At 41.6% G+C, this 110230-nt stretch overlaps 1 protein-coding gene and 1 pseudogene across 2 annotated transcripts; both read right to left on the bottom strand.

Annotated features, from left to right (window-relative positions):
* Positions 1-3021: 3021 nt before the first annotated feature.
* ALG9 (ALG9 alpha-1,2-mannosyltransferase) lies at positions 3022-109124 on the bottom strand. The gene is made up of 16 exons (XM_081099171.1): positions 108929-109124; positions 107971-108109; positions 106333-106467; positions 99908-99978; positions 95627-95715; positions 93621-93756; positions 89328-89415; positions 88933-89038; positions 67204-67326; positions 61477-61631; positions 60069-60198; positions 59461-59608; positions 58224-58353; positions 26836-26966; positions 4775-4893; positions 3022-4488 (listed from the first exon to the last, which is right to left on the bottom strand). The coding sequence occupies exons 1-16, from the start codon at positions 109057-109059 to the stop codon at positions 4451-4453; spliced, it is 1869 nt and encodes a 622-aa protein (XP_080955297.1). The 5' UTR covers positions 109060-109124; the 3' UTR covers positions 3022-4450.
* Positions 38295-38858, bottom strand: LOC308525380 (anaphase-promoting complex subunit 10-like; annotated as a pseudogene). Its single transcript has one exon. The product of its transcript is annotated as an anaphase-promoting complex subunit 10-like (transcript).
* Positions 109125-110230: the final 1106 nt, after the last annotated feature.

Raw genomic sequence — 110230 nt, 5'->3', positions numbered from 1 at the left:
AAATGACTTACTGTATTTTCTGTGGTCTAGAAATCTGCCAAATGGAAAGCGACAGTTGTATATTAGTTTCAGGTTTCTTCTTACTTTTCTTTCTTCATTGTCCATAAACACGCTCAGGGAACTGTGTACTTGTGCGACACAGTCTTTGCCCCTAGACATGCCAGCAATGCTCTTGAGAGACAGGTTTGCAAGGGATGCATGTTAATAGTCTATGTCCTTAGGAAAGACACTGGTACTAGAGAGGGTTAGGGAATGGACGTAATCACAAGGGTCTGAAGTCTAGAAAGGCTTCTTAGAGGAGAGGGAGACTCAAGATGGCCCTGTAAGTAAAAGTAACAAACAGAGACAAGGATGAGCCTTCTAGACAGGGGAAAATAATTACGTTAATAAAGCATCCATCTGTAAAACAACCTGGGAGAAAGAAATCAAACTAAGTTTCATGGGCATTTTTGGGTCCTATGGGAAGAAAATTAACCACCAATGGTATAAAACCAGATGGCTATAGGAAGTTATTGGCTATAAGATGCAAGGTGTAAGAATGATACCAGGAATTCATTCACAAAGAAGTTATTTTTGCTCCTAACAGCTTCTGGCAAAGTGGTAAATTACCTAAATGTTAGATATTATTAGGTCCACATTGCTATGAATATTAAGATCCTCACTTGATGGAAGTTCTTAACCCCAAAACATAAGATGAAACCCTGAAACTCTCTTTTAGTTATAACAGTGATACACTGAGTAATTCCTACTGTGCATGATTTTTCCACAAATAAAATAAAACCAACCCTCACTGGATTTCCCACAGAATTCTTCCTAGAGTTTTCAGAATAAGCACTTTGAGCTACTTAGACGATAGAAGGCAGGCCTATCCACTGAGGGTAGGCGTGAGGTAGATGGAAGGAGCTGACTCCTTTGTTTTCCAATCTCCACCAAGATTTAAAAGCTAAAGGCAAGAGAGAAAACATCACTTTAAGAAAAGGAAAACTCAAACTGCCAAGATTTATTTAACATTTTCTTTCACAGAAAATATAAGTATGCAATGTAAACACTGACACGTGAAATAAAGCACAAGGATCAGGAAGACAAATCTCTTGCTCCAGCACTGGGCTGCTTCCTGACAGCATTTGCAGCATGAACCACCTGGTTATATGCACTGGAAAAATTGAAGGCAACATTCACTTAGATTTATTGAAACACCAGAGAGCCTCTGAAATACAACAATGCCATACGGAAGTCTGATTTTTCTCTTGCAAAAAAATTAAAGCTGAACACATGTCCACTTACCGACTTACCAAGGCATGTAATTTAATGGAGGAGCGTAAGAATGAATTAACACATGAGCTTTAATGTGCCTGTGCAGGCAAAGATGAAATTGTGCCTCTTTTCCTTCTCCAGAGAAAATAAAATTAACCAAATTAAAAGCAGAGCTGCCTGGCACTGCCCAGAAGGCAGCACAATCACAGTGAGTTCTTATGTCAATAAACCCCAGGAAATGCAAAACACGACCAAGGACTGCCATTGGTGCTTTGCCCAAATGGTCACTCCAGATCTAATGTTGCAGAACCACATGGAGTTTTCAAGGTTCTTTCCCAGAACTCCAAACTAAAACAAACAAACAAACAAACAAACAACAACAACAACAAAAAACGACCCAAATAAATGGTTGGGATCAAGAACCACCTTGATTTAAAACCATGTTTCTAAACTTGAGTTCAATAATAAAGAGTATGGGCTTCAATTTTCTGTGATTATCCCAAGAGATTAAAATGACCAGCCTTCCTCTGGCTGGGTAGTTCAGTTGGTTAGAGCGTCGTCCCAATATGCCAAGGTTGGGGGTTCAATCCTTGGTCAGTGCACACACAATGAATAATAAATTAGTGGAACAAAAAAAATCAATCTCTCTCTCTCAAATAATAAAAAATAAAAAAATAAGTAAAATTACCGGTTTTCTTTCCTATCAGATGACAACTACCCGGTGACAGGTAAACTTTGGCAATAAATGCCTATTACACAGTTTGGTTCAGCAATGGGACTCAGTGTTGTAAGATCTGGCGTTCAGATCCGGCTGCTTCAGAGATCAGAGATCAGAATCCTGATATTGCCGAGTACACCCACTCCCGCACTCAGCTCCATAATCAAAGGCTATTACAATCTATAGTCCTTCATTCCTTGATATTGCACAATCTATGGAGAAATAAGTACCTCAGACACTTCAATCTTATAATGGGCAGAGGGACAGCTCACGCTGAACCCTGATTCTCTAGAAGAGATATGTTACTCTGACCAGGTGTTTGAAACTTTTTCCCAGCAAGCTAACCCCCCTGTACTGCTGAGATGGAGATTTATAAATGTGTTTATATAAATATCACATGAACAATGCCTTCATAACAAAAAACATTCATTGTTTCTACCCTGACCTATAGCATTTGGCACAGTGTCCTGCAGTTTATTGTGCTCTCATTAAAGATATACGTAGAACAGAGAAAACCAAAATCAGGTTTTAAAAGGAATAGGAACTGATATTCCCCAGGAATCCCTGGCTCAATCATGATCTTTGTTTGTGCTATATTATAGTAAGTTCCCGCTCAGAAGGCTTTTCATTTCCCACACGCAAGATGATAAATAGATCAGCGTTGTGCCACTGCAATTAGAACAAGCCACTCATCGCGGACCTCCCTTTCGGAACTCTCCTATTCACCTCTGCAGAAAGTAAAGGGCTTTAGCAACTCACTGCACTATTAATATAGGTATGGCAAGATATTTCAGTGAAAATTCTCTATCCTGTAGTCAGACCAAATGTGCCGATATCTGGAAAAAGTCATCAAGGATTGAGAATTAAATGGCAGAAGTAGTTAAAGCAGCAAGTGGGACCCCAGTTTATCTTCACTTTCCAGTTACCCTCTATTGCCCAGACCTGTTGCCTCTCCAGTGCTTCCACTGGGTCCCAATCTTCCTTCAGAGGGGAGACCTTCATATGGCCACTAGCCATTCCTTCCCTTATCATTTCTTTTCTCTTCTCTTGGGATCAGTTCCTATGGAAAGCCCTTCTCTTTGAAAAATGAAAGATGAAACTCCAAAAAATAGATTCAACCGATTTGCAGATACTAGACACAACTACCCTTGGGGAAATAAGGCACCTATGCTGTGAGCCAGATTGACTATAGAAATGAACTACTACTGGATCCTGCCTGGCTACCAAGGAGCATGACTTCCAAACACGAGCACCGTGTTCCTGCCACCGGCCAGGCTGGACCACGGAGCACTGCTGTGATGAGAGTCTAACCAACAGACAGTGGAGGCTCCGGAGAACTCAAAGAAAAAAACCGATAAAATTCTTCATTAAAACAGAAAGTCAGATTATCAATCTCGTCTCTGGACAACCTCATCATTCTTTTAAGTACTATTTTCATAGTCAAGTGAGGAAATATGGAAGAGTACTAGATGAGAAGCTGGGCAACATAGGTTCTGGTCCTGGTGCTATTACTTACTGGCTATGTGACCTTGGGCAAGTCACTTTACCTTCCCCAGTAATCTCAGTTTCTTCATCTGTACAATGGGTATAAAAACACTTGCCTTATCTACTTCACATTGTGACTGAGGATCAAATGAGATAGTGCAAAATGCTTTATAAACTATGAAATCATGTATGTAAAGGTAATGTATGTAAAGGGAAAGAGAGTACACACTTATTAAAATATTAGGTCATTATAATTGCCTATCTGATGAGAAGCGCCCCATGCAGGATGTGCTTGGCAATGTACACACTCAAAAATAGTTGCTACAAATATACACTGGTCTTTTTCACTAGGGTTGTTTAAAAAAGGGAAATTCTTAATTTCCTCAGAAATGGCCACAGAATATATTACTTAAAAATGTGATATTATCCAACTCTACCAATTGATAGAATTAATTTTCTCCAAATATGTCCTGTGCACGTGTTGCTAATCTCCACTTTTCTACCTGATTTGCTTTGCTTTGCTTTCCGGGGTTTGAGGATTGTGTAGTTTGCATATACTGTATACTGTTCCATTAATAACTTTACACAGGGAAGTCTTGAATTCAAGAAATAGCATGCTAACACTTAAAAAACAATCCACATAGTTACAGTTTGTTGTAAAGGAAATAAAATGAGAATAAGTGGCATTCTAAATAATGAAGTGTGGCCACAGTTCCTCACATCGTTGCCTTTTTCCTGAGGTACCTCCAGGACAGGCCTCGTCCTGTGAAGCGCTTTAGAGAAACTTGGTCTTGCTGGAGGGGAAAGGGCATGTCGGTTGGCGACTGGGCTGTGCTCACTCTCAGCACTAGGGTTTGAACAAGAAGATCTGTGAGAAGCTGCCACACAGCTTTGGTGGAGAGGCCCATACGGCCCAGGAGAGGCGAGCTAGTTCTCAGGTGCCAGGCCAGAGAGTGGAGAACAGCTTGACACAGCCACCCAGTTCAGAGACTTTCAATTCTTCCTATGAGTTGATTCTGCTCTTCTCCGGTCTAGTGAATAATTAAACAGAAGAAAAACAATGAGATGTGGAACACTCTATCTCCCTGGACTTAGGGCCTTTCTCTGCCCAGCTGCCAAAAGGTTACATGCAGAACAGACACTCAGGCAAGAAGTGAATGTGGGTGACTGACCAGCCCAAAGCACCCAGATTCCAGGATTTGTGTCAGGTGGCCTTTATTACAACGTTACAAGTGATGACTGGGAAGGAGTCCTGCCAGTGGAACCACTAGAACAGGATGGCTGTCCGCTGGGACCACAGGCACACGTGTTGCTAACCTCCGCTTTTCTTCCTGATTTGCTTTGCTTTCCGGGGTTTGAGGATGGTGTAGTTTGCATACACTGTATACTGATCTGACAGGAAAGGGACATAAAATGCCCGCAGCAGCTTTGAAGATCTGAAAAACAAGGGGGTGGGAGGAAAGGAGAATTTTACCATTTGAGAGAATTTACTAATGGTACAGAAAATGATTCAAGGAAATAAACTAAGTGCTATAGTAAGGATGTTTTATATAAGCAGCGCAGAAAAGCCTGTTATTTACCTACTAGACCACGATAAAGTACTCAAAACCAAGTACCTTGTTGCCCACACCAAAAAGACAGCCTCCCAGTTAAGTCACGGTATAGCCTTCAAAATAGCTCTCGGTCTTCACTTGGCATTAGAACATACCACAGAGAAGTTGCAGGCCATCAAAGGACTGCTATTTACTGAAATAAATACTTAATACCCAATGGTTTCTGCAGCTAAGAACTGTAGAGACACTCAAATGATCCTGACTCCAGCACTAAATTTCCCTAGAAAGATAAAGAAAAGCATGTCTGGGCTTCCAGTGTAGTGTTCCAGGAATTATTTTTTTTTCTTTAATTTTTATTTATTGATTTTAGAGAGAGAAAGGAAAGGGGAGAGGAAGGGGGTGAGGAAGGAGGGGGGGGGGAGAGAGAGAGAGAGAGAGAGAGAGAGAGAGAGAGAGAGAGAGATTTGTTATTCCACTATTTATGCATTCATTGGTTGATTCTTGTGCCCTGACCAGGGATCAAACCCACAACTTTGATGTATCGGGATGATGCTCTACCCAACTGAGCTATCCAGCCAGGGCTCTAGCAATTCTTAAGTCAAAGAGAGTCTTATACACAAGCTCATGTCATGACATGTCCCTGGCAAGTTATAAAATGTACATATTTGTTATTAAAATATAGGAATAGATGAAAACCCAAATTTCTTATGAGTTTCTGAAAAATACTTCACATTTATGGAACACTCAGCATTGGACAAACACCGGGAAAAGTGCTTATACTTTTAAAGATACTACTTAATCCAGCCAATAACACATAGGAGGAAAGTGATATTATCCCTATTTCATAGATGGGACCTGAGGCTTTCATAAAGTAACTTGCTCGGGTTCACACAGGAAGTGACAGAGCCCTCAGTCAAATCCAGCTTTGATTCCAGATTCTGCACTCAACCACTATGGTTTATCCTGTATCACGGGAACAGGCTAACAGGATTCATAACTTCACAGAAAATGTGGCAGTGATAGTTTCACATTCTGCATCAAGTATTACTTTGTGACTGTGATTTCTGAGTCAAAACATCAAAGCTGGCCCAGTTACTGCCAACCTAAATGAGGAAGCTAAAGGGTGTTCCATTGCCAGCCCTTTCTCAGACTCTAAACTTGTAAATGTCATGTCAATGTGGCATTTGCACTGGCAGCCTACCCCTGGGTCTGGCAGACTCCTGCCATGCCTGCACACAATGAGACCGTGCTTGGCATACACACCCCTTAGAAAGGCTCCCCACTGGGATCCTGGCAATGCTCTGTGCTCAACGGAGATGCACTTCACTTCAAGAGCTAACCGTTCAAGGGCTCTGACAGAGAAAGAGGCTTAGAAGAGACACACGAGATAAACCAGAGCTTCTGCAAACACAATGAACAGGAGGAGAAAGCACCTACCTGAGCCAGAAAGAAGTGAATGTATTCTCTTTTTTTGCAACAGCTGTAACTGGCTGTTTTTTTGTTTTGTTTTGTTTTTGTGGGTTTTTTTGCAACAGCGTGAATGTATTCTTTCTGCCCATCTACACAGATAAGGGGAAGGTCAGAACAGAAGGCTGTAAGCCGGAGCAAACTCCCGCGAGCTTAAGTGTGGTGAAGAAAAGCCAACACTAACTTAGGGTCATCTCCACTCCACGATAAAAGCTTCATTAACAGAGTGAGCACACACTGCCAGTCAGCTTAGTCCCTGGTACAACATTAGGGCCACTGGGCCCAATGTGAGTGTTTGACTTTATTTTGGAACAATTCCTTACTATTTGGAAGGGCTATTATTTCATAATGTTAATCTTTTTAGAGTCTTCCAAAGAACAAAGAGAGATTATACTGATTTTTAAAAAACAGAATAAAAAAATTTTATCTTATAATTACCATATGGATCTATTGTACCCTTTTATAAACTTAAGCTATATTGTAGGATCTTAGTGGTCTCATTTTTTTTCTGTATCTTGGATTGTTTACAACTATGCTTTTTAAAACGAGACTAAAGTAATAAGAAAAAGGAAAATGATGAAATTACCAAACAGAATGATGCAAAAGTAAAATAAATAGTCATTATTTCATTATCTTTCAATTTTATTTTCTTTTTAAAAAAAATATATTTTATTGATTTTTCACAGAGAGGAAGGGAGAGGGATAGAGAGTTAGAAACATCGATGAGAGAGAAACATCGATAAGCCGCCTCCTGCACACCTCCTACTGGCGAAGTGCCCGCAACCAAGGTACATGCCCTTGGCCGGAATCGAACCTGGGACCTTTCAGTCCACAGGCCGATGCTCTATCCACTGAGCCAAACCGGTTAGGGCTCAATTTTCTTATTGCATTGCCCAAAGTATTGCATCATCATTAAATAAGGTATGAAAAACTGAAGACATTATCTTTGCTTTCATTGAACATGTTGAGAATTCAGAATTTTAAAATTGCAATCCATTATGGCAATGAGAAGAAAACTGACAGGAGACATTTTACAAGTATTAGACAAAACAGCAGATGAATGAAAAGAGAAACAGCAGCACTCAAGACTCTGATGATGATGGTGAAATTGATCTAACAAGCAAAATTTGCCAGTGCATCTTCAGATGACAATATACTGCATGAATTTTCTCAAACTCAAGAATTAGTGAGTAGAGAAAAACTAAGATGGCGGAATAGATAAACACCGGGAAATTGTCGCCTCCCACAACAATTGAAAAATACCGCAAAGGACAGAACAGACATCATCCAGAACAACGGGAAGCCTGACTGAGTGTAAATTCTACAACTAGAAGGAAAGAAAAGCACGCTGAGAGCCAGAGGAGCTGCTGAGGTGAAGTGCAGAGGTACGGCGGCTCGCGCGCGTGCAGAAAGGGGGTGGCACCTGAGGACGCGGCTGTTTTTTTTTTGAATCACAAGCTCCCGACTGCTCTGAACTCTGGTTCCAGCAAGTCTCTGGGGACCCAGGACTCATACGGGGAGAAGCTGGTCTGTCGGGCAGCGGGCGAACTTGAGGGCGGCTTTCCCTCAGAGGTGCTTTAGCAATTATCGGGTCACTGAGACTCGCGACTCCGGGCGGAGAATCAGCCATAGCTGCTTTCTCCGCCCTTTGACTCCCTGAGACCCCGCCCCACCCAGGCTGCAGCAGAGGCTTTTGCATGTGAATGTACCTAACTGCAGCTGAGCCAGGCAGACCCGGAACTTCCAAGAGAAGGCCCAAGGCCCCGCAGCGGCTTGCATTGCTTCACAGCTGAGCCTCTTCGTGGCTCCTGCTGTGTGGCCTCAGGCAGAGGCTGAATTAGCACCTCCTTAGATCCAGGAGCCACTGTACCCAGTGGTCAGAGGGGGACCATCCAGATTGCAACTCCTCAGATCCATAAGGGACACACTCAGGGAGCAGACGCAGTGAGCACCAAAGCCCCACTGAAGCAAGTCTTGCCCCAGAAGGGTGTCTTCAGCACAGAAGTTCTCCCACTTCAGACACAGCTGATTCTCACAGCCAATTGGCCTGGAGGTCAATTCCTCCCAGTGATCCTACAACAACCAAGGCACCAAGAGTGCACCAAGAGTGTCCACCCCAGGTAACTGGGGAGGCTGAGCTACTGGGCCCTACAGGACACCTGGCGCGCAGGGCCACTCTATCAACACAGGGAAGCAGCCAAAATGCGGAGACAAAGAAACGGGTCACAAATGGCAGAAATGGAGGAAAGCAAACGACTGGATATAGAGTTCAAGGCCACGTTTATAAGGTTTTTCAAGAATTTTATGGAAACCGCCGATAAATTTAATGAGTCCCTCAATAAGTATAGTGAGACCATGGAGGACATGAAAAAGGACCAACTAGAAATTAAGCATACACTGACTGAAATAAAGAATAATTTACAGAGATCCAACAGCAGACAAGAGGATCCCAAGAATCAAGTCAAAGATTTGAAATACAAAGAAACAAAAAATACCCAACCGAAAAAGAAAAAAGAAAAGAGATTCCAAAAATATGAAGATAGTGTAAGGAACCTCTGGGACAACTTCAAACGTACCAACATCAGAATTATAGGGGTACCAGAAGGAGAGAGAGGGCAAGATATTGAAAACCTTTTTGAAGAAATAATGACAGAAAACTTCCCCTAACTGGTGAAAGAAATGGACTTACAAGTCCAAGAAGCGCAGAGAACCCCAAACAAAAGGAATCCAAAGAGGACCACACCAAGACACATCATAATTAAAATGACAAGAGCAAAAGATAAAGAGAGAATCTTAAAAGCAGCAAGAGAAAGACAGTCAGTTACCTACAAGGGAGTACCCATATGACTGTCAGCTGATTTCTCAACAGAAACCATGCAGGCCAGATGAGAGTGGCAAGAAATATTCAAAGTGATGAATACCAAGAACCTGCAACAAAGATTACTTTATCCAGCAAAGCTATCATTCAGAATAGAAGGTCAGATAAAGAGCTTCACGGATAAGAAAAAGCTAAAGGAGTTCATCACCACCAAACCAGCATTATATGAAATGCTGAAAGGTATTCTTTAAGAAGAGGAAGAAGAAAAAGGAACTCTTACCATTTGCCACAGCATGGATGGAACTGGAGAGCGGATAAATACCACAGGATCTCACTCATTTGTGGACTATAATGAACAACATAAACTGATGAACAAGGACTGATCCAGAGATGGAGAGGCATTGATTGGACTGTCGGGCCTTGGAGGGAAGGTAGGGGAGGGTAGGGGTAAGGGGGAAAGATCAACCAAAGGAGGACTTATATGCAAGCATATAGGCCTAACCAATGGACACGGACAACGGGGGGGTGAGGGCATGAGCGGGGGGCAGGTGGGGGGGTGGTAGAGGGTAACGTGGGGACAAGGACACATATGTAATATCTTAATCAATAAAAATATATATATATATATATAAAAAGAATTAGTGAGTAAACAATATATTTCCAGGAACAAAAAGGAAATAAGGTATTTTCATTCAGTTAGTCATTCAATAGGAAAGACTTTGTCATGCAGTATTTTGCAACAAGAACCTGGACCGACCTGTTATGTTAACAGGGCATCTGACCACAGTTTTGCATCTTTTATTAGGTCTGTGTGTCAAATTTTATTTAATAAAATAAGTGGGCACATGCTGAAGGCAAGTTCATATACAAAGGTGACTGGAAGGACATAGATGAAGTCCTGGCCAGAGTGGCATAGTTGGTTGGTTGAGCATTTTCCCATGCACTGAAAGGTCACCGGTTTGATTCCCAGTCAGGGCACAAACTCAGGTTGTGGGCTTGATCCCCTGATCCCCGGTAGGGGTGCATGCAGGAGGCACCTGATTGATATTTCTCTCTCTCATCACATCGATGTTTCTCTCTTTCCTTTCCTCTCTCTCTCAAATCAATTAAAAAAACGTATTTAAAAAATTCAATGAAACCCTGGCCAGTGTAGCTCAGTTGGTAGAAGCATCATTCTGTACATAGAAAGACCTCAGGTTTGATTCCAGGTCAGGACACATACCTAGGTTGCAGGTTCTATCCTGGGTTCTGGTTGGGGTACGTGCAGGAGGCAACTGATCGATGTTTCTCTCTCACATCAATGTTTCTCTCTCTGTCTCCTTTTCCCTCTCTCAAAAAAGTCTATGAAAATGTCCTCAGATGAGGATTAAAAAAAATTTCAATGAACTGATCATTTTAACTGGTGTTTATAACATCTAAAAGTGAAAATGTTTGCATTACAGAGCAAAAAAGATAGCTGCCTTCTCTTTAACAAAATTGAATCGTTAAAGGTTTCAAAAAATTCTTCAAATTTTGCATTTTGATGATAGAAGTGCAAAAACAACCAGAAGCAATAAGTTAGAACCTATTAGAGATGTACCTGAAGCCCAGAACCAGTATTTTCAAGATGCATAGATTCTACTTTAGAATTAACATTATTTATCTTTAACATCTAAAGCCATTAATTTTTTCAAGAAGATGAAGTGAGGAACAGTCAACACCTCTGAGCTGGGATGGGAACATTCTGTGATTTTTTTAAAACAAAGAGAACAAGTTGAGTTGAATTCCTCGTTTCTAAAACTATCGCTGCTGTTCTAGATGAGTGTCTTTACCATGAATAGCTTTAATATGCTAAGCATGACTAGGATCTTTTAAATTGTTATACTGTACTATTGCTGGAAAAGGGAAAATGAAATTGGTTGTTTGCCTTTGAAAAGAGTAGCTTAGCACTAGAATAATATGTGTTTCCATACACATGGAAACAAAGATTAGACTGAATCACAAATTAGAATAAAACTAATACCTATCAAAGCTCATACAACACTGTCTGTAATTATGTGAAATGCCAACATATTGCTTTGAGGAAGCACAGACAGCAGAATTTAGGGAGACGTACAATATATGCCTCTATCATGGAAATGGAAATACTTCACTTACCAGAGCAAGTCACTCAAGCGAGTCAAAGATGAAACAGACTTGGACAAAGCTATTGTCTGAATAGCATAATTAGCTGACAGCTCAGAATGTTTTCTAATTCAATTACCAGCCATATTTATCAAGGTTGGGAAGTGCTCTGTGGAGATTTAAATATGCTCTTGCTGATGTCAATGGAAGACTGGCTGCCAGTCCCTGATGTCTCTAGTTCAGCAGGCACAAAAGGAAATGCTGGCTCAATTTTTCATTTTAAAAAGAAAACGTCCTAGTACTGTTTTCTCTTTTATTCTTATCCATTCATCCACTCATCCAAATATTAATGTCCATGTGAACCCGTAGTCTAAGCTGACTGCCAGTTCTTTCTTTTAGAAGCTAGTTTCCTCTCTCTGTGTCTCTGTCTCTTGCTCTCTCTTGCACTTAGCTCACATTTCAGTTACTCTTTCTACAACCCTCAGGGCAGAACTGAATTTTCACAACAATCTTCTGTTCCGAAGAGAATCTCCAAATTCCCTCAAGACTTCATCTATAGTCAACCTATAGTCCTGAGAACTGCTCAAAAAGCTGGTATGTAGTAAAAACGTGACTGCAGTTTAATATTCTTTAACAGGAAACGGAGTGAGGGGCATTACTCTAATGGTCAGTGAGTAATGCAAAGGTGGCATTTATTGCATAAAAGAGAAATGAACACAGGAGTTGCTTGCTACATTTATACTCTACTAGAACTTCAGTCCCTTGAAGATGTATCTTGACCTAACTGCTATATCTCTAACTTTTAGAACAGTTTCACATAAAGTACTTTATTAATAATCTGTGAATGAATGAATGACTATGCCCAGACTCTTAAATCAGAGCATTAGTTTACCTCACTCACTTTTGGCAATACTCATCTTCCACAAGGAAAAGGAAATATCAACACTAATATGAAGTTCTTCTTCCTCTCCTCTTCCCAGAAATTCAGTCCTAAAGCCATTAGGTGGGGCAGAGCAAAGTAGGAGCCTACGGTGTGTGGTAGGGGAGGGGAAGCTGCAGTGGTCCAGGAGATGTTAGAGCACAAAGACTTGTGGAGGGCATCCATATTAGCAAAGAAAATATAAATGCTAAAGGTCAAGTAAGTTATCCAGGTTTCAGTTTACACAGAATATGCGCAATCATCATTACCCATGTGACCAAAATGACATTTATTTTCAGCATGCATTCCAAAAGACCCTTGACACTCACTGAATGCATTCACCGTTTTGACTATTTGGTAACAATCTCCAAAAACCCACACTGTGTAATGATTTGGAAGTTTGCTGAGGCACAAATTGGAACCACAGCACTGTGTGGCTGTTTACGAGTGAGTCACTTCACTCATTCGTGGCACTTGGCCAATCATGTGAAAACATCATAACCTCTTGACCAGTCACCTTTAGCCAATATTCAGAATGAGGATTGAGAAAAACTGCTGTTAGGCAACTGGCCATTTTCTGACCTCCAGTCACACCAAGCTGCTGGGGAAATGCGCTTCACCCGCCTATTTTCCATCTGAGAGCTACTTGGATAAGCAGGTACTATAGGTTCCACCCACCATTCCTGGGGAGAAAACACTGAGAGGTGTTCAAGGTGTTTGCCCCTGCTCTTTGCACCCTTTGGGCTATGCTTCTATGGGACAAATAGGAAGCAGCATTGAAGTCACAGCAGGTAGATGATTCTGGCAAGCTCTATGGAGGTGAAATAAATGAGTATGCTTTAAAATACTCGACGATCTTCATTATACCAAATAAGGGCATCAAAAAGTTCTGAAATTTAAGAAATCCTTACTTCACCTTTTTATTCTTTTTACACTTACATAAATCCAGTTTTATGAATGTGAAATACATCAAATAATCAATAAATATTTTCTGAGACACAGCTATATGCTAGGAGTTACACAGAATCAACAAGAAATGTGGTTCTAACTCTCAAGGAACTTAGAACAAAGACCTCGGATGATGCTAGCTACCTGGTCTAAGCTAGCTAAAAGCAGCTGGTGTCCTAAAACACTGTACATAGTTGTCAAACCTGCATCTCTTTAGTATGGACTTGGAGCACAGACGGTCTGTATATAGTCTCTTTTTTTAAATATATTTTTATTGACTTCAGGAAGGAAGGAAGAAGGAGAGAGAGATAGAAACATCAATGATGAGAGAGAATCACTGATCGGCTGTTTCCTGCATGCCCCACACCAGGGATAGACCCCAGAACCTGGACATATGCCCTGACCAGGAATCGAACTGTGACCTCCTGGCTCATAGGTTGATGCTCAACCACTGAGTCACACTGACCGGACGTATAGTCTCTTTCTACAGAACTAATTTTATAACAATGGAAAACAGACTCTCTAAACTTCAGAAAAATAAAAACGGTTATTCCTCTTAAAATGTCAGCAGATCTCAATGATTAAGCAGCTAAAGAAACAAGAAGCAAAACACCAATGTGTGTTGAGGCTAAATCTAGTCTGGGCTAGTTCTGCAGATGAAGGTTCTCAGGAAAGTATCTGGAGAGAAGAAAAAATGGAAAGGCTAAAAACTGATAAAGAAACAGAAAGTATAAGAGAATAATGACCTGATAAAGAATTACAAAAGTAGAGCCCAGCCAGCATGGCTCAGTAGTTGAGTATCGACCTATGAACTAGGAGGTCACAGTTCAATTCCTGGTCAGAGCATATGCCCAAGTTGCAGGTTCCATCCCCACTGTGGGGTGTGCAGGAGGCAGCCAGTCAATGATTCTTTCTCATCATTGATGTTTCTATCTCTCTCTCCCTCTCTGAAATCAGTGTGTGTGTGTGTGTGTGTGTGTGTGTGTGTGTGTGTATGTATGTGGGGTGTAAAAATAAGAATTACAAAAGTCAAGGAACTCTGACCTCTTTTTCCTTACAGTTGCTCTATTCTTGGCATAGAGGAAGGAGCTAAAGACACCCCTTGATTGATGTGTAGGGAAAGACAAGATCACTTCAATTACTGGTTAGGAAGGAAAACTAATTCTACCTAAAGGATCTGAACACCATCTGAAGCTTTTCAAACTATTGGCCTGCAACCAAATTCTGACATGAAGTGCAATCTCCCATTCCACCTGGGTAGTAAGAAGCTCAGATGGAACTAGCCTGTTGGACTGTTTTGTGTGCCATATGTCTCTTCTGAAAGAAATCTCCTTTAAAAATAAAATTTTCAAAAAGTATCCAATTCAAATGAAGAATGGCATCAAAAGAGCTGTGATGGTTTTAAAACATGTCCATAAATTCCCTCACACTCCTCCCATCCACAGGGAGAGTTTAATTCCTCTCCCTTGAACAGGGGCTATTCCAGTGGCTTGCTTTCAAGAACAGAATGAGCCCTAGCTGGTTTGGCTCAGTGTATAGAGCGTTGGCCTGCGGACTGGAGGGTCCCAGGTTCAATTCTGGCCAAGGGCACATGCCCGGGTTGTGAGCTCGATCCCCAGTAGGAGGCATTCAGGAGGCAGCCTATCAATGATTCTCTCTCATCATTGATGTTTCTGTCTCTCTCTCTCCCTCTCCCTTCCTCTCTGAAATCAATAAATATATATTTTTTAAAAATAATAATAATAAAAGAAAAAAAAAGAACAGAATGAGATGGGAACGTTGCTTTGTGAACTCCAAGGCTAGGTCATAAAAAAGATTATATAGCTCTTAAGATACTAACTCTTAGAAGCCAGCCACCACGCTGTGAGGAAACGCAGGCCACATAGAGAAGCCACAAGTAGGTGTTCTGGCTGACAGCCCAGCTGAGATCTAGTCAACAGACAGCATTAACAGACAGACACATGACAAAGCCTTTGAGATGCCTCCAGTCCTGACCACCATCTGAAGGCCAATGCATAAGAACCACGAGAGCTATAGAACTGCCTTATCTGAATCCAGTCAACCTCCAGTTCCATTAAAGAAAACAAGAACAATTGTTGTTTCATATCGCTAAGTTTGGGATGATTTGTTACACAGCAATAACTACAACAAGAGCTTCCAACTAATTTGCCCTTTACAGTGATTACTCCAGAAATTATCTTCCAGAAATTCAGAGTTCTGCTTATGCTAGGTCAGGGGTTGGGGGTTATCCACCAGGCTACCACATAGGATACAGGTGCCATGGACTCTTCAGGGCTCATCGCTGCTGGATTCACTTCTTTGTGGAGACTAAAAGGATAGTCATATCTCAGTGAAAATATCTCCTCAGCAGCTACAGCCCAGTGGCCTCTTACAGGCACCTCACTGCTGTCCTCTGACCAGAAAACCTGTCTCCACCACACCAGCTGAAGACACGAATTTCTAACTCCTTATTTGCATTACTCTTCACATCTATATATATAAAAGGCTAATATGCTAAGTGTCTGTCCTACTGGTAGCTATGATGTGCACTGACCACCAGGGGGCAGACACTCAACGCAGGAGCTGCCGAGCTACAGGGACTTGGCAGTGGCAGTGCTCGGGTGAATCACCTGGGAACCAGAGAGGAGGGAGCCTGATTCCTCTCGGGATTGTGTGATTCCACCTTCAGCCATGGGTTACGTTGTTGCTGGGGCACTGTCGGCCCCGAATCTGGTTTACTGCACACTTGCGTTTGCGTTCCATACCCTGTATGAAAGCAACTTTGTAGAGTGCCCTCAAGCACTCTGGGACCCCTCAGGGGATGTTGGAAAGTTGGTTTTGGCCTGATCCCCGCAGGCCAGGCTGAGGCACTCCACCTGCCGGAGAGACCCCACTCACTCCACAGATGCCCTTCAAGCCACGGTGTGACTCCAGGTGCGGCTGGCCAGCGAGGGACCACGGGAGGTTGGCTCCAGGGCGTGTCCACCCTGTTTCGCCCAGTCCTGCCCCACCAGCCACTTTCTAATTAATTTCCTTTCAATGTGCACGAATCTGTGCACCGGGTTACTAGTATAATAATAAATTTGCAAAGCTTTGAAATTCTGTCCCACTTAAGTCTCCCTAAATTATCTCAAGCCCTTAATCAGGCAAGCCTAAAATTCAGTTAGATGAGGCTAATCTGCTCCAAAATAGGGAAGAATAAAATCTCATAATCTACAAACCAAAGGTGAAAGCAAAGCAAGCAAAACAAAAGGGACGTGTAACACAGGAGGAATGAATGGGCAGGATGTGGCTGTACGAAGCAGGGGGAGGGCTTCCCAACTTGCTTCCAAAGCTACAAACAGGCCCTGCTGCTCAGGAGGCCAACTTCAACATCCTGGAGAGGCACTTCCCATCAGACTCCCAGAGCGGAACCTTCCGAGCATACTCAGAGAAGAACCCACCACTGAGCTGGTAATCTAGTGCAACACTCTGCCTTCACTCCTCTTGGGGAATCTCAGAGTAGGCATTACAGCTATCTACTTGCTGACTATTTTATACAAGTAGCAATTATATCATCCTTCGAAGAAAGAAAAAAAATCCTCTCTTATTTTAGAAACTATGTAATAGGAGATGGCCATAGAATTTGATAAATCTTTATAAAATTAGCCAGACACAGACATGGCAAACTCAGAGAGTATAAGTTGAGGCTATGGTACCAGCTATGTGCAAGGGGTGACTAGAAAATGGTTACTAAGATTTTATGCCTGCATCCTCTCTCAAACTAATGACATCTGGGACCTCTAGTCCCTGTTAAAACAGAGAAGCTTAGAAGAAAAGAATGGATGAGCACCTGGGCTGCCACTCTCCCAAATGGGCTAACAACATTTAGCACTATTTAGGGGGTCCTTCTCCAGCAGTCCAACAGTAAAGGCCTTGCTTATCTTCCAACAGTTTCAACAGAAAACAAGCCTCTTTGCATATTCATAGATATTCAGAATTCTTCAATATGCAGCAATCCTAATCTATACTAATAAAAGGGTAATATGCTAATTAGACTGGGAGATCTTCTAGGAGATCTTCCGGACGTCCTTCCAGACAAATCCATGGTGGTGTGGCTGAGGCAGAGGAGGTTAGGGGTGATCAGGCCAATAGGGGGGGCAGTTGGGGGCGAGCAGGCTGGCAGGGGGAGAAGTTGGGGGCGAGCAGGCTGGCGGGGGGGGGGGAGCAATTGGGGGCGAGCAGGCCAGCAGGGGGGGCAAGCAGGCCAGCAAGGGGGGCAACTGGAGGCAAGCAGGCTGGCAGGGGGGACAGTTGGGGGCAAGCATACTGGCAGGGGTGGCAGTTGGGGGCTATCAGGCCAGTGGGAGGGGCAATTGGGGGTGATCAGGCTGGCAGGGGGGGCAGTTGGAGGCAAGCATGCTGGCAGAAGGGGCAGTTGGGGGCGATCAGGCCAGCAGGGGGGGCAGTTGGGGGTGATCAGGCCGGCAGGAGAGGACAGTTGGGGCGAGAAGTCCGGCAATGGGGGGCAGTTGGGGGTGAGCAGGCCGGCAATGGGGGGCAGTTGGGGGCGAGAAGGCCGGCGGGGGGGGGGGGGCAGTTGGGGGTGAGCAAGCCGGCAGGCAGGTGAGCAGTTAGGAGCCAGCGGTCCCGGATTGCGAGGGGGATGTCCAAATGCCGTTTAGGGCCTAAATCGGCAGTCAGACATTCCCCGAGGGGTCCCAGATTGAAGAGGGTGCAGGCCAGGCTGAGGGACAACCCCCAGTGCATGAATTTCTTGCACGGGGCCACTAGTACTATATAATAAAAGGCTAATATGCAAATTGACTGAACTATGGAATGACCGGTTGCTATGGTGCACACTGACCACCAGGGGGCAGATGCTCAACACAGGAGCTGCCCCCTGGTGGCCAGTGTGCTCCCACAGGGGGAGTGCTGCTCAGCCAGAAGCGGGGCTTACGGCTGGTGAGCGCAGCAGCGGTGGCGGGAGCCTCTCCCACCTCCATGGAAGCGCTAAGGATGTCCAACTGCCGTCAATTGGACATCCCCCGAGGGCTCCCGGACTGCGAGAGGTCGTAGGCTGGACTGAGGGAGCCCCCCTCAAGTGCACGAATTTCGTGCACAGGCCTCTAGTGTCGTAATAATCACTAGGCTGATTCCTGTTGGAGTTGAGTCTCCCTGACACACAGAGGATGGTGTTTTTCTGTGCTGGTACTGTCTTCAAGCTCTCCTGATTGCTTCCCTTTCAGACAGCAGAGACCAATCTCAGGAATGGATGGGAAATGAAAGAAGTGACCAAGGAGTGCCAGCAAATTAAACTACATAAGTAAACTGTGGACAAATCCGCATGGGAAACATGGACTGTAGGCCACAGGAACTGTATCTACATACTCTACTCTCCTGTCCTGCTTTTTTGCGACAAGCCCCTGTACTCTGACCACATTAATGCAGGGTGACCACGTATCTCAATTTTCCCAGGGCAAGGCCACTTTTACTTTTAAAAAGCATTCTGATTTGAATGATATTATTATAGATCACTTTACCTAAAAGGAAAGTTAAAAATCAGCCAAAGAGGTAAATTGAACTTTTCTTTATTGATCTTCACACCCCTTATCCAATGGGCTTCTTTTTATCTTTCCACTTATGCTCAGGATTTCCTCTCCTTGAATTATGCAAGTGATTCTACTCTCCTTGCCACCAGTACAAATCCTCCCTTTCCTTTAAACCTCGGCCCAAGCACCACTTCCTTTAGGAAGCCTTCTCAGTATACTCTAACCTCCATAGGTCTCTCCTTTCTTTGAAGTTTTAGCAAATAACTTCAAGCCTCCTGAGGTTTTAATACTATTTTCAAGTTGTTTTTGTATGTATAACTATAAAGTTGTAAGTTACTTAAGAGCAAAATCTTTGTCTAATTGCTTCTTTTATAACCCTTGCATGCCCTAGCTCTGCAACAAGGACAATAAATATTTTCCTATTTACAAATCTGCCTAATAAGCTGCTTGAAAAAGGAACCCTTCTGCACTGCTGGTGGGAATGCAGACTGGTGCAGCCACTGTGGAGAACAGTATGGAGCTACCTCAGAAGACTAAAAATGGAACTCCCATTTGACCCTGTGATCCCACTCCTAGGAATATATCCCAAGAAACCAGAAACGCCAATTAGAAAGGATATATGCACCCCTATGTTCATAGCAGCACAATTCACCATAGCTAAGATTTGGAAACAGCCTAAGTGCCCATCAGCAGATGAGTGGATTAGAAAACTGTGGTACATATACACAATGGAATACTATGCTGCGGTAAAAAAAAAGGAACTCTTGCCTTTTGCAACAGCATGGATGGAACTGGAGAGCATTATGCTAAGTGAAATAAGCCAGTCAGAGAAAGATAAATACCACATGATCTCACTCATTTGTGGATTATAGAGAACAACATAGACTGATGAAAAAGGACAGAGCCAAAGACTGAGAAACAGCGATCAGGCTATCAATCCCCAGAAGGAAAGTAGGGGAGGGCGGGGGTAAGGGGAAGAGATCAACAGAAGGACTTGTATACATGTATATAAGCCAAACCAATGGACATGGACAACGGGGGGATGGGAGCATGAGTTTGTGTGTGGGGGGGGAGGTTGGGGGTTAAAGGGGGGGATGAGGACACATTTGTAATACCTTAACTAATAATAATAAAAAAAAAAAATAATCTGCTTGAGTACATAAGGTGAAGACTGCAGGTACCGCCCACTGCTGACTCCTTTTCTCACAGCTCACTGTATTTTTCCTTAAAGCACTTAACACAGGATGCAATTATATTTTTATTTGTAGGATTTCTGTTGGCCTATCCATTATACTGTAAGGCTCAAGAAGGCAGGGAGCTTGTGTATACTGTTTTTCACTATATACTTAAGACAGTGTTTGGCAGTGTTCAGAGAGTATTTGCTGATTGGATGGATGTTAGAAGGACAAATCCTATATAATAAAAACCTAATATGCTAGTGTCCGACCGTTTGACCAGTCACTATGATGTGCACTGACCACCAGGGGGCAAACGCTGCGACTGGCAGGTTAGCTTGCTGCTGGGGTCTGGCCGATCGGGACTGGGCGAGACAGGCTGGACACACCCTGGAACCCTCCTGCGGTCCTTCCCCAGGCCCAATTGTGCACTGGTGGGGTCCCGTGACCTGGCCTGTGTCCTCTTGCAATCCGGGACCCCTCGGGGGATGTCAGAGAGCTGATTTCAGCCTGATCCCCACAGGCTAGGCCGAGGGACCCCACTGGTGCACGAATCCGTGCACTGGGCCTCTAGTAGATGGATAAGCGGGGGTGGGGGGGTGGGGGGGAATGATTTCAAACTGAACTATAAAGAAGATTTAAATTTTAGGGACAAGCATTTGAGAAACAAATGTGATTACATTTCTTGGGAAGGCATTCCCAGTGGCTCCTTCCCTCCACCAGCACTAGAGATGTGCTCAGTGGGCGCACAGGAAACAAAGAAGCAGCTGGGGCCAGCCCAGCTAGAGAAAGCAACCCATAACAATAACTAGTATCACACTTGTAACAGCAAAGGAAAAATTGTAAAGCTTGGCACAGGCCATTGGGAAAAGTCATCGGCTCCCAGGATCTACAATTTGGCCTGATCTTTCTCTGAAACAATGTGACTCCTGAGTCTATCTCTCCCTTTGCAGTTGAGTTCACTCCCTCATTACAGTAAAACCTTGATATAACGGACTAATTTGGGCAAGGGAGTATCTGTTAAAGCCAAAGTCTGTTATATAATAAAGTGGGAAAACCCACTTTATTATATAACAAATTAGTTAGTTTACCTGTTTTTAACTTAGTCATGTTTTATGTAATTAACATTACATATGTATGAAAGTTTAATTTCATAGAAAAGTTTTCTATTTGTATTACTGTAATTTTAAATTTATACTGAATAGGTCTAGTAAATGCGTGCATTCACCAGTCACCCAGGTAAACAAACGCACACGGGTGGGGGCGTGACTTAGTGCACTTGGAACGTCGGCTGGCACAGTTAGAACTGCTATAGAAAGTCATGCCACAGGACAACAGAACCAATTGCCAGCACAGTGTAGTGTGATCATGTGCCAATCATTCTTTATGAGCGGTAACTCTTGGATTTAAATACGTAGATATAGTTGTAGATATGTATATTTATTTATGTCAGCAAAATTACTACAGTGTTTTTTCAAACATATGGCCTATTTGCTAAAATGTGTTAAAAATAACAAAAAATAACCTGTTAATTTAATTATAAGCAAACCTTGGTTAAAAGCATTTAAAAATTAACAGAGTTTTAATTTAATTCTCACATATGATACACGGACTGGAAATTTTGTCTGTTAAGTCCAAAGTCCATTAAATGAAGGCCTGCAAAATTGAGGGTTTACTGTGCCTTTCATCTAGTCAACCAGCTCAGTCTCCTAACTTGTTTCTATGCCTCCAACATCCCCTTCTTTCAGCCACACCACACTATCACTGCAGCAATCTTCAATAGCATTTCCTCTTGAACTCTTCCTTGGTTCCTCCCACCCTGACCTTTTTGGAATCAATCCTCCCTCCTGTGCTCCAATAGTACTTCTCTGAACTATGGGGTACCTCCCCACACATACAATAAACTCCCCAAGACAGTGGTCCGGTCTGCACCGTCTAGAGCAGTGGTCAGCAAACCGTGGCTCGCGAGCCACCTTTGGCCCCTTGAGTGTGGCTCTTCCACAGAATACCCCGTGCGGGCGTGCACCTACAGTGCGAAGTTGACTTAAAACTTTAAGTAAAGTTTATCAAGTTATTTTTAGGGAATGTTGTGGAGTGAAAGAAGATGTAGTGTTGAGGATTGAGAAAGGTATGTTGAGATGGTTTGCACGTACAGAGAGGATGAACGAAAGGAGATAGACGAAACAAGTATACAAGATGAGTGTGGATGGGAGAGTTGGAAGGGGTCGACCTCAGCGAAGGTACCTCAATCAGATTGAGGACGTTTTTAGCAAAGGCCAGCTTAGGAGTCCCCTAATTAAGTTAATAACAATGTACCTACCTATATAGTTTAAATTTAAAAAATTTGGCTCTCAAAAGAAATTTCAATTGTTGTACTGCTGATATTTGGCTCTGTTGACTAATAAGTTTGCCAACCACTGGTCTAGAGTCTTAGATGTAGAAGATGTTGAATAAATGCTTATCAAACTGATCCAATTATGCCTTATTTCTGCCCTTAAAATGTAGTTTGTTAGGGAAGCAGGATGTTCAGTGGGGAACAGCGAATGGCACGTCCCCCATGTGTCCCCTGCTCCTGCCGGAGAGGAGCACGCTGAACACAGGCCTGGAGGAGTGATTCTCAACCACATCCTGTGCGATCGCCGGTGCCCTCCAGTCACCCTGCTCACCACGAGACAGGTGGGAGGTGACCAGCACCTTTTATTCTTCCCTCAAGTTTTCCAGTGAAAAGCGCACACATGTCATGTGTCTTCACCTTGTCCCAGGGGCTCTCAGTTTATGTGCACCAGCCAAAGGGGAAAGGGAATGAGGAACCCTTTTCCTTTTTTTAATCCTCACCTGAGGATATTTTTCCATTGATTTTTAGAGAAAGTAGAAGAGAGAGGGAAAGAGAGAAATATCAACGCAAGAGAAACATATCATTGGTTGCCTCCTGCACGCCCCCCCAACCCCCACCCCACCAGGACCTGGGCCAGGGAGGTACGAGGTATGTGCCCTTGACCGTGCCCTTGGCTGGAATCAAACACGGGACCCTTTGGTCCGCAGGCCGATGCTCTATCCACTGAGCCAAACCAACTAGGGTAGGAACCCTTCTCCTTTCAATCCTTCAAAACCAGAATGAAAATAGGTCACCTCAAAAAAACTCACTTGCCCCATGTGCCATGAACAGTTTATTCTGCGAGCAATGTACTGCTGGTCAGTGTTTGGGAACCATGAAGTTCCCGTTGTCAGTAGGAAGGCTGCTTGGGATCTGCTGTCCTCTCAGAGCTGGAGATCTTCCCAGGCCCAGATCTCATGTTGTCACAGTTTCTTGACCCCAAAACATTTGAAGTCACAGTGGAGACCTACCCCAACTACTACATCAAATAACAAGCCAGGCACCAAAGAACAACTTCATACCCTCACACTGCTTCTCTCCAACACCCTCCTCTTACTCTCCAATTCTGACAGTTTTAACATCAATCCATCCATGACTCTACCACCCTTCATGGCTTCCCACTTCCTCCATGTCCTGTCCTTCCCTCCTTACCCAACTTAAGGCCATCGATCATTATATCACTTCCCTGCACAAACCCTCACTTCCCTTGCCATTTCATGTTTTGTTGAACTTTTTAGGCTAAAACCCAACCCTAAGGCAGGCAAATGAATGTTCAAAGCAGTATTATATATAATAACCCAAAAGTGGAAATAACCTGAATATCCATCAACTGGTAAAGGGATAAACACAATGGGTATATCCACAGAATGGAATAGTATTCAGCAATAAAAAGGACAGCACTGATATATGTTATCATATGAATAAACCTCAAAAACATGCTAAGTGGAAAAATCCTGATACAAGACCCCACATATTACATAATTTTGCTTATATGAAAGGTTCACAAAAGACAAATCCATATGCCCTGACCGGTTTGGCTCAGTGGATAGAGCGTCAGTCTGCGGACTGAAAGGTCCCAGGTTCGATTCTGGTCAAGGGCATATACCTTGGTTGCGGGCACATCCCCAATAGGAGGTGTGCAGGAGGCAGCGGATCGATGTTTCTCTCTCACCGATGTTTCTAACTCTCTATCCCTCTTCCTTCCTCTCTGTAAAAAAAAATCAATAAAATATTTTTTAAAAAAACAAAGAACGTGAATACTATTAAAAAAAAAAAAAGACAAATCCATAGAAATAGAAAATAATGAGTGGTTCTCTGGAGCTGAGAGTGGGAAAGGGGGCTCTTGCTGGAGTGATAGAAATGTTCTAAAATTGAACTGTGGTGATGGTTACACAACTTGGTAAATTTACTAATGATCATTGAATTGTACACTTAAAATGGGTACATTTTATGGTATGTAACTTATATTTCAATAAAGCTGTATGTGTTGTTGTTGTTACTAAATTCGCCTGTTTTGTGATTCACTACACAGCTATAAGTAGCTGGAAAAGAGAAGCAACCACATTGGTCCCACTTAAGACTCAAGTGACTTTTAAAAAATTTATTGTCCTAGCTAGTTTGGCTCAGTGGCTAGAGCATCAGCCTGTGGACCAAAGGGTCCCAGGTTTGATTCGGTCAAGGGCACCCGCCTGGGTTTTGGGCTCGATCCCCAGTAGGGGGTGTGCAAGAGGCAGCCGATCAATGATTCTCGTCGATGTTTCCATCTCTTTTTCCCTCTCCTTTCCTCTCTGAAATCAAAAATATTTTTAAATGTATTTACTGATTGATTTTAGAGAGAGAGGGAAAGGGGAAGAGGGAGAGAGAGGAAGGGGGAGAGGGAGAGGGAGAGGGAGAGCGAGAGGGAGAGGGAAGGAGAGAGAGAGAGAGAGAGAGAGAGAGAGAGAGAGAGAGAGAGAGAGAGACATCGATTTGTTGTTGTACTTATTTATGCACTCATTGTTGCTTTTTGTATGTGCCCTGACCAGGGCTTGAACCTGCAAGCTTGGCATATGGGGATGATGCTCTAACCAACTGAGCAAAGAAAGGTTCAGAAAAGGCAAATCTATAGAAATAGAAAATAACATTCAAGTGAGTTCCTGAGTCTGTCCTCCAATCATACCATAATTCTCAAGCTCCTTTTGTCTCTTACTCTCATCAATTATTTCACTCCTTCTCTCTCCTCAAATCTCTAACACCTCGTTCCCTAGTCTCCCTCTTCATCCGAGAACCCTACTCCTTTTTGCTCAGAAAACGGAGGCTGTCAGAAGAGAACCTCCAGACCCCCATCATCACACCTCCCTGCTGCCTGGTGCTAGTATGCTGTCTAGTACTACGTGTGGCTATTTAAATTAGTTAAGATTAAATAAAACTCACAATTTGGTTCCTTAGTCTTGCTGGTCTCTTTTCGACTGCTTAACAGCTACTACTTCATGGCTGTGGCTCCTGTATTGGATGGAGCAGAACATCTCCATCCTGTAGGAAGTTCTCCCGGGCAGCGCTGTTCAGAGACCTATCTGTACGCCTGCCTACAGCACATCCTGACTTATTGTGCAGCTCCTCTCACTAACTCAAGGGCAGTGCTCCAGCAATTCTTTCCTTTCTCCATGATCAGGTTTCAGCTCTATAAGAGACCACTTCCATCAGTATGTAACATGATGTTACTTTCCTCATCTTAAAAAAGTAAAAGAGGAACAGTTTGGGGTGACAGAAAAGTTTTGCAAATAGTGGTATTCTCAACACAAAAAAGAAATGTACACCTCAAACTTACATGGATGTTATATGCCAATTATATCTCAATTAAAAAAAGATAATGGTAATGGTTGCACAATACTGTAAGTGTAATTAATGCCACTGAATTTTAAGTGATTAAAATGTCAAATTTTATGTCATATCTATCTATCTATCTATCTATCTATCTATCTATCTATATTACCATAATAAAAAAATTTTAAGGATAAAAATCTTTCTAGTCAGCACTTCCCTACACCCAGCATGAGCAATAGCCTTGTTTCTCTGTTTCCCTTTATAGCAAAACCTTCCAAAAGACTTGTCTATATTTGCCTTTTCCAATACGTATTCTGTTTTTGCTTTGGCCCATCTAATCTCTCAAGGGCTTACGCCCCACTACTCCACCAAAATTACTTTTATCAGCTGCCAAGTCCAATGGACAATTAATTATTCTTCCTCTCAGTTGATTTATCAGCAGCTTCTGATGACCCCCTCCTCCTAAAAACATTCTCTTCCCTGTTTCTGAGTCCCAGACCTGTCTCTCAAGACAAGCTCCTCTACCTTTTGCTCTTTGCCCAACCTCTTGGATTCTGGGACTCCCTGACCCTCCTCAACTTCAACTGTCTGTTTACCTGGATCTCTGCCCACAGACAGCCTGACCCTTCCAACTCACCCCCGCCCCATTACCACTTCACCGAATGCCCTGACTCCCCTCTCATCATTAATTCTGAGACCTTTCTGAAGAGCCAGCCATGCCCGGGTCTATTTGGTTTCTCTAGTTAAGACATAGTAAGGCCTATCCCATCCCTGGCCGAGCCTTGTGCCTAAAAATAATGGATACGAACTTCTAGCTCCTTAAAGGACAGAGTCAATCTTCCTAATTGTGTTAGAATGCTCTCAGTTAAAATAGATGACGTTGGTTGCTGAAAAAAATCAATGTTAAACACTTATTTGTATTTTCTTCATGGATCCATCTGCTTTACTTAGATTCTTTTATTTAGATGATACTAGAATATATTTTGTATTCTGTTACCTAGAAAAATAGAGTGCTTTTAGATTTCTCAGGAAACTGGACAAGGATAGAAGATGTGCTTGGGTCTAAATAAAAATAAAGTAAAATGATGGCTACTAGCGTCAGCCCAGGGCTGGAAGTTATTCAATCCTAGATTCCAATTTTCACCTTCACTAATCCTAACACATCACTTAGGACTAAAGCCACATACCTGGAAGCATCCAGGAACGGTCTGTAGGCCAGGCTGATCCATTCTTCCCTGTTAGATGAGTATTTTGGCTCCCGGGGTGTTTCTCTCATGGTGTCCAAATCCACTAAATAATGGCATTTACTGATGTCAATCTGCAATGGAGAAAGGCCAACTCTTCATTAGTAATTACAAAGGTGCCTTCAGGGTCAGGAACATAAACTGCAATTCTAAGCATTCCCACAGAGTTTTAGAAGCACAAGCATCCAAGTCCTCAAATGTTACCTGTGTTCTCTCCACTCAGATAAGAGTGTTGGGTGTTGGGGTATTACCTAGGCTTCTGGGAGTAAGGGGGAGATATGCACGCACCGAGCCAAAATATATGTAAGCTTTGTGAGTTTTGATTCTAGTTTGGGTATTAAGTCCTTTTAGCCAAACACACTTGTGAAACTAGCATGAGTCTACAACCTACTCGAAAAATTACGTATCTTCTCTTGTTCACTATTGCTCCCTCCCAATGATCACTTCTTAATGCGGAGATTGAAAGGCAAGACTAAACACACATGCTAATGTGAAAGGAAACCCTGTCTCTGCTGACAGAGCCAAGTGAGGGTGCAGAGATATCATGCATATCGTCTCCTTCAAAAATTCAACAGAACAGACAGAGACATGGGAACTGTTCCTGCAGTAAAAGATCAATAAACTGTAAGAGTGGAGAAGATTATGAAAAATATGTTGTAACAATAAGCAAAACTAGTCATTCAGTTGCTCACATCATTGAGACAACACAGCATCACAGGTGCTCAGAAGAGAATATTATAACCATGTTGGGCCTGGCCAAGGTAGCTCAGTGGTTAAGCGTCAACCTATGAATGTGGAGGTCATGGTTCCACTTCTGGTTGAGGCACATGCCTGGGCTGTGGGCTCAATCCCCAGTGTGGGGTGTGCAGGAGGCAGCCAATCAATGATTCTCTCTCATCATTGATGTTTCTCTCTCTCCCTCTCCCTTCCTCTCTGAAATCAATAAAAATATTAAAAACAAACAAACAGGAACCCCCCCTCCCCCACACACATAATTGGTATTGTGCTTATAACAAAATTAATTCAATGGAATATGCTATAAACTGTAGGATACTTCTGCAGTTAAATAGTTCATTTCCTCAGTTCCTGAAATTCCTCCAAAGCCATAGAGATGAAAGGGGTGTCTCATTATTCATAGCAAGCCGCTTTCAACAGCAACTGAGTTTATATTAACAGGGTAACTTTTGGAAAGCACCTAAAAATGAGGGAGGAGGCTGGTCACCAAGTGATTAGAGGGTTCAAACTTTCAGCCCTACCCCTGACCTCTGAGGAGGAAAGAGAAATTATACCCTGAGTTTAATCACCAATGGCCAATGATTTCATTAATCATGACTATGTAATGAAGAATCCATAAAAACCCAAAAGAACGGGTCCAGGAGATAAAGTTGGTAGAAGATTTTCAAAAAACTGGACAAATCTACTAAAATTGAACATAGGTATCTCCTATGATCCAACAATTCTACTCCTAGGTATTAGATTGAACCATATGAAATCATTAATATCTGACTGTTTAATGCACAAAAATGGTCATTTCACATGGTTCAAGCTAAGCATATCCAAAGGAAATGCATGTAGAAAAAGACAAGTTCAAGAATGTTCAGTGTCATTATTTGCAGTTGGTTCAGATGAGAAAAAATCAAACATCCAACAATAAAATAATAAATTGTGGTATAGCCATACAATTAAATACTATCTATACTAATAAAAGGGTAATATGCTAATTAGACCAGAAGTCTTCTGGACAAAGCCGCAGTGGCTATGAGGGCCAAAGGCAGGCAGCCATGGCGGCGGCTGCAAGGGCAAAGGGAAGGCAGCCATGGCGACTATGAGGGCCGAGGGCAGGCCGCTGTGAAGGCTGGCAGTGGCAGCAGCAGTGAGGTGATGGGGGTGGCGCCTTCCCCTGATTGCCCAGTTGTCCCCCCTGCCTCCCCCCACGGAGGGAGGCCAGAGGCAGCAGCAGCAGTGGCTGGGGTGATGGGGGGCACCTTCCCCTGATTGCCCAGTCGCTTCCCGCAGAGGGAGGTCAGAAGCGGCAGCAGCAGTGGCGTGGTGATGGGCCAGAGGCAACAGCAGTGGCTGGGGTGATGAGGGCAGCGCCTTCCCCTGATCAACCTGGTCACCTCCCACAGAGGGAGGCCAGATTGTGACTTAGGCCCGCTCCCCTCAGGGAGCCATCAGTAAGACATCCCCTGAGGGCTCCCGGTCTGTGGGATCAGGCCTAAACCAGCAGTTGACATCCCCCGAGGGGTCTTGGATTAGAGAGGATGCAGGCCGGGCTGAGGGATCCCCACCCCCCAGCACAAATTTCGTGCACCGGGCCTCTAGTCTATAATAATAAAAGAGTAATATGCTAATTAGACCAGACATCCTTCCAGACGAAGCCAGGGCTGCGAGGGAAGCCCAAGTCCTGGGTGCCAGAGGGAAGCCGGTGCCAGTAGCTAGGGGAAGGAAGGCCTATTCTTGCACAAATTTCGTGCATCGGGCCTCTAGTATAGTAATAAAAAAGAACAAACCACAGATATATGCAACAACATGCATGATTATCACAAACAAAATGTTGAGTTAAAGGATTAAGACACGCAAAAATGCAATATGATTCCATGTATATGAAGTTCTACAACAGGCAAAACTAACTCATCCTGTTTAGGAATGCATATAAGAGGAGTAACTGTAAAGAGGAAAACAAAGAAATTATTATCATAGAGTTGGGAAGCTCCATCTGAAGGGTGAGTAGGTAGTCAAAAGGAACTGCTGGAAGCTTCTGAGTGCTGGCAATGCCCTGGGTGATGGTTGCACAAGTATTCTATTATTATTAATTTACTGCACACTTATGCTTTATGCACTATGGATTACACAGAACTGAAGGTTTTTTAAGTGCATATAAGAAAAACTCAGTCACCTCTGGCTTACAGTAAACTCTGTTCTTCCCCAACCTCTCACTCAGAGTAATAGTCTCATTTTCTCCCAGCATTATTTTTATGTAATGAAGATTCCAGTCTCACATCTGGCTGTGCATATGGGCTGTTTCTCCAGGGGAGAGAAAGCATACTGAGAATTGACGTCAGATCCAATTCCATTCCACAGAACGCTCTAAAAATGACCCTTTGCATAAACACTTCAGGAAGCAACCTTTTTGGTCTGAACCTCCACTCTGTAGCTCCCAAGGATTTTGAAAACATGAAAACTTTTTTTTTTAAGTTTTGCAAGTACCATGTCTCTGAAATCAAACAAAAGCAGCAAGGGCCACGGACTCTCATGGTCTCATGCCTAGACCTCCTTTGGTGAGGGAGCTCTGAGTAGGACATTTTAATACTTGACCTCAGCCAGACACACTACAGACCTCATTATCTAGACTGGGTGTTGGGTACATGGTCTTTCAGAGATGTGGATAGTAACTAATTAATGCCCAACTATGCCAGTCAGCTTTAGGCTCCACTCATTAACCATCCATATATAAATTCCATTTAAAGTAAAGTTTTATAAAGACAGAAACTGCCCTAGCTGGTTTGGCTCAGTGGATAGAGAGCAATGGCCTGAGGACTGAAGAGTCCCAGGTTTGATTCCCAGTCAGAGCACTGCCCGCATTGCAGGCTGGATCCCCAGTAGGGAGTATTCATGATTTTTCTTTCATCATTGATGTTTTTTTCTTTCTCCCCTTTCTCTCTGAAATCAATAAAAAAATATTTTTAAGAAAAGACATAAATCAAGACAAAAATCATATTAATTGCAATCCTAATCCATTTTTTAAAATGTAATCTCTTTAAATCCTTTCTAGGAAACAGATGCTAAAGATTCTTTTTTTCTAGGAAACAGTTACTGAACAACTGAAACACACAAGAACAAAAGCCTCTGGCATAAAAATGGTTAGTATGATCAAGGGCAGGCTCTCTATTAGAGATGAAATAAGATAATTAGAAAAAGAAGCTCTAACAATCAATCAATAAAAAGGCAACCTACGAAATAAAAAACAATATTTGCAAACCATATATCTGATAAGGTATTAATGCTCAAAATATATAAGGAATCCATACAACTCAATAGCAAAACAACAAATATTTTTTTAAATATATTTTATTGATTTGTTACAGAGAGGAAGGGAGAGGGATAGAGAGTTAGAAACATCATTGAGAGAGAAACATCTATCAGCTGCCTCCTGCACACCTCTTACTGGGGATGTGCCTGCAACCAAGGTACATGCCCTTGGCCGGAATTGAACCTGGGACCTTTCAGTCCATAGGCCGATGCTCTAACCACTGAGCCAAACCAGTTAGGGCACAACAAATATTTGATTTAAAAATGGGCAAAGGTCCTCAACAAACACTTTTACAAAGTCATACAGGTACATGAAAAGGTGCTTAATATTAGTGATCATTAGGGAAATGCAAAGCAAAACCACAATGAGAGCCCAGCTGGTGTTGCTCAGTGGTTGAGTATCGACCAATGCACCAAGAAGGTCACTGGTTCAATTCCTGGTTGGGGCACATGCCCGGGTTTTGGGCTCGATCCCCAGTGGGGGCGTGCAGAAGGCAGCCAATGAATGTTCTGCTCTCATTGATGTTTCTATCTATCCTTGCCTCTCTCTCTAAAAATCACTAAGAATATATTTTTAAAAACACAAAGACCACAAAGAAATATCACCCACACCTGTTAGAATGGCTATCATCAAAAAGATAAAAGATAACAAGTGCTAGTAAAGATGTAGAGAAAAGGGAACCTTGGGTACATACTTGGTAGGAATGTCAACTGGTATAGCCTTTATGGGAAACAGCAAGGAGGTTCCTCAACAAATTAAAAACATAACTACCTACTATATTATCCAACAATCCTAGTTTGGGTATATATATATGAAGGAAATGAAATCACTATCTTAAAGGGACATGTGCACCCCCATGTTCACTGCAGCATTATTTATGACTAGAGGCCCAGTGCACAAAATTCGTGTACGGAGTCAGGGGTGGAGGGGGTTCTTCAGCCCAGCCTGCTACCTGTCGCAATCCAGGACCCCTTGGGGGATGTCTGACTGCTGGTTTAGGCCCGACCCTGCTAAACCGGCAGTCAGACATCCCTCTCATAATCCAGGACCACTGGCTCCTAACTGCTCGCCTGCCTGCCTGATCGCTCCTAACCAATCTGTATCCCTACCTTATCACCCCTACATGCTCACCTGCCTGCCTGATCGCCCCTAACCACTCTGCCTACCTGCCTAAATGCCCCTAACCACTTGCCTGCCTGCCTGATTGTCCCTAACTGCTTACCTGCCTTCCTGATCACCCCTAACTGCCCCTGACTTGGCCCCCACCATGGCGGCTATGTTCAGAAGGACGTCTGGAATAACGTCTGGAGGTCGTTTGGTGGTCCGGTCTAATTAGCATATTACGCTTTTATTATTATAGAAGATAGCCAAGACAAGGAAACAACCTAAGTATCCATCAATGGGTGAAATGTGATGTGTATATACCACACACAATGAAATACTATTCAGTCATAAAAAGGAAGGAAACACTGCTATTTGTGACAGCATAAATGAAACTTGAGGGCATTATGCTAAAACTAGAGGCCCGGTGAACAAAAATTTGTGCACTCGGGGGAGGGGGGGTCCCTCAGCCAGGCCTGTGCCCTCTCCCAGTCTGGGACCCCTCGGGAGATAACGACCTGCTGGCTTAGCCCTGCTCCCGGGTGGCAGAGGGCAGGCCCAATCCCTAGGTGCAGGCCCTGGTCGGGCTCAGAGCAGGGCCCATTGGGGAGTTAGGGCGCCGCCCCCTGTCATGCACAGAGCAGGGCGGATCGGGAGGTTGTGATGCCACCCTCAGTCACGCTCAGGGTAGGGCCGATTGGGGGGTTGGGGCACCACCCCCTGTCACACTCAAGGCAGGGTCGATGGGGAGGTTGCGGCGCCACGCCCTGTCACGCACAGAGCAGGGCCAATCAGGGGGTTGGGGTGCTGCCCCCTGTCACTCACAGAGCAGGGCCCATCAGGGGGGTTGGGACTTCGTACCCTGTCACACACAGAGCAGGGTTGATCAGGGGGTTAGGGAGCTCCCCCCTGTCATGCACAGAGCAGGGTCGATCAGGGGGTTGAGGAGCTTCCCCCTGTCACTCACAGAGTAGGGCCGATAGGGGAGTTGTGGCACCGCCCCCTGTCACACACAGAGCAGGGCGGATCAGGGGGTTGGGGCACCACCCTCTATCACCCACAGAGCAGGGCCGATCAGGGGATTGGGGCGCCGCACCCTGTCACACTCAGGGCAGGGTCGATGGGGAGGTTATGGCTCTACCCCATCACACACAGAGCAGGGCCCGTGAGGGGGGGGTGTTGGGGCGCCGCACCCTGTCACACACTGAGCAGGGCCGATCAGGGGGTTGGGGCGCTGCCCCCTGTCACTCACAGAGCAGGGCCCATCAGGGGGGTTGGGGCTCCGTACCCTGTCACGCACAGAGCAGGGTCGATCAGGGGGTTGGGGAGCTCCCTTCTGTCACGCACAGAGCAGGGCCGATCAGGGGGTTGAGGAGCTCCCCCCTGTCACTCACAGAGTAGGGCCGATAGGGGAGTTGGGGCACCGCCCCCTGTCACACACAGAGCAGGGCGATCAGGGGGTTTGGGCGCTGCCCCCGTTACGCTGATCCCGGTGCCGGGAGGCCTCTCGGCTCCGCTGATCCCGGTGCTGGGAGGCATATTACCCTTTTACTATATAGGATAGAGGCCTGGTGCATGGGTGGGGGCCGGCTGGTTTGCCCTGAAGGGTGTCCTGGATCAGGGTGGGGGTCCCACTTGGGTGCCTGGCCAGTCTGGGTGAGGGGCTGAGGGCTGTTTTCAGGCTGGCAGGTGACTGAAGCTCCCAACCGCTCCTTTTTTTCTTTTTTCTTTTTATTCTGGGCCAGCTTTAGCTCTGAGGCTTGGCTCCAGCTCTGAGGCCACGGCTGCTGAAAGCAGGTATCTGGTTTGTTTGGGTTCTATAATCGAAACACTGTTTCAACTCCAGCTCTGAGATCCCAGCTGGCTGAAAGCAGGTTTCTGGGGTTTTGTTTAGGTTCTATATTTGTAACAATGTTTCAAACTGCAAGCTCAGAGGCCAGCAAGGCAGGCGGGGAACGTTAGCTTCCTCCGTCACTGAAGCAAGCAAGCCTCCTGTTCGCTTCCAGCTGCCTGGCTGCCGGCCGCCATCTTGGCTGGCAGTTAATTTACATGTCGCCCTGATTAGCCAATGGGAAGGGTAGCGGAGGTATGGCTAATTACCATGTTTCTCTTTTATTAGATAGGATATATATGTCTCAGAAAGAGAGGTCCATACTAGGATGGGCCAAGGAAGTGCTGGAGGAAAGGCAGGAACAGGACCTCAGTCCTCAGGACACCGGACACTAACGCAGTACCCAGTGGTGAAGTGATGACACCTTGAAGTTCTAGGCACTGATAATGAAGAACAAAGAAAGGGTAAATGTCAGGTCTATTTCAAAGGAAATCACTGGTACCAAAATGTCTAATCCAGTGACCTGGGAAAAGAGGGGCTGCAGTGAAGAATCACTTGGGCGAGATGTAGAAAAGATGGTTAACTTGTTTCACACGGATTGAGGTGGGAAAAGCGCTGTGTATTCAAGTAACTGAAAGAAGGCCGATGTGCCTGGGGCACTGAGAGAGTGGTTTTCTGTTCCTACTGCCAAACACTCTCTGTGTCCACCTCATAAATTCCCATTCCTTCTTCAGATTTAAACTAACAATGACTTCCTTAAGAAGGACTTCACTGTTCACTTGAGCTAAGAGAGGTCCCCAGATTACATGGTCTTACAGCAACCAGTAATTCTCCACTAAAACATTTCACAATTATAATTTACAAATTAATTGGGAAATCAGTCAATTCTATGGAAGCTGGGGCTCTGTCTCATTTACTCATGCATTCCACAAACCTAGCATAGTAGGTTTCCTTAAACCAGCGATCGCCAACCTTTCGGACCTCACGGACCACGAGTGGTCCTCCGACCACCGGTTGGCAACTGCTGCTCTAAAGGTTTTCTTAAAGCACACAGTAGGTGCTAAGTATATGCACCTTTAACAAATGCACACAAGAATGCATGAGGAAAAAAAGTGAAAATAAGAGGAGGGAAAAGGTGAAAGCATAGGAAAAGGGGGACAAGAAAAGGTCAGAGAGGAGAAGACCACAGATAAACCTGGTGGATGCCTACTGTACAGGCAGAAGAAAGAAGTGGAAAAAGCAAGGGCCAGGGGGGACTATTACAAAGGTTACAGGAAAAGAATCAGAGGACACAGTTCTGAAATTCAGGGGGAGAGGGATTTCAAAAGCCACAGAAGGCTGTGAGGAGGCTGAAGACTGAGAAGAGGTGACAATGGGAACAGGTGCGACAGCTGTACCGAACAGTAAATTTATCAGTTTAGAATGCCATGTGGGGACAAGGAAAGAGCTAATGGTCCAACCTCCTTTTCTCAGCGACCTTCCCTGCTGTCTACTCAGCTGCATGAGCCATGCCCCACAAGTCCTCAGACGGGAAGGATGTGAACGTGAATTTAGGCATCTATTAGCTGGAAATGACAATGACGCATGAAGGCTATAAAAATAGAGATCTCTGTCAAAGGCCAACATGAGGTTCAAGAACATCACAGAGAAACCATCTCCATATATAAGACAGGTCTTATTTCTCAAATGTCACTAAAAATTCCCTGGTAAACAACTGCAATAAAGAATCCTCTAAGAGTTCAAGAGGAGAATGTGAAAGATCACTCGAAATCTACTGTCCTATAACTTCCAAGACAAATGGGAGAATTGAAGCGGAAAAACACTGTTTAGAAACTCTGCCCATAACTAAGTAAAATGTGATCATAACTGAGGCTATCAAATAGCAACAGTGGCTGACATATGTTATACATTTAATATTGAACCTTTAAGCTGTATTCAGAATTCTTCTTTCTTTCCAAAACATGTAATAAATTTTGATTCATATGTGCCCTCTGTGAGCAATGACAGCAAGGCCCAGGTCCTCTTACAGCTGAGCGCTCAGCTCTGAGTCGGTCTAGATCACCACTGTAGCCCTGGTGCCTGGTACAGTCCCCAGCACACAGCAGGCAGTCAAAAAGGAAAGGCCATGAGCTGCACCAGTTTGCTGGAAAACTTCAAACACCAAGTGTTAAAAACTATGACCAGCTATTAGTAAGTGCCAAGAATGTCTTCCCGTAGCTTCTAGCCCTGAGAGGACAATCTATTTCCTCTAAAATAGCATATAATAAAGATAAAATCACACTGTAATAAATCTATTTTAAAAATCTCTGGCAAAATGAGTTCAAAACTCCAGTAAATCAACTACTAATTCACCATAACAAGACTTAACTTACTTTAATATTTTATAGGATGAAAAATTAAAGGATGAGTGCTGCCTAGAGAAATCAGTTTAAACAATTATTCTTGGGTCCCACTACTGTGATCAGAATATATAACTCCCATAGCAAGGGGAATAGAGAATCCAAAAAGCACAGAAAATGAACAGAAGAGTAACATTTTAAGGCAAACCAAATTTCCACATGGATATTTCTTGTTTATTCCCAATTTTTAGACAAGATGTTAGATACAATTAAGTCCTGCAAGCTTGCAGAACTTTCTGCATGTAAAGAATTTCTCTGAGAAGTTATCTTTTGACTCCATATCAGCCACAATCTTTTATTATGAAAATACAAATATAAAAAGAAATCCTACTGTATTTGTACCCTACTGTGTTTGGATGTGAATTGTATCAGCCAGCAAAATAACTAACCTATGAAATAACATGAACAAAAAAGCAGAATAATGTTCTGAACACTCTGCTTCCATTTAAGCATTCTTTTTGTTTAAATATATCTAAGGTTACCATTTGCATCAAGAAATAGGATCCTGGCCAGCATGTCTCAGTCGTTAGAGCACCAGCCTGTGCACCAGAGGGTTGCAGGTTCGATTCCCAGTCAAAGGCGCATGGCTGGGTTGCAGGTTCCATCTCTGGCCCACAGGAAGCAACCAATTTTGTGTCTCTCTCACATCTGTTTCTCTCTCCCACCCCTTTTATTCCCTCTCAAAAAAAAATCAATGGGGAAAAAATCCTCCAATGAAGATTAACAACAACAAAAAATAATAATAAACTCATTAAAAAATATAGGATCTCTAAATACTCTGCCTCTAGTTCTAGCTCGATGATTAAGGCAAGTCACTTAACCTAACTTCAGAGGTTTTACCATCTCTCCAAAGGGTTTGGACTGCAAACCACTAAAATCTCTCTCATTGTAGAGAAAATAATTTCATCACAATTGTAAATATAATTCACATTGCTGATTCTCCTTTTCTCAAAGCTACTGCTGCTCATCATTAGATATGATACCACATACACATCCCTGAACTAGAGGTAAATACATAGAAACTGCCTTTTTATAGTGCCGAGATGTGGGCAATTAGAAAGTCTGTCTTAGTTGAAGCACTGAACATTGTTGAATATACATATTTGTCTAAAATGGCAAAGGTAAAAGAAAGTAAGATCATTCGGTTCTATGAACTTGCTGATTTCAAGGAGCTATTTAAAGCACAGATATTATCGTTATTCTGACACTATTAAATATAGAAAAGGTTAGAGAAATTGTGTGGGTTTCCATGTCTGAAAAATGTTAAATTTTTACAGAGCTTCTTCACTTCCAAGTGTTTTAACAATGTAAAATGCATGATTTGAGAACAAGTCACATGTCTGACCCGGAGAGCCTAGAATCATTACATAGACCTATCCTGAGGTTGGGTGGTGACACACCGAAAACTTAGTTGTTTCCCTTCCTACTGCTCCTGTTAGACATCACTAATCATTGGTCTCTCACTGTCCCTGAATGCAATCTTGTCATGCTTTCAACCTGGGGCTCCCCTAAGCCACATCCAATTGATCGAAGTGTCAAATAAATGGAAGCTATCTACCTTCCTTGTTAAATCAGTACATGGAAGTGAACATACAGGATGCCAGTATTGCCACACAGAGAAGCTAAATCTACAGCTCTCAGTTCTTAAACATATATTTCAATATAAATAAAACTACAGTATACAAAATGCATATGTAGAAAACTGAGAAATCATGGGAGATTGCTTAATTTCTGTTGTCTTACAACAGCAAATTCAGAGTTTCTTTTACAATTTTGATTTTCAAAATATCAGTTTACATAAAATAGTTTAAGAATACATCTATAATACAAAATAAAATTCATTCATTTTTAGAACTAAAGTCACTATCACTATCATCATTAAGAAAAGCTTATTAAGTACAAAATTAGGAAACAAAAGAAAAATAAATCACACAACTTTCAGAGTATTTCTACCTTGTTTTTATTTGTTTGTTTATTTACTTACTTGATGACCAGAGAAAACAAAGATATGTTTAACGACTTTTGTTCTGTTTCCAGGTCACCTTATTGAACGATGCCTCATGAAATCAATAGTTGTACATCTAGGAAATTTATGAATGGAGCTCTCTTCTACTGGTGTATATATTTTAATTTGTCTCGTGTGAGTGTCTCTTCCATTTTGATGATTGGCTAGCACAGCAATCTGTATCATGAATGTGGGAGTTGGTTTCTTATGGTTATGAGTTAAAGGAACGTGAATCCAGCCACTTGGTTCCACAAGTTCAAGTTGCCGAATTTCTTGAAGGTTGTGGGAATTATTTCCTACTCTGACTGAGATCTTGCTTGTACTATAGCTTTTATCAGATTTGTAGTCCACATAAATACATAATGTTTTCACCATTGTTTTTCTTCTGAATTGGATGTTCACTAAATGAGGCTGGGAGCCATCTGCTTGCCAGTAAGTTTCTAGATTGTCACCTCATAATTGATCTACTCCAAATCCTGGTTTGCAAGACGAGAGTGACCAAACAACTTGTGACCCAATTTCCCATACTGCTCCAGTTCTTCCCACCTGCTGAGGGTCAGCACCAGGAGGTGTCTTGTTTGGTGTGGTCATTTTTAAAATATTCGCTTTCAGACCGAGTTTGCTGCAGGTCAAGGTTTTCAGGGTTCCCTGCAGCAGCTCCGCGCCACTCCCCTTAGCTTCTTTGAATCGCTCAGCTTCCCAATGACCGTATTTGTGCTTTACAGTTAAGTCAAACCATGTGTACAAAAAGCTATAAACTGTTTTGTCAAATTTTTTCTTTAAAGTTATTATATTTTCATTATAACTTAAAAAAGAACCAGAAGCAGACAGACATATAACTAGTAGATACCTGCCCTTTAAGGAGCTTACTACCAAAGATGGACAATATCAGATGAATAAACTTTAAGTGGCATTTACCCAATAAAATAAAGCAATTATGTCAAAGTATAAACACAAAGTAACAGGAAATTAATTTTTGATCATCCAGAGTAGGCAAAACATGCTCACAAAATCTTTCGCTATTATAATTTTCTCTACTTAATCAATTGACATTATGACCAGTTTCTGGTACATATTTTGTGATATAAGAAGAGAGAATGATTTTTTAAATATTTTATATGTTTTTATTGATTTCAGAGAGAGAGGGGGACAGAAAGATAGAAACATCAATAATGAGAGAGAATCATCAATTGACTGCCTCCTGCATGCCCCCTACTGGGGATCCAGCCCACAACCCAGGCATGTGCCCTGACCAGGAATCAAACCGTGACCTTCTGGTTCATGGGTCAATGCTCAACCACTGAGCCACCCCAGTCAGGCAGGAAGAGAGAATGATTTTTAAAGTCAAACCTTCCACAGTTATTCTCATCACTCAAAAAAGTATAAATTCAGTAGATGAAGCTCTACCCTGGTTACTATTTGCATCAACCTATGGAAATGGATTGAAGAAGGTGACTAATTTTCTGATGAATCTTATGTTGGGTTTCAATGGGTAACTTTGTTAACTTATTTGAAATTCTGCAAAATCCCAAAATATTCCATATTAAAGTATTAAAAAAAAATGTATTCAGAAGTAGGGGTTATTTGTGTACTATTTCTTTTATTAACATAGGTAACTGAGGGTTGGTTATCTTACATGTGGTAAGAGTATGGATTTTTAAAAAAATTAATTGGACTTCTTAAAAATATGTTTTTGTTGATTTTTTTTTAGAGAGAGAGGAAGGGAGAGAGATAGAGAGATAGAAACAGCGATGAAAGAAAAACATCATCGATCAGCTGCCTCCTGCATGCCCCCTATTGGGGATCAAGTCTGAAACCCTAGCATATACCCTGGCCAGGAATCGAACCTCTTGGTTCCTGGGTCGACGCTACACTGGCTGAGCTAATTGGACTTTTTTAAGGGAAATGGATAGTGCATAATTATTGGGAGATTGGGCATGGGAAAATTGTGTTGTAGTAAAAAAAATAAAAATATCAGTAGCTCTCCTTTGCTCAATCTGCAGGGAACTCCCATAGAAAACAAGATCTTTAGTCTGAAAAGTGGTTTGATAGACTACCTGGAGGAAAGATAGCAGAAAAGAATGGCATTATTGGAATAGCAAACTACCTTTGTAAAGACTCACAGGTGTGAGTGAAACAGACAGGCTAGTGGAAGAGGCTAAATTACGTGAGGCAGGCTGTGGCTCCCAGGCTTTGAATCAGAGTTTATATAAATGACCCCGACTGGGGAGTGGAGAAGCATCTGTGTAAAAACAGACCTGAAATAGCTAGGAGAAAAGTATTCCATCTCCCCCCAATATATTAAACTTGGTAGGGAACAGCTAAACACAAATCTGCCAAACACTAAACACTGACAATTCACCTTAGAAACAAATGACAGAAGAAAGTCTCTCAAGTTATTTTGAGGTCTAAGGTAGGAAACGGAATGTCTTTGAAGCAAAGAACTGGTATTTCCTTTTCTTTTTCAAGTTAAAGGTTGGAACTTTGTAAGAGAAGATAATAAAAGTGAGCAGTAAAGTATAAACAATAGTGTCAAATCTTAGGACAGTTTTTCTGGATTATATCTTACTAGAGGTCCGGTGCACAAAAATTTGTGCACTCGGGGGGGGGGGGGGGTGTCCTCAGCCAGGCCTGTGCCCTCTCGCAGTCTGGGACCCCTTGGGAGACAACGACCTGCTGGCTTAGCCCTGCTCCCGGGTGGCAAAGGGCAGGCCCAATCCCTAGGTGCAGCCCCTGGTCGGGCTCAGAGCAGGGCCCATTGGGGAGTTGGGGCGCCACCCCGTCATGCACAGAGTAAGTCGGATTGGGAGGTTGTGATGCCACCCTCAGTCACGCTCAGGGTAGGGCCGATTGGGGGGTTGGGGCACCGCCCCCTGCCACACACTCAAGGCAGGGTCGATGGGGAGGTTGCAGCGCCACCCCTTGTCACACACAGAGCAGGGCCGATCAGGGGGTTGGGGCGCTGCTGCCTGTCACGCACTGAGCAGGGACCATCAGGGGGGTTGGGGCTCCATACCCTGTCACGCAGAGAGCAGGGTCAATCAGGGGGTTGGGGAGCTCCCCCCTGTCACTCACAGAGTAGGGTGGATCAGGGGGTTGGGGCACCGCCACTGTCACACTCAGGGCAGGGCCGATGGGGAGGTTATGGCTCTACCCCATCACACACAGAGCAGGGCCCGTGGGGTGGGGGGGTTGCGGCGCCACCCTCTATCACCCACAGAGCAGGGCTGATCAGGGGGTTGGGGCACCGCCACTCTCACACTCGGGGCAGGGCTGATGGGGAGGTTATGGCTCTACCCCGTCACACACAGAGCAGGGCCCATGGGGGGGGGGGGGCACAGCACCCTGTCACACACAGAGCAGGGCCGGTCAGGGGGTTGGGGAGCTCCCCGCTATCAGTCACAGAGTAGGGCTGATCAGGGGGTTGGGGTGCCTTCCCCTGTCACGAACAGAGCAGGGTGGATAGGGAGGTTGTGGCCCCGCCCCCTGTCACACACAGAGCAGGGCGATCAGGGGGTTTGGGCGCTGCCCCGTTACGCTGATCCCAATGCCAGGAGGCCTCCTGGCTCCGCTGATCCTGGTGCTGGGAGGCATATTACCCTTTTACTATATAGGGTAGAGGCCTGGTACACGTGTGGGGGCCAGCTGGTTTGCCCTGAAGGGTGTCCTGGATCAGGGTGGGGGTCCCACTTGGGTGCCTGGCCAGTCTGGGTGAGGGGCTGAGGGCTGTTTTCAGGCTGGCGGGTGGCTGAAGCTCCCAACCGCTCCTTTCTTTCTTTCTTTCTTTTTTATTCTGGGCCAGCTTTAGCTCTGAGGCTCCAGCTCTTAGGCCTCCGCTGCTGAAAGCAGATTTCTGGCCTTTGTTTACCTTCTGTATTTGAAACAATGTTGCGATCCTGCTGGCTGAAGCCCAGCGACTAAGGCAGGTTTCTGGGGTTTTGTTTAGCTTCTATATTTGTAACATAGTTGCTTAGAGTTGCAGCTCAGAGGCCGGCAGCGGCAGGCAGGGAACGTTGGAGTCCTCCGTCACTAAAGCAAGCAAGCCTCATGTTCGCTTCCAGCTGCCTGGCTGCTGGCCGCCATCTTGGCTGGCAGTTAATTTGCATATCGCCCTGATTAGCCAATGGGAAGGGTAGCAATCGTACGCTAATTACCATGTTTCTCTTTTATTAGATAGGATAGACCGGCAAGGATCCAAATGTATCCCAAGACCAGAGTGAACATGCTTAGAGAAACTTCCAACTAAATAAAAAAAATTTAAAGTAAAACATGAAAGGGGAGAAAATAAACCATCCAGATGAAAATCATAAAATGAGACTCTCTAGGCTAAAAGATACAATATTAAAAACAAACAAACACACACACAGAAGGAAAAATGAAATAATTTTCATGATAATACAGAGAAGGGGTTTAGAAATAAAAACCTATGGCCTCAAATATCAATGAAGCATTTAATCTGATATATTAAAAGAAAGCAAGACATAAAAGGCAAGAGCAGGCACTTTTCCATACTCATCCTGCTAAGTCCAGCTAAAAACCCTGAATATTATATCTGAAACAAACATAAGATGACTCTAAAAGGTAGAGGAAAGAAGGCAGACCAGCTAGGACCTTCACAAACGAAGGATCAATATTTTTAGACAATAATCATTCCAGCAGAGATAATTAATATTATATGTCAATTTAGCTAGGCCACAATACTCAGATATTTGGTTAAACACCAGACTAGATGTTGCTGTGAAGGTATTTTTATTTATTTATTTGTTTGTTTATTTTCAATATATTTTTATTGACTTCAGAGAGGAAGGGAGAAGGAGAGAGATAGAAACATCAATGATGAGAGAGAATCATTGATCGGCTGCCTCCTGCACACTCCACAATGGGGATCGAACTCATAACCCCAGCATGTGCCCTGACTGGGAATCAAACAATGACCTCCTGGTTCATAGGTTGACACTCAACCACTGAGCCACACCAGGCCTATGCAGGTATCTTTAGATGAGATTAACATTTAAATCAGTAAACTGTATAAAGCAGATTACTCTTCATGATGTGGATGGGCCTCATTTAATCAGTTGAAGACCTTAAGAGAAGAAGAGTGAGATCACCTGAGGAAGAGAAAATTCTGCCTACAGACTGCCTTTGGACTCGAGCTGCAACATCAGTTGTTACCTGGGTCTTCAGCCTGCCAACCTACCCTGCAGATTTCAGACTTATCTGCCCTTCAGATGTGTGAATCAGTCCCTTAAAATTAATCAATCTCTTTCTCTCTCATATGTGTGTGTACACACACACACACATTCTATTGGCCTGTTGCTCTGAAGAATTCTTACTAATACACCAGCTAAAAACACCCTCCACACACACATCAAAAAAACTGTCAAGCCACTCACAGCTCTGTGAGTAAATGTCCAATGGAAAGCCTAGACTTCCACCTTCACCAGGCTGTAATGCAGGGCCCCTCCCACTGGCCTGGATAGTGTCAGAAAAGATGGAGCAGGAACCAGGACTTTCAACCCTGCTGGGCAGTAACAAGCCTCCTCCATCTACCACCCATGGCATCACTGGGAACCACACAGGAAGCCTGGACTTCCACTCTACCTGGCAGCAATGAGGCACCCTTCGCACTGCATGCTGAGGTGGTGTCAGAGAAGGCCTACTGGGGAATCAGGACTTTCACTACGTCCAGTGGTAATGAGGTCTCACCCCACCATGGTATCAGTGGAGGCTACATGAAGAGCAGTAACAAGGCACCCCGCTGCTCATCTCAGTCAAGGTGATATCAATAGAGCCTAGTGGTGAACTCCTGCTGCCACCCAGCTGTAACAAACATCCCTGTCCACCCTTGGGTATCAGTGGAGGCCCATGAGGAATCTGGACTTCCATTCCCATCTGGCAGTCACAAGGAAACCCTCCCTTTCCCCCACCAGTGTAGGATTAGAGAGGTCAGCTAAAGCAGAAAAGACTTAATAAGATCCAGAGTCTAATAACATAATACCCAGAATGTCCAGGTTTCAATGAAACCTCACTCATCATAGCAAGAACCAGGAGGATCTCAACTTGCCTGACAAATGATAACAAACAGATGCCAACAGAGAGGATAGAAATATTAGAATTATCTAACAAAGATTTTAAAGCAACCATGATAAAAAAAAAAAAAAAACACTTCAATGAGCAATTACAAACATGCTTCAAACAAAAAAACCAGAAAATCTCAGCAAAGAAATATGAGAAGAGCCAAATGGAAATTTTAGAAATGAAAAGGTCAGAACTGAAATAAAAACACTCAGCAGATGTGCTCAACAGCAGAAAGCAGGTACCAGAGGAAAGAATCAGTGAACTGGAAAACATTAATAAAATTACACAACCTGAATAACATAAAGAAAAAGAACTGGAAAAATATGGAAGGAGGCTGGTGGAACGGTAACAAAAGGAAACAAAAGATCTAACATTCATGTCATTGAGTCCCAGGAAGCAAGAGAGAGAGAGAGGGCAGGGCTGAAATAGTGGCTGAAAGCTCCCCAAATTTGGCAAGACACTTCAACTTATGGAATCAAGAAGCTGAGTGAACCCCACGCAGGCTGAACTCAAAGAAATTCATTCCAAGATGTATTATAATTCAACTTTTGAAAACTAAAGACAAAAAATATATATCCTGAAAGCAGCCAGAGAAAAATGACACCTTGCCTCTAAGGGAAAAACATTTAGGATGACAGCAGAGTTCTCATCAAAAAGCATGGAGGCCAGAGGAAGGGGCACAATATTTTTCAAGTGCTGAAAGAAAAGAACTGTCAACCTAGAACTCCATATCCAAAAGAAAATAATTCTTTAGGAATGAAGGGGAAATTAAGACAATCTCAGATGAAAGAAAATTTGTTGCTAGCAGACCTACCCTGAAAGAATGGCTATAAGAATTTTTGAAATAGAAAGAAAATAATACAAGAAGGAATCATGGAACATTAGGAAGAGAGAAAGAACAATAAAAAAGTAAGGATATGGATAAAAACAATAGATTTTCTTTCTCGAGTTTTCTAAATTAAGTTTAAATGTTAAAGCAAAAATTATAACACATTATGATGTAGTTGTCAATATATATAGATGATATATTTAAAACTATTATAAAAAGGATGGTAAAGAGGGTTAAGATAGCTACACTTTGCTTGATGGTACAGCCATTTGGAAAACAGTTTAGCAGTTTCTTAAAAAAACTAGACATATACCTATCATATTACTATCAACAATTACATTCCTGGATATTTATTTCAGAGAAAAGAAAAGGTATATCCACACAAAAGACTTATAACAGCTTTATTTGTAAGAGCCAAATTGTCTTTCAATAAGTGAATGGTTAAACCTACTGTGGTATTTATCCCAAATTGTATAACATGGAAAACAACTCAGAAATAGAAAGGAACAAACTATTGATCACAAAACTTGTATGTATCTCAAGGGCATTATGCTGAAGGAAAAAGCAATCTCAAAAGTAACACACTATATAATTCTATTTATAAAAAATCTTGGAATAATGGAATTATAGACATGGAGAACAAATTAGCGGTTGCCAAGGATTAGGGGTGCTGAAGGTGGGTGTAACACTAAAGGAGTAGCACAAAGAGATCTCTGTGGTGATGAAAAGTTCTGCACCTTCATTGCAGTGGCGGTTCCATTAGTCTATACATGTGATAAAATGGCCCTAGGAGGGGGTCCTGCAGAGACGGGAGGGCCAGGCCTGTGCTCTGCAGAGCTGTGGCCAAAGGAGCAAGGGGTGGGGGGTGTCGAGGCTGCAACCGTGGGAAAGTATAATTGAATTATACTAATGTCAATTTCCTGGTTTTGGAATTAACTATAGTTACATTGGGAGAAACTGGATGAAGAGTACATGTAACCTCTGTACTATCTTTGTAACTTCTTGTGAACCTTTTTTTTCAAAATAAAAAGTTGTTTTTTTCCTTATGATAATATAAAGAGAGAGGGGAGGAGAGAGAGATATCAACTTGTTGTTCCACTAATTTATGCATTCATTGGTTGATTTTTGTATGTGCCCTGACCGTGTATTGAACCTGTAACCTTGGCATATCAGGATGATACTCTGACCAACATAAGCTACCTGGCCAGGGTCTCAAAATAAAAAGTTTTTATTTATTTATTTATTTTTTTAAAATATATTTTATTGATTTTTTACAGAGAGGAAGGGAGAGAGATAGAGAGTTGGAAACATCGATGAGAGAGAAACATCGATCAGCTGCCTCCTGCACACCCCCTACTGGGGATGTGCCCGCAACCCAGGTACATGCCCTTGACCGGAATCGAACCCGGGACCTTTCAGTCCGCAGGCCGACGCTCTATCCACTGAGCCAAACCTGTTTCGGCTCAAAATAAAAAGTTTTTAAAATAAAAATTAAAAAAGGCATCAAGGAGCTCAAGATTTAGGGGGATGGTATGTGTAACTAAAACTGGATAGCTTGTGTCTGTAATAAAAGGGTATATGTATTTCTCAAAACAAACTCAAATAATATAAACTAAATAGCAAAACTCATATGAAATCCTCATGAAAACCCTTGAAAATGAGAGTTGAAATTGAGAAGACTGAACATGCTGATGAGACTTGAAGAAAAATAGAAAAAGATCAATCAAAAGAGATATCAATATTGTTTTCTAAAAAATAAATTGCTAACCCATCTTGTAGTTAATGCTGTGATATTAAGGCAATAAATAATATGAACGTCTTTAGTGGGTTGGCATCTTGGTAGGTAACATAAACCTATCTAGTTATATCCCCTAGTAATGGTAGGCAGAGATAGCTACAGATACCAGGGCGTTGGGTAATTTAAGGATCAAATTAAAACAAGAGGAAGCAGGAGAGGTAAGTATTTCTTTCCATCTGGGATCTGTTTCTGAAGACTGAAAGGGTTCACTCAATTGCTGTCTGTCCAGTGCTGGGCCATGTGGGTGATGGGATGGAAAGGGCATGAGCCCCGTGCTCCAGGAGCTTGGAACCTAGTACTCTAACTGCAATATATCTAGACCTTGAAGAATGATAGAGCTTAGTCCTAATCAGTCTAAATTTCCACTATTATCAGGGTTTGGGGGGGCCTCTTTTGAGTTCGAGAAGAGTGAATGAAGGGCTATTTTAGTTAAAAATTTTAAAAACTGCTCTGTATAAGCCCTATATTAGGTACTGTGGAGGTTTCAATGATTAAAGACACCCTTGTCCTTAAGGTATAACTTAGCAAAGAACATGATCACATACATAAATATATTAGAAGAAATGAAATAGGAAAGAATTGAAAAATGTTCTGCCCAATTAACTAAAATCTAGAAACCTCAAACCATTTATTTTCCCGTAAATACCCAATGTTCTTCCCTACTTCAAGCCTTTGTGCATGTGGTTCCCTTTGACAGGAATGTGAATTTCCGCTTCCTCTGCCAGAGAACTCTTAATCCTCCTCCAACACCCAGATCCTATGCCACCACCTATGTGAAGCTGTCCCCAAACTGAGCGTCGGAGAGCCCTTCCCATTTCCTCGGTGCCCCCACAGCGTAGCTAGCACTCACTACATTCTTGAGTATTTTAGAACTGCTGCTCCTACTGGACTCTGAGGGCAATCGTGTCCCTTTCTAAATTTATGTTTAGGTTTATCATAAGAATATATTTGCATAGTTCAAAACTTACACAATATAAGTTTATTACGAAAAATAGCAGCACCCTCCTTATTCCCTGGTCCCACTTCCTAGTGGCAACTATTCCAGCTTTTTCTCCTGGTACTTTTTGGTTTTTCAATGATGAAATAATAATACACACGAACTGCTCTTGGTATTTGGTACATCTTGGTACGCATCATTTCTCATGGATCGTACACATTTTGTGGGCTCCTCCAATCTTAAAAGTGGTGTCCTTCGTTCTGGGGAAGTTTTCACAGACTGGCATTTTCTCTCCTCCATTTCATTTGTTCTCTCCTGCTGAACCTCCTATTAGCTAGATGCTGATTCCTCTGATCCTTTCTCCTGTTCCTATTTCCTACCTCTTTGTTTTGTATTACTATGGTATGGAAGATTTCCTCAATTTTATCCTCTAATCATTCTATTAATTTTTTTAAATCTACATTATCTTATTATTAATTTCTAGGAGCTCTTATTTTCCAATTGTTCCCTTTCAAAGCATATGTTTTTGTCTTATGGTCCCAAACTTTTTTTTTGTCCTATCAGAGAACATTAATTATAAAAGTTTAAAAATTTTTTTCATTTTCTTACATTGTTTCTATTTCTCCCAATTCCATTTTTTTATATATTTTTATTGATTTCAGAGAGGAAGGGAGAGGGAGAGATAGAAACATCAATGATGAGAGAGAATTATTGATGGCTGCCTCCTGCACGCCCCACATTGGGGATCGAGCCTGCAACCCAGGCCTGTGCCCTGGCCGGGAATCAAACCTTGACCTCCTGGTTCATAGGTCGTGATGCTCAACCACTGGGTCACGCCAGCCGGGCCCCAATTCCCTTATTTTTGCCATGATTATTTTTCTTGCTAGAGACTTTTCTTAAATGACTGGAGACTATGCTTTTTGCCACCTTTGTATTTTCAGCACATAGCCAGGACCAATAAAAAGTTCCTGACTTTAAATGAATGGGTGGATGGATAAACCAACAAAGGAACAGAAACAGAAACATTTAAAAATGATTAAGAATAAAAGAGGCCCAAAGATTGGAGGTAAATGATACTGTGCTGACAGAATATACAGATCACTGTCTTTTTAAGCCAGCGACCCAGCACTGCTGGGAATGCCCCTGCCAACAGGTCGTCGTTTCTGGCACACTTACTGAGTAGACAGGCCTTTTGTCCAAACCTCAACAATAGGCAAATTATTTAACTTTATTTAAATTTTCATTTAATTCTTAAACTCCTCTCCTGAATAGTCTATTTTAAATTTTCATTTAATTCTTAAACTCCTCTCCTGAATAGTCTATTTGCCACAGCAACATCCTCTTTAACTTCTAGGTTTAAAAACAAATTTTCCTCATAGCTTGGTAGGTAAACCACATTCATTTACTTGAAACAATCTAGATCTAGTTTGCAGAAAGAGCAGCAAAAGTAGGCTTAGATATGACTGAAATAACAGAGACTCTATCTCCCAATTTAAAGTTGAAGTTCTTGTCCTCAAAGACAGGAAACCAGAGGTCAATGGCAGCATGCTCAGTGTAGTTTGCAAAGCACACCAAAGGCTTCTTGATCGTTTCAAAGATTTGCTATTTGTAGCCCTTATTGTGGTTATTTTTTTTTAATAATGAAAGTAAAATATGACCTTAAAAATGCATTTTAAAAGTCAACAATAATCTTACCATCCAAAGAAAACCACCATTAACCTGTTAGCATATGTTCCAGGCTTTTTTCTCTACAGATACAAATTTTTCCTCACAAAATCTGATAATGCTAAATATACTGTTTTACTGCGACTATCTTCAGTTTGACATTTCTGTTTGACTCCCTGGTAACACGAGTGACTACTGCCCCTTCGGTCGAAGAGTTAGAGTCAGAAAGAAAAGTTTCTTCTCTCAGTTTTATCAACATCTCACAGTGCAAACTCAGAGACCACATGCCATAACCACCTCATCTACAATTCAAAAGACTTGATTAAATCTGCCTTAAAGCGTAACCAAAGAGCTCATTTTTTACATCTTCAGATTTAATTACTTTCTTACATCAAAAATAACAAAATTGTAGGGTAACATTAACACATGATCATGAAACAAAAATGTGTTTCATTTCATTAGTCACAGGCTACATATCAACCAGCTGTCGAAGCTAAAAATATGCCATGGTGTAAAATACAGGCATTTAGGACTCATTTTGAAAGAAATGTGACTTTTTTCAGTTTCTAACAGCCCACTAGAAGCTCTGGAGAAGAACAAATCAGCACCTCCAAACCACAAGAAAAAAGGCAGCGGTGGGGAAATTCAAACTAATTTGATCACCGACAAAACATTGTTTACATCTCATCAATAAATGTCTGTTAAGGATGACAATTTTATATCACCTCAGAGGTAAATAAAAAAAACACATTCTAAAAAACAAAAGAAAGGCCTGCTACAGAGGTCAATACATCAATACTCAAAGGTGAACATTTTGTTGGGAGAGGAGTGGGGCAAGGGGAGTGGGGCAATAATGAATATTCGTGCAGGTGTTCCTCACCAGCTGTTACAGAGATTCTGCCTGGCCAGGACTGTGCAGTGATATCTTCTCAGCTCTCCAACATCAACACCACACTCAGGGAGCATGACACAGCACAGTGCTCACCTAAAAGACGCCCATCTCTTTGGGACAGAAGCAGCATTTAGACTTCCACCTCTGGTCATTAGGTCCCATGGCCCAGCAATCATGTCTCAAAATAAGCTTTGCCACCATAAAATATTTGATTAGAAAACAGGTAATGAAATAAGATAAAATCTAAACACTGCAACTGGATTTCAGGTGTAATTACAATACATTGAAGAGAGATATAAAGCTATTTCAAGGGTCTTGGAAGCTCACAAAGTCATAAGAAAACACACTTCACTCAATTCGCTTAAAGAATCACAGGTTCTCCTGACTCCCAACCCAGTGCTCTTGCCACTACATCATTTTTCTGGCCATCAGTTTTCTCCTATGGTATTTCCTTTTTCTGAAATAGAACACTTGGGCCTAGGAGGAAACATTTGATAGAGAAGATTTCAACTATTTTCCTGGCTTTTCATTTCTTTTTTTATATATAGTCCAATTAAATTTTAAAAAGTAGCACAGTCTGTCTTATAGTTTTACTCTCTCCTATTTAGCCTTGCTAAACATATATTTGTCAATGAAATCTTTAAATTCACAAAATTTACATCACAGTAACAATGTAAACTTACAGGTAAAATTTTTTGGCCATTCAGTGGAACATCATGGGAACATGATTTGATTTCTAAATGGAAACACAATAGATACTAGGGAATTATTTCAAAGAAGCATTTTGAATAGCATTCACTTACATTCTTAGTGAATTCCAATCTTATTCTACTGCACATATTATAGCAATCTGAATCTGCTGCTTTGATACTCAAGGCTGAGAACAATTAGTAAAACTATAGAGCAATTTATTTTCTCCTCCAATAAGGACTTATAAAAAGGATAGGAGAAAGCATTAAAAGAGAGAGGAAAAAAAAAAAAGGGAGTGGATCCTGATCACTTTTACTAATTGATGAAGAAAATAATTATTACATATAGTACCTGGCATATATATATATATATATATATATATATATATATATATATATATCAGAGCTCTAGAAATGTAAAGTAACTTTTTAAAAAATGTATTTTATTGATTTTTTACAGAGAGGAAAGGAGAGGGATAGAGAGTTAGAAGTATTGATGAGAGAGAAACATGGATCAGCTGCCTCCTGCACACCTCCTACTGGGGATGTGCCCCGCAACCAAGGTACATGCCCTTGACCGGAATTGAACCTGGGACCTTTCAGTCCGCAGGCTGACGCTCTATCCACTGAGCCAAACCGGTTAGGGCTGTAAAGTAACTTTTTAAAAAAGTAACGTTCAGCCCCTTAAGGTCTATTCAGTTATCAAAGAATGATTAACCATGGCATGAGCACATATATCCAAGTGACATAACATATGATATAAACTGTGAGTGGCTCCGGAAGTCAGAGGAGGTATGAAAAGAATATTGGGGAATCCTGAAAGCAAGCTTCTTATTCTAGGACTAACCTTTGTCATGTTACAACCTCTCCGAGACTCAGGTTCCTCACCCATAAAATGAAGAGATCATAGATTTTATAATATCTTAAGTTCTCTTCCAAGTCCATAATTCTTTCCACTGATTAAATGGTAAAAGGACTTAAAGGATAAGGAAGAACAAGATATGGAAAGCTGTGCCTGAATATACAGTCAGTTTTGTTGTACCACGTTTTGAAAATGCAATTTGTTCTAATGCCAACTGATGTATTAGGGAACAATTTGAGCACAATTCAATATATGCATTTGCTTATCTATCATTTTATCCACAAGAAAAACGAGTGAATCCAGAAAACTGCACAGTTGAACCCTTCAACATGAGAATATGCAAAGTGCATGTAAAAACAACTCAAAGACCTCCCAGCTTCTTCAGTTCACTGTGTATTAAGAGCCACATCCATCCTTTTTGGTATTATAACTTTATGTCATATTTCAAAGAACCCTTTCACTAGTTCACAAGCTGCAAGCCTTCCAACACCACTTCCACAAGCAAACTTGAGGTCTTTTGCAAGGTCAACAAAACGTATCTTCTAAATTCAGACCTTGATTCTGGCCGAAAATCTTGGCATGTATCAGTGTAAAAATGTTACCTGCTCAATAATGGAATGTTCAATAACTACTCAATACTTGCCATGAAAGAATATAAAAGCAAAAGTATTTCTGCAACCAATATATATAAAAGCCTAATATGCAAAGTGTCCCCTCGGGAGTTTGACTGACCGGGGGTTTGATCACTCGCCATGACATGTGCTGACCACCAGGGGGCAGCATGGACGAAGGAAGGCCAGCAGCCGGCAGCCGCCAGGGACCCTACCCGTGCACAATTTTCATGCACTGGGCCTCTAGTCTACACTAATAAAAGAGAAACATGGTATTGGCGTACGACTGCTACCCTTTTCATTGGCTAATCAGCGAGATATGCAAATTAACTGTCAGCCAAGATGGCGGCCGGCAGCCAGGCAGCTTGAAACTAACATGAGGCTTGCTTGCCTCAGTGACGGAGGAAACCAACGTTCCCCGCCTGCGGCTGCAGGCCTCTGAGCGGGCAGTTTAAGAAACATTGTAACAAATACCGCCAGACTTCAGCCAGCAGATTCACAACATTGTAAGCAAAGGCCAGAAACCTACTTTCAGCACCGGAGGGAGGCCTAAGAGCTGGAGCCAAGCCTCAAGCTAAAGCTGGCCCAGAATAAAAAAAAGAAAGAAAAAAGGAGCGGTTGGGAACTTCAGTCACTCCTCAGCCCCTCACCCAGACTGGCCAGGCACCCCAGTGGGGACCCCCACCCTGATCCAGGACACCCTTCAGGGCAAACCAGCTGGCCCCACCCATGCACCAGGCCTCTACCCTATATAGTAAAAGGGTAATATGCCTCCTGGCCCCGGGATCAGCGTGACAGGGGGCAGCGCCCAAACCCCCTGATCGCCCTGCAGCTCTGTGTGTGACAGGGGGCGGGGCCCCAACCCCCTGAGCAGCCCTGCTCTGTGTGTGACAGGGTGCGGCGCCCCAACTACCCCCCCCCCCCCCCCACGGGCCCTGCTCTGTGTGTGATGGGGTAGAGCCATAACCTCCCCATCGGCCCTGCCCTGAGTGTGAGAGTGGCGGTGCCCCAACCCCCTGATCGGCCCTGCTCTGTGGGTGATAGAGGGCGGTGCCCCAACCCCCTGATGGGCCCTGCTCTGTGTGTGATGGGGGCAGCGTCCCAACCCCGATTGGCCCTGCTCTGTGCGTGACAGGGGGTGGCACCGCAACCTCCCCATCGACCCTGCCTTGAATGTGACAGGGGACGGTGCCCCAACCCCCCAATCGGCCCTACCCTGAGCGTGACTGAGGGTGGCATCACAACCTCCCAATCTGCCCTGCTCTGTGCATGACGGGGCGGCGCCCCAACTCCCCAATCGGCCCTGCTCTGAGCCCGACCAGGGGCTGCACCTAGGGATTGGGCCTGCCCTCTGCCATCCGGGAGCAGGCCTAAGCCAGCAGGTCGTTATCTCCCGAGGGGTCCCAGACTGTGAGAGGGCACAGGCCAGGCTGAGGAAACCCCCCCCCCCCCGAGTGCACAAATTTTTGTGCACTGGGCCTCTAGTATAGTTATAACAATGCAGTAGAAACCACAGAACCTTTATAAACACTCCTTCCTAATTCCTGATAAACTCAGAGGTAAAGGGGCTAGGGAAATAAAGGAGGTCTTACATGTTAACCAGTCAGACTAGAAACAGGAGACAAACCCAAATCACTTAGCACTGAAGGGTTGGCTCTCCCATCAGTGAGAGACAAAGGGCAGATAAAAACAATGTTGCTATTTAGCATGCTCAGGAAAGAAAGATAACATAATTACTTTGCCTTTTTGAATGAACCCAGACTTAAAAACCAGGACTGATACCCGAAGTAACAAGCATAAATGTAGTACAGCATGGCTTCCTCTGTGTTGGGCAAAGTTATTTAGCCATTACAGTCTTGATCCTGGCACCATTTCTTAAAAACTACAACACTATTTAAAAGAGGAAGAGAGAGGTTAGAGAGAGATAGAAACATAAATGATTTAATTGCCCTAACTGCGACTGCCTCCTGCACACCCCACACTGGGGATTGAGCCTGCAACCTGGGCATTGAGCACACAACCTGGGCATGTGCCCCGACTGGGAATTGAACAGTGACCTCCTGATTCACAGGTTGATGCTCAACCACTAAGCCATGCCAGCTGGGCTACGGCACTATTTTTAAAAATAGTTGAGATTTTTGTTTAAATATAAATATGTTATATATGTATATAGGAGAAAAAAGTAGAAGGAAAAACATCAAACTGCTAATGGCTTAATATGTATTTAATGAGATTATAGATGATTGCTTTTCTTATTGACAGCTTTCATTATTTTATAAATAAATATATATTACCGTTACCATGAGAGGAAAACAAAACCTTTTTAAAAAATATTTTAATTGCCCTAACTGGTTTGGCTCAGTGGATTGAGCGTCGGCCTGCGGACTGAAGGGTCCTGGGTTCGATTCCAGTCAAGGGCATGTACCTTGTTGCGGGTGCATCTCCAGTGGGGGATGTGCAGGAGGCAGCTGATCGATGTTTCTCTCTCATCAATGTTTCTGACTCTCTATCCCTCTCCCTCCCTCTCTGTAAAAAATCAATAAAATATATTTTAAAAATATATATTTTTATTGATTTTTCTTTTTTTTTAGAGAGAGAGAGGAAGGAAGAGGGAGAGAGAGAAACATTGATGTAAGAAACATTGATTGGCTGCCTCCTTCATTGGGAATGGAGCCTGAAACCTGGGCATGTGTCTTGACAGAGAACCAAACCAGCAATCTTTCAGTGCATGGGATGATGCCAAGCCAACTGAGCCACACCAGCCTGGGCAACAAATATCTTTTTAAACAGTTAACTAAAAACAAATGAATTCCTGATCATAGTACATGTAGAATTCACAATAAGCCATCAAACCTCTCTTCTATTTTCCAAAGGGTCAAAGGTGAGTGGACTGGATCTGGAGGGCACTTCCCCCACCTGCAAGAAAATTCAGAGAACCCTGCAGGGAAACTCTCAACAGGAAGGTGGATGAACACAATGATAGCCACTGTATACTCAGCAGATATATCTGAGTTGTTTGTCCCTGCGTTTATCAGCCAGCATTTTGGTGACTCCTATAAGTATTCCAAAAAAAACTTCACCTTTTGAGTATAGCTAATATAGAGCCACTTAACCAAATTTAACCGTGTCTGGCAGCAAAGAATATGGAAATAAGATCTAATTAGAGACAACAAGTGCCTAAAGTCCAAGAAATATACGCAAGGCCACTGGAGATTTTATAGTCAGCTTTCTTCACATGACTATAGTCAACATCACTAGCCCAGCGATGATCAACATTCATCCTTCAAGCAAGAAATTATCTATAGGCTAACTAGTAGATATACAGCACTATCCTAGATGCTGTAGTGAATACAAAAAGAATAAGGTACAGTGATTCTATTTATAGCAGTTACTATCTGATGGGGAAAGATATTACATATATATCAGAAATATTTCAATAACATAAGACAACAAAATTAAATGGCCAAATGAGCTGTGCAGGTAAATATTTAAGGGACTTAAGAAGGATTGCTCACTATGGACTTATAGTTGGGAAAGATTTCAGAGAAGAAGAGAGTGTTGCTAGTATCAGAAGGAAGATAAGTGTGGTCATTCAGATAAGCAAAGTCATTGGAATAGAAAAGGCAATGATTTCCGTGCCAAAGCCTAGCCGGCCTGGGGATGCCTGCGGGGTAGCAAGGGCTCCCCGTCTAGGCGAGCCAGATCTGCCAATCCCTGGGACTCCTGAGATATCTATCTGTCCCTCTCCCACCCATACACACACCACACACGTCCACACACGCCCCTCTCACTTCTTTACTCGGTCACACTCTCGCCTTCTCTGCCATCCTGCGGCCGCCATATTCCATAATATTTTCTTAATATTACACAAATGCCTGTAGGTTCTATAATGATATTTCCACTTTAACTTCTTATATTGGTAGTTTGTGTCTTTGCTCTTGATCAGTCTAACTAGAGATTAACTAATTTTATTGATATTTTTAAAGATAAGCATAATGTGTATGATTTCCTTAATTTCAAGTGTACCGAGATTTCTTTTATGGTTGAACATATAGTCTAGCTTTGTGAACATTTTATATTCTCTTAAAAGGCAAAGATGAGCCTGGTCCAACTGAAATAAAAACCAGGTGAGGGAACAATAAAAGTAGGGAAGGAGAGATAGATTCGGGCAGATTTTAAATCCTCTTAAGTGGTTCCTTTATATCTAATCCATTTCATAAGCCATTAATTAAGAACATTTGTGGGAAAATCAATGTATCAAACACTATGCTAAATATATCAGAGAAATATAATATCTGATCTCATAATAATCTTCCAAAGTAGGTATCATTATTGCCATTTTCCAGAGAGAAACTGAAATTAGTTAAACAAAGAAGTTAACTAATTTGCCAACGATCACTAAGATAAGCAACGGAACTGGGATTTGAACTCAGACCCGACTCCAAAGCCCATGCTCTTTTTGACTACCTTATGCTAGCTCTTCCTAAAACATCACTCAATTTATATCTTCCCCATTATAGTGTATTCTCCCACTCTTAAGTATCCAGTGTCCCCATGGTGATGCGATCCCCTGTACATCAAAGCCTGCTCTCAGCTAAAATGAGAATGACCAATAACAGATTACCCTGCCCAGGGCTACTTGATGTTGTTACAGGAATCGGAGGCTTAAATTAGAAGGAAACTCTAATACAAGCCACTTAGGGGAGTACATATCTTACCTTCTCAGAGGGCCAAACCAAGTTTGTGCCTTATGATGTTCACTTTCATAGCTTATAGCTAACGCTCACACAATAAGAATCTCACTCATAAGCCCTGAGGGTCTCCTTGGAAGTCTAACCAGCCCCAGCCCAGGAGACAAAGGCCAGATGTGGCTGCCAGTGGCTTCGGAAGGGAACCGGGACCTGGTGTTCCACATTTCAAGTATACGACATAAGAAAACCTAAACAAAATGTATTTGACATTTAAATTGTTCAATGTTGCCCAAAAATGTGCTTTCTAATAATTCTATAAAATAATATTTTAGTGACTCTGGGAACCAGGAGTACTATCTTTATTGCTCTCACCTTTTCCGCAATCAAGGATTTTACTGGTACCAAATGGTGTCATCTTTCAAAGACACTGAAATAAAACCCACATAGAATCTCAGAGCGAGTGAAGACGAGTGGGTAGAAGAATGCAGTCCTGAGAGACATTGCTCCATGGATGGGCTGTGAAAATAGCCCTCACTGACTGTCCATTTGCTAAAACCAGGATATACTACTTGTTAGGTCAAAGGGCTACTGGTAACTTGAAAGTTCCCCACCAAGTATTTTAATGGACCAAGGAATGAAAAGAGTTTCAGAATGTGTTTTAAAATGATAAGTCAAATTCAACATAAAAATTTCCAGCCCAGCTCAGAAAATATATTGAGTTATATGTCTTACATAGAAAATAAAAGTGGTAATTTGAAAAATAAAAGTGATACTGTTCATTTTTTCTCAACAAAGTTGTTATTGCCCTCACCCCAAAGAAAACACTTTCTAAGAAATTCCCATTTTATCAACGTTCTAACATGTTTGCCAACAGCCTTTCAAAGTAATAAAAAGAGAATGTTCCCCTTACATATCTGGATGGCTCCTCTAGGTTCTGGTCATTCATGTCAGTAGGAACAAGCCGGGTGGCCAGTGGTCCCTCCGCAAAAGGTTTTGGTAACTGACCCCTGAACTCTGATGGAATGAACTGAAGTTGCCAACTGTCAGAAACACAAATAAGGATAATAAGAAAAACACAGAGGGCCCATATTGCTAATGTTCTTGAAATAAACAAGCCCCCCCTCCAAATCATGTAAAAATATTTCATTTCACTTGGAAAAAAATATATTTCTACTGAAACCTCAACCCTGGAGCATAGAGGCAGAGGTCACAATTCAGTCCAAACTCGTTGAGAAATGTTAAACTAGAGGTCTCTCAACCCATTTCACCAGCTCTCAGCAATGACTGTGTAACCAAATGTTCATACCATCAAACAACCAGGGAAGCACCAGTTAATTGCCAATTACCCCTTATCCAGATCACAGCAAATTCATCGGGTATATAGAGAAAAGAGTGAAAGGTAAAAACTCACTATGGGAGAAGGACTTGTTCCTAAGTATTCTTCAAAAATATCTTTAGTTATGAAACTATTTTATAACTAAAGGTAAAGTCAACACTTAAAAAATAAGTATTGATTTAATTATCAATGGCTGATAATAGGATCTTTACCAAGCACAAGATAACACCAGTCCCCAAATGGAGGAAAATGACTCTTAACCTGACTTCCCTTTTCCCCAAATAGGACTCTTCTCCATCCAAATTAAGCAAATACAAGGAATCCCAGAACCCAATGTTATCACAATAGACAGCTTAAAGGAAAGTGGCACAGCTGTCTTGACCACAGCTCCCCCTAGTGTCCATACATCAGTGGAACCTTCTAGTGTTGTTACATGACATTTCTTCTCTAAAAACACTCTTCTTGCTAAAGTTTCTAGACCACTTTTAGAAGTGAATTCATATCAGATCCCTATAGAAATTTAAATATGAATCCTTAGGAAGAGCCACTGGCAGGAGCCCAGGGCCCAAAGTGGTTTTAGAATTCCCCAGAGCTCTGTGGTTAAGGGCAGTGCAGGGTGCACAACCAAACACAGCATTCGGTCCCCTGAAGAGAGGCAATGGGTGCACAGTGCAGGTCCCACAGCTCTCTGAGATGGTAATAGAAAAACTTTTTGTGAAAAATACCCCCAAAAAAGAAAAATTAAGAAGACATTGACATAGATTTGCTATTTTACTCTTTGATTTAAAACTCGGATTAAAGGACAACTTACTTATCGGGCAGAAGAAAGCTGCTAGGAAACCGATACCACTCTTTTCCTACACAGACGTTAACAGGTCGGCCTTCTGGGACAGTGTGGATGGTTGGGTCTGTAGCAATTCGGTAAAATTCTGGATACAAATCAAGGGGCCCATGATACCCTGGAAGGAAAAAAACTGAAAGTCTTGTGAAAGCCTAAGATGAGTAAGTAACATGAGGTTCCAATATTTACTTATGATGCATGTTAATGTCCCATTTTAATCTATGTGAAATTAAAGATTATAAGAAAACATATAAATCAGTAATTGAGCCCCAAATCTAATCCTAAGTTTAAAACTTCCTTAATTCATCCTTTAAAAAGAAAAGGTATCCTTTGAAGGGGAAAAAATCACTAAGAATAGAGAAAAAGAACTACAGGTAATCACACTAAAAGGAATTCTCAATTTTCTCTTCAATCCTAAAATAAAGAGACACACCCCAGTCTTAATATTTAAGTCCAGAAGCCACCCTATAGAAAAGTCCTCCCAGCTCAAGCTGCGTTGCACTAACAATCACACATTAAGCAAAACCCAAGATGAATTGCCTCATGAGTATGGATTAAGACATTCTCAGTACACCTACCTCTGAACAGGGCCACAGAGCGAGAAAAGGATAAGAGTCCAAACAGGAAGAGTGTTCCTAACGCCAGCCAATTTGAGGTCACAGTGTAATGCTCTAGGCGATACCGCTGAAACACGAAGTGGTAGCATTTCTAGAAGGAAAGAAAACTATTAAAAAAAGATATACCTTGCAGAGTATGCACAATTAGAAGACATCATAGCAAAACAAAGATGGAAAAAGCAGCAAAAGAGGTTCTATCAAGGGTCTCAGAACTTGCAAACATTTAGTGGGGTACCCACTCCAAATTCTATGATAAAGACTATCTTAGGGTCAGCCTGGCCAGAGGGTTTCTCAAGAATGAAATCTCAGCCCTAAACAGTCTGGCTCAGTGGATAGAGCATCAGCCTGCGGACTCAAGGGTCCCAGGTTCGATTCCGGTCAAGGGCATGTACCTTGGTTGCAGACACATCCCCAGTAGGGAGTGTGCAGGAAGCAACTGATTGATGTTTCTCTCTCGTTGATGTTTCTAACTCTCTATCCCTCTCCCTTCCTCTCTGTAAAAAATAAAATATATTTTTTTTAAAAGAATGAAATCTCAGTAGCTTCATAGGAAAGTCATTTGAATATTTCTTTAATTCTTTAAATGCTAATAAGTTATTTTTAAAAAATATGAAATGTCCAGATTAGGCAAATCTACACAGATACAAAATAGATGAATGGTAGCTAGGGCTGGGGAGATAAGAGAAAGGGGGGTGACAACAGTTAAAGAGTACAGTTTCTGAGGTGATGAAAATGTTCTAAAACTGACTGTGTGGATGGTTACACATATTTGTGGGTATACTAAAAATTGTATGCTTTAAATGGGTAAACTGTATGGTTTGTGATTATATCTCCATAAATCTGTTAAAGAGAAAACCTCTTACCCTAATTATTCTTTCCTGTCACTTGCAAATGGTAGCAGAGGTCAAAAAAGAGTCTGGAAGCTTCTGAGGCCATAAGTACAGAGATATTCAAGATTAATTCTAACAGGGAATTGATCTAAACTGGGTTTAACTGCCTGATATTATTTCAAACAGTTGAACAGGTTTTATTCTGATCTCACTGTTGAAGAGCAGACATTCTATTAGCTCTGCTGGGGTACCACCATTGTATGGGAGGCCCATTCAATGATTTAAAAATACTTGGATTCTTATTGGCAACAGAGACAAATAACTCACAAATCAACACTGCAAATATGTAATCAGCAAAAAAAGAGTACAATCAACAGCTAAGCGAGCACTACATAAAGCCTTAATAACATGATCTGTATCAGGCTTAATGTATAGTTAAATACCTTCAGTGGAAGCATTTTGTAATTTGCCTGTAAACTTTAGGAATAATTTAAAAAGTGAAGCAGAATGAAGCAGATATCTATTTCCCTGAAACTCACCTGAAGTGCAGAAAGGGCCACAGCACCACAGAGACATATAAGTGGATATACAGGGAAAAGAAATCGCTCTTCTTTGTGAGGCTGGGTGAAGAAAATTATAAACCAAATATACATTGGAGCCAAGGTAAGCCAATATGGGTGGCCTAAATTCTGAACTGTAAAACACAGAAAAATATCCACCTTTCACCATATTAGAAAACAACATATTGAGTTTCAATGTTCTCTTGATCTCAAACATGAAAATATGCCCTAGGGCATCCCATAAAATATTTCATTTCTTGTGTTCACACTTTCTCCGGTGCAATAAAGGAGTTGAGTAAAAAGAGGTATATACTCTTTAGCTCTCCCAAGAGATCCAACATGGAAAGGGAGGCACAATACTGGATCTGGCTAGAATAAATGAAAGTCAGGCGAATGGGCAATAGAGCTTCATTTGTACATTGAATGAAGAAAAAAAAGCCTTCTCTCTCTAATGAGTCCTGCCATTAAGATTAAAAGTTCCTGAGATTAACCAAAAACATAACATAAACTCATTTTTTGGGTTTTAATTCCTATGTTCTTTTTAATATGTTACTCTTCTTACTTATACACCAGTGGTCTGTTCAAATAGCTACATATTAAAGGAAAGAAAAAGAGCAGGATTCTTTTTTTTTTTTAATAATTTTTATTTCTTGAAGTATTACAAAGAGTATTACATATGTCTTCTTTTTCCCCCCCTTGACATTCCCCCGGTCCCTACCCCCTAGTGTCTTGTGTCCATTGGTTATTCTTATATGCATGCATATAAGTCCTTCGGTTGATCTCTTAATCGCCCCCCAAACCCTCCCTAGGCTTCCCACTGTAGTTTGAAAGTCTGTTCAATGTTGCTCTGCCTCTGCATCTACCCCTGTTCATCAGTCTATACTGGTCCCCATTATCTGTCCCAAGCTCACTGGAGCAGTCCCAACCTCACCGGGGCCATCTCGGCCTCTCCGGGGCTATTGCAACCTCACCGGGGCCGTCCCGACCTCACCGGGGCCGTTTCAACCTCACCGGGGCCGTTTCAACCTCACCGGGGCTGTTTCAACCTCACCAGGACCATTTCAACCTCACCGGGGCCGTCCTGACCTCACCGGGACCGTTTCAACCTCACCGGGCCGTCCCGACCTCACCGGGGCCGATTCAACCTCACCGGGGCCGTCCCGACCTCACCGGGGCCGTCTCAACCTCACCGGGGCCATTTCAACCTCACCGGGGCCATCCCGGCCTCACTGGGGCCGTTTCGGCCTCACCAGGGCTGTCCCGACCTCACTAGGGCCGTCCCGATCTCACCAGGGCTGTATAAGCCTCACCGGGGCCGTCCCGACCTCACCGGGGCCGTCCCAGCCTCACCGGGGAAACACGAAGTTTGGCCCTCTGTCCCCTGCCAGGCGGCTCCCCACCAGACAAAATCTCCAGGCGTTCCTGGTGGTTGAACATCCAGCTCGCCTGCTCGGACTTCACCCTCCACCAAGTGCACAGACTGCTCGTCTGCCATCCCTCAGGGTCCCACGTGAGACTGGAACCGGTGGGTGGAGCAGGATTCTTAAACACATCACTGTTTTTGTCAAACCACAAATGACAAAGAGTTTGTTTCTAAGCAAATATAAAAACACTCTTAAAGGGAGTTTACTGATCAAGTTTTCTTTTCTCTTCTGCAAATATCCATCTACTCTGAATCCCAAAATTGGAACCAAAATGTACTTAAAGCGTATGAAAGAATTAAAGGAATTTAATGAACACTAAGACCAGGCACATGCTGGAAAGGTGCTGTGGTTAGGTACATGAACACTTAGTGATAAGCCTGAAGGCATCCCCGACTGTGCTTCTGTTAGTGATAATGAGCAGTACATAGATCACTAGCACATAGTAGATAGAGAGCGCCCCCTAGTGTCCATTTTGTCTGTAATGAGCAAGTTCAGATGAAATGATTGTCCTTAAGATCCAACTTAAAAATAAAAATTTTAAAATTTGATTTTTTAAGATAAATTTTTAAAATCCACCTTAGGATGCCTAATTTAGCACTCCTAATTTATTTGTATTTTTGAAGTAACTCCTCAGGGATAAAAATTTTTAAACTGCAACAAGCTTATCTTTAAACTTTCAACTCTAAGATTTTGTCATGAGATTTCAGGTTACAATTTAGAATTTATCCCTTCCCAGGAAATAGTTTAGGTTGCAATTTTCTTAATTGAAAGAAAATAAGTACAAGTAAACAATCTTTTTCTATTCTGTATCTCAAAGGTGAACAAATATATTTTTAAATATGATCTAAAATTTTGAAATGTGCCCCATATAATATGCAAAATCATAATCACAGTTGTACTGCATGATGGAATATATGGGTCATTTCCTACTTCTTTATATTTTCCTGTTTTTTCTTTGTAAAAAGTACTGTTCCTATTATAAAATAGACCAAAAAAAAGTATAACTAAAAACAGAAAGCTAAATCCAAAGGCAACAAAATCTCAGACAGATGCCAAAGCAATTTCTTCACTGATACAGCTCCTAGGGCACTTGAAACTAAAGAGAAAATGAACAAATGGGACTACATCAAAATAAAAAGCTTCTGCACAGCAAAAGAAACCATCAACAAAACAACAAGAAAGCCCACTGCGTGGGAAAACATTTGCCAATGTCATATCTGATAAGGGCCTAATCTCCAAAATTTATAGGGAACTCATACAACTTAACAAAAGGAAGATAAACAATCCAATCAAAAAATGGGCAAAGGATCTAAATAGACACCTTTCAAAAAAGGACATTCAGAAAGCCAAGAGATATATAAAAACATGCTCAAAGTCACTAATCATCCGAGAGATGTAAATCAAAACAACAATGAGGTACTATCTCACACCTGTCAGACTGGCTATCATCAACAAATCAACAAACGACAAGTGCTGGAGAGGATGTGGAGAAAAAGGAACACTCGTGCACTGCTGGTGGGAATGCAGACTGGTGCAGCCACTATGGAAGACAGTATGGAGTTTCCTCAAAAACTAAAAATGGAACTCCCATTTGACCCTGTGATCCCACCTCTAGGAATATATCCCAAGAAACCAGAAACACCAATCAGAAAGGATATATGCACCCCTATGTTCATAGCAGCACAATTCACCATAGCTAAGATCTGGAAACAGCCTAAGTGCCCATCAGTAGATGAATGGATTAGAAAACTGTGGTACATCTACACGATGGAATACTATGCTGCTCTAAAAAGGAAGGAACTCTTACCATTTGCAACGTCATGGATGGAACTGGAGAGCATTATGCTAAGTGAAATAAGCCAGTCAATGAAGGAAAAACACCACATGATCTCACTCGTTCATGGATAATAAAGACCATTATAAACCTATGAACAATAATAGATACAGAGGCAGAGCTGCCTCAAACAGATTGTCAAACTCAGCGGGAAGGCCTGGGAGGGTTGGGGGGCAGGGGGGAGGTGGGTAAGAGATCAACCGAAGGACCTGTATGCATGCATATAAGCATAACCAATGGACATACGACACTGGGGGGTAGGGGAGGCCAGGGGATTGTCAAGGGTGGGGGGAAAATAAAGGACACATATGTAATACCCTTTGTAATACTTTAAGCAATAAAACAATAAAAAAAAAAAGAAAAAACAAACAAACAAAAAAACCGGAAAGCACTTTTTTTCTTACTAGGTGGATATGTGTGTTATTATACATTTTTAAACCACAATTGGATTCATACTGTAGAAAACAGCTTACTATACTGTTTTTATATTTACACTAGAGGCCCGGTACACAAAATTCGTGCACTCAGGGGGGTCCCTCAGCCCGGCCTGTGCCTCCTCGCAGTCCAGGAGCCCTCAGGGGATGTCCAACTGATGGCTTAGGCCTGCTCCCAGCCAGCAGTCGGACATCCTTAGCGCTGCCGCGGAGGCAGGAGAGGCTCCCACCACTGCCACTGCGCTTGCCAGCCCAGCTTCTGTCACATTGACCACCAGGGGGCAGCTTCTGTGTTGAGTGTCTGCCCCTTGGTGGTCAGTGCACGTCATAGCGACCAGTCGTTCTGCCATTTGGTCTATTTGCATATTAGCCTTTATTATATAGGATTACAAGCATTTCCAAATTTTCCACAAGCATAAATTATTTTTTGTGATTAACAGATGAGTGGATTAAAAAACTGTGGTACATCTACACAATGGAATACTACGCTGTGGTAAAAAAGAAGGAACTCTTGCCTTTTGCAACAGCATGGATGGAACTGGAGAACATTATGCTAAGTGAAATAAGCCATACAGAGAAAGATAAATACCTCATGATTTCACTCATTTGTGGAATATAGAGAACAACATAGACTGATGAACAGGGACAGATCCAAAGACAGAGAAACAGCGATCAGACTATTAATCCCCAGAGGGAAAGTAGGGGAGGGAGGGGGCAAGGGGAAGAGATCAATCAAAGGACTTGTATGCATGCATATAAGCCAAACCAATGGACATGGACAACAGGGGGATGAGAGCATGAGTGAGGTGAGGGGGGGAGGATGGGGGTTTAATAGGGGGATGAGGACACATTTGTAATACCTTAACTAATAAAGAATTAAAAAAAATAAAAAACCACATATGTGGAAACACTACAATATGAATGACCTAATTTCCTTAGAAATCTTCAGGAAAAAAAGAGGTGAGAGTGGGGGACCTTTTAAAAAGCTTAAGAAACATAATACTAAAATCAGTATATGACTTGTATTCAGATCCTCCTTTAAACAAACTAACTGTAAAAAGCTATTTTTCAGATAATGAAGAAAATCTGAATATCAAGTTGATTTTAGATGATATTAAGCAATTTCTTAATTTTGTTATGGCATTATGGTTATGTTAAAACAAAAGTCCTCACACAAAACAAAAGGGACTCTGAAGGCTGCTTTCCTATTCTATTCTTATAGTACAGTAAACTCTTCCTAAACCATTAATAGTAGAAAAGCAGAATAAGGCGTGGAGTGGAAGGATCAATCACATGGCAACCAAATCAGACTGAAAAGTCTGAAATAAAACTCTTTCCAAATCACATTTTAATTTCTACTCAATTCTGTCTTCCATAAGAGAAACTATAGCACTAGATATCATAAGCATGACTTGAGAAAACACTGGCTTTGAAGTAGAGCAAGCAAAACAAATGACAACCTAAACTTTTCACAATAAGGCAAAGGGAAGCAAAACAGAAGAAAAGAGCAGAGTTCAAAGGTTCTCTCACTTCAGTATCTAATTCGGGGGACTCCCTATATGGCTTAGTGTTCAGATTTTGGGTGGAAATGATTTCCCAAAGAATGTTTGCCTCTAGCACTGATTATCTTAAACAATCTACTGTGTTAACACTTCTTTAAAAAACAGGAGACTTAATCAAATAGGTTTATCTTCTGAGATTTTATAAGCTTTTTTGCCTCCCAGGGTGGTTCTGTAAATTATACTGATTGCCTCACTTTAAGGGATATAAAGCTCCTCCTTGTCAGCTTAATTTTCAATTATTCACCACATCTTCACAGGAGTCTAAATAATCCAAACATACAGATAGAAATTCAATAAATCAACCATTTCCAAAGGGAGAAAATAGAGAATAAATAAGCAGGTTCTTTTTCATTTCTCTTTTTAAAATCTTCATTGTTGATTTTTCATTTCTTGGTATACATTGTTACTTGCTCTTCCCTCCCAAAACACCTATCATCCCTTGTGCCACTCACCATGAAATCTCTGCAGTAGGTATTCCATAAGAGAAGTCAGTGGTAAGACCAGGAGAGCCAAAGCAAAGACTACATTAAAATTCAGAAATCCATTAATTAAATAGAAATGCCACGGTTCTGTACCTGAGGGAGACAAAGACATAAGAAATCATTAGTGGATGCCTTTGACACCTATTACAGTGTTGGCTCATAACAACCTCCATTTGAGTAATGCTGGTGATCCAATGCCGTGAGTTAAAGAGATTCCACAGCCTACTCTCTCCATGCTCACAAGAACAGAAGATGGGAAGACAATGGGATTGGTCATGACTTAGACAAAAATCAAGTTTCAGAATATTAAGCTGTATTTTCTGGACGGATAAGTATATCTAATTCAAATAGCCATTCCCAATTGGGACTAATACTTTTTCAGAACAACCAAATAATTTAAATAGGTTAGTGGTGATATTCTGATGTACAATAAGAAATGTGTATTTGGTCTTCATCCCCCTACCAGGCACAGAACTCCTAAGCCCTTGGAATTTCCTAAGTGATGAGAGTGATAAAGTGTTTTTTTGTTATGTTAATTAGGAGACCTTAGGAAAGCCCCTAGATAACCAGAGGTTCAGGACTGGCTGCCAGGGGAACCAATCTTGTGATTAGGCAGTGATGGCGAACCTTTTGAGCTCAGCGTGTCAGCATTTTGAAAAACTCTAACGTAACTCTGGTGCAGTGTCACATATAGAAATTTTTTGATACTTTCAACCATAGTAAAACAAAGGTTTATATTTTTTGATATTTATTTTATATATTTAAATGCCATTTAACAAAGAAAAATCAACCAAAAAAATGAGTTCGCGTGTCACCTCTGACACGCGTGTCATAGGTTCGCCATCACTGGATTAGGGGGGCAGAAATTTCAGTCCTACCCCCTGAACTCTGACCTCAGGGGAGGAGAAAAGGGCTGGCAATAAAGTTCAATCACCAATGGCCAATGATTTAACCAATCAAGCCTGTTAAATGAAGCCTCCATAAAAATCCAAAAGGTTGGCGAGTACATGGTGTGGGGACAGCATAGTGGCTTCGAGCCCCTTCCCACATACATCTATGCATCTCTTGGATTTGGCTATTCACTTGTATTCTTTATAATAAACTGGTAAACCCAAGTACATGTTTCTCAGAGTTCTGTGAGCTACTCTAGCCAATTCATTGAACCTAAGGAGGGGGCTGTTGGACCTTCCAATGGTCAGAGTACAGGTGACAACCTGGACTTCCCATGGCATCTGAAGGAGTGGGGAGGGGCAGGCTTGCAGAATTGAGCTATTGGGGCCTTTCCCATTTCCTTCTCGCCTGCTCATCCTATTTACTCTAGTATCTTTTCCCTTGATATGCTCAGCCACGATTTTATACTCATGTACTAGTATACAGGGGACCTTGTGTTTGGTAAATAGCAAAACCTATTTTCCTTAGAAAAACAACATTCAGAGACCCAGAAGTTCTGAAGAACTTTTGAAGATTAAGAATGAAACAAAATGACTAAAAACACAAGCCTTAACTCACATTAACTTTGATTCTTTAACTCAAAATCCTTAAACCCAAATGATGAGAAACAGTCTCCTCTGCACATTTGGGAGCATTCCATCTGCTCTTCCCCTCTGTGTGATTACTTCAATCAGCAGGCAATGACACCACGGGTTCTAATCACTGTGGCACTGCCTTGCACCACAGCCATTTCCTGCAATCAGCATTGCTTAAAAGGGTAATCAGAAGGCAGAGAACAGAAAAACCTGACACTTTTGCAGCTTACACAGCAAAATAAGATAGAAACCAAACCCATAACACTAGAAACACTAAGGGGAGGAACAAGAGGGACGTGGGGTACCCTAAGGAAGAGGCAAGTTCAATTGTGTGTTACCTTTTGGAAAAGCTCAGTTCTTCCTAACGAAATGCAATGACTGAGACTATTCAGGAACAGAGGTCCTGACCCAGGCCAAATTCATTGGAGACATTTATATCTTGTGTTCTTTGTTTTTTTAATTGACTTTAGAGAGGAAGGGAGAGGGAGAGAGAGATAGAAACATCAATGATGAGAGAGAATCACTGATTGGCTGCCTCCTGCACTCCCCTCACTGGGGATTCAGCCTGCAACCGGGGCATGTGCCCTTGACCAGAATCGAACCTGGCTGACGCTCTATCCACTGAACAAAACCAGCCAAGATATATACCTTGTATTCTTTACAAATAATCTTTTGGGTGACAGAAAACAAATAGAAGCTCTTATTTTCAAAACAGAAATATATGTTTTCTCTGGATTTACTAGTTAACAACACATTTCCTAAATGGAGTTTGTTAGGTCCCTGAGAAGTAAGTTTTTACAGAGTCCTCTCCTGACTGCCAGTTGGAGGTAGTGCTACGAAGCTTGACTGGCCTTTTCCTTAACAAATTATAGAAATCTGAGCCTGAGAAGAAAAATCAGAGTGACCAGAGAGAAAGGGAGTCATCTATTAAAGATGCTAAGCTTTAATAGAAAACAACCCCTTTCTCTTTGATTCTTGAAAATATCTATTCTTGCAAATAGATATTGTTTTTTCAGGAAATTATTTTAGTTTCTGATAGGTCTGATCAAATAATTGAATCAATACCTCTGGGAAACTGACCTTTAGCCACTTCACAACCAAAATTCCCTTTCGCTTAGACCACATTCTACTTGCTAAGACTATTGTCTTTCTCTTCCAGACTTCCCCAGGATCCAAACTGCCCAGAGAGTGTCCCAAAAAAGCCCGCCTAGAGTCCTTTAAAACCTCCAACTCCCCATACCTGGGTGATGGCGCCATTTGGGGGCTCAGCCCATTTGGTTCCCAGATGACCTAATAAAGTTATAATTCTCTACCACTTTTGGCCTCATGGATATCTCCTTCGGCGACCCTTACATTTGGTGCCAAAACCCAGGAGGGTTCACAGGGAAAGGGAGCCATTGCCCTGGCTTCAGTTACCCTGAGTTTGCTGCTCAGAGAGCAGCAGGCAGCAACAGCTCGTCCTGGGTTTACCTCCAAATCCTACTTGGGTGGCTCAATTGTTGGCCTCGATTGGGCATCCCTCCCTCACAGGCCCTCCCGAACCAGCCAAGGAGGATGCCAGATCAGGAACCTCTCCTTCTCCATTGCTGACCCTCCAGCGCACACCGGCCAATCTTCTCTAGGTGAGTGACATTCCACAACTTCCCTCATCTGGAGTCTTCTGTCCACTTACTCTCATTGACTTCTCGAAAGTCCTCTCGTCTCAAAGGTCCTAGCGCTAGGCCAGAAGAGCCCTCAGCTGTTGGGTCCTTCTGGACTGGGGACACCCAGTCTAGAGGGTCACCCTCGCTTCTCGTGGTGATTTGTTTAGCAGTGAGGACGTTTGCCCCAAACAGCCACCTTTGGATTTGTGGCCTGTCACTCACCCTTCCCCTCATGTGGAGCACACTATTCTTATCATGGTGAACATTCCCTCCCCATCCCTAAAACGGCCCCTCTTGCCTGTGTCCTTACAAATCTCAACCACCGTAAACTCAGGGGTATATCAGGCCCAAGTGCCTCATTTTCTTTTGTAACACTGTTGGGCCACAATATAAACTAGATAATGAGTCTCTGAAAACAGCACTTTCAATTTAACACATTGTGAGACTTAGATAATTATTGTCACTGAGATGGAAAATGGTCAGAGATTCCCTACGTCCTGGCCTTTTCACCCGTCTGTCCCGTCCCTCTCTCTGTCAGTCCTGCTCTACCTACCAGGTCCTTCTGCTTCATGCAAAACAACATACCCTGAACACTTCTGATGCTGAATCTACTTTGGACCCAGCGACCACTTCTCCCACCACCCTTGAGAGCCCAAATCCCGACAACTCGAGTTCCAATACAGCCTTTTCCCCACCTAACACTCGCTCTCGGGCCACCCAAAGACTGCCTTCCTCTACAGCCACTTCTATCCCCATGCCCATTCTACCCCTGAGGGAGGGAGCAGGAGCTGGGGGCACAGTCCAGGTCCACCTCCCATTGTCTGTGTCTGACCCAGGTTGAAAAAAGACAAGGGTCTTTTTCCACTGACCCAAATACTTTTATCAAGGGACTGGAGTACATGACCCAGCCGTATGACCTGACCTGGCACAACATCTATGTCACCCTGTCCTCCTCTCGAACCCCAGAGGAGAAGGAACAGCTCAGGACCATGCTGGGGCCCTCCCTAGACAGGACACAGCGGCCAACCTGGTTAGCATTAACACGATCTGCCGAATTGACCCAAGAAGGGAATATCAGGTTCAATCTCCAGGGCGCCAGTTCCGTAGCCATATAATCCCGCCTCATTGCCAGACTCAAAAAGGCTGCCCATAAGGCAGTCAACTATGATAAACTCAATAAAATCACTCAAATTCCAGACAAAAACCCAGCTCTCTTCCCCTCCCCCCTCACGGAGGCCTTACAGAAGTTTACCACCCTAGATCCCACCTCCTCAGAGGGAATCCTTCTTTTGAAAACCCTTTTTGTATCCCAATCATTCCTGACATGTGCCACAAACTTCAAAAAATAGACACAGGTCCACAAACCCTTCAAAAAGTCCTCATTAACCGGGCCTTTAAGGTCTTTAATAGTAGAGACTAGGAGACCCAAATCCAAAAACAAAGGCGAGATCAGACCAAGGCTGGTGCCCAGATGGAGGCCTTTCAGCTCCTAGCATTGCTCTCAGGAACCCCAAATGAAGTGCCGGTCCTCCAACCAAGAGTAAGTCAGGAGCTAAGCCTCCTCTGGGCCCATGCTTCAAATGCAAAAAAGGACATTGGGCCAAGTCCTGCTCAAACCGGAGACCCCCACCTGGTCCTGCCCGAGGTGGGAAGGGAAGGCCACTGGAAATCAAACTGTAGCCTGGCCCCTCCAGGTTGGACCTCAGCCAGTCCAGCAAGGCCGCCCTTTGGATCCGGTTTGGAGCTCCCAGACCTCCTGGGACTGGCCACTGAAGACTGAAGCTGCCCAGGTCCTGACAAGGCCCCACAGACTTACACCACCAGGACAGAGCCTCGGGTAATGATTGTGGTGGCAGGTAAGCCGATCTCCTTTTCAAGTGACACTGGGCCACGTATTCTGCCCTCCCTAAATTCACTGGGACCCTGTCCCCTCCTCAGTCTATTATGGGGGTGACGGACTAGTCTCACAGCCATCAGCCACCTCACCTCTACACTGCATCTTACTAGATACGCCCTTTATCCTCTTTTCTCATTCTACCTCAGTGCCCGACCAGGACTACCTTGCATCCCCTCATAAAGCCCCGTTGTCCCGAACCACAATCACCTACCTCAGTTTTACTCTCACCCCACAAAGTATAGTCATTGCCTCCTCCATGACTGTCCCCTCCTCTAGACAAGAAATACTCTCTTTTCTCAGGCTCACTGGTACTTTTGCCTCTGGGTTCCTAATTAGTCTTCTTGCAAAGCCGCTCTATGATGCAGCAAAGGGACCCCTCACTGAGCCTTTAGATCCCAAGGCCAGCATTCTCACCCTTTAATTCTCAGAAAACTGCTCTCACCTTAGCGCCTTCTCACTTCCTCCTACCCAAAGAACAACTTTCTTTACTGCAAAACTGCAAATACTGACTTAACAGTCCCGCTGTATCAGAAGCAGAACTCATTATTACCCAAACCTTAGCATGTTATCTCTAGGGGAAAATGTGGCAGTTTTAAATCCAAGTGGCTGGAGGTCTGGAAGCTGCAGTCCTAGAACAGGCTATGGGGCCTGTTTCCTCCTCCCCCCATCTTTTCTCCTGCCTCAAATGCCTATACATAATTTTCCAAAGTCCTTGGTAACTTAAAGCCTTCGGAGCATTGCTGGGTTAAATGATAAACATCTAAATACTTTAAAATAACATAAAATACTAAAACATTGATTGCTCAAAAGGACCCCTTCTCCCCTAGTAAGCTAAAGCAACCCCGCCTGGGCTCTCTCATGTTGCTTAAGTCCTTAGATTGGAGCCTAGACTTTGTTTCCACCACTCATTCATAGGCCCTGACACTATCATTGAAAGTCTGAACAGATCTTCCTGCTTGGTATTTAGGAACTTCTCTTCCCTTTTCTAGCCTTATTAGAAGTCATTGAAAGCAAAGGAAAAATTTATAATTTAAATAGTATGTATGGTCTTCATGTGTTTTGTCTGTATGTTACATGTGTTTTCTGCCTAAATAAAATTCTAGAAATTTTAGTATCCTCTAGGAAGGAACTTGCAAAGATTCAGAGCCAAGTTCAAACAGGAAATTCTCAGGAATAACAGGTATCTTGTCAGTGACAGTAGACAAGCCTAGAGTAATAGTTCCCTATGGAAGGCAGTGGCATTTCAGATGTTTGTAATCAACACATTGGAGTATTTCATTCTAGCTTTTGTCTCAATAATACTAAAATTTATTACACGGTTTGTCTCTACTTGTACTCATGAAATACCATGCCCAAACACAATCACAGCCTCCTCTGTGCCCAGGCCTCATCTTCCCTCTGACAGAAAGCAAGGATTTGGGGCTCAAAAGAAAAACATCTTCCCCTTTCAGCAGGAAGCAGCTATAGAAGAGATCCTATACCCCTTTTTCTCTGAAAGAATTCAGTGCCAAAAATCCTTGAGGGGGGGAAATGTTAGACAGACCCCCGAATGATAGACATCCCCCCACCCCAAGCAAGGATGACTGGCCAGGTAAAGAAACTCCCCCCAGGCAGAAAGTTCCGGATGCCTAGCAAGAGTAAAAGTGGAAAAAGAAGAACCTAGCCCCCAGGCTAACCTATCCTCCCCTAGCATATCACTAGCCAGGCAGTTTAGACACCTTGACCTGTTCCTCTCTGAAGATAGCATCTAGGCCTCAGCTGTATTTCAGCTCCAGGCCCAGAAAAGCAGCAAAACCAGACAAGTGATGCCATGGCTGCCTCAGGGCCAGCTTTTACCTCCCAAATCACTCAATAGGTTTCCTCAGCCTTGGGTATCACATACAAATTCCATCCAGCATCTTAATCAAACACTGAATGTAATTAATGATTTGGCACGTGCTAGGGATTTTTCTCTACCTCCCTTCTTAGCAGGAGACAGAGTTCTATCAAAACAGGGATGATCAACTGGATGGGAACCTGCACTCTAGTCTATCTCACTTCAATGTAGATGTAGCCCCCAATAATCAGTTTTTACCTATCCCCGTAATCCATCATATCCAACACAAAAGGTCAGTCCAGATAATCCCTCTCCTCATAACCCTCAGTATCTCAATAGGTGTCGGGACTGGCATAGGAGGATTAACCACTGCTCTATAATATTTTGAAATCCTGTCTCAGGTTCTACAAGAAAACCCAGATGACATGGCCAAAAGTTTAGTTCAAATTCAGGATCAGACAGATTCACTAGCAGCTGTCATCCTCCAAAATCAGAGAGGACTAGACCTCCTAACGGCAGAGAAAGGAGTCTATGCCTCTTTCTGGAGGAAGAATGCTGTTTTTATGTCAACCAGTCTGGCCTAGGCAGGGATGCCACCCAAAAATTAACGGAAAGGACCACAAAGATTAGAGAACATCAATCAAATTCATGGGACTACTGGCTAAAAAATATAAATTGGTATACCAGCTTACTTCCTTCATAGGACCATTAACATTCCTATTTCTCATCCTCGGTTTTGGCCCATGTATTCTGCGTCATTTTTCATCTTTCCTTCAGGATGGCTTTTGCGTCTTCACCAACCAGTCTCTTGGGGAAATCACGCTGCTGCAACCCCTCCTCCAACCAGGAGGATCTATGCAGCGTTCCAGCCGACTGCAATCAAAGTCCCCCCCTATGATCTGGATGTCCCCTCTCAGATGGAAGAAATGACCTCCATCCCCGTTCCATAAAACAGAGAGGCTGAATGTTAGGTCTGATCCAATAATCAAATATCTCCTCCCCTGGGAACTGACCTTTAGACCACTTCACCACTGACATTCCCTTTCACTCAGACCACATTCCACTTGCTAACAAGGGGAGTCAGCGTGACAGGCAGGCAGGCAGGGAGGCAGGGTCCAGTGGGAAGCAAGGCAGGTGGGGCATCAGCAGGGCAGACACGGCAGTGTGAGCAGCCTCACCACAGAAACAACCATACAGAAATAACAGGGTGTTTTTGGACTCAGAGTGGGAAGTATATGAAACTGGGGAGGGTCTGCAACAATAAGGTGAACTGACACATAGGAACAGGGAAATTTCAGGTCTATTGCTGGGTAAGAACATTTGAGGGAATCAATCAGGTGGTGACAGGGGTAGATATGGGGCAGGCTTATAGCAAATATGTACCCCTAGATCATGAGGCTTCAGCAGCAACCCATTATTGGACGCCCCCTCCCCATGTGGGGAGTCTGAATCTGTTTGTAATACATTTTCCACACTTTTGCTTAAATCTTAGGGTCCACAGTGCTCATTCTTTGTCATCCCAAGACACGACCCTGAGGAAAAAACCTCGGCTCGCCATTCCAATTATCACTAAGACCATTAACTTTCCCCTCCCGACTTGCTCAGGATCCAGACCCGCCCAGAGAATTCCCTGCCAAAAAAGCCCACCTAGAGTCCTTTAAAATCTGACTCCCCTTCCCTGAGTGCTGGTGCCATTTGGAGGCTCAGCCCACCTGGTTTCCAGATGATCTAAAAAATGTATAATTCTTTATCACTTTCGATGTCATGTGCTCCTCCTTCTGTGACCCTAACAGTTTCCAGCAAAATATTTGTCTCTACCGCAACTCACTATTCCCTCCTGTAGGGCTGACTATGTTTTTACCTAGGTATACTGAACTCTGAGATGCACAGTTAAAAGTATTAAGTTGCTAAATTCTATTTTTTTAAAAAAAATTCTTTATTAGTTAAGGTATTACAAATGTGTCCTTATCCCCCCTAAATTCTGTTTTTATGTGTTCACTGCTCATGGACCCAAGTTCACAGCTAGCCTGTGAATATTTCATAATAGATTGTTACTTCCCTGAAAGATAGGCAAAAACTGGGGGATAAGTCAAGAGTGGGAAAGGTTCAAGTGACAACAGCATTAAAAACAAGGGTAAAAGGGGACAAAAACAGTGATTTCTGATAGCCAGTGTCCTCCACTACTTGATGAGACATCTGCCTTAAAAGAGAAAAGAGTAAAAACTTTTATCTCCAGGGAGATATTCAATGCTGCTGCTCAGAAAGTATCAAAGCTGAACTATGCAGAAAAACTGCATCAGAATGACAAGCTAAGCACTCAACTAGTGCAAAAGGCAAAGTGAAAGAAAACTGAAAGCAGGGTCTCTGCAGGGAGTGACTCACCAACCTCCCTCTTTATAAAAGTCAATTCCTTCCATTCAAATGAGCTAAAGAGAGTTTGAGAGAGGCTGGAAGAAGGGATGTTTAGTGTTCCATAGTTGGAATGAGGAGGAACCGCTTTGTAGGCCCATAATTTTATAGAACTGTAGAAAATTTGCCCACCCGTTGTGGCTCAGTGGTTGAGCATCAATCTATGAACCAGGAGGTCACAGTTCAATTCCCCGTCAGGGCATATGCTTGTGTTGTGGGCTTGATCCCCAGCTTGGGGTTTGCAGGAGGCAACTGATCGATGATTCTCTCTCATTATGATGTTTCTATCTCTCTCTCCCTTCCTCTCTGAAATTAATAAAAATATATTTTAAAAAAAGAAAATTATAGTAAATCATCCTTATTAAATGTCAAATTTGCAACACCAAGAGGGAAAAGCCACCAGTGTTCAACAAGAAAGAGTGAAGGCTCAGAAAGAGTTCTGGCTGGCAGTCAACGCCAAGCTGGTCTCAAACGACTCCCCTGGGGCTTCATCCTCTGCTACCGCAAGAGTGAAAACTGGCGGCCTCCTACTAGAGGACCTCCATTTTACCTTCTGAAATGTCCTGTCCAGTGATCTGAAAGATGCTGACAAAACGCATAAACAGGCAGGGATCAGATCCTAAACCCCAGAATGGCATTGGTGAGCAGACCCATACTATTTTTGAGGGAAGAGCGTTTCTTGTACCTGTCCTCCCCCGCCTTCCCTAGGCCTGTGTACCGGTCGGAGAGTACCACTCTTCACTCACCACAGAAAAATGCTTACCAACCTCAACGTCTGAGAACTCGAAATGTTACAAGTTATAAGAGACAAATTCAGTGCCAAGACCACTTCCTTTTTTGCAGCATTACCCTCTTTTTAAAAAAATCTTAACTGTTGAAAGTATTACATATGTCCCCTTTTTCCCTCATCAAAATTTCACCTCTTGATCATTGATCCCATAAAGATGTTTTGCCTATGACTTTGCAATTTTATGTCTATACTACTCTACCTTTCCTAAGTGCAAAGTACTCTTTGCCTCGTCCATTCTTTTTCTTCGACAAGGGTCTGGCGCAGCACTCCCTGGGGGAGGAGCCTGCCCGTGCTCCTGGCACTCTGACTCTGAAGCTCTGTAGGGCTCCTGATCACCCTGCAAGCCAAACTGCATCAGACCTTCAAAGATGCAACTTCTCGCCCATTTTGTAGACTGGATCTTATCTTCTCCTACCCCCTTTGTGCAAGCCTATTGTCCTGTCAGATCTCAGCCAAACTCCAGGGTTTTGCTAAGGTCATTTTTAGTGGAAAGAACATGGGCTTTGGAGTCAGAGAGCCCTGGGCTCTTCTCCCCTTTCTGCCACCTATTTAACTATGTGGCAAGTCTCTCCCCAATTCTTCACCACTGTCCTCATCTGGGAATAAGGATAAATGATGCCTATCTCACAGAGCTTTTGTAAGAGGAAGAAGATAGTATGTGTAAAATTTCTGGTGTATAGTAGGCATTTAATAAACAGAAGCTATTAATAGCTGTAAAAACTGTGTTTCTTTCCCTGACCTCAAAAGACATGCTCAGGTCTGGAATGTCTCATAATATATGCTGTCTCTCCAAGAAAGCATAGAAAGGTCCCTCTGAAAACCAGGAACCATATAGAGAGTAAATATTTATATGATTACAATCACAGTGTAGAGGCTAAAATTATCTTGCTCATACCTCTGTAGTTTCTACCTAAAATTCAGCTAATGCTATAAAACTACTTTAAGTTTTTTTTATAAAATAACTCAGTATTCAATCTTTTTGTCTCAGTGCCCCTACACTTGACATTCTATTTGTCTGAAATATACTTCTCTAGTGTCTACTTAGCCAACCCCTACTCTTCCTTCCAGGCTCAGCACAAGGACCACCATAGCTAAGAAGTTTTTCCTGATGAAACTGCTCCTATAATTTCCCTGACTATCTTTCCACTGTAGCACATAATACATTGAACTGTAATGATCTATTTGTGTGTCTGCAGCCTTATTAGACAGTAAGTTCTATGAGAACACATGATAAATGCACAAAATCAACTTAGTCAACATTTCCTTATCTCAAATCCATTCATTCATTTATTCAAGAAGTATTTATAAGTTTATTATGTTCTTATATATAAGAAACAGCACTAAGGGATATATGCAAAAAACAATCAGCATTTTAATTTTCAGATAAGAAATGGTATGCCTATCATAGCTAATGAAGAACTCAGAGCAGGAGACTATTATAAAATAGTCAAAATAATGACAAATAGTGACAAACATGTAAGTAAAGTAAAAAAGCTGGAGTTTCCAAAACAAAAGATATACTATCTCACTAACAATTGTACAGCATCAAAGCAACTATTAAAAGATAAGTCTTTGCCCTAGCTGGTTTGGCTTAATGGATAGAGCATCGGCCTGCGGAGTGAAGGGACCCAGGTTCAATTCCAGTCAAGGGCACATGCCAGGGTTGTGGGCTCTATCCCCAGTAGGGGGCATGCAGGAGGCAGCCCATCAATCATTCTCTCTCATCACTGATGTTTCTATCTCTCTCTCCTCCTCCCTTCCTCTCTGAAATCAATAAAAATATATTAATTAATAAATAAATAAAATATAAGTCTTTGATATTTGCCAAATGGACTCACCAATTATAACAAAATTAGCTGACAATCAATTTTAAAATACTTTTGGATTTAAACATACTTATACCTTCATCATCATCAAAGCAGAAATAAATGGCATAGTGACTTAAAATCAATACCAAAGATCAATGAAACCAAGAGCTGGTTTTAAGAAAAGATAAACAAGATTGATTGATGAACCTTTAGCCAGATTCATCAAGAAACAAAGAGAGAGGACCAAATAAAAATCAGATATGCCATTTATTTCTGCTTTGATCTTATTATTTCCTTCCTTCTACTTCCTCTGGGCTTTTCTTATTTCCTTTCTAATTATTTTAGTTATAGCAGGCCTGTGGAGAGAATACTTCTTCCATCTTAGGAGTAGGCAGTCTTTGTGTATTCTAGGTCTTCAGTGAAGATTTGTTACTTAATGGATAAAAACTAAAAGTGTTTTCCTTAAGACCAAAACTAAGACAGGGATATCCACTTTCACCACTCTTATTCAATACTAGAGGCCTGGTGCATGGATTCGTGCAATGGCATAGTCCCTCGGTCTGGCCTGCGGGGAATGGGCTGAAACCGGCTCTGACATCCCCCGAGGCGTCCTGGATTGTGAGAGGGCGCAGGCCAGGCCGAGGGACCCCACTGGTGCATGAGTCCATGCACCAGGCCTCTAGTATGCATATAAGATCTTTGGTTAATCTCTTCACATCCTCCCCACTTCCCCTCTGAGATTCGTCAGTCTGTTTCATGTTTCCATGCCTGTGGTTTCCACTCCTGTGTTGAAAGTCTGCCCCCTGGTGGTCAGTGCATGTCATAGCTACCAGCCAGTTGGCTGGTTGCTTAGTCTTTTACATATATAGACTAGAGGCCCTATGCACAAAATTCATGCAAGGGGCACGGCTCTCGCAGCCCAGCTTCGTCGGGAAGGTCATCCAGAAGGATGTCATGAAGGACGTTCAGCTGTCTGCTCTAATTAGCATATTACACTTTTATTATTATAGATAGTACTGAAGTCCTAGCCATAGCAATCAGACAAGAAGAAAAAATAAAAGGCATCCAAATTGGAAAGGAAAGGAGTAAGTAAAACTGTCATTATTCACAGATGCCAAGATATTGTACATAGAAAACCCTAAAGATTCTATCAAAAAACTAGACTTACTAAATGAATTTGGCAATATAGCAGGATACAAAATTAGCATCCAGAAATCAATGGCATTTTAAAAAATGAACTTTTTATTGTTGATAGTATTACAGATATTGCCCCTTTTTCCCCTGTTTGCCCCCATCCTCCCAGCCACTACTTAACACCATGTCTTCACTACTCTATTGCCCATGTCCATGGGCTATGCATCTATCTATATAAAACCCTAATATACAAATTGGCTGAACTGTGGAACAACCAGTGGAATGACCAGTTGCTATGACTTGCATTGACCATCAGGGGGCAGATGCTCAACGCATGGGTTGCCCCCAGCCCACAGGCCCCCATCGGCGGCTGGCAGGGCCAGTGAGCAGGTGGTGCCAGGCCAGCCAAGGTGGATGCAAGCGGGCCCCCGATCACCCCGCCGGTGGCCCCGCAGAGGGAGGTGACTGGGGGCAGCAGGGGGTGGGGCTGGTGAGTGGGCGGCACCAGGCCAGCCAAGGCAGGTGTGAGAAGGGGCCCCCAATCATCCCACCAGTTGCCCCACATATCGGCCCTTATCACCAGCCAGGCCTAAGGACCCTACCCATGCACAAATTTCATGCACCAGGCCTCTAGTATAAGTATACAAGTTCTTTGTTTTATCTCTTCTCATCCCCCCAACCCCACATCAAGGTATGTCAGTCTGTTCCAGGCCTCCATGATTCGGGTCTTATTTTGTTGGTCAATTCATTCTGCTCATTAGATTCCACAAATAAACAAGATCATGTTATATTTGTCTTTCTAACACTGACTTACTTCATTTAGCATAATATTTTCCAGGTCCATCCATGCTGTCCCAAAGAGTAAGAGATCCATCATTTTTTTTTTTTTTTTTTTTTACAGCTGCATAGTAAATGTCCTTTTTTTATTCATTAATCTATGGATAGGCACTTATGCTGTTTCCAAATCTTAGCTATTGTAAATTACGCTGCTATAAAAATGAGGGTGCATACCAGTATATTCTTTCTGATTGGAGTTTTGGCTTTTTCTTAGGATATATTCCCAGAAGCAGGATTGCTGGGTCAAAGGAAAGATCCATTTTTAATTTTTTGAGGAAACTCCATACTGTTTTCCATAGTGGCTTCATAAGTCTGCATCCCACCAGCAGTGAACTAGTATTCCCTTTTCTCCACATCCTCGTCAGTATTTGATATTTGTTGATTTTTTTGATGATAGCCATTCTCACAGGTGTGAGGTGGAATCTCATTGTGGCTTTAATTTGCATCTCTCTGATGATTAGAGACTTTGAGCATTTTTTCATATGTCTCTTGGCCATCTGTATGTCCTCTTTGGAGAAATGCCTATTCTTTATTGGATTGTCTTCCTTTTGTTGCATTGTATAAGTACTTTATATATTTTGGATATTAATCCCTTGTCAGATGTATCATTGGCACATGTGTCCTCCCATACAGTGTGTTCCCTTTTTATTTTGATGTTGGTTTATTTTGCTTGCAGATGCTTTTTATTTTTATGTAATCCCATTTGTTTATTTTGTCCTTAGTTTCCTTTACCTTAGGAGATGTATCCATAAACATATTGCTACGTGTGATGTCTGAGATTTGATTGCCTATGTTCTCTTCTATGATTTTTATGGTTTTATGTCTTACATTTAAGTCTTTTACCCATCTTGAATTTATTCTTGTGTATGGTGTAAGGTGGTGGTCTTGTTTCATCTTTTCACATGTGTCTGTCCAGTTTTCCCAACACCATGAATTGAAGAGACTATCTAGAAACCATCATATGTTCTTGCCTCCTTTGCCAAATATTCATTGACCCTAATAGTGTGGGTCAATTTCTGGGGTCTCTATTCTGATCCATTGGTCTATGTATCTATTCTTGTGCAAGTACCAGCCTGTTTTGGTTACAATGGCTTTGCAGTAGTTTGATATTCTCCTACTTCGTTCTTTATTCTTAATATTGCTGGAGCTACTCAGCTCTTTTATGGTTCTATATAAATTTCTGAATGTTTGTTCTAGCTCTATGAAGTATGCCTTTGGTATTTTAATGGGGATTGTGTTGAATCTATAGATTGCTTTGGACAGTATAGACATTTTAATGATGTTAATTCTTCCAATTCATGAACATGGTATATGCTTCCATTTGTTTGTATCTTCCTCTATTTCTTTTTTCAATGTCCTATAGTTTTCCAAGTGTAGGTTTTTTACCTCCTTGGTTAAGTTTATTCCTAGGTATCATATTTTCTTTGTTGCAATGGTAAATGGGATTGCTTTTTTAGTTTCTCCTTCTGAGAGTTCATTATTGGTGTATAAAAATGCCATTAATTTACGGATGTTGATTTTGTATCCAGCTACATTGCTGAATTCATTTATTAAGCCTAATAGTTTCCTGATGGAGTCTTTAGGGTTTCCTATGGACAATATAATGTCATCTGCGAATAATGAGTTTCACTACCTCCTTTCCAATTTGGATGCCTTTTATCTCTTCTTCTTGTCTGATTGCTATGGCTAGGACTTCCAGTACTATGGTGAATAAGAGTGGTGAAAGCGGACACACTTGTCTTATTCCTGTTCTTAAGGGAAACACTTTTAGTTTTTGCCCATTGAGTATTATGTGGGCTGTAGGTTTGTCATATATGGCCTTTATTATGTTGGGGTATGATCCCTCTATTCCCACTTTACTGAGTTTTTATAGAAAAAGGATGCTGGGATTTGTTGAATCCTTTTTCTGCATCTATTGATATGATCATGTGGTTTTTAACTTTCAATTTGTTTGTGTGATATTCACGTTTGATTTAGAAATATTGTACCAAACTTGCATCCCTGGGATAAATCCCACTTGGTCATGGTATATGATCTTTTTAATATATTGCTGGATCCGATTTGCTAATATTTTTTTGAGGATTTTAGCATCTGTGTTCATCAGGGATATTGGCCTGTAGTTTTCTTTCTCTGTAGTGTCTTTATCTGGTTTTGGAATTAGGATAACACTGGCTTCATAAAAAGAGTTTTGAAGTGTTCCTTCCTCTTGAGTTTTCTGCAATAGTTTGAGGAGGATAGGTGTTAGTTCTTTGAATGTTTGGTAAAATTCTCCTGTAAATCCATCCAGTCCAGGACTTTGGTTTGCTAGAAATTGTGTGTGTGTGTGTGTGTGTGTGTGTGTTTAATTACTGCTTCCATTCATCAGTTGTAATCAGCTTATTCAGGTTTTCTGATTGTTCCTGGTTGAGTTTTGGAAGATTGTTTCTAGGAATTTGTCCATTTCACCCAGGTTGTCCAGTTTGTTGGCATAAAATTGTTCATTGTATTTGCTTACAACCCTTTGTATTTCTGTGGTGCATTGTTATCTTGCCTCTTTCATATCTGATTTTATTTATTTGGGTCCTCTCTCTTTGTTTCTTGATGTGTCTGGCTAGGGGTTCATTAATTTTGTTTATCTTTTGAAAGAACCAGCACTTGGATTTATTGATCTTTTGTACTATTTTTTTAGTCTCTGTGTCATTTATTTCTGCTCTAATCTTTATTATTCCCTTTCCTCTACTTCCACTGGGCTTTTCTTGCTGTTCTCTCTCTCTAATTCATTTAGTTGTAGGGTTAGATATTTTATTAGTCCTTTTTCTTGTTTCTTGAGGTAGGCCTGTAGTGCTATGAACTTCCCTCTCAGGACTGCTTTTGCTGTGTCCCATAGGTTTTGGGTGCTTGTGTGCTCATTTTCATTTGTTTCCAGGAAGTTTTTAATTTCTTGCTTGATCTCATTGGTAACACATTCATTGTTTAAGAACATGCTATTTAGCCTCCGTGTATTTGAGTGTTTTTGAGTTTGTTTTTATTGTAGTTGATTTCTAACTTCATGTCATTGTGATCTGAGAAGATTCTTGGCATTATCTCAATCTTCTTGAATTTGTATAAACTTGTATTGTGCCCTAACATATGGTCTATCATTGAGAATGTTCCATGTGCACTTGAGAAGAATGTTGCTTTGGGGTGAAATGTTCTGTGAACATCAGTTAGATCCATCTGATCTAGTGTGTCATTTAAGGCCTCCGTTTCCTTGTTAATTTTTTGTCTGAAAGATCTATCCAGTGATGTCACTGGGGTGTTAAAGTCCCTTACTATGACTGTATTGCTGTTAATCTCTCCCTTAAAGTCCATCAAGAATTTTTTGTGAACTTGGGTGCTCCTATATTAGGTGCATATGTTTACAAGGGTTGTAGTTTCTTGTTGAAACATTCCATTTAGTGTTATGAAGTGACCTTCTTTGTCTCTTGTTATGGCCCTTGTTTTAAAGTCTATTTTGTGTGATATGAGTATTGCTACCCCAGCTTTCTTTCCTTTCTATTTGCATGGAATATATTTTTCCATTCCTTCACTCTCAATCTGTGTGTATCTTTTGTTCTGAGGTTGATCTCTTGTAGACAGCATATATATGGGTCATGTTTCTTATCCATTCAATCACCCTATGTCTTTTGACTTGAGCATTTAATCCATTTACATTTAAGGTTATTATTGATAGGTATTTATTGCCATTTCTATTTTCTTTATGCCTAGATTGTCTCTCTCTCCTTTTCTCCTTCTTCTTAAAGCAGCCCCTTTAACATTTCTTGCATTGCTGGTTTAATTGTAATGTACTCCTTTAACCTTTTTTTTTGTCTGGAAAGCTTTTTATTTCACTTTCAATTTTAAATGATAGCCTCCCTGAGTACAGTAGTCTTGGATTTAAGCCCTTGCTTTTCATTACTTCGAGTACTTCATGCCACTCCCTCTGGCCTGAAGTGCTTCTATTGAGAAGTCAGTTGACATTCTAATGTCCATATTACCCGGAGTAATCTATACATTCAACGCAATCCCTATTAAAATACCAGGAACATATTTCACAGATCTAGAACAAATATTCCAAAAATTCCTATGGAACCAAAAAAGACCCTGAATTGCCACAGAAATCTTGAGAAAGAACAAAATTGGAAAGATCACAATGCTACATATCAAACTATACTACAAAGCCACTGTAATCAAAACAGCCTAGTACTGGCACAAGAGCAGGCACATAGATCAAAGACCTCAGAAATTGAACAAGGACCTCAGAAATCGACCCACGCGATTATGGTCAATTAATATTTGACAAAGGAGGCAAGAGCACACAATGGCGTAGACAGTCTCTTCAATAAAGGGAGTTGGAAAAATGGACAGATGCAAAAACATGCAACCAGATCACCAGCTTACACCATACACAAGAATAAACTCAATGGCATGGATAAAAGACGTAAGTGTAAATTGCAAAACCATAAAAATCCTAGAAAAAAAACATAGGCAGCAAAATCTCAGACATCTCACATAGCAGAATTTTCACTGATATATCTCCCAGGGCAAGAGAAACAAAGAAAAAAGCAAACAAATGGGACTACATAAAAATAAAAGGCTTCTTCACAGCAAAAGAAACCATCCACAAAATGAAAAGAGAACCCACTGTATGGGAGAACATGCTCTTCAGTGATACATCTGATAAGGGGTTAATTTCCAAAATATATAAAGAAATCATACAGCTCAACAAAAGGAAGACACACAATCCAATTTAAAAATTGGCAAAGGGCCTGAACAGACACTTCTCCAAAGAGGACATACAGATGGCCAATAGACATATGAAAAAATACTCAATGTCACTAATCATCAGAGAAATGCCAATTCAAACTACAATGAGGCATCACCTCTCACCTGCCAGAATGGCTACAATCAATAAATCAACAAACAACAAATGCTGACAAGGATGTAGAGTAAAGGGAACCCTAGTACAATGCTGTTGGGAATGCAGACTGTTGCAGTCACTGTGGAAAAAGTATGGAGATTCCTCAAAAAATTAAAAATGGAACTTCCGTTTGATCCTGCAATCTCAGTTCTGGAAATACATTCTAAGAATCCCAAAACACCAATCAGAAAGAATCTACGCACCCTTATGCTCATAGCAGCATTATTTACAATAGCTAACATCTGGAAACAGCCCCAAGTGCCCATCAGTAGATGAGTGGATAAAAAAGCTGTGGTATATTTACACAATGGAATACTATGTAGCTATGAAAAAAGAAGGCTCTCTTACTGTTTGAGACAGCATGTATGGACCCGGAGATAATTATGCTAAGGGAAATAAGCCAGTCAGGGAAAGACAAATATCACGTGATCTCACTTATGTGTGGACCTTAATGAACAAAATAAACTGATGAACAAAATAGGTCGAGAGACATGGAAGCATGGAACAGACTGACAAATCTCAGAGGGAAGGACAAGGTGGAGGGCGGGTAGAAATTTACTAAGGAATTTATATGCATAACCCATGGATAGAGACAATAGTTCAGTGAAGGCCTGGGGTGGGGCAGGAGCTGGGTGGAGAATCCAATTTTTTTAAAATATATTTTTACTGATTTTAGACAGGAAGGGAGAGGGAGAGATAGAAATATCAATGATGAGAGAGAATCATTGATTGGTGCCTCCTGTACACCCCCTACTGGGGATCGAGCCTGCAACTGGGCATATGGCCTTGACTGGAATTGAACCCAGGACCCTTCAGTCCGCAGACCAACGCTCTATCCACTGAGCCAAACGAGCTAGGGCGAGAATCCAATTTTTATAAAGTAAACTCAAATTAATAGTTTATTCACCCATACATAGCAGATATCATGCTTCTAGTAGGTTCCATGTAAACCAATTTCTAATGTGCCATCTGGGTCTGAGAGAAGTCTCCCTTGTCTTGTAGAAAGAAATAAAATTTTACAAGTGAACTGAAGCAAGCGGCAACTAAAAATATGCAAACTCTCCCATTACAGGCAAAGCTTAAAATTGGGGCTGTTTGTCACATCCTTGGGGATCTTGGAGCTGTAAGAGTCTTTTGTAATTCCTTCACTTAGCAATTATTCTTTAACCAGCTTATTTTAACCTATTACTTGCCATCTAAAATAACAATATTCCCCCAAATCCCAGGAGGCCTTATTAAATTTCATTCACATGCTTACTTTAAATCTCCTCACTCAATCTGCTGGTTCTATTGGCAGGGTGGCATAAAAAATGGTGGGCATGGCTTAAATTGATAATATATTAACCTGCTTTGTTCATAGCAGAGCCCAAGACAATCATATACAGAATGCTCTAAGAACTTCAAAAGATTAAGGCAAAGAAACTACACTTATTTTAATTTAAAAATGTCCCATAAATTGCTGACTGACTTGCATGATCTAATCAGAAAGATCTCTCTAGCTCATCCCCCTATAACGCTAACTCAAAAGCCCTTAGGGGACAAATGGCTGGCTAGAGGGAAAAAAGAAGAAATGCCTGGCTGAAAGAAAGGCATGGAGAGGGGTGGAGATGACAGTAAACTGGGGAATGCATCCCTGGACTAAAGGCATTCCTTTTTTCTCTGAACCCTAAACTGGCCAAACTATAGTGGATAAAAAAGATGAGTTCTATAGAAAGGAAGCTCCCTGAGTGATCTGATCATAAATGCCTAAATGGGCAGGTCACGTCCTAGGCATATATTATTTAGTAAAAGGGTTATCTTTGCCTTAAGCAAGACCTGTCTTTAGTTTCTGCACATCTAGGTTAACATACCTTTGAAATAACTCTTTTCAGACCCCTAAAAAAAGTGTAGTCACTTTCATGAAAGCACATAATCTCAACCTGTAATCAGATCCCTGCCTTGCTTTCTCCTATTCTCAAGTAATCTTCCTTCCTTCCCGCCTTAATTTCAAATGCATAAAAGAAACTTATTCTTTGGATCATTTGAGATCTTGCTTCGAGCATGTGTTGTCAGTTTGGCTCAAATTCTTACAAAAATGTCTCTACAAGTTTGGACCTTTCTTATGTCAACACTACCTACCTTCTCATGCTGACACTCCCCTCCCCGACACACACACACACACAGTTGCTATGCTTTATCTATAAATTTTTCACACTTTCCCCCCTAATGCCTGATACTGAAGTAATGTGAATTAAATAAACAATTAATAGTACCAAATGTGTACATGTACAACTCCAAGGTGTTAACAATTGCTATCTGGAGATTAGGGGATTATGAATGTTTTTATTTTTGTTATCATATTAATTTTCTAATGAGAAGAGAAAAAAGTAACTTTTAATAAAAAAAATAGTAGTATCAAAAGCCATGGCATACTCAGCAGAGTCCTCACTACTTTGCAACTGAAAATAACAGCAGGACCAACAGAAAGCTAAATGTAACTATCTTATTAATCAAGGAAAAACATTTAGTGGCAACATATCACTGAGCTATATTCAAATGACATTTATTTTTATTTTATTTTATTTTTAAATATGTTTTTATTGATTTCAGAGAGAGGAAGGGAGAGGGAAAGAGAAATAGAAACATAAATGATGAGAGGGAATCATCAATCGACTGCCTCCTGCACGCCCCCTACTGGGGATTGAACCACAATCCTGGCATGTGCCCTGACTGACTGGAATCGAACTGTGATCTCCTGGTTCATAGGTCGATGCCAAACCACTGAGCCCACCAGCCGATCAACATTTATTTTTAAAATCAGAAAATAATATTATCAGCCAAGAAATGGCATATTTGATCAAATGAAGCAGTTGAATTAAAATTTCAAAACACAGGCAAATTAAGCTATCTCCTCATTCTTGCCCAATCTCATAAGGCCTTACCATAAAGATCAGGTCCATGTGGAGTAAAGACATTATACAAAACAATGTTGAGCGGTGCAATCACCAACTTCCCATAATAGTAGCTGTCAATGACCACCACAGGCACCTGAAACAGAGCAGAAAATACATAGCAATTGCGGAGTTTTGCTCTGGAAACATTCTCACAATGCTCATAGGACAAACTTCAAAATCAAAAACAGAACCAACTCCTAATGTTCTCTTTCCCACATCAGAGGTTGCTTCCACACAGTGAAACATACAGATGATGTATTACAAAATTGTATATCTGAAACTTATATAATGTTATGAACAGATGTTACCCAATAAATTAAATTTAAAAAAGAAGTTGCTGTCATTACAATTTTAGAACAAAATAAGGAAAAGAGAAAACTCACCAGAAAGAGTATTAAAGCCACCAGCGACCAATGGAGGAAACTCTTCCACCTGTGTTTCATGACCAGCAAGTCAAAGGCAATAGGTAAACTATTTAACAGAGAAACAGAAAGTGGGGAGTTATATACTTAGAGAGAATATAGACAGGTCAGATTCACACACCTCGTGCAGAGCTGAGAATAACATGTCTCTAGCAGTTGTACAGAGGAAGAAAGGTGGTACAGGAGAGGATTTCTTCTCAAAAATACACTGTTCTGTTCAGGACCCATCAGAGTGCAATGCACCCACGATGCACAAGAAATATAAAGACTGAGCTTCTGGAATGAGCTCTGTTTTATACATATTTATGTCTAATGGACATTTAAAATATATTAATTATAAGGTAAACGTAGCCTACTGTTCTATACCCTTCCTGCCAAATAAATACTGATTTCTCCCTTTTGTGATATATTAAGATTTTAGCAATATCATATTACAAATGACTTCAATTCTGATATACCCTCTTCTAATACCATTTGTTCTTCTTCCTTTCACATAAGTTCCTGAAGCAAGGAATATGTATGTTGCCTTCACTATTTCTTCCTGAAGGTCTAGCACAGTGGTTCTCAACCTTCCTAATGCTGCGACCCTTTAATACAGTTCCTCATGTTGTGGTGACCCCCAACCATAAAATTATTTTCGTTGCTATTTCATAAGTGTAATGTTGCTACTGTTATGAATCGTAATGTAAATATCTGATATGCAGGATGTATTTAGGCGACCCCTGTGAAAGGGTCGTTCGACCCCCAAAGGGGTCGCAACCCACAGGTTGAGAACCGCTGGTCTAGCATCAAGCTGTAAAGACCGACCTCTCGGGCACAGCCACTATCTCTGCACAAGTCTCATCCCCTTGTCTATCTGCTGCACTTTGCACAGAGCATCTGTTCCTTCCTCTTTAGACGCCCTAGCTCCTGTTCCTTTTTGGATTCTTCTCTCATGCTCCTTCCTAGGCTTCTTTTTTTCCCTATCCCATGGTAGTGCCCTATTATGGTCATAGTTCCCAAAAACAAGTTTCTGTTTTTCTTTCTGTACTCATTTTCTCAGGAAGTGCTTCCACTCTTGCTGCATGATCAATCACCTTCATATCCATGACTTCCGAATCTAGAACGCTAGTCTGAGCCTTTACCCATGCTCCAACACAAAGAATTCCCTCCCTACATCAACCTATTCACACGGAATCCACCCAAATGTCAACTATAGGCTCTATTCCCCCCTCCTCCAGACATCTCTGTGACTTATTTAGCATGCGTTGTCACAGAGCATCATCTTTTATAATTTGAATTTCCACATTCTATTACCTACATTTTGCATTAACATTTGTGTTTTCATTTTTTTCCCTCCCCAGTGGTTACATTTCCATGTGCTATATTCCTCCTTTGATAAGACAGGGTTTTTTGGAAAAGACAATGCTGGGGAAAATAGAAGACAACAAGAAAAGCAGAAGACCAAATAGAAGATGGGTTAACCCCATAGAAGCCATAGGCATGAGTCTCCAGGAGCCGAGCAGGGCTGTTGAGATCAGGACATTGTGGACACCACTCACTGGCCAGGAGTCAGAGCCAACTCAACGGCATGTAACACATAAGTCACCATATTTTTAATTACCTGTTCAATGTCTGCCTTTCCTACTAAAATGCAAGCTCCAAAAAAACAAGAACCATAACTGTTTTATTTTTCACAGTATCAGCCATGCCTAGCACAAAGGATAAGATAAATGATGGTAGTTGCTAACTGATTGTGATCCTGAAATCACTTATCTCGGCTGAAGGCAGACCAATCAAAACGGATGACCCAGAGGTATTTGGGGAACTCCAAAAGTTCAATGTTGATGGAGTAGAGAGTAAAAGAAATGGAAGAACTTAAAAAAAGAAGGCTGGAGAGGTAAAAGGGGGGAAATATAAGGGCTTTATGCGTCATGTTAGAGTTTGCACACCGTGAAACAGGGGCTGGCAAACTTTTATTTAAAGGACCAGACAGCATATAGTCTAGGCCAGCCGTGGGCAAACTACGGCCCACGGGCCGGATCCGGCCCCTTTGAAATGAATACAACTATTGAAATAAAAGACCGTACCCTTTTATGTAATGATGTTTACTTTGAATTTATATTAGTTCACACAAACACTCCATCCATGCTTTTGTTCCGGCCCTCCGGTCCAGTTTAAGAACCCATTGTGGCCCTCGAGTCAAAAAGTTTGCCCACCCCTGGTCTAGGCTTTACAAGGCCTCATACAGTCTCTGTTGCATATTCTTCTGTGTGTGTGTGTTGTTTTTTAACAACCCTTTAAAGTTGCGAAAATTTTAGTTCTTGGGCTGTACAAAAACAAGCCAGCTGGATTTGCTCCATTGGATACAGGTTGCCAACCTCTGGGACACAGAGCATTGGGGAAGCTATTATATAGTTTGGAACAAAATAGGGAGTGATACAATCATATTTGCATTTTAGGGAGATAACTCTAAAAGGAACGTTTGAATGTGGAGAGTAGATTTACAAGGATCAATACTAGAGGCAGGAAGATCATTCAGGAGGCTGTAAGGTAACCCAGGACCAGTGAGAGGTGAAGAAAAGTAGTCAGATTCCAAAGATATTCAGGAGGTGTAATAAATTAATAGGACATGGGAAAGAGAAGAGAGTCACAAATAGTTTCAGGTTCCTGGCTCCGCACAGACAGTACCATTTGCTGAGATCGAAACAGAGGTAAAGAAACAGATATGGAAGGGAGGTAATGAGTTCAATGTCGTAAATATAAATGGAGAGATCTAATAGGCAGCTAGGAATATATGAGTGAAACTGAAGAGATGACTGACTAGATAGCAGAAAGTATAGAAGAGAACCACAAACAAAACCTTAAAGAATAAAGTAATTTGAGGATAATATGCAGAATAAAAGAAAAGATTGAAGGTGGAGATACCAGCCTTTAAAAGTCAATTAAGAAAATTTAAAATGCCTATTCTCTGACTTAGAATTTCCTTTCTAAAAATGTATTCCATAGATAAATTTCCACAAGTATATAGACATATGTACACAAATGTTCACTGAAGCATGTGTATAATAACAAAAAAATGAAAACCAAATGTCTACCAATAAGACAATGGCTAAATAAATTATGAACAGCCATATAATGGAATGCTATGCAATAGATACAAAGAACAATATAAATCTATGTACAATAAAAAATTTACATGAGTATAGAATAATTCTATTTATTTTAAGAATTTTGGTATATAAGTGTGTGTATGCATTTATACATGCAAGGATAATTTCTGGAAAGATATACACAAAACTATCAGCAGTGACTATCTTTGAAGATTGTGTAAGGGGAGAAGAAAATTAAGAATTCTTTTTACCTCAAACAATCCAATACTTTTAAAATAGCCAAAACCGGTTTGGCTCAGTGGATAGAGCCTCGGCCTGCGGACTGAAAGGTCCCAGGTTCGATTCCGGTCAAGGGCATGTACCTGGGTTGCGGGCATATCCCCAGTAGGAGATGTGCAGGAGGCAGCTGATCGACGTTTCTCTCTCATTGATGTTTCTAACTCTCTATCTCTCTCCCTTCCTCTCTGTAAAAAATCAATAAAATATATATTTTAATAAAAAAATAAAATAAAATAAAATAAAATAAAATAATAAAGATATACTACTACTACTATAATGACCTAAACATCAAACTGGAGTTTTTTCTAAATTACTAGTGATCCAGGCAATAAATTAAGGCAGCACAAATAGAATAGAGTGGTGGGAACAAAAAGTACGAAAGGAATGACAGGCACTATGAAACTAAGAAAAACTATTCTGGGGGCAAGAAGGGAGGACTGAAAGGAACTCAGATTTCAAGCCGTGGCGACTGAAAAAACACAGCCTAGGGTGGTAGTGTGGAAAAAGCATCTGCTACAGAGTCAGAAGTGCCTGGACCCAAAAGCAAACATCTTAAAGGCAAATTACTCAACCTCTTGGACTCTACTCTCTCATTTACAAAGCACTCATAATTGATTTCTCCTGCAGAGTTGTTATAAGGTTTAGGAATGAAGTTTGTAAGTGGGTTAGCAGTGTCTAACACGCAGCAGATGCTTAACAGTTACTATTCTTATTAATCAAAACAATGAGCACCAAGAGAAATATCCTTTCATTTCCCAGTCTTTGCAGACCCAAATAAATCCTCTAACTTTAGATCCTACCCAGAGAATATGGAGATAACCTAACATTAAGATTTACTATATGCCCAGTGACACAAGGGAGATGAATTGTGTTAGTTTCTTACCCAAGAGCCACACTGAATGGCCAGCCAATGATTGCCCCAGCTGCTACTCCAAGCACAGCAATGGAAGTTTTGTCCATATACCAGCCAGTCATGGCTATCAATGTAGTATACATACAGAAACTACTAGGAAGAAATGCTGTAAGAGTAAAGACATGAAAAAAAGGGGGACAGGAACAAGAGTTTGAGATTTATTAAGTATCAATTATTAAAAATTTACCTACTATATTGCAAAATGTCAATAACCAGGAACATATTATGAGCAATGCTATATTAGAAGTGGGCACCTTTTAAAAAAAGAAATGCAATGATTTTCTTGTTTTCTCACTCCTGTTTTTAGGTACCAACACATCACCCAGCCAGTTATACAATACCAACCATGCCATCCCTCTCCTGGCCTATACCCAAATCTAAAACTTATAGAACTCCAGGTTCCCCAGGCATAACCCCAGGCTATATTTCCAGGCACTGAATATGCTTCAGGAAACTTAGAGCCACTGCTGACAATCTATTTCTGGAGAAGTTTATCTTCTGACAGTCTTCTGAGGCTGTCCAAGTACCAACCTGTTCCCCATAGGAATTCTGGGAAACCTCAAAGGCCAAAAGTTGGATGGTAACACTGATTTGCATCCTGCATCCACTGACATAGATGTGTGGCCTTAGGTGTCCCCCTAATTATTTCCATCTAGTATTACTTTGCTGTTGTATACAGCAGGGGACTGACTGTACTCAGGTTCTCTACAATAGTGACGTTTGATCAAAGTGTTTCCACCAATTCTACACAAAAATGCAGATCTGCATCTCCCTGCTGTATGAGGTCTACTTCACCTAGCACTGGGGAAGAAAAGTCAGTACTGACTCCAACAAGAACCACGATGAAGAGGCAATATGATCTAAGAACCTTGGCAAAGAGATGAGGCTTTGTCTCAAAGGATGCTATGAACTCATCTGTGCCTTCACATTCTCAACTGAGGTTACAAAACTAAAGACACTCCCAAGTATCTCCCTCAGAGAAGCATCAATTTTAGGAGTAGCAAAGTAACTAGAAAAAAGTCGGGTACAACCTTCACAGATAAATGCTAAACAGAATCGATGCCACCCACAGCTACAGATTGCAGCTGCCAGTGTTCAGGCAAGGGGAGCAGAGGAATCTGAGGTTCTGCCAGCTCAGAGGGGAGAGCACAGTCTCATTTAGGCCACTGGCTCTCAAAGTTATTTGGGTGTGGAGCCCTGAGGTGTCTGCAGAACAACATAGATTTTGATAGTCAATGAAGAAAAAACATATACTTTTGAGCTGGATACAATTTGTGTGCATATTTAGTGTGTATACTAGATTCTGGTACAAGCAAGCAGGAATTAAAATTGAAATAATTATATATAGTAACAATTTTTCCAGAGACTGGGAACAGGCTGCCTTTTGGCAGCAGGTTACCTTGGTTCAGCTCATAGAACACGAATGTTCACTGGCAGCATAGTTTGAAAGCCACCTCTCTAGATTAAGGTTCTTATTCTCGATTTCTACAAACTTAGTATGAAAAAAAAAATCTCAACAGAAGATGTAAACCTTTACAGAACACATTGCAAATACTGGGCAGAAAGGAGAACCACCAAGAACAGGTTTTTTAGGCACAAGAGCTTTCTTGAGCAAAATAATAAAATGATTTTCCTTCCCCTAACAAAGAAAGAGGGGGTGCCTGTGTTTTTCAGCCTTACAGTGACAAAAAAATATAATATGTAACAGAAAGCAACCTCATGAAAACAACAGCTCTACCACTTACGAATTGTTTGACTTTCAGTAAGTCATGTCATCTTTCTAAGTTCCAACAAAAATGAGAAAATACTTACCTTCCTTAATGTGGTAAAGCCAATCCAGAGTGTACAGGTAAGAGTGATCTGGACATTATTGACATGTTATACAAATATAAACTGTATCTGGACAAGTTCCTTCTTTAAATGCAACTGTGAAATATCAGTGAACCTGTTATACCCTCACCTGCTCCTTTACTTACCTGAAGATGAGCAGAACATGCCAGTGCTGAGAACCAAGAAGGCTAGCATCATTCGACTCACGTGCAACCCAAACTTCTTACACACGGCCCTAGGAGAAAGGCAAAAACTCTCAGCAGAGCACATCGTGGGGATGGAAATTTCAAATCAAAAGACAAAAACATGCCCGCATCACAGAGAACACGGAAGATGTAAAGTCAAATACCGAGCGGATTTGACGGGTTTGTTAGCAATGTTCACGTGCATAAGGAGAGAAGCTCTCTCCCTACAAGGAAAGATATACTTTCTGTGCGAAGGGCATGTCTACTAACAATAGGAAAACAGCATGATGTTGTAGAAAACAATAGGCCTCAGACTCACATAGGCACAGGTTCAAATCTGGAGTCTGCCACTTACTAGCAGTGACACCCTTGTCTAGGTACATACTCACTCTGTCAGATTCCTCCTTTGTAAAAAGAGGTTAGTGAGACTTTGTACGGTTTCTGGGAGGACAATGCATGGCCAAGTGCTTAGAAGAGTGCCTGGCAGTCACTCAATGAATGGTAGTTGTCAGAAAAAGACTAGGAGATACACCACAGTGTTAATAAGTCCTTATCTAAGTCAGGGTTTCTCAAACTTAAGCAATTAATTATACACTCCCTTTACTTCTTTCCTGTAGGTCTTTAAAAGGCCTATAAATGAAACATTATTAGAAATTGTTATTGCTTCATTCAGTCAAAATTTGCTCAGACATACCATGTGTTAACTATTTGTATTGCTCAGGTTACTTACTGCATCTCAGAGCTTCTTTCTGAAATAATTTAGCTTCTTCCTAAGTATATCCTTTAGAAGTTCCTTTAGTGAAGCTCTGTTAATGGTAAATTCTGTTTTTGTTGGATTTCTTTTTCTGTCTTTTATATTATGTATAAAAAGTCTTTATTTAGCTCTTAAAAGACGGTTTGCCTGAGTATTCAATTTTAGAATGACAGTAATTTTCTCCAGCACTTTGAAGATATTTATTTATTATTTATTTATTTATTTATTGCCTTTGGCATTTGAGAAGGCGTCAGTGAGCCTAACATTCCTTTATAGGTAATCTATTAAGTTCTCTGTCAACTTTTAAGATCTCCTCTTTTTTTTTTTTTTTAATCTTTATTGATTTCAGAGAGGAAGGGAAAGGGAGAGAGAAACAGAAACATCAATGATGAGAGAGAATCATTGATTGGCTGCCACCTGCAAGCCCCCTACTGAGAATCGAGCCTGCAACCCAGTCATGTGCCTTGACCAGGAATTGAATCATGACCTCCTGGTTCATAGGTCAATCAGTGCTCAACCACTAAGCTACACCAAAATCTCCTCTGTTCTTGAAGTTCTACACAGTTTCACTCTTCCTTTTTAGTTATGCATATCAAGATACGTTGGGCTTTCTGAATCTGTGGATTAGCATCTTTTTTTTTCCCCATCAATTCTGGAAAATTCTTAGCCATTACTTCCCTGAAAACTGCCTCTCCCCATCCTCCCCATTATCTCCTAGAATGTGATTAGATATCACATCTTTCAACTCTATCATACACAATGTCAGTGGACATATAGGTGGTTTCCAATCTTAGCTATTGTGAATAATGTGGCAATGAACATTCTTAACTCTTTTATATTTCCATTTGTTGTCACTCTGTACTGCATTCTTAGTGTTTTCTTCAGATCAATCTTCTAGTTTACATGTTAGTAATGTCTAATCATCTGTTTAAACCAGAGGTGGGGAACCTTTCTCTGCCAAGGGCCATGTGGATATTTATAACATCATTTGTGGGCCATACAACATTATCAACTTAAAAATTAGCCTGCTATATTTGGTCAAACACTTAATTAACTCACCCCCATGCCTTGGCAGAGCCAGGCCAAATGATTTTGTGAGCCTTATACAACCTGCAGGCCGGATGTTCCCCACCCCTGGAGACCTATCTACTGAATTTTAAATACCAATTCTTACATTTTCATTTCTAGAAGTTCTGTTCAGTTCTTTTTCAAATCTGCCTGGTTATTGTTGTAGTCTCAGTTCTTTTAACTTCTTTATTTTATTGTGGTAAGAACACTTAATATGAGATCTATCCTCTTAACTGATTTTTAAGTGTAAAACATTGTTATCTATAAGCATAATGGTGTACAGCAAATCTCTAGAATGAATTCATATTGTATAACTGAAATTGTATATCCATCGATTAGCAGCTTCCTGTTTCCCCCTCTCTCCAACGCCTGGCAACCACAAGTCAATTCTTTTGCTTCCATGAATGTGACTATTTTAGAAACCTCATATAAGTGGAATCATGCAGTGTTTGTCCTTCTGTGACTGGTTATTTCACTTAGCATAATGTCCTCAAGGTTCTTCCATATTGTCACATATTGCAGGATTTCACTCTTTTAAGACTGAATAATATGCCATTGTATGTATATAACACATTTGCCACCCCCACCCCCCTCCGCCATTCATCTGTCAATGGATATTTACCTTGTTTTCAATCTTGGCTATTGTGAACAATGTTGCAATGAACATGGGAATGTGCATATTTCTTCCAGATTCTGATTTCAATTTTTTTAGGTAAATACTCAGAAATGGGATTGCTACCCAGCTGGTGTGGCTCAGTAGCTGAACATGGAACCAAGCACCAAGTCGTCACCAGTTCCATGACCAGTCAGGGCACATGCCTGGGGTTGTGGGCTCGATACCCAGTAGGGGGCATGCAGGAGGCAGCTGATCAATGTTTCTATCTCTCTCTCCCTTTCCCTTCCTCTCTAAAAATCAATAAAAACATATTTTTTTAAAAGTGGGATTGCTGGTAGTCGAGTTTTAATTTTTTGAGGAACCTCATACTGTTTTCCATAGTTGCACTACCATTTTGCATTCCCACCAACGGTGTGTGGGTCCTAATTTCTCTACTTCCTTGCCAACATCTGTTGTCTTTGTTTGTTTGTTTGTTTGTTTTTAACAGCCACTGTAACAAATATGAAGTGATCTCATTGTGGTTTTGACTTGTATCTCCCTGATGATTAGCGACATTGATTGCCTTTACACATATCTATTGGTCATTAGTATGTCTTCTTTGGAGAAATGTCTATTCAAGTCTTCAATCCATTTTATAATCAAATTATTAGTGTTTTTGCTATTGAGTTGCTGGAGTTCCTTACAAATATGGTTTACAATTATTTTCTCCCATTTTGTATTCTGTTGATTAGTCTCATTTCTGATTTATGTTTTCAATTCCCTCTTACATGTCTTTAAAAATATTAAATATGCTTACTTTACATTCTCCTTTCAGTAATTCCTAATAAATGAAGTCGTGCGGGTCAGCTACCTGTCGTTATGTCTGTTGGCCCTCAGGCATAGCGCCTTGTCCCTTCCGTGCTCTATGGTTTATTTTTACTACAATGTCGTGTTCACTGAAACTTTACCTGTGGCAATTCTTTGACACTTGGGTTAAGAATTCACTCCTCTAACGAAATTTTACGTTCACTTTTGCAAGTAGCCTGAAAGCACTACCATCCCAGAACAATTTTAAACAAATTCTCAACTTGGGGGTTGGGGGACCAAGTGGGTGATTTGAATTCAATCCTGAGCCCATATGACGACCAACTTATGGTTATAATCCTCAAAGGCAGAATTGGCTTTCCTTTTTCTCTTCTATTCCACCCAGAGTCAAGGCCAACTATTTTTTTATCTGACATTTTTAGCTGTTTTGCAGTGGGAAGATTTTTAATAATGATCATTAAGTCCAAATACCTTTAACAGCATTAACAAAATAAGATGTTTGTTAGGCTTCATGTAAAAAAAATGAGCTATTTTTATTATTAAAATACTTAGTATTTCCACTAATATTCAATCAAACAATAGGTACTTGGTGAAATTCCTTTACTGGATGCAAATAAGAGCAGTGAGTCCCACACGGGAATAAGTTCCTGTCAGTTAAGCTCAAGGGGAAAAGGTAAATCATGATCCTATCTATATCTTGGGACCCAAAATAAAGCGCTACTAAATCCTCCCAAAGAGAAGACTAGTTAGATATGTATTAACAAAATTAAAATTAATAATATGAAGTTACAATATTTATGAAACTCAGGGGGAAAAAAGTGATCATTAGAAGTATTCCCCTTCCAACAGTTTGTTTCAAACAAGAGATCACATTTTAGATATAATATTAGGAGCCAGAAGGAAAGTGTTTTCTATTTTTAAACACTGCTAATACTATCAGAAAAATAATCTATATTGGGTTTCCTCATAGCACTTTTAGAAGCAAAGCTTTTATACTCACTTGTAAAAGTAAAGTTCACAGATACAGCTCACAAAAGCCAGAAGACATCGTAAAAAGTAAAAGACAAGAATCTGAAAGAAACCCAGGACAAAAAACAAAAACAAAAACAGATCACAGATACAAGTCAGCAAAACTCTTAACAATGACACAACTCTCCTTTGTTATTAATAACACTATAAATTTATATAGTCCTTATAAAAGCAATATGTATCAAAAACCATGAAAATTTTCACATCCCTAAATTCAGTGTATCTAATTCTATGATTCCAGCTCACAGAAGTAACTATGTAAGTAAATATGGGATGGTGGTTCTATTCATGAAAATATTAATTGCAGCACTATTAATTTAGAAAAACTTTTTTAAAAACTACAAAATGTCCAATTATAGGGAAATGGTTAAATAAATTTAGTGAAATGGTTAAATAAATTAGGCTGTATCTATTTCATGGACAAGTATACAGATATTAAAATTTCTGGTTACAAAAAAAAAGTAGAAAAATTCTTATATAAAGCTTACTCATTCAACAAACATTTCTTAAAGACAACTGTATAGATGTAGATGTGAACAAAACTAACTCCATTTCTGTATCCCAGAATTCATTTCATTTTTAAGTTTTCATACTGTGGCCTTTGACAAACTTCACTATGTTTAGCAAGCATATCAAAGCTTTCTAGTTGATGATTATCCGTGGTCCTTAAAATGTAGTCATAAATAGCCCGAGCACGTTTGGCTCAGTGGTTAGAGCCTCGGCCCACAGACTGAAGGGTCCCAGGTTCAATTCTGGTCAAGGGCATCTGTCTCTCTCACATCAACGTTTCTCTCTCTGTGTCTCTCCCTCTCCATTCCACTCTCTCTAAAAATCAATGGAAAAATATTCTTGGGTGAGGACCTAAGTAACAACATGGTGGTAAGTTTGCTGGGTTTTCGTTTTTTGTCTTTCATATTCCAAACTTGGAGCTAAAGAAGTTGGCAACTAGAAATGCCAATGGGCAGAGACAAAATAACACCAATGAGTACCTGCTCTATCTAGCCAAAAAAACAAGAAAGGGATAGCCTAGCAAGACAGAAAACTTTTAGACAAGAACCACTCTACTCCAGCCAAGTGCCCCATAAAAAAATGTAGCTCCATTCTCATCGATGCGACCAAAGATCCAGTAGGAAGCCAGGACTTTTATCCTTGCCCGTGGCAATGAGCTCTCTCTTCCACCCCAGTGTCAGTGGTGATTCCCTGGAAAGCCTGTTCCCCTCCCCCAACCTAGCAGTACAGTCATTGCTACTTATTGATGCGTACACAGTCTGAAAAATTCAATGTTAGGCGATTTCGTCCTTGTACGAACGTCATAGACTGTATTTACACAAACCTAGATGGTGGCCTAGTAGCACTTACCACAGTACTGTAGAAAACCACACGAGATTAAATCAAGCACAAGAGAAATGATGTACTCAAGAGACACAGTGAACACTGGATGTATGAGGCTGCTGCCAACATAAGATGGCATAACGCTTTACTTTTTTTTTTTTTTAAACTTTTTAAAATAAGTATAAAGAGCCCTAGCCGGTTTAAAATAAGTATAAAGAGCCCAACGGATAGAGTGTTGGCCTGCAGACTGAAGGGTCCCAGGTTCAATTCTGGTTTAGGGAACATGCCTGGATTGCAGGCTCGATCCCTGCAAAAGGATGTGAACAAATATAAGTTGATCAATGATTCTCTCTCATCATTTATGTTTCTATCTCTCTCTCCCTCTCCCTTCCTCTCTGAAATCAATAAAAATATATTTTTAAAAAAGTATAAAGAATCCACTCTAAATTACTGATAAAAAGTTTAGTATAGTAAATACATAAACCTGTAACATAGTCATTTATATCATTATAAAGTATTATGTACTTTACATAACTGAACATGCTGTACTTTTATATGACTGGGAGCACAGTAGGTCTGTTTACACCAGCATCACCACAAACACATGAGGAACGCGTTGCATCCATTGTTGAACCACAGTGTCATTATGCAGTACACCTACCCTGCCCACTAGGGTGTTATCAGTGGAGGCCTACCCTCACCTGCAGTAACAAGTGGAGTATATCAAAGGAAGCCAGCTAAAACAAAGGCTTCATTACGACCCAGAGGAGCAGAGCAGTGCAGCAGAAGCACACGGGGCCCATGAATAAGATCCAGTCTCATAATGGAATACCCAAAATATCCAAGTTTTAACTGAAAATTACTTGTCAACAGTAAGATTTCAAACTCAATGAAAAAAATCAATCAATAAATACCAAAAGAAAAAGAGAGAGATGTTAAAATCACTTAAGTATTAAAGCAGGGGTCCTCAAACTACGGCCCACAGGCCACATGCAAATACAAATATTGTATTTGTTCCCGTTTTGTTTTTTTACTTCAAAATAAGATATGTGCACTACGCATAGGAATTTGTTCACAGTTTTTTTTTAATCTATAGTCCGGCCCTCCAACCGTCTGAGGGACAGTGAACTGGCCCCCTGTTTAGAAAGTTTGAGGACCCCTGTATTAAAGGAACCACTGTAACATTGAAAAAGAGATAGAAGAAGCTATAAACAAATGGAAGAATATACCGTGTTCATGGATTGGTAGAATCAATATCATTAAAATGTCCATACTGCCCTAACTGGTTTGGCTCAGTGGATAGAGCGTCCGCCTGCGGACTGAAAGGTCCCAGGTTCGATTCCAGTCAAGGGCATGTACCTTGGATCCGGGCATATCCCCAGTAGGGGGTGTGCAGAAGGCAGCTGATTAATGTTTCTCTCTCATCGATGTTTCTAACTATCCCTTTCCCTTCCTCTTTGTAAAAAAAGTCAATAAAATATATTTTTTTTAAAAAATAAATAAAGCCGAAACCGGTTTGGCTCGGTGGATAGAGCGTCGGCCTGCGGACTGAAAGGTCCCAGGTTCGATTCCGGTCAAGGGCATGTACCTGGGTTGCGGGCACATCCCCAGTAGGAGATGTGCAGGAGGCAGCTGATCGATGTTTCTCTCCCATCGATGTTTCTAACTCTCTATCTCTCTCCCTTCCTCTCTGTAAAAAATCAATAAAATATATTTTAAAAAATAAATAAATAAATAAATAAATAAAAAATAAAATGTCCATACTACTCAAGGCAATCTACAAATTCAATGCAATCTATCTATGTTAAAATACCAATAGCATATTTCACAGATCTAGAACAAATACTCCAAAAATGCATATGGAACCAAAAAAGACCCCAAATAGCTGCAGCAATCTCGAGAAAGAAAAACAAAGTTGGAGGAATCACAATACCAGATGTCAAGTTAATACTGCAAAGCTGCTGTAATTAAAACAGCCTGCTACTGGTATAACAACAGGCATACAGATCAATGAAACAGAACAGAGACCCCAGAAATCAACCCCAGTCATTAATATTTGATAAAAGAGTCAAGAACATACAATGGAGTCAAGACAGTCTCTTCAATAAATGGTATTGGGGGAAATTGGACAGGTACATGCAAAAAAATTAAACTAGATCACCAACTTACACCGTACACAAGAAATGATAAAACTCAAAATGATAAAAGACTTAAATGTAAGTTGGGAAACCATAAAAATCCTAGAAGAATCTATAGGCAGCAAAATCTCAGACATCTCTCATAGCAATATGTTTACGGATACATCTCCTAGGACAGTGATGGCGAACCTTTTGAGCTCGGCGTGTCAGCATTTTGAACAACCCTAACTTAACTCTGGTGCCGTGTCACATATAGAAATTTTTTGATATTTTCAATCATAGTAAAACAAAGACTTACATTTTTTATATTTATTTTATATATTTAAATGCCATGTAACAAAGAAAAATCAACCAAAAAAATGAGTTTGCGTGTCACCTCTTACACGTGTGTCATAGGTTCGTCATCACTGTCCTAGGACAAAGGAAACTAAGGAGAAAATAAACAAATGGGACTACATCAAAATAAAAAGCTTCTGCACAGCAAAAGACACCATCGACAAAACAAAAAGAGAGCCCGCTGTATTGGAGGAACATACCTGACAATGATATATCTGATAAAGGGTTAATATCCAAAATATATAAGGAACTCATACAACTGAAGAAAAGGAAGACAAACAATCCAATTAAAAAATGGGCAAAAGAACCTAAATAGACACTTCTCCAAAGAGGACATACAGAAGGCCAAGAGACATATGAAAAAATGCTCAAAGTCACTAATCATCAAAGAGGTGCAAATTAAAACAACAATGAGGTATCACCTCACACCTGTCAGAATGGCTACCATCAACAAAGCAACAAATGACAAGTGCTGGCGAGGATGTGGAGAAAAGGGAACCCTAGTACACTGCTGGTGGGAACACAGACTGTGCAGCCATTATGGACAACAGTATGGAGTTTCCTAAAAAAAAATTAAATATGGAACTGCTATTTGATGCACTGATCCCACTTCTAGGAATATATCCTAAGAAACTCAAAATACCAATCAGATCAGAAAGAATGTACACATCCCTATGTTCATTGCAGCACAATTTACAATAGCTAAGATCTGGAATCAGCCCAAGTGCCCATCAGTACATGAGTGGATAAAAAAGCTGTGGTACATTTATACCATGGAATACCTTGCAGCAGTGAAAAAGAAGGATCAATTACCCTTTGAGACAGCATGGAGGGACCTGGAGAGTATCACGTTAAGTGAAATAAGTCAGTCAGAGAAAGACAAGTATCACATGATCTCATTCATATGTGGAATCTAATTAACAAAATAAACTGACAAATGGAATAAATCCAGAGGCATAGAAGCACGGAACAGAGTGCAGAATCTCGCAGGGAAGGCAGGGGGATTGTGGATGAGTGGGAGGTAATCAACCAAAGACCTTGTATACATATATGCATAACCCATGAACACAGATAATAGGATGGTGAAAGCCTGGGACCGGGGAGGGGAGGAGGGCAGGGACTGACTCAAGGGGGTCGATGGGGGGAAAAGGAGGGCATATGTAATACTTTCAACAATTAAGATTTTTTAAAATAATAATAATAAAGGAGCCATTATAAAATTGCTTCAATGAACAACTAAGAACATGCTTGAAACAAATGAAAAATATAGAAAGTCTCAGTAAAGAAACAGAAACTATAAAGAAAACCCAAATGGAAATTTTACAATTTAAAAAAATATAATAACCAAAATAAAATCTTAATGGGTAGGGTCAACAGTGAAATGGAGGGGACAGAGCAAATAATCAGTGAACAGGAAAACAGAACATTAGAAATTAACCTTAACAACACAGAGAAAAAGAGACTGGGGATTGCAGGGAGGAAGAACAGAGTCTCAGGGACCTGTAGGACTAAAATAAAATATCTAACATTCATGTCATTAGAGTCTCAGGAGAGGAGAAACAGGGCAGGGCTGAAAAAGTACTAAAAAAAAAAGAAAATACAGCTAAAAACTTTCCAGCCCAGCCAGAGTGGTTCAATGGTTGAGCATCGACCTAGGAACCAGGAGGTCACAGTTAGATTTCCGGTCAGAGCATATGCCTGGGTTGTGGGCTTGATCCCCATTATGGGGCATGGAGGAGGCAGCTGGTCAATGACTCTCATCATTGATGTTTCTATCTTTCTCTCCCTCTCTGTTCCTCTCTGAAATCAATAGAAATATATATATTTTTAAAATAAACTTTCCAAATTTGGCAAAAGACATAAGCCTAAAGATTCAAGAAGCTAAGAAAACTCCAAACAAGACAAACCCAAAAGAAATCCATGCCAAGACACATCATAGTCATATTTCTGAAAAGTAATCAGGTTAGGTCTCGGTTTAATTTCTAACTATCCTTCAGCACTCTGTTTAAGTAGGCTCTCCTAATAGGCTATCCCACTGCACACTGGTACTCTTCCTTCATAAGACTCACTACATTTATAATTACTTGCTCAATTACAAGTAGTCTTCCCACTGAGCCATGCTGGCCAGGCTAGTAGTAATTGAAGACTATAGAGAATCTGACTGTTTTATGAAAGGACATAATTTGTAATTTCCTTAAAATTTTTTTAAATCAAAATAACAGTTTGAGATTGTTTTTAAAGTTAACCATTACTACAAAACTTTAAGGAAAAACAGTAGTTCCCAGTTCCACTTCTTGTGTTCAAATCCCAGTCCCCAGAGGCAACCACTTTCTTTCAACTGTCTTAGTTATTTCTTCTGATGGTTTTATTAAACCATAAATTCCATGGGGGCAGAGATTTGGTTATTGTTACATCCATAGCACTTAATAAAGTGTCCACCAAACAAAAGTTGCTTAATTAATATTTGCTGAACAATGAATGAATAAATAATTCTTCTTCTAGAAAATGTCTCCTCTTAACTACCAAACTATTTTGTCCTTTTCTCACCTCTTGATCGGTTGTGATTGCTTCCAGGTTGGCCTGCCCTTACCTTATTAGTTTGTAGAATTCTTGCATGAAATGCAGCTGGCCAGGCATGAAGCAGCAGGTAAGCATAGGAGCGAATGGCATAAACTGGGGAATATTCCCAAGTCTGGAATCCCTGCCCGTAGATGAGGTAGTGTGTCTGAAAGTACAAAACAGATGAATTCAGGGTTATAGTGGCCAAAAATCCTTGTTTAAAGAATGAAGATGCCGAAACAGGTTTGGCTCAGTGGATGGAGCGTCAGCCTGCGGACTGAAAGGTCCCAGGTTCGATTCCGGTCAAGGGCATGTACCTGGGTTGCGGGCACATCCCCAGTAGGAGATGTGCAGGAGGCAGCTGATCGATGTTTCTCTCTCATCGATGTTTCTGGCTCTCTGTCTCTCTCCCTTCTTCTCTGTAAAAAATCAGTAAAATATATTTGAAGAAAGAATGAAGATGAAGATTTTAAGCAAAAGTATTAATGAAATAACGGTATACAAAAATGTTGAAACTCTCAACAAGATTTGCAACTAATGGATAAGAATCAAAATGACACAATATTAAGAAATATTAGGACATTATAAATTCTACAAGATTATTGTTTGGTCAACTTTAAAAGCTTGAATTTTACCTTCTACTTATTTAAAAAACAAAACAAAACTCTAAATCTGCCTGGCCAGGGTGGCTCAAGTGATTGAGCATCAACCTATGAACCAGGAGGTCATAGGTTCGATACCTGGTCAGGGCACTTGCCCTGGTTGGGGGCTGGGTCCCCCATTGGAGGCCAATGATTCTCTCTCATCACTGATGTTTCTATTTCTCTCTCCCTCTCAGTTTCTCTCTGAAATCAATAAAAATATTAAAAACAAAACAACAAAACTTAAAAAAACTCAAAATCTTATATTTTCCTTAAACCACCTACACTAAACATTCTTTTTTTATGAAAAATGTGATGTGAAAATTTCACCTCTGAATTTTCGGTAATACAAAGCCAACCAACTTATAAATCTAAAAATCAAGAAATAGCCGTATGAGCATACTACTTAGTAATGATATTTCTTTTAGTAACCATCAGAAGAAATAACTAAGAAAGTTGAAAGCGGCTGCCTCTGGGGACTGGGATTTGAACACAAGCAATGGAACTGGAAACTACTGTTTTTCCTTAAAGTTTTGTAGTAATGGTTAACTTTAAAAACTTTCTCAAAGTGTTATTTTGATTTTTAAAAATTTTTAAGGAAATTACAAATTATATCCTTTCATAAAACAGCCAGATTCCCTACAGCCTTCAACTGGCTGGCGTGGCTCAGTGGTTGAGCATCCACCCATGAACCAGGAGGTCAAGGGTTTATTCCTGGTCAGGGCACATGCCCGGGTTTCCGGCTCCATCCCCAACAGGGGGCATGCAGGAGGCAGCTGATCAATGATTCTCTCTCATCATTGATGTTTCTCTCTCTCTCTCTTCCTCTCCCTTCCTCTCTGAAATCAATAAAAATGTATTTTAAAAAAATAGGCACTTCTACTAAATCATCAACTTAGAATACAAAAGTGCAAATAAAGTTATTTTCCTACTAGTAACACGTGTATATAGTATTTGTATCTTGATTGGTAACAAGGTCCCAGGCAATGAAATCAAGAACAACAAAAATACCCAAAGAAGTCACCTACTGGTTCCCAGTAGTTGAACGTTTCATCGCAGTCAGAGATGTTGCTCAGAAGAGCAGCACATAACCTTGCTGAGAGCAAGCACTTGAAAGCAGTAGATCCTTCCGGTGCCCAAACTTGGCCTGCTTTGTTCCCAGATGACCTGCTCAGAAGCAAAAAAAAAAAAAAAAAAAAAAAAAGTATGTGTCAGGAAGTGCCTACTAACTAGAAGGGCTAAAATTAGACAAAAAAGACAGGACTGGCAAGGGACATTAAAGCCCTGAAGTTCTCCAATAGCGGTGAGCAGTTAGCGGTCCGGAGCCGATCAACCTTCATCATTCCTTCCACTTCCTGCTTTGCAGGTGTGAGCGAACGCATACCCTTTAGTTCTCGCATCTATGACGCTCCATTTACCCGCAGCCAACTAACCACTCTCTTGAAGACCACAAAGCTCTCACCCCGTTTCTTTCTTTTCGTAACAAGGCATTGCTCTCCGTGGCTTTATTTATTCATCAGCTCATTTATTCCAACGTACAGAGGCCTAACATGTGCAAGGCGCTGTGCCCTCTTCCAGCTCCGTCTGCTGACAGCTCTTCCGTGCAGCCCTAACCTGCGGTTCCCGGCCTGGGAGAGAGGCGGGGGCCGTGCTGGAGGCTGTGGGGCCCTCGCATGAACGGGCCGGGCTTTGGGGAGAATGAAGGAAACGGCGAGACCCCAAAAGGTGTACTCTCGGCTCTCGCCGCTCACACACAGGACGCCAGCCCCCGCCGGGCCGGGCCGGGCGCCGCACCCCGTTTCCTTACAGCAAATTCGGACCCGAGGTGGAGGTCTAGGACGGGGTGGAGACGGAACGCTGACCCGCCCGAGAAGAGCAAAAGGACCCGGGTGCAGAGGCAGCCGGGCCCCCGGGGCCAGCGGGCCCGCGCGGCCGAGACCCCGAGACCCCGCGCCGCCGCCGGCCACGCCCCCGCCCCGCACCTACTCGGCCCGCGGCTCCGCGCCGCCCGCCTCGCGGCCGCACAGCAGCTCCCGCAGCTTGTCCGCGGCCGAGGCCGTGTCGCCGCCGCTGCTCCCGCCTCCCTTGGGGCGCTGCCGAGCCCCGCGGCTGGCCATGGCCAGCTGGGACGAGAAGGTAGAAGCCCACGGACACCCTACGGAGAGGGCGAGCACCCAGGCATCGCGCTGGCTGGCAGACGGCGTCCGCCGAGGGACAAAAGACCTTGACATGCGCAGACAACACTAAATCACAGCGTGGTGGGGCCGATGGGGGCACATCCTAGGGTAGAAAAGAAAGAGGACCTGAGACTACTTTCGCCGTCACAGCTGTCCCTTCCACACACTCATGACGCTGGGCATTCCTCCCTGCCTCTAACTCTCGCCGCCTTCACTTTTCAGCATTCTCCACTCTCCTGCAAAAACCATTCTTCTGTGACCCGCGCCCCCCGCCGCCCCCCCGCCCACACTTTTAAAAAGAAAGCACAAATAGAAAGCTTTCTGCAGCGTGAGTGCGCGGAGATATTCAGTTAAAAATCATAGCACACCTGCCTACCAAAGGGGAGGCCCTCAAAAAGTCACTGACAACTTGCCCTGTCTGTGCTTTGGTAAGAATGGTAAGGACAGCCTGTGGCTAATAGTAGAAAATAGAATCAGAAAAAAGTGGGGGGCAGGGGCGGGCTGGAGAGGGTTAATGAGGGGGGAAAGGGAACATATGTAATACTTTCAACAATAATGATTAAAAAAATTAATATACCTAGAAAGAACCGCCCCCCCCCCCGCGCCAAAAAAAAAAAAAAAAAAAGGAAAGACAAGAAATTCTATGTGGCAAATTCAACCATACACCAGTGCTGTCATTGCTACTGTTACTGGTCCAATAACGAAGGCAGGGTTGAATCATATTAGGCGTTTATTGAGAAGGCTAGCCAACCAAGAAGACAGGGCGCTTACAAGCATTCAAATCCTATCTTATAGCAAAGTGCAGGGGACAGGATTGTAAAGGGGAAGGGGCTACAGTGAGGCTGGGAACCGGAACCCAATGCAGCTACATGCAGCCCTGGAGGTCTGCAGGTGTCAGCTATTGTCCTTGGTTATCAGGCGATAAGACGATGTTGATGAGATGATGTTTGACTCCTGGTGGATTGGTCTGACCATGATAATCGGTTCAGCTTGCTGGATTCACAGCTGAGTCATGCTTCAGACAGGCCTTGAAAAGGAAACTTAAGAAAAACTTAACCCCCTATTCACATAAGTATATGTGTTCTAAGATTTAAAATAATATGCTTATTTT

This window comes from Myotis nattereri (genome assembly GCF_964212035.1).
Source record: "Myotis nattereri genome assembly, chromosome: 9".
Classification (NCBI taxonomy): domain Eukaryota; kingdom Metazoa; phylum Chordata; class Mammalia; order Chiroptera; family Vespertilionidae; genus Myotis; species Myotis nattereri.
This window is presented reverse-complemented; position numbering and strand designations above follow the sequence as displayed.

Bases quoted from the DNA above. Each gene is read 5' to 3' on its own strand.
- ALG9 (XM_081099171.1), bottom strand. From the start codon at position 109,059: ATGGCCAGCCGCGGGGCTCGGCAGCGCCCCAAGGGAGGCGGGAGCAGC. The intron at 89,039-89,327 runs GTGAGTTTTCTC...GCTCTGTTTCAG, and splicing joins TGGCTTTAATACTCTTTCTG to GTGCCTGTGGTGGTCATTGA. The intron at 4,894-26,835 runs GTATGTGGCTTT...CTTGTTTTTCAG, and splicing joins CCGTTCCTGGATGCTTCCAG to ATCTTCAAAGCTGCTGCGGG.